This window comes from Triplophysa dalaica, chromosome 2 (genome assembly GCF_015846415.1).
Source record: "Triplophysa dalaica isolate WHDGS20190420 chromosome 2, ASM1584641v1, whole genome shotgun sequence".
Classification (NCBI taxonomy): Eukaryota; Metazoa; Chordata; class Actinopteri; order Cypriniformes; family Nemacheilidae; genus Triplophysa; species Triplophysa dalaica.
This window is the reverse complement of record NC_079543.1, coordinates 28,214,221-28,358,399: the sequence shown is the minus strand read 5'-3', so window position 1 is coordinate 28,358,399 and position 144,179 is coordinate 28,214,221. Positions and strand designations below refer to the sequence as shown.

Below are 144,179 nucleotides of genomic sequence, written 5' to 3'. Positions count from 1 at the left end.
TTTCAGGAATTTTAGTCCCCCTGGTTTTCATAGCCTACAAAGCATACAGTTTTGTGGCATTCTAGCAAACTGTGAGTGACGTCAGTGGACTGTTCCAAGATGGCGGACACGGTTCCAAGTTTTTATTTTATTCTTTTTTATTGTGCATTCCAATTAATATAAATCAAACTGCAGTTGGTTTGTTTTGATTTGATCCATGATGACTGAAAAAATACAGCTAACTAACACAATGAAAACATCATATTATAATAAAAAATATGATTTTAGATTTTTTTTTAAACAGAGCTATCTCTTTTTGGAACCAAACTCTTCATATGTGGTGACTAGGGTGTTCTGTGGTTTCCATTGTGTACAGAAGAATACATTACTGGTGTGCATCTTGAGAAAAAACAATGGCACTGTTATTCCATTCCATTTTCTACCGCTTATCCGAACTACCTCGGGTCACGGGGAGCCTGTGCCTATCTCAGGAGTCATCGGGCATCAAGGCAGGATACACCCTGGATGGAGATGGCACTGTTATATTTAAAGATATTTCTAAATCATTTATACATAAAAGCAACATAAATATCTAAATTCAACAATGGTATAGTCTGGCGTAAACTAAGCCTTTTCTGTGAAACCGGCCCTAAGTGCAAATATTTACTTTTAAGTGTGCTCTAAGTGTAACAGTAGACTTTATTACTTTTTAATAAACAATATTTTACTAAATGCACACTTGAATGAACTGCGTTTGTGTAAAGCTGACAGTTCTAATGTTTTGAATTTCAATTTTCTCTGTTGGTAAGGGATAAAATCTAAAGTGAGTTTTTTTTTATTGAGGGAGTTTTCAACTTTAAATTGAGTCTGGAGGTTTAATCTGGTCCAAGTCTCATAATGATAGCCGGTCCTTGTAGACTTAATCATTTGGTGTTGGCTGTCAAACACACGGTGAACTTTAGCCGTGCTCTTTGACAGTCGAGGAGAAAGTGTGTGGCCTGTAATTCCCAGAACAATTATTTAAAGTCTCTCTCTTTAGATCAGAACATCAGGGGCCCATTTATAAAGCCGGCGTGCACAGATTTGATCGTAAAGTGTGTGAACGCAAAAATCCACGGCAACGTTCATTTTTATATAAACGGTCTTTGACGTGGAAAACGTCACTCTGAGAGTGCTGCAGGTTTTGGGAAAAATAAGCCATTCCTGCCGATTCGGACATTGACAGGCCGCTCTTTTATATATCAATGACATTAATTAGACATCGTCATAATGTGGTAATTCTGAAAGTGTTCATCTGCGCGCAATTTCACGATCATTTGCGATTTATAGACTTCACATCTGATAGGCCCAAAGAGATGCGTACACATGTCTTCTGTGCGTACGTTTGTTCTATGAATCACAAGAGAAATGAAAAATGAGGGCGGTGTCTAATCTAATTGATCGCTATTGATATCTTTGAGTGTAACAAACCTTAACTTAGGAAAATACAAACCTTAACACATCTGTACCACAGTGAGAAGAAATTCTTCTTCAGGATTGACTGTCATTATTTAAAGTCTGATCAAACACCGTCAAAGTTTCTTCTGTTTCACCTTGATCATTACAACAATCAAAACTATTACAAGTCATTCGCCATGACATCACGATTAATACAACACAACAACATTGCAAAAAAATGACATTCTGTACCATTTGTGACACCTTGAAACATCTGTCAGCTTCTGATAATGAGTTCAGTTCTCAGGATTGAGGCTCATTATCGGGTGGATAAGCGTTTTGTGTCATTTCACATATTACAGCTATAAAGATATTAAGGGCGACCATAAGATTTTAATGACTACAAACATTAAGGGAAACGTGAATTGGAAATATCACAGGAGGGTTGATGTCGGCGTAACAGCATTAGGAGAATCTGTACAAGGGCTTTGATGTGATGGAAATAACGTCGCCTAATTGATTTGGATATTGTAATTACATTCCTCCCGTATCTCATTAGCAAATGTAGAAATAGAGAGCGAGGAAATGTTGACGTTAATTCAAGAAATCTACCCACGGGATTGTGGAAAATCTCAGCAGCTTTAAACGGCTGACTCAGCTTTATCATGTTTACATCAATTAGCCAGAGCTCGCGCGTCTATCTCGCCCCATGGGATTGTGTGTGGGGTGTCGCATCTGTGAAGATCAGTGACTGTTGACCGACCCTCGGGGATTGTGCACATGTCAAATCCACTGCTTTTTAAAGAGAACATTAGAGACTGTGCTGTCAAATCTGACCTTACGACGACACGAGGAGATGACCGCCACTCAACAGTACACTCTTAAAAATAAAGGTGCTGAAAAGGTTCTTCACGCCGATGGTAAGGAGAACCATTTTTGGTTTTACAAAGAACCGTTCAGTCAAAGGTTCTTTAAATAACCATCTCTTTCTTACCTTTTTTTAATTTGAATACATTTTTTAACATACCTTTTTAATAATTCGGATGTTAAAGTTGTGACCGTTTTATCTTTAATTTGAAAAGGCATTTCAAAGTAGAAAATTAATGGGCGTGGCTTGCATTCTTCACTGCGAATTGATTGGATGTGTAAACAGCTGTTGCATTTTGAACTGAAAGGCAGTAGACTGACAGATGAAGGGGTGGAGTTAACGGTTGCTCCGCCCAAGCCGTCTAATTTACTTTGTTTTAGATGGAGAGTCATTTCAGGGTGGAAGTGCATTTTCAGATTTTAATTTAGGATTATGAGGATACTTGAAATTAAAAACGAAAATGACCCACATTGATAAGATACTTACTATAAACGCTAAAATATTTCATGAAAAAATAAGAAATTTCACTGGGACTTTAAAGTTTCTTTATGGAACCATTTAGACAAAAAGGTCCTTCTATGACATGGTGAAGCACCTGTAATGATGAGACAATTAAAAGACAAATCACAGATGAGATCTCTTTATTATTTCAGTTATTTAATATAGAGATCAATGACGTTAAATTAAACGTTTGCATGAGTCTCATCTGTGTTGTCTGCAATTAAAAGTCAATATTATTAAAGATCTCAATATGAACCCAAACATTTCTCAGCAAATTAAATTTAGTCTGTTCATACAGTAGGCTACATGTTTACTTTACATCAGTTTTTACTCATCCGGTCAGATATAAGTTTTTCCTCTTTTGATATTCATCTTTAATGTATAAATCAGGACTGTAGTGCTTGCCTCTGAAATGAAACGTGTGTGTAGTTAAATATATCATGATGAAGCGTGTGAGTCTTTCCTAATAAACATAATGTGCTCGATTGATTCTCTCTAGTCCTGTCCTCTATTCGTTGCATTCTGGAAAAATCATCCACATTCAATTTGTGCGTCTGTACTCATATTTTGTTTATGATAATGACGTTATCGGCTCAATTCCACGAGACTCAAATCCTCATCCCATCCGCTGAGTCTGTCGGTTAGTTGTGTTTGTTTGTCTGGTCCTCAGAGGATGCCGGATTATAGTGTAATTAATAATTTGGTGAGATTTTGAGGGAACACAAACCCTCCATTGGGTTTACTTTTTAACACAGCTGTCCAGCTCCATCTAGAGGTTCACCTGGAAACACATTCCTGGTGTTAATATATGCGATGTTTGTGTGAGTGCTGTTTAGATATTCATAGAAATTCAAAACAAGGGCGGAGCGACAGCTCAAAGCATAAGGAAAACAAATTGCATTTACAGTGCGTGTGATGTGAGCCTTCCGCTGTATTCCAGACTCCAGCGTCTAATGCCAAATGATGTGTGTTATGTCGTTGGAAATGTCTGGCTGCTTTGATTCAGAGAGAAATTAAGTTCTCGTCTCTTAACACGGAACAGATCCGCTCGCTGGGATTTAGATGCAGTTGCTTTATCAAAGTGTTGTGTTGAGTATGTATGTGTTCCTTTAAATCATTCATCTTTCTATTAATGTGGCTACTGAGTTCCCCTAAACAAAAACAAAATATTTCAAGTTCATTTTAACAAGGATACTTAAAAGCAAGATTTAAGTATACGTTATGTAGTAAGTACTAGTACACTTGCAAGTATGCAGGAGAAATATATGGGACTTAGTTCAGACTAAAATGAAACACAACAGAAAACTTGGTCAGAGTTCTGAAAGAGAAACATCTGAACATCACAAACATCATGTGTGTTGTATAACAGAAGACACAGATGCTGATGTTGGTCATCAAACTGTGACACATTTCATCCATAAAAAAAACTAATAATGCTCTTAAAACTGTCAATTATTGTTGTAGAGTTCACTTTTCCTGTTCATCTGATGAACCGCCTGACAACCTGTCAACTGATCTCAGATCAGACTGTTTGCTCTTGTCTTGGTAGTACAATTTACACGAAGGTTCTGTTATTGAAGAATGTGAGTAAGAGCTCAGAAGAGTTGTGAACCGTGTTTAAAAATCATATCAGGATGATCAGTCCAGAATGACAGAACCATAACTCTAATTCCCTAAAGTGCATCAAATAAATAGGTCACAACATGTTGTAGTCTTTTATGTACAAATAATACTGTAAATATTCTTAACTGTGTGTTTTTATATCCACATGATGCTGTGTAATCAGATGACCAGCAGAGAAACTCAACTATCATAAGAATGACTGGAAAACTCAATGTTCTCTAAATGTGATATCATGATTTTATGAGAGGATTTATTAAAATAATCCAGCATGAATAAAACATGTTTAGGGATTAATTGAGGTGTTTTGTTTGTTTGAAGGGGAAATAAACTTGTGATTTCACAAATCTTACAAATAAAACAGATGTAGGATTTGTTTTCTGACACTCATTAAAATGAAACAGAAATACATTTCCATGAGATGAGAAGGGTTGTTTTTGTTCTAGAAAACACAATCCAGCATTGCTATATGGTTGTCAATGTAACAAAATCCATCCAAAAAAAAATCTGTAAACTCGAAAAACAGAAAAATACCATAAAATATATAATTTATTTCTGTATAGTTATAGGATATAAGGATATATATTCAATTTTTCCCCCATTTTTCTTGTAAATTAGTTGTTGACCGTATATGTCAAATAAATTGTAATTTTACGGATTTTTTCATTTGGAAAATCTGTTTAAAAATTAAGGTTTAGGTTTTCTTAGCAATTCAAATTTTGTTCTCGTTGGCATATGAGACTCTCTTTCGACTTGATCTAGAAGGCCCCAAAAAAATACCTAGCAACACCTTGGCAACCAACCACAGACCACTTTTGCATGGTTCTAAATAAATGAGAGAGATTATGGGATGGTCAGTGTAGCTGATGGTATGAGCGTGTCCTTGCCGGTTCGCCTCTAAAACATCTGTCTGTAATAATGACTTTAACATAACCCCCCAACATGACCCCTGAAAGACAATTTCACCACCTGCTACAGACCATATCATCTCTTTCTGTTTCATTCTTTGAACATTTGCTGTTTATTTCAGTACCAAGCTATGTGTTTATGTTTATGGGCACTTGCAATCTCAAGCGTGTGTCATCATAACACCTGAGTAATTGTTTTTATTCTGTTCTCATGTTATGGTGGAAATAAAACCCTTGACGTGTCATCACACTCCAAACATGACGGCTATTCAATGGTGCAATTTCATTTCCATTTCAAATGAACATTTCTTGCTAAACATGTCCTTTGGTCTTTGATGTCTATGTTGCTGTCTGATGGAATATTTCTGTAGAATATTCAGATGTTTATTTTGCTCTTGGGAAGTGCAGAGATCTTGATGATTTTGTCTGTCTGTTGTTAGTGAACTGTGAATCTTTACACTTGCTTTGTTGCTTTGTAGCCGGTGCAAATGATCCTCATGAACATGTAAAATAGTCACATATAAAGCTTTTATAAAATACTCTACAAATACAACCAAAAACGATAGATATTGCAATTTTAACATGGTATTATAGTAAACCATGATTATACAAATATAATAATAATACTGTATTAGTATATAGTTCCTTTAAAGTAGCTTCTCAAGGCACTTTACACAAAAAAGCAAATGATAATACAACACAGAAAAAACAGGTTATATTCATATAAACAAGTCAGAAAAAAGCCAACCTAAAAAAGCATGTTTTTAAATAAGATTAAAAAACATTAAAACAATATTTTATTAAATATTAAATCAAAATAATAGTAAATCTGCTAAAAAACGTTATTGGTTTTCATAAGGCCGTCATGAAAGCATAAAATAAAAGCAAATGAATGCAATCTTTTCTTATTTCTATAATTCTTGTTCCAATTTATTATCGCTAAATCTATATCTGCACTGTATCTTTTGTACAGCTCCTTTACGTCAATGCAAAATTGTGCAAAGCGCTACAGAAATAAACTTGAATGGAATAGAAAAACTCTCCGACTTCTCAGTTGTGTTTCTGCTATTGAATTGTTTGAAGTTTCCTCAAAAGAAAAATCTATATGCAGAGCTTTATTTCTGTGACCCCTGTCTGTCTCATTACTGTTATACATCAGCGTCGAGTGTTGTGTTTGTCTGTATTCACTGTCAGAACAGAAGATTGTTTATACAGTAGTTGATGCAATCTGAAATGAAATTGCATGTGTCAATGAAGACATCCTGCAGTTTTTCAGCGAGGTGTGAGACTTACATGTTTACTAAAGCACCTCGACCAAGCCGAGAAACTGTAAAAACACGAAATGTTATCGTGAGAAAAATATAGAGCCGTCAAATACTGACATATGTGTTACATACATATGCAAGACGGATGGATGGATAGTTTACACGTAAAATGTCTCATTGCACACATTGTACTGTGTGCTGGTTTGTATTATCATGCGTTCTCAATGCATTTTTAATTCACAGTAATGTTTGTAGCGCTGTGTGCTCTTCACAAACTGACAGGTCATGACACACATAAGAAAAACAACGTAAGAATGGACTTGTGGTAAAAATATAGGCTACTTTATGGTCACGAAAATAAACATGGGTTTCATTATGTGATTCAATGCTAATTTTCTGAGATTTACTTGGATACAAAAGAAATAGATTGTTTTGCTTGAATCAGTTCTGACATTTTGCAATATCGCCATTTTGTAAAGTGAAATTTGACTAATGCAACAAAGAATATATATTTTTGGCCATTTAAATCATCAAAAGTTTTGTTATATGCACCCTTGACACCAGTACAAAACTTTATGTTTGTTCAAGTTAAAGTATAATTATTCAAATCTCAGTGGTTGAAAGATGACTGGTAAAAAACTGCTCGTCCGGTCTTAGATGTGTTATCATAGTTTTTCTCGATTGCTAACACACAATTCATGAAACAATTCACCATTTTCTCACAACTATTAACACATTCTCAGAACAATACACCAACTTGTACTAACCACATACAAAAACGTCCTCAAAACGGTTTAACATACAATATAATGAACTGAAGTGTCAAGATGTAAACTCAAATAGCACACATTTATCCATCAGGAAGCCAAACAGATGACGCACCGAATCTCAGGATAATCTCAATCAGAGCTCATCGTAGGATCGTCTACAGAGCTTTATTCTACTTACTTACTATAAACATACAGCATAATTACAGTACACACTTTATATGAGAGAAATGTCACCTTCTGTATCCAGTAAACTGAAGATTACATATACACCCTCAAATCTGTGATTGTTAAGTTTATTTGTAGCATTTCTTTTCACAGAACTCAGAGACGACTACTCACAAAAAAATTTTGTCAGAAGACCAAGAAATTGCTGTAGTATCATGTATCGAAATGGGTCAAAGGTGCATAGGATGCCATGTTTATTTATATTTATGCTGCATTGTGTTGCATACCCAGTTTTTATTGTTTCTTTTTGAACTTTTCTTGTCTTTTATCTACGTTCATCTAACCGTAACAGTGTGTAACTTACAATTTTTTCCTAAAGCTCATTTGTTGCATTTTGCTCTTTCTGCACTCTTTTAGGTTGTTTATTGTAATAGACACTGAGCTGTCAAACTACTATTTTCTTGAAACCCAATAAGAGGTTTTAGTATCTCACACACTGGTGAGATCAATTCAAAACGCAATGTTGTAGTGTGAGTGTTTCTGAGGACTTGTGTGTCATGTTTGGTGATAAAAGTTTGCTTTTTCAGCAAGTTTGAATTGTTTTGAGTGGAGAGCTGAAATAAGGATGTTGAGGGAATCGGGTGAGAAGTTATGATTTCAAGAAATGTGTTTAAGGAACCAGGAAAAACTGTGAACAGAATTGTAAAAGTGTGCTGCTGTGCAGAGTTATTTCGCTAGATGGCGTCATTTCACGTCATCTGATGTGACTAAGAGTGTTTCATTTAAAATGGTTTCAAATTTTATTAGAAATACAACATGTAAACTTATGAGCTGCTTCAAACTTATAGAAATAAATACATTTTTAAATGCTGTTGTGTAATCAGTGTCCACGTTGTGTGAAAATAGTCGAAAAAACTTATTATTTCGTTTGCAACATTAACACAGTTTTATAAAGGTTATGGAAAAATATCTTTGAAAGGGAAAAAATAGCATTTCCAAAACTGCAGAATCTGACAATATACAGAGTAGAGTAACCTTCAGATAAACGCTAAACATAATTTACTGCCATTTATAAATATTTTTAATCGTTAAACGCCAAGTTTTCTTTTAACACGATCATTATTGTTTTCACACAATATTTGTTGCATTATTATTGACTTTATATGTCGTTGAAGAGGCGAACATTGTTACGTCAAAAGAAAACGTCATTTCCTTAGTTTGTCACCTAAATACGGAAGTGGCGCGTGAATGAACTGAAAATAAAAGTTCGTCTTCATTCTTCGAAACACAAACCTGTTCGACTGATTTAAAAACAATAAACTTCATTCTTTTTAAACGGGACGGTTCCTCGTATAATTGGTGAGAAACTTTGTTTTCTTTACGTCCTGATCATGTTTCTATTTAACGTTGAGGGTTTTCTGTAAGGTTACGTTGACGTACATGAACTTTGGCACATTATTTAAGCAATAAAATATACAAAGTAATCTCAAATTGAAAGGTAAAATTTATCTATATTATCTTACCTTACCTTGCTCTTCGATCCCTTTTTTATTTTTTTAAATGCAATTATTTTTGTATTTAAACGTCGCAAAATATCTGTAGCAGTAAAGTAAAAGGGGAATTATGTAAACCATTATCAGATTATAACTTTGCCACGTGGAAAAACAGCTAATGCAAAAATAGACGTAATCCAGATATATACTGTCTTCATAAAGAAACCTCACAAACTTGACCTATGTAAGTATTGTTTTGCAAGCTGTTAAATCCTGATAGATTTATTCTGAATGATTTGTCAATTAATTATTAATTATGCATATTAAAATGCATCGTCAGTCATTTATGCACAAATAAAAACCCACATATTTTGATGTTTTTTGCATTATAATGAATGTTTTTCCATTTCTTTAACCAACAGGACATTATTATTGTTGTAGGGTTGAAATGACTCGAGTGTTCGTGTACGGCACCCTGAAGAAGGGTCAGCCCAATGATTCCATAATGCTGGATCCCACCATAGGGACAGTAAAGTTCCTCGCGAGAGCTCGAACCGTGGACCCGTATCCCCTCGTGATCGCTACCGGAGACAACATCCCCTTCATGCTCAACAAACCCAACAACGGTCAGCGGGTCGGAGGAGAAATCTATGAAGTGGATGATGAGATGCTGCAGTTCTTGGACAGGTTTGAAGATTGCCCAGAAATGTACCAGCGTACTCTGGTCCAGCTGGAGATCGAAGAGTGGGTCGGTGAGGATGAAGACAAACCGAAGACTGGCGATGTCATTGAGAGCTTTGTCTACACCACGACTACATACCAACCTGAATGGCTTCAATACCCAACATATGAGAACTATGACACAGATGGAGACCACGGCCTGAAATATGTGTGTCGTGACAAAAGAGGACAAGATGTGCAGTGATATAATGTAGAAATAACAAATGAGCAAAATACATCTTTTTCTAATTGTCGTTTAAGACGGAGAACAAAGCAAACCACAGCTGTTCGACAGAACCCATCAGAAAAATTCTTCTGGATTTAATGAATCATATTGGTTTTAATGGGAATTATAACGGTTTCTATGGGAGTCTACTGGTAATGTGTTTGATTTTTTTGGTGGGATGTTATCTGTACCAATATAACACTATTAAATCTACTGGAATAAGACCCAAAATACATTACATAAAGGACTGTTTAGTGGTAAACAGCTGGTGGTTTATAGTCGTGGGATTTGTAATCATTAGAATTTATACTTAAGTGGCATGTAAATTAAAATATATGTGAAATACTGCTGTACTGTATTCTCTTAGGAAATAGTAATTGAAAATGTTGATTTTATTGTGGGAACATGTTAACCTGTGAATTATTTCATGAGAAAATAATTTGTATTGCAATACTGTATATGTGTTTAACACTCCAATATCTGTATGATCTGCATTTATACAGAAGTGATCAAACCTTTGCAGTTTTGAATAGATGATTTTAAACTGAGCTTCAGTTTCATGATTATTGTAAAATGACACAAAATGCAATGCATGACATATAAATGAATTTATTCTGAAGATATTCAATTACCATCAAATATTTTTTGCTGACAAATAATGCATGTTTATTTATATCCGTATTAATAAAGAAAAAGGATTAAAATGCTCCGAAGCGCATCGATAACGTACAAAAGATACAAAGATCCTCAAGGGAAACTAAATGTGAAAGTGTTTGGCACTGGAGCAGTTAGACAAAGGCAGCTGGGATCCATCAGAAAAACTTCTGCACCATGAGAGAACGATGACCACCTACTGTAGGAGAAGAAACCCCCACAGATCACACAACGACTGAGGAGTGATTCACAGTTCAGTATCAAAATCGTATCAAAATCACATCCTAGAAAAAGAAATGAATGTAGAAAGGCAGCGTCTGTCTGTCAGTCTCAGGCCTGCAGAGAAACATTTTCTTAGGACAGTACAAATCCAGACGTGCGTAGACATCCGTCTTTTGATGTGGGTTCATTTCATGTGTCATACATTTCACCCCAAAATCTAACGCAAAAAAGATATTATACTTTGCTTATAAAACAGAAACATGTTTCTGTGTTTTAAGCACTTTCAGACAATTAAGCACATTCACAATCCTGATTGTAGTGCTATAAAAAATGTTTAACAACTATTACCATAGTGTATACTTACAACTGTATATAACATTTTTGCATTCCTGTAGTGGGTCTTTTTCCATGAGAGGGTAAATGTGCTTAATTGTCGCAGAAATTTCATATTAATTAAAATAGTTTTGGAGTAAAATTTACTAATGTTCCATGAGATTCAACCAAAACAGATGGAAGGGCTTTATTCTTCTACATTAATCACCAGACCTGGAAAAAGGTTTCTCTGTCAAAACTTTTGGTGTAAAACTTTTATAAAAGTATTTAATTCACAAACTCCTACATACAGAAAACTGATGCATTGGTTTTCGACTGCGGCCTTAACAAAAATTGTAATTCACAAATGTGTCTTTGCTAGGACAATTTATCTTCTGTAGATTTAAAAAAACAAACAGGGAAGCGTTTCATTTTGACCTGATGATGCTTACACCTCCGTAGTCAAATTTTGGAGCTTGGCATTGACGCAAACCTTTATTCTGTCATTTTATGACGTCACTCCAACCCATTAGAAGTCTCCTCGATCTTTTGATAAAGTGAAGCAAGAACGTAGCACACAAAACCGTTTCTGCTGTAATAAGATACATCTTGTTAGAACCTGATTGAGAACCTGATGTTTCGGCCGGTTGTGTGTGTGTGTTTGTTGCGGGCGGTTTGTTTGTGTGTGTCGTGTCGTCTCTCTCTCTCTCTCTCTCTCTCTCTTTGGTCAGTAGATGTGTGGCTCTTTGCGAATGGTGCTCGTGTGGCTGGACGAGCAGGTGGCACTGCGAATCACCTCCATCCACCTGTGACATCAGACAGATGAGAGAAAACCGGTTTGAAATACATCTTCACATCGGAGTAAGCAAGCAAATAACATCGTGAAACTGGTGCGATGCGTCACGTGCCTCTCAAATGTGTACTCGCTCTCTGATCTGAAGTAGTACACATGCGATTTGAAATGAAGCTTGAAGACGTAATCTTTGTGAATGTTCTCAGATTCCGAAGGAATGGTGATGGAGTATCCTAGCAACGGAAGGCTGGCGAGAGGATATTCGTCCTGCAGACAGACACCAGACGTTCAGTGAACACCATCGAAAAACCATGTCGAAGGAACATGATTGGTGGATTCGTCTCACCTGATGTGTTTTGTAGAAGAACAGACTGAAGTTGGTGAAAACCACCCAGAGTTTCTGCCATCCGTTGCTGTTTTTAAACTTTCTGAGCAGATTTCCCGACAACTGATTCTGAAGAAGAGAATACAATGAGAAAGACCCGCAAGTCAAGTACAGATACAATAACCAGACTTCAAAACTCACATAAACTCCTAATGACATTATGACAGAGGAAAAACACTTTTGAGGATCTATTCTTTATCATTCGATTCCCATTTTTAATTCATTTAATTCGTTTATATCTTTATCGTCTTTGTTTTAAGATACTTCACCCAAAAATCAAACTCCTGTCATCATTTACTCCCCTTCGAGTTGATCCAAATCTGTATAAATGTCTTTGTTCTGTTGAACACAAAGATATTTGGACGAATGTGTTTGACTAAACAGATTTTGTCCCCAATTGACTCCCATAGTAGGAAAAATGCAATGGTGGTCAAAAGTGCCCCAGAACGGTTTGCTGTCCTTCATTCTACAAAATATCTTCGTTTGTGTTCAACAGAACAAAAAATGATAAAGTTATTTTTCCTACTATGGGAGTCAATCGGGGGTGGGATCTGTCTGGTTATAAACAGTTTTCCAAATATTTCTCTCTCAGCAAAGACATTTATACAGATTTGGAACAACTCTAAGGTGAGCAAATGATGACATACATTTTGTGTATAGTTGTCTATATATAATATAAAATATATAACATTTTTGGGTGAACAATCCCTTTAAGCCAGCAAGTTTCGCGGTGAGTTTTCGCTCATGTTTGGCTCACAAGTGTTAATGTTTGACCCCTGGTATACAGTCATTTAAAGATCCCTGTGAATATTTAACCCTCGACAAACTGTCGATCTGAGCAGAACGTCACACAATGAGTTCAACACTTAAAAAAAAGCTAAAAACACATCTTGTGTGAACGCCCGTAAACCCTTTTCAACCTGATTTCAGAGCTTAAAACTATTCCATGTTCTCTTGGTAATATACAGCAACAGCATGTCTACACCGGACGTGCTAAGCATTGTGTCGCATCGCTTTTGGTGCTGATGACAAGATGTGTATACAGAGCACAAGTAAACATCTTAGAAAGAATCATGACACTCAACAACACAGAGAGGAAGACACAGAACTGAAATGACACGACACAAACCCATATCACAGTCAGCATTCAGAGGTTTCTGACTTAACTGAATTCTTAAATCTGACTATAGCACATTTGTAGTTACTATGATTTTACTACGGTACAAATACAACCAAAAACTACGGTTACTATAGTAAAACCATGATTAATAGTCTTAATGATTGTAAAGGTTTTACCTCTCTACTCCTGCAGGTGTCAGTAAAGGAGAGGCTTTTGACCCGGTACCAACACACCACAGACAGAGAGACGGGCCCTTGAGCCCTGACAGCCTCTGACACACTGACTGGACTACACTCGTCTACTGAACCTCAACACACACACAGAGAGCAGGAAAAGACAAGAAGAAGAAACACAGAGAGTCAGAGGAAACATGACAGAGACGCACACACAGGGACAAGAACAGAAGTCACGAACAGCAGACAACCTGATCGCTGAGGTAAGAGAACATCAGTCCACCACACGGAATCTGTGTCAAAACTATTCCACACAAACGTCATCGTGAGATTATCAGACTCTGTCTTGTATTCAAAACGTTACACATTCCCCTACACCACTAGTGATAATTTCATCATACTTTTAGCGACCAATAACAGTCACAAACGCTCTGATTCATGTACTGTGTATATATCCAGATGGAGGTGGTCCTCACTGCAGAACACAAGATATAGATTCAACTCCTTCCACTTTATATACTTAGTAAGCGCAGAAATATAGTTCCTTTTTAAGGGTACTGGAGAGTAGGGCTGGCCGATATATATCGGGTTCGTGCTAATGATACATATCGAATCGATTTCAGAATTGATTTAGACGTTTTATGCACAGCTCATCCGTGAACTACGGCTGTTTGATCAGCAGGAAGTACCGCTGGATCTAAAATCACAACAAGATTGAGTCGTTTATAACTTTGTATTTTAAAAAGCAACACTTGTCTATCATCATTACTATAAATCAACTTTACTATCATGAAAATAACTGAAAAGGTTTGGAGAACAGCGATAGAATTTGATCACAGGCATTTCCTGGAACTAATTGTTCTTCTTCTGTTTTGCATATTCAGAGTTTCTGCGCAAGAGCACTCTCTGGCTTTCGGATGTGGCGGCATTTAACCGTAAATCATTGAGAAAAAGAGCTTAAGAATCGTACGATATATCGGCCAACCCTACGCGAGAGACAGGGTACAGTGCGTGCGACACAAATTTGGTCATCAGAATAGTACTCATGTACGGTATCGTTACATCGCATACAAAGTACGCACAGGTCGCGCATTCCATTTCTTGCAGTTATTAGTTTAACCACCGGGCGGAAAATGTGTCCTGGGAGCATCCATTCAAGGTAATAGAAGAAAATCTAAACCCCTTAGGCCCGGAGAGGTATTGCAATATTGCCCCGTTTTTGTCGCGTTCTGCAGTGAGGAGCTACTGAGAAGATGCGAGCACAAATTCCGTGCGATCATGGTCTGGAGAAACAGCTGGAGGAGAGAGGAAAGTTAAAGACAAGACACATCAGACATGGACCACACGCTGGTGTACCTCTAAAGCTACGCTAAAATCCACCATAGACACGCTGGTGTTACGATGCCAGCACACGTGAACCGTGGTGTTACCACGGTGAGGTGCCTGTCGCTCCAGAGAACTTCTTGAAGAGCTCAGATCGTCCTCAGATTCCTGATCTGCGCTAGACTCGTCGGGGCATTCTGGGAAATTTGGGAAGAACAGCCGTTTAACAATGAACAAAACAAATGGTGATTGTTGTCACGTTATAAAAAACAAGTATTGTGGGTAATGTGTGTACCTTTTTGTTTCTACCGTATAAATACCACGGTAAATACATTTCTGTACCCTGGTTTATATGATATAAATCTACAGTACATCTCAAAGCACAGTATCACCATAGAACTATGTAGAATAATACAATATATAATTAAATCAATCAAATCAAAACTTGAGATATCATAACATCATAATAGTCCATCATAATCACAATGTGTGTGAGATATGATGTGTGTGTGATATGGTGTGAGATATGGAATGTTTGTGTGTGTGTGATATGGTGTGAGATACTTAGTGTTTGTGTGTGTGTGTGAGTGTGTGCTATATGGGGTGTGTGTGAGAGATATGTGTTTGTGTGTGTACTGGTTAAGCTATATTTGTGAGGGTCAAATGTCATACGTGTGTGTGTGTGTGTGTGTGTGTGTGTGAGCGAGAGATATGGGGTGAGTGTGTGTGTGTCTGTGTGTACTGGTTAAGCTATATTTTTGAGGGTCAAATGTTTTATATGTGTATGTGTGAGAGAGAGAGAGAGCTATGGGGTGAGTGTGTGTGTATGTGTCTGAGATATGGTGTGTGTCTGTGTGTACTGGTTAAGCTATATTTGTGAGGGTCAAATGTCATATGTGTATGTGTGTGTGTGTCTGTGTGTGTGTGTCTGTGTGTGTGTGTGTGCGTGCGTGCATGGCCTTGTTTTTATATCCCTGAATACACACCAACTTTTTTGTTTCCCTGAATACACACCAACTCATGTGGAAAACTGAGTTCCCCACAGGCAAAAAAACGTATGAATTGTACAGAACAATATTTTAATGCCAAAAGTCTTCTATGATCTTCAGGGTTAGAGGATAAACTCTAGTGTTTGTACAGTATACTAATCATTACGCCTATGGAAAGTCCCCACAGAGATAATAAACCAGTCGTGTGTGTGTGTGTGTGTGTGTCAAATAAACAGAGGAAATTAAATCTGAAGAGATCAACTTTATATCAGCGCTGGAACCCTGTGAAAAAATCATCAGCAAACAAAATCTCAAGATAAATCTGCTCCATTAAAGGGACAGTTCATCCAGAACGGATGTCATCATTTACTCACTCTCAGGTGGTTTCAAACCTGTAAACATTTCTTTGTTCTAATGAACATGAAGAATGATATTTGGAAGAACGTTCGCAATTTCCAGTTCTGAGACATCAACCACTACCATAGTATACATTGTATTTTTTGTTCTATTGAACACAATGAGATATTAGGAAAAATGTCAGTAATGTTTAGTTCCGGGACATCATTGACTCGTCTAGTAGGAAAAATGAAATGGTGGTCAAAGGTGCCTGAGAACTCTGTGTTTCCTAAATTCTTCCAAATATCTCAGAGTTCTCAGGCACCTTTGACCACCATTTCACTTCTCCTACTATGCGAGTTAATGATGTCCCGGAACTAAACAATACAGACATTCTTCCAAATATTTTCTCTTTGTTCATCAGAACCATAATTTATACAGGTGTGTAACTACATGAGCGTGAGTAAACGATGACAGAATTTCCTTTTTTTTAATGAACTATCACTTGTCATAATAGTAATGTATTTTATTAGTATTGATTTACTCATGTCAGACGAACAATATCAGTTTTTGTTGTCGAAGCGGTTGAAAAGAGTATAATGAGTTTTTGTCTTACTGGTGTCAGTATAACTGCTGGAGAGAATCTCTGCTGAAGATCCGTCACAGTCTGACAGATCAACGGCCATCTTAATGTCCTCCAACCACTTCTCCATCTCTGATTTGGAACTGCGGAAGACAAAAGGGCTCTTTGATATTTCCAAACACACATCACATCACATCATTCTTCTGCACTCGTAATAAAAGTCGAGATTCAACTACCTGGCGGCCACGACAACAGACTGACGTTGTCCAAAAAGGGTGAACGAATGAGGAACGCCCCACTCCTCCTCGCTCTCACGGATCTACAGAAACACACATATGAACGTGAATACACACGTGTCGAAGAAAGTCTTGTGCCGTGAATTATTGTGTGATAACATGCGTGAGATGAATTGATAAAATCAGACACTGCTCACACAGATTTAAAACAAACATCACATTCATCTGTAAGGTTTTATGAACACGTGTAACAAATGCAAACGATGTCATTTCTATTCTCAGTATACAGACTTTACAGTTGAGATGGTTGTACTCACCGTCATTCCATAGAGAGGAAGCTGCCCGTGAATCTTGAACTGATTTGAGGATGTCATGCCTCGACTCGTGTACATCAGAACATCATTGAACTTCAGTCACATTGAGAAGACGAGAAAAGAAGACATGATTGGTCCGTAAAAAACGGCAAGTAATGGATTAGGACACGTGAGAGCAGACGTCTCTTACCAGAAAAAACATTCTCTGTTGAAGACCTTTACCAGAGAGTTTGCTCAGACATCCCAACCTGAAGAACTCCTGAGCGAAAACAAACAAACAAAACCACATCAACACCCGTCTCGTAACGTTTCAAATCCAAACTGCAGCACGCGTTAATAAATGATCCGTAACACAAACCCTTCCGGGAACGGCGAGATTCTCGATGCCAGTGAGATCTTTCTTCAGCTCGAGAAGTTTCTGGAAGTTTTCCATCTTGACGAGGGTCCCCTGAAGCTGCGCGACTGTCTCGGAGACGTCTGCGAGCGCGGCTGGAGAAAGAGAAACGTGAATCGGAATAACGTGAACCTCGGAAGACACGAATGTGGCTTGTTCTGTGGCGTACCTCTCGAGTCTCTGAAGTCGTCGTGTGTCGGTGGATAATGTTTACACAGCCGCTCCAGGATCTGTTTGTAATGCATGAGGCGATGCAGCGGTCGCAGGAAGATGATGTTGAGCGGCAGATAGCAAACCTTCTGGAGCTCAAAGTCTCGACACAGAACCTCCAGCTTGCGGGAGGAGCGACACGTCTTCTCAAGCTCCAGTAACGCCTCAGAATGCTTCTGAAGATGAGCCGTCAACAGCTGAGGAACACAACAACAACAACACAATGAGTTCATCGCAGACTACACATAGTAGTACTGCGCTACAGAGATGGGAAAACTCTGCTTCCTTCATAAGAGTTTGGCTCCAAAATAATAATAAAAAATAGGATTTGTAAACCATTTTAAAACAGCGTTTTTTGGTTTGTGCATTCCAGTTAATATCAATCAAACTGCAGTTGGTTTGTTTTGATTAAATACATAATAACTCGAAAAATACAGCCAACTAAAAAAACATGATTTTAGAAAAAGAAATTAAACCGAGTAATCTCATTATGGAACCAAATTTTTTACAGAAATAGAAGAATTAAAACCTTCAAAATATCCATTCATATAATTTTTTTAATTCAAATATTATCTTGTATATGCTATATTTATTAAAATATCGGTATATATATGGTGTGTTTATAATTTATATAAAATGACATGCTTCTTTCTTCCTACCTTTCTTTATTTATGCTATATATTTTTTGTACTTTTAAAATATGTTTGGTTATTTTAGATTATATGGGTTATAAACTATATTTATTTTAAATATATGAAGAGTTTGTGTCCAAAATTAGATAATTTTTTTCAAATTGTTCTTCACTTTTCTGTAAAAAAATCTGCTAAATTTTTAATGTAATATCTGCAATTAAAAAAAGAGACGTTTAAAACAAACATCTCACAGCTCTGAGTGAAATCAAAGAAGATCATGTGATGTGATGATGTTCTGACCTTCAGACCCTGAATATTCTTCAGCATTACGTCTCCGATACGCTGATAGTCTCCTTTAATGTGTGCATTTGATCTTCCTTCCCTGAAGACACACAAACACACAACACATTTACAGTGACATACATACATAATTTCTATTCATCACACAACACCTTTCACATGACTTCAGATAAACCACATCAGCCATTTTATTGTACTTACTGAGGTCTTTTTTTATTTTGACAAGCCTCAAATACAATATCATTCATACTTGTATTGTGTTCTTTTTGTACCACAGAAAGAAAGAAAATCAAAAGTTCAGAAGAAATATGTGAAGAACGTACATATTGATATAATGTAAATATCATCTAGAAGATGATGCAGATATGATGCAAAATGCATGAATAGTAAATGATGAAGGTGAAGCTCTCATGTTTTCCACCAGATGTCTCTGTTGAACATCTACACACAGAATGTCATTTATCATACACTTGAACTCTCACTCCAGACACAACACAAAATGAATTTATTTTTCTGTCCTTGAACTCAAGCTGTCTCCCTGCAGGACACTGAACATCACAACGGTGCAGAGAACGGTCCAGTGACTCTGAGAGAGGTCTAACAGAGGATGTGAGTATGAAAAATCTGGCATTCAGAATCAAAATCAAATCTTATTCTGCGTTTTCAGAGCAAATGGCGTCTGTTTCGCCGCTACGATTAACACACTATAAACCAACACTGCACTTCCGGTTTGACAAACAGTACGGCAGAGCACAACCAACAGAACATTTACAACTAAATCAAAATGTTTAAGATCTTTAAAGTCTCAGTGAAATAAAAAATAGCATTTCCTATTTTTTTATGAAATATTGCAGAGTTTAATGTCAATAGCTGATCATTCTCTTTTTAAAATAAAGTGGCTCTTAATCCGCAGTTAAAATCTAAAAATGCACTATTTTAAGTCAGACGTCTTGGGCGGAGCATCTGTTAACTCCTCCCCTTCAACCGTCAGTCTGCTCCTAGTTCCATCTCAAAATGCAACGGTTGTTTTTACATAGCCAATCAAATAGAAACATTCGTCATCACGCATAACATCGGATGTACACTCAAAATCAGAATGCATTGTGGGTAAAAAGTAGTGAACAAATGAAGGGAATGAGAAAAACACCACAAAATGGCGGACACCCGATATAGTGCACTATACAGGAGATAGGGGGAGAATTCAAACAGCTTCAGAAATGCATCAAAGACGGAAGTAAAAACTATCATAGCTTCGGTGCACAGGACTTTAAGGCTTTATTATACCATGTGATGTTTAAAATAGACCTAATAATAATGAAAAATAAAAATGAGGAACAGGAAGTGATCATGGATCAGTGTTTAGATTTAGAATAATGGTCTTGAGCATTCAAACTGAACATGATGAGCTTACTGTTCCTGTACAAAACATTCAACAGAATCTGTTTTCAAAGTTTGTATTACAGTAAATACATTCAGATCATGTCCTCAGTACACACACACAAACATGTCTGATGGACACACACCATCACAGGTTTGTCTGAAGGACAAACACACATTTGTCTGACACATAGACACTAAACGCAAAGACACAGAACACACGTGTTTGTCTAAAGGACACAAATCTGAAGGCACACACACACACACAAACACACAAAGGTTGAAATGTGTGAAGTACACACCACTGTGCCAGTCTCTGCTCCATGTCCTTCAGGAAGTTCTCATGGAATTTGTAGACGGGTTCAAAGTTGGCAAATATGAGATTCCTCAATGACTGTGGCATGGCTTCATCTGTCCCCACAAACTTCTGAAAGTGCTGTCAACACAACAACCAACAACATATCACAATACAACTCAAGCCTTCAATACAAACACACATTGGAATACGGCAGAACTCATCATAAACAGGTTTTTATCAGAATGCTAAACGTATGTTTTGAGGATTCACACAGAAGATGTTGAACAGATGTAAATATACGACGGGCGTGGTGCTCTCGGACGCAGGAGCCAAAGAAAATATTTACAGAGCTGTAAACGCGTCACCCTGCTGCTCTTTTTCCTCTCGCCTGTAAAAATCAAACAGACCACTCGCGCCGTCAGACAGACTGAAGGAAGCCACCAAAAGAGAAGAACAAACAGGGTCTGAACCTTATCTGAACCTGTTGACCTTCATCAACCCAGAAAAACATATTTTTAAATAATTCATTATTTTCCTTAACGCTACATTAAACACCCGACTCAACCCAGAAATCACACGGCACGGTCCTGTTAGCCATTAAAGTCCCAGTGAAATTAAAAATTAAAATCATTATTTTTTCATGAAATATTGGAGGGTTTATAGTAAATAGTTTATCAATGTGGGTCGTTTTCTTTTTTAAATTCATGTACCCTCAAAATGCACTTCTCCCTGAAATGACTTTCCATCTCAAAGGACGTAAATTAGATGACTAGGGCGGAGCATCCGTTAACTCCTCCCCTTTAACTATCAGTCTACTGCAAGTTACATTTCAAAATCGACCAGCTGTTTTTATACATCCTGGAAAATGCAAGCCACGCCCAAAAGTTTCTGTAGGCGTGTCAGAATACTGAAGTAAAAACGATTGCAACTTCCGGTTCACAGGGACTTTAAGAACACCTTAGCAACTGCCTAACAACCACCCAAAATCATTAGAAATGCTAAGAAACACAATCTGGCGATTTCTGCCAAACATTTTGTGAGGTGGCAGACTCATATCTCTTGACATGAAAGATTATAGGCGGGGCCTAATTAATGCCCATTTATAATAACAATACATCTTTCTAGGAGTCACATAGTACAAATTCATATGCAAAATAATGATGGATTTCAAGGCCAAAAATCTGTAGCACCCACACTCGATGAAATAAATAAATAATTTGATATTTATAAGTATTTAGTGTAAACTCCCTGCTGACGTGACAGATCTGCGATGATGAGAGATAGTTACCACAGTGATGACCTCTAGATCCTTCAAATAAGTCCTCTCTGTGGTCAGAAGCTCTTTTGCGATGAAGTAAGCTTTATCTGTGGGGAATCGCTGTCAGGAGAGACAAACAAAACAAATGTTTAAGAGACAAAAACAGAAGAAACATTTAGGTTCATTACAAAACCCATAAAGTCAAAATTTTGTTGGCTTTAGTTGCCTTGTTTATTTTCTTTGGTCTATATTTGTAAGCATTTGGCATGATATAAAACACAACTAATGCATGTCATGTATGTAGATGTGTATCCGTGTTTACATCACATACGTAATATAAACTGAGCCCAATGATGCATATGACAACTATGTGATGCAACACAACCAATGAGATTCAATGTCATTGACGTCCCGCCATATTTAATCTTGCCAGGGTTTATTCAAACTCTAAAATATAAAGTAGAGAATTACATGATCAAAATCTCTTTTTAGGAGAAAATGTATGTTTAAAGTTCAAGTGAAATAAAAAACGAAAATGCCTATTTTTTCACGAAATATTGCAGCGTTTATTGAAAATAGTTGATCAATGTGGGTCATTTTCTTTTTTTAATTCTTGTGCCCTCATAAACTTCAATTAAATCTAAAAAAGGCACTTCCTTCCGTTAGTGACTATCCAGCTTAAATGATGTATGTTAGACGGCTTGGGCGGAGCATCCGTTAACCCCTCCCCTTCAACTGTCAGTCTGCTGCCAGCTCCATTTCAAAATGAAGTTTTTATACATCCAATCAAATCGCAGACAGAAGCCACGCCCACCATTTTATTCATTCGAAACATTCCGGTTCATGCGGACTTTAAGCACAAAGTATAAAGTTAATCTCGACGGATGAGGTGAAAACAGATGTGACTGAATCCCATAATCTTCCCCAAATAGACTGGAATTGAGGTTGACTTTATCTAGGTCTCCTATTCGGAGACGTCCACAGAGACACTTGACCATAATACAGTGAAAACACATCTCTCTTCATTTCTCGGTATGAATTTATGAAATCAAGAGCGACGAAATTCAGAAACGCAAGAGGAGGTGATGGGAGAACAACACTTGCTTTTCACAAATAAAACATGTTCACTTAATAGAGGAGCATCACAGATACACACAATCTCAGTACAATTCTAACTGTTTCCGTCCCTCCCTCCCCAAAAGACAAACCTTCCTGCGAACCTCGTCCTCGTCGTCCGTGCGGACGAATCCTCCGTCGGTCAGTAACGGGCTGGTGAGAGGAGACGGCTGTCGTCCATCTGGACTGTGACCGAGGCTGAGACTCTGTTTCTGTCCGTTCACCATCACCCTGACAGCCGATGGAGACTCGCTGCTGCTCACAGGACCTGAATGAGAACAGGCAGGTTACACTAAAGCCCTGATGTTTCGTTTTTGAAGTGCAGTGAATTTGTTAGTGCTTTCGTGAACGTATCTAAAATCAAATATAATTTTATACTACGGCACATGAACCCTGCAGAAGAGGCGAGCGTAGATGGAAATCGATACGTTGATTGCATTTACGCTCGAGTTTTCGGCAGGAGGTTTTAAAATCGTTCTCGAGACTATTGTCAGGGATGTGACGATGAACACCACACGGACAGACGGATGGACCAAGGCAGACAGCATCACATATGGATCCAGGGGAGGGACACGTTTCAGCTCCCATCCAGAAGGTAACTACATCTACAACTGCACAATCACTACATTTACATACTTGCCCGACAAAGTCCCACGACATTTCAAGTGAACCGAAGATCCACAACGCAGGAGGATGGAAGAGTCGCAAAGCTGCTGATAAACAAACTCATACGGACATGCAGGAACGTCTTCGTCATCAAACATGCCACACAAACCACTACAACTAGCACTATTCTAACACGCAACAACACGGACCGGGGGATCTAACACATCTAGGGGGACATCATAAGTCATCGACGCAAACATCTGGAACAACCAGTTTTTATTTCTAATAATACACATTCATGTACAATGTTAAAAAAAGACGAGGAGTATTGAGGGTGATAACATCAGACATCCATCATACAGAAAAGACCCCAAAAAAGTGCTACAGGATAATAAAAACATGAGAACTAAGGCTGTGATAGTTCGTCAGATGTGATGTGATTGTTTAGTTTGTAAAAACTTACGGGTTAGTTTTGCATAGGTGTCACAGTTATGACACCTATGCACTAAGTCTTTCAAATATTACATTTATCATATATCAGAAACATTCACACAGCTCAAAAATGTACAGTTCATACTGAAACAAACAGAAGATCACAAGTGTCAATCATTCAATATTCCTTTCATTATCAAATGTTATTAACATTTACATTTACATTTAGGCATAATCTTATAAATGTACAAAATGCTACACGAAAGGACTCTACTTTGGTCATTGATGATAAATTACAAATTACTGGAAACGCTGGCTGGATAAAAATGACACATTCATATTAACATTGACGTAAACACTGGATCTTTCTTCTTGTGAAATAACTGCAGTGGTCTTGTGAATGGCTTTAATAACACTTTCCGAAACTTTTCATTAACGTAATTCTTGCCATCGTTAACATAAACGGTCTTACTATGGGTTCACACCAAACGCGAAATTAAGCATGTGCGAAAGTAACTTGCATACAGAAGTCAATGCAAAGACATACAGACGCAGCTCGCGACAATATTTGTGTCAGATCGCGTCACTCAGGCGAAAATTACCAACTTTTCCCGCAACTAATACATAGCTTGGAGGGCTATTGTTCGTGTTTGGTTTGAACCCTTAGCTAGGGGCAATTCAGATTTCGATTCTAAAAAAATGTACGCGAGCCGTACCGCTTTCTCTAAGAAATGTTTTTTTCTCACTCTGAAACGGTCTAGGCACGCCGACGCGCCTAGAAAAAATGCCTGACACATGTAAGAGAATCTTACAGAGCGTAATAAGCTGTCAGCTGTTGTTAACAGACATCATCAACTCATTAAATTTACAGAGCGTGTGATTCCAAATCACCTGTTTTTATATACACTCTTAAAAAATAAAAGCTGCTTCAAAAGGTTGATCTGACACTTTGATGCCATAGAAACCTTCTGAAGAAGCTTTCCGTATCGGTTCTTCCGATAATAAAAAAGTAAGAAAGAGATGGTTCTTTTAAGAACATGTGACTGAATGGTTCTTTGTGAATCCTAAAATGGTTCTTCTATGGCATCGCTTGTGAAGAACCTTTTAAGCACCTTTATTTTTTATGAAGTTTTTTTCCAGATTCATCACTTTTTGTATAAGTTTTACAACAAATACTTTGTATGCCGATACTATGGTTAAGGTCGCAGAACCATGGTTTAACCATAGTCATATTTTTTTGTAGTAAACAAACACAAAACAAGCTAAAACGTGGATAGAAAAACATAATCAGTTAACACGCATTTTTAAAAGCCATTTTAAAATGCACATGCCAGTTCTTAAAACAATATTTTCCTCAGTCTGTTCAAATCTCACCCATGTCTACTTCCACTTCAGAAGACCACTGCGTTATAAAAGACTCGTATACACATATGCGAGGGAAGAGACAGAAACCAGAAGAAAAGAAACAGATGAAGCATTCCAGAGAAACACATGCTGTCAATTGTGACTCGAGCACAGGTTCAGCGATCATCAAGCGTCACCGCAAACAGATGACAGTGATGAGGAGTGCCAGACGAACAAAAAAAAGAAGCAGAGCAGCAAAGCAAAACAAAATCTAAGGATGACACTAGTGTTTTTAAAGGAGTGATGCATGCTGGGAAAAAACAATGCCACCAAATCAAGTGAACCTATCAAAAATAAGCGGATAAGAAAGCTTGCGTGAAGCCATCATGATCACACCAATAATAACAACCGGTCTGAATTAACCAAACTAACCATAAAATCAGCAGGAACACTTTCCACTTTTGCCGACGATACGTTGTGACAGATGAGCTCACTTGATCTGTTATAGCACACAACGCAATCTTAGTTTAAGACAAATATCATCTAGCAACTGTCGCATTAACTAGACTTCAACACAAATGACCATTACAAGTTTGAAATACTACACTACTTTTACAAAAACGTACCAAACATCTGCGTTCACCACCGTTTCAACAAAACTACTACTCCAAAAATTATAATATAAACTAAAGCTATTGGCTACATGATGTTTTTTTTTTGTATTTACAGGTTATGTAAATGAATATCACCGTTCTTTATATTTTTGTAATTCCTCGTTGCTACAAAACTGACTAGAAAGTAATCGTTCACAGTAACAAATATTTGGCAACATCTACTGTCTAGTCACTGCTCAAAATGGGTAAATAAACTTACATCACATCTGCTTATCTTTTATTCTCTACCAGCGATTGCATTGACACACATGGCACTTTACAATACGACTTTCAATAGCTCTGAAGATGGTGCTAAAATCCCAAACTACACATCGTAGTATCTCTCCTGAACCTCCAAATCACAAAACTGGACCCTCAGTCACGCATCATCCTCTCTAACAGTTGAAGAATTGTCCCTCATCCTCATTACTGACAGGATAATGATATCCATCCTCTCTGCCCTGACCCTTATCCTCCAGCTGGATGCTGCCAATTGAGAACTTGTTTCGGGGGACAGGAGAGGAACCGGCCGCTCCGGGATTACCGTACACTAGAGGCTGACTGTAAGAGTTGCTGCCTGCATCTGATTCAGTATCACTAGACTCTGTTCCACTGCTAGCAGACCCGTCAATCATATGAACTGGACTGTTGTGATCATTAGCACTCAGTAGACTTCCATACACTTGTTGGGGAGTGTTGGATCGAGCTTGACTAGACGCTCCACGGCCATTAGCGGCTAGGCAGCGCTCTAGGGCGGCGATACGTTCTGGCCTCGACACCACCGGTCGCAGTTCATTGGCCGGGGTGGAATTGTGTTGGCTCAGAATCATGGGGTCGGTCTCTGAGCGGTTACGCATACCGTTTTGTAACTTCTGCAAGTGCAGGGAGCGGCTGACAATCGGGGAGTAGCTCCCGTAATTTTGGGCATCTCCCCCAGAGCGGCCGGTAGAAAGCTGACGTCCACCGTCATCCCACCGACGACGCCAACTATAACCCATCTGCTCTGTATTGTGAAAACTGCTCAACACTGGACTGCAGTTTGCACTTCTGGAAGCTAAAACGTGAGCGGTGGGCGACTTGGGGCCGTGAAACATTTCATCGATCAGAGTACTGCTGAGTGGGAAAGCTCGCGGTGATCCGTTACCACAAAACGAATTGTTAGACGACTGACTGCCATTGAAAGTGTCTGAACTCTGAGCCGACCGATGGCTAGTTAAAGGAGACTCCCTGAATCTCGACTTGCCCGCTCCGTGGCCATTCTGTTGACCGTTTCCATTAACCTTACTTGCGGACCCTCTACAGCCGCCTGGCTGGACCTCATCATTGTCATGTGTGCGGGAGCGAGATACAGTGATGCGACCTTTCACCAAATCATATTCACTATCAATATCACTGCAGTCGATGTAAGGTATGGAGGAGCTGCTACCCTTGGCAGCGAGCGATGCTAGACCTGTGCTCAGATGCTCTGCCTGATGCTTGGATGGGGATGGCTTGAATCGAGCATCCGCCTCGTCGTGGGTCCCGTTCCGGCATCCGTTGCTTTGAGAAGTTGGGCTCCCAACGTAGCGTTGGTGAGACGGGTTCTCCAAGGTCACTTGAGCGCGGTGAGCAGAGTCCACCTGCTGGCCTGAACTGCTGGCATTCCACTGAAACACAGAGATAAATACAAGAGAGGTTGAGACGGTCTTTATGTCTGAACAGAGTAGGCCATTTTAGGATTGACATGGTATACTTGTCCAGTTTATATTCACCTCTCCGTGATCATCAGCGCACAGTTTGGGTGGATATGAAGGAAGGTCGCTGTTGGACTGGATTCTACTGTGTTTCCTGAAGACAGGAGATGTGAACGGAATAGAAAAGATTAGCCACGCAGCAATGTCTTGACTGATCAGAGAAGTCTGAAAATGACGGACTGCAGCTTTAAAGATCAAGAGGGTTATATCTCACCTTTCAAATGGAATCTTCTTGAATTCTGAGTCTTTTACATAATCAATAACCTGCCGTTGTGTGCGACCACTACAAGACAAAACATGACGGATAATGAACAAATTGTATACTTCTATCAATCAAGACACAACACGCAGCAAACGACACATTTTGTTGGGAATGAAGTGCTTGTCAACCTGAATCTGAAGGAGGAACCCCTGGTGAAGATAACGGGTTTGGGTTTGGGTTTAGGCTCTTCAAAGAGTCGGAAGAAGGCGTGATATTCCACACAGATCTTCCAGAAGACTTTACAGCAGTCTCTGCTTCCCATCATAAACTCTAGAGTGTCCTGACAGTTACTCTGCATAACACAATATTCCAATATTAATTGAAAACTCGCTTGCGGTTCCAAGGTAGATAACTTATACTAACAACGTCGTTACAAGTTAAAAAGTTCTGGCCAAAGTTAATATGTTTGGGTAAAACACTGTCTTGTGTTTTAAAATGATCTCCAAAGCAAGCACTTACGTTTAAGTCGGGCCGTAGTTTTATGAGAAAGCGTTTGCGCTTGAAGCTCAGCTTGCGGACTTTAGACCAGTTGAAGGAATTGATTTTGGTGTGGCCCTTTAAATGAAGAAATAAAGGCACATTACAAGAGACAAATCTTACTAGACACGCATGACGGGCTTCACACTGAGATTTCAAATTACCTGAAAGACCAGGATGCCAGAATGAGCCACAGCGAGGTTGAGTTTAGTGCCTTCTCGGTCTTTAGCAGAATGAAGACGAACTCCGTACATCTCCAGTCTTCTGCCGATCTCCAGGAGATGATGATCCGAGTCAGCCGGGGTCTGTCCGCTATACAAACATTACATTACTCGACATTTCATTCACATGTCCAGACACGATAAGGCAGAGCAGAAGCGTCTCACTCACACGTGCTTCTGATGATATTCCATGATTCTGTCCATCAGAGTGTCCTGATCTGGAATGTACTTGTTGTTGAGTAGATGTTGTTTACACTGAACCTCATCAAAATCTCCAATCTCAGCTAGAAAACACAATTATACAAGTCAGACACGCAGACTCAAAAAAAAAAAAACTTCAATATCCTTGATTATTTACCTAAGTTCAATACCTAGATACAGATAATCTTAGTGTTTTTCGACCTTGCCATAGTAAATACTTGAGTTTATCATTTCACTCAAGTTCATACTATAGAATACTGATGTATACACTAACAAAGTGTAGTGCTCTCTAGTATACACTACAGTTTACTAGAGTAAATACTAAGTAATCTAAGTAAAGTATATTATTTTGGGGGAAATTTAGCATTTATTAAGATATCATTTGTTATATTATTCAATTAACAACCCCATGATACTTGATTTTGGTGAATATTTAATAAATTGTATGTTTGTATTTTTGTCATGGTATGTTGTATCACAGAGTATAAGGCTTTGGTTTGTACCAGCGGTCAGTACATCAAGTCTCTTACTGATGCTACACCAGTCGTGAGAGCGGTTTCCATGGCAACTGAATATCCAGTGATTTTATGACATGGAAGCAAAGCTTGTTGGACACGATCTGAACATTCTTTTTCATGAGCGACGACACGAGTATAATCACTCAGTCCGTTGACACCCCGGGTCCTTTAAATTCTCTATTAGTATCACGACGCCAACAAAAACTAGGACAGGATTTACATACTAAACACACAATGCTGTTGTGATGGAGATCACTGGGAGCAAATATGCAAGTTTATGTAATATTCTTACACTGCACTATGTTTGACACCAGCAGGGCGGCGCTGCTCTCATTGCAGGTCAAGTGGCCGCAAGCCAGATCGTGTTTGATCTGCAGGGCAAAAAGATACCTGTGAACAGAGAATATAGGGTTTTCAGTACAGACAATGACAATGAAAAGCCAACAGAAAAATGATGGACATTCACTGACTGCTTCCTGAGAAACAGAACTAAAACATTTACACGCACCATTACAGTCACCGTAACACGGGTCATAAAACGAAACTGAACAATGAATTGAGCCATTTACTACAGAAAAGTATACATTAACAAAACACAGCAATTCTTTGAATATCCTACAGTACACTACAATGTGCTTTAGGAAAAATATTAATGTGAGGATTACTGAATGCTGATTTACTAAGGCTTAACTTATTTATACTTCTGGAAATAACCTATTTAAATTGACAATGTTAAATACATGGGAAATTTCACTTCAAAATCGGTTTCATTTTGCATAAAAATACTAATTTTTAAGACTAGCACTACACGTTTTTATTTTAATGAGTTTGATGTCACCAGGTCACGTGGGGGCGTTTGATTTTAAAGCACTCATAAAAACACAATGAAAAGGTTATAGTACTGTGCAAGCATGGTTTAGACACACACACCCTTGTTTTCATCTCTATTAACTCTAATCTGAGAGCCACTGGTCTCCACTGAATAACGCCTGAATTCAACTGAAGAGCAACATAAAACTCAAATAAGAATTTGACAGGGTAGGCTACTGTGGGATGTCTTTTCAATCAATCAAACAATAAATATATTTATTTTTATACTCATGCATTGGGCAGACACTTTCATCCAAAGCGATTTACATTGCATTATCCTATTCATTTGTATTAGTAGACTATGTGCAATCCCCTGGGATCGAAACCACGACCTTGCGTTGTTAACACAATGCTCTTACCACTGAGCTACAGGAAAGAAAAACTCAAAATAAGAAGATCATTAACGTGCACATGATATCATCTAATTGCAGTGCATACTGGGATTGACTTCTTACTCAGAAGGACAAAAAGGTGTAGAAGACCAAGTTAGCTGTCACCAGCATGTCATCTTTACCCTGCGTGGGTCATGTGTACGATGATGACTCAAAATGTTATCTAGATAGACAGTTGAGTAGGGGACATGCAGACCGAACTTGAGTTATAATGAAGCACATTCTCCAGACAGCACATTTAGGAAGATTGTAATCGAGTTTGGCAACAGTTCTGTCCATCATACTACATTTAACCAAAACACTCTCTACTGAACGTCTTTACATTTACAAAAACGCGTCATTACATAAAAATAAAATCTGTAATCGGGGACTTTAGACATCATTCGAGCATTTAACGCTCACAAATAATGCAACACGGGCACAAATCTCTTAAAAAGTAATTGCGGATTCATTTACGGAGTAATTACTCACCAGGGAACACATTTTTATTCAAGTTTAAAAAAGTTGTCGGAGGCTTGTTGGTGGTGGTATCGAGCGACCTTAAGTGTAATGTGTTTATAGCATCGAGTTAGCTTACTTCTGCCGATTGTATTTCAGTTTAAAAGTAGCAATTTTGTGTTAATTTGTAAAGATTATCTTGATGGACAAAACGTGTAAACATCATAAACTTTTGTTAATCAAGGAGTTTATTTTTTGCGATCTAAGAAAAAGTATATGGGAAAAATATATATGGCTTTGGGTCGAGGGAACCAGCGGTAGGCTACAAAAACCTCTCCATTATAGAGTACATTTAGGTCGTTGGTTTACTTCCCAAAACTAATTTTAATGCACCAAAATTGCCAATCTGCCAAATGCAGAAATTACACTTTAAAAAGAGACTTAAAAACGCTGCTGTACTCAGAACAATTAAACAGCACATTTGAAACTCCTCAGAGCATTTTGAGAAACACAGTTTGAGTCCGTTTCTCTTTGTTTTTAACCACAAGTGTTGTTCACTATATTCAAGTAATCCATCAAACAGAGTTCACTTGTAAAAGGGAAAAATATCTGTGGCTGAAATGGTTTGGGATTGGCAGAAATAAAACGAGCAGCCATCTGAGGAAAAAACTTTAAAGCTAGTCTGTCTTCTGGCTTGACTTTCAATAGCTTAGTGACAAGAATCTACAGAACCTTCAGAAACCTTGAGAGTGTTTAACCATCTGACAAAGAGCACAAACTGTTCCTGACATTGACATGTCTTTCTGTCAGACACGACAACATCACATGTCAACAAACAGCCAGATAATATTCAAATATCATCTAACCATCACTAAGAAATCTTTTGTCATAAACGCTGAAAGCCGTGTTATGACCACCAAATTCACCTTTCTACAGGACGGACATTAAATCCACGTTAAAATGATTGAATACACACAGACCTTGACAACAACTTTAACCATGATGTCTATGTGGAGGCCTTGAAATCTCTTGGATGTCCCTAAATTATCTTAATTTGTGTTCTGAAGACACCGGGAGGCCTCAAAACATCTTTGAACCTAATGTGGACGAGTAAAAAAATAACACCACTTTGATTTTGTGGTGAACTTTAATATTAAACTCTTAATATTAAAACCATACAACTGGTTATACACTTCCTTCTGATCATAAGTTCAAAGACATTAAACCTTCACAAAACATTATTTACAAAAGCTTGAAATGCAGAACACAAATGTTACCTGGTGTGTTCTTCTAACAGCTGCGTGTGATCTGGAGGAAAAAACTTCACCACGAATCGCAGGATTGTGTTCTTGGGTCCTGCAAAGAGACACAAACAACATGTTGCATTTGTTCACAAACAGACAGACGGACCATCAACTCGTATGGATGATATTTATATTTATATACATACGTCTGATTTGCTTTAGAATCGGCTTCAGCAGATCCAACCAAACCTGAAGAAAGAAACAAACAGAAATTATTATTATAGTATTGTTATAGTTGTGGTGTGGAAGCTACTATGCTACTAAATTTACCTTAATTAAGGATGGGTCTTCAGTCAGAATTGTCGGTTCGGTATGTTGTACTGCTGTGTAGCATTTGTGTTGTTGATTTAGCAGACAAAAATGTTTTTCCAAACTATCTTAGCAGGCACTAAAGTGAAAATGTGGGTTGTGGAAATTAGACTTCTACTTTGAGTTAAGATTAGGGCCGTCAACGTAAACACATGCCATACATTTTTTCAGATTATCACAATATAATATTTCACCTGATTAACCCAGCATCCGTTTATTTGGTCATCCTTTGCCTAGCTTTACATTATATGTGACCCTTGACAACAAAACCAGTCTTATGGGTCAGTTTTTGGTTACATGGTACATGGATAAGCCAGTTGACCGGGGGGTTAGCAATCATACGTGTCTTTTGCATTCGCGAAGAGATATCAATTGCAGTACTAATATCAGATTATAAGATTTTATTCATAAAATGATGCTGTCAAAGAAATCTGTTGTTTCTACATGTATTTGGAGATTAAATGTGCAATAATTAGAATGTAAAAGGTATTTTTAAAAACATTAATGTTACGTGCGCTTAGTCGTGATCATGGGCGTAAATCCCGGGGGGGTCGGAGGGGACATGTCCCCCTCTATCCTAGGGTTGTCCCCCCCCTCGATAAATTAAATTAGCTATTGTCATAAATATATTTGTGTTTATCTAATCTTATTTAGTTATAAGTAGAAAGTACAAAAGCAAAAATGCGTTTTAAATTCAGAAACTGTTGAGTTCCCCCTCCCCTGCCTCTCACAATGGTTTGGCCCAATGCTGCTCTCCACATTCATGTCACCTGCGCATTGCGCAACACATTCAAGTCAGGTATGCGGGCTCAGTTCATTAGTGGTTGTTGAACTCCAGTAAGAAGTCTATTTTATTCACTCTAAATGAAGTGATTCTCTTTAATGTAGTTGATGCTGATTCATTAATAAATAAGTTATTTCAAAAAAAGCTGATTACCGAGCTGATTTTGCCATGAATCTTCTATGTTAGCGATTAAAACGTTACTTAGCTAGTTAACGTTAGCTTGTTACATAGGACTTCACACACTGCAACAAACACGCCGAAGCCGTTTCGCATTCATTGTTATATTTTAAGCGACCTGACATGATGTGAACATTAACCGCTACTAAGCCACACATCCCGCCATTCAAGTCCCGTGTCACACACAGCCGCGAACATACTGGTTACAGTTTTGTGACATTGGCACTATATCTAGCTTCCACAATAGGTGCACAGCTTTCATTCAGTTGGAGAGGATCGTTTTCTCAGCATCTATTGTGTACAGTATGTGCGCTGCGGATAAACTAAACACTCAGTTTACTGAAACTCGGGCGATTCATCATCGAGTATAACACAGAATTTAAGTTTGTTTGGGTACACGAACATGAACAAAGTTTGTTAGCGGAGTTTGGGCACTACACGGGAAAATAACAACCACTCAATAATGTCGATGTACGGTTACTTTGTCAAACAATGTTGCAGTATATATCAGGATAACATTTTAAAAGTGTTAAAAAAGTGACTCAATGTCAACATGTAGCATCATGGGTAGTTCCTGTCTTCAAAAGACAAAAAATATATATACATGGAAAAAAGCTTTATTATTTTCAGTTCAGTTATAATATGACTGCAAGTCTAATGCTTATTGTCGCTAAATTTCGTAGTAAGTGTAATTTTGAATGTATTATTTGTGTCCCCTTCAAAAATTGCTCTTGAGAAATTTTATATGTATTGTCCCCCCCTACTGTTAAATGAGATTTGCGCCCATGGTCGTGATTAATCACAGAGAAAATGTGCGATTAATCAGATTAATTTTTGTTATTTGATTGACAGCACTAGTTAAGATCCTCCAACTTTAGAATGTAAAACGCAGTGTTGCTCACCATCATTTTGCGGTGATCCTGAAACTCCAAACCAAAGTAATCTCCCTCGATGAGATTCAGATGAGTACACACCAGATCAAACAGAATCTTCCCTTGAGCACGTTGCTGTGAAAACAACAAAACACACATTATGACATCATTAGCATCACAATCACTCACTTTTCATGTTCTTAAACAAAGCAAAAGCATTATCTGAAGATGCAGAGTCGCACATAAACCTTCTCACTTTCTATATATACACGACAGTAGAGATGAAAGGCTTCATTGAAATGTAGAATAACAGTAAACTGTGCGAGGTGACGTCACTCGTCTGTAATGAACAGAATGATCATTTTCAAGAGTTTGAAGAAGACACCTGGCACAGGTGACCTATGACCTCACTCTTTAAACAACACAAACACAAGGAGGACAACATGTGCCACACAGCTGAAGATACACACCAGACATCAGACGCGATGTACATGATAACACAGACGTCAACACGATGACTGATTTCATAAAGACAAAATATTTCACACCTGCAGTCAAAATAAAACAAATCATACTGGAATTTCAATACAAACATCTGGAATGCTAGAATTCCCAGGATTAAAGGGATTGTTCGGCAATTTTTTTTAAATCAGCCATCAATTTTCAACATCATGTGACTGAATTAATGACTTTCAAAAGAAGATATTTTGAGAAATGTCTCCGTGGTTAGGGTTAGTGGGATTCAGTGTTGTCTGTTTATCAACATTCTTCAAAATATCTTCTGCTGCGTTCTCGCTTTAGCAATACGTCATTTATTGGACAGGACTTTTTTATTTCTAAATGATGATGAAGCAAAAACACACACACACTGCTTGACCTGCTCATATTCACAGAAATCGCAGACGCTTGATTTAATGGGATATGTAAATGATTTTAAGTTGCAGAAATTGTGGAGGTTTGATTCTTTCAGTTAAACACACAGTTAGTCTGTCCACAGCTCTTTAATACTCATGTGGACTTCATCACCTCACGTGGTTGCCAATGAAAACGCTCAACATATGCCAGCTGGCGTCTAGTAACACACGGTTAAATATGGCACATGATGGGCGGGCTGAGGTTACAAAAGAGTTCTTGCGTTAATTCTGGAAGAAGAAAATGGAGAACTTCCATTACGGCACATCACGGTCCACAGACGCAGATTTATCTGACTTCTTCAAGCGTACAGAAGACAGTTTACAGTAATGACTCTCACCCCTCCCAATGACTGATGGTCTCACAGGACCACATGAAAGCTTGTTTACACGCAATATTCACAGCATGTTACGCTGCAATTTCAATGCATGATAACAGTTGACCATAGATCTAAAAAAAGTCAAACTGCCTATTTCACTTTGAGTCATGTTTGTAAAATAATAACTGGCTGGAATTCAAATTTTCAGCTCTTAAAAAAAAATGATGATAACACCTCTAAACAAGCTGGAAATATGATGTTAATGGTCTCTTCGTCTTCGTCTCTAACTGGAAAATTCTTGGGCTGCATAAGCTTCATTGTGGACTTCATGCCAATACTCATAGTTCTGCTTACGTTGAACTACTGTAGCAAAATAAACTTGCCCTGTCTGTCAGCAAGAGAAAAACAGAGCACGATGAAAATATTTTCCCAACGCTTCCATTCCAGCCAAAGTCAGTCAAACATGCATCAGAAACCAAGAGATCTTTGAGGCGGTGTTAAAGTCCCAGTGAAATTCTTATTTTTTCATGAAATATAGAAACGTTTATAGTAATGATTTATAAATGTGGATCATCTTCTTTTAAAATTCATGTACCATCATAATCTTCAATTAAAATCTGAAAATGCACTTCCGCCCTGAAATTACTATACGTCTAAATGATGTAAATTAGACGGCTTGGCCGGAGCATCCGTTGACTCCTCCCCTTCAGCTGTCAGTCTGCTGCCAGCTCAGCTTCATTTCAAAATTGCAATGCAACAGCTGTTTATACACATCCACTCAATTCGCAGTGAAAAACGCAAGCCACGCCCACTTATTTTCTTCTTTTAATTTCCTTTTCACTTAATGATGTGTCAGAATACGGAAGTAGAAATGACCGTGATTTCCTATTCACGCCGGGCTAATATAGCATGTTGCCATGGTGACCATCTATGATCTGGACCTTTGCTTTGATCCATCCGGACCTCCAGACATATCCATTAAAAAACTTATTTGGTTGTTTAAATTGAGTGGCGCGTCACACGCGTTCTCAGGAACATTTATGTAGCCAAACTGAAAAAAGTTGTTGTAGTCAGATCCACAACAAGAAGTGAAAACAAATAAAAACGCTGTCTAATCAGAGCGACTAGAACAGCATCTGAACCCAACGACACTATTTTGCATAGTCATATAGAATGGGATTTGTTGCAGCGCTAACTACGTGAGGTCCATTGAGGACGCACTTGTAGAAGCACACAGGAGCATCTGTAGATGGAGTCTGGAGATCTACAGGGTTCCAGCTGTTTCCATGTGTCACACAAGGCCTGGCTGGAGCCGCTGGGAGAACTGCCAGATCGCACACCCTCCATCTGCTGCCAATGCCAACTGCTGGCACACACGACCACTCCATGTGCTTGACGTTTCAAGCATGTGATAAGAGTCTAAAGCTGGAGGACGCGTTCATGTGGGATGGAGAGTTGAGCGGGTCACACAGGGGTCGACGGGAATCTAACCTCTAGTGTAAACAGATGAGCTCAGATCAAGACATCCCTCACATGAGCTCAGAGAAAGACCCTCAGACTCTCATCACGAGCAGATGAAAATTAAACCGTTTACACGACTTTACTTTGTATTTATTATTATTCTTTTACTACCATCGGTTCTGCTTATTTTCTGGTCACTTTTCGTGATCTCAACCAAAATCCTGAAATTCCAACAAAAACAGTTCCATCGTGCATTTTTTCCTCATTGAACACTCGGTTTGATTTGGAAACGTGTCATATTCCAGATTCTCTTTCATGTCGACATGAAACACAGAAGCCTTTGTGTGAAATACAGAGGAAACATTCAGAGCCACCGATCTTCTACAATAAAATAATGATTGAAGGAAATGAACACTTGATGCAAATATGAGGAATCCTGACTGTCGCTGCGTGTCGCTAGTCTCTCGCTACGAGGTCGTACCTAGCTTTGGTTGCTCTAGTAACATTTATTTAAAAAAATGCAATAACTGAGGAGAGACTGATGATGTGAGCTCTGCTGCTTAACTCCTATTGGTAGTCGCTCCCGATAGTCGCTCATGATTTGCATAAAGTTAAGCAAATCTCATTTTAGTCACCTCGCTAGACACGCCCACTTCCTGTCACAAACGAAAGTCGCCGGCTCTCCATTGAAATGAATGACATCACCTCGCTTCGTCGCTGGCGGTCTGAATGGGCTGTGATTCTGACCCAGACATCTGCACTTCACATGCAACCCGTCAGAATGTTCCTCTGATTAATGTGACATGTAGCAAATAGAGGCAGACCGTAAATAAATCTGAAGTCATTTTGTCTTATAAAACTTCAACACTAAAGCTTCAATCTGTAACTCTTAATCATCTTCTACACATTGTTGTGACTGGTGCCATTTTTGGATCATTTGACATCATGTCAACCTAAAGATAAAGTACGGCATCATGTCTTGCTGTGACTGGGACCATAACTCCAGACCAGCTTTAAACCGGATGCTGCGGACCACCATGTGTCTGTAACAAGAGGTCTCAGTGTTATATGAAGCACAGTAGCTCATTGAGTCTCAGCACGCTGATCACATCCAGATGTTCTGATCATTCATATGGCTTGACTTCACCATCCCATGACACATTTTCATGCATTTAAACTGTCATTTAACTTTACAGTCTTATCAGACTGAGAGAGAAATGATTCTCAAACGGTCCACAAAAGAACATCGTAAACACAACTCATGATCACAAATGTAAAAAAACTCAATTCAGCAATGAATCTCTAGACTGCACAGAATTCCAGCCAGCAGGAGTCAGACGTGATCTCATTGAAATTCTGCTCAGCTCCAGCCAAACAAAAGATTCAGTGGCACAATAAAAACTTCCTCAAATCTTTCCACTTGGAAAGTGGAAAGGAAAACTCCAAATGTTCATCAAAGTTGCTAAAATGCTCTGGATGTTAACCCTCACAGTGGCCAAAACTAAAGAGCAACACATTTCCAACTAAATCCTTTTAGATTTTCGGCCAGATTGTGTTTTGAGGGTCCTTTTTGCAAACAAGGAACATCTTCACACAACCACGTGACATCTCTCTTCATGCTGTTAAAGAATGTGTTTTGCTGTGGATGGTCAGCGATGATCTTTTATTTCATTGGCTGGTGGTGAGTCACAATGAGCATCATTCATCAGCTGTGAGAGATGTGCCACCTCTTTATCAGACAAACACCGGCCTGTGGATCAGATTAACAGCGTTTGGGTGAAATACACACTGGGCTTCACAATGATTTCATTCATTGGCTTCTCTCCCGCTGAACTCCTTTTATTTCTCATATCAAAAAAAGGTTGCATAAGGCCTGACAAACACGCTCACATATCCCTCGTAATACAAGATGCTAAACATTAGGGCTGTCAAACGATTACTAGTGATTAATCGCATCCAGAATACAAGTTTGTGCTTACATAATACATGTCGGTGCACTGTGCATATTAATTTAGTATTTATGAACACATCCACGTAAATGCATATATCTAATAAAAATATAAAATATAACAATTATTAAACGTTTATTTAGAATTTCAATTATGAGTAAATATTAATGAATACATTTAAATATTTCCTAAATATGTAGGTATGTGTATGTTTTGTGTTCATAAATACAAAATGAATACATAAAGCACACAGATATATATTATGTAAACACAAACCTTTATTCTGGATGCGATTAATCGGTTGACAGCCCTACTTAAAATAAAAAAAATTGCTTTAAAAAAAATTTCATTTCATTTAAAAAAAAGATCATTATGTTTTATTATCATACATTTATTTGTAATTCAATTAGCATAATTCGGTCATAAACGTACAAAGATACCTTAAAAAAAAAAAAAAACTGTCTAACGACAGTATGAGGCGAAGAGGAAACCAAAACTAACCACCTCCTTTGATGCATCTGGCCTATGAATCGAGACACCGATATTGATTTGTACCTCTGTACTAAAAAAACATCAAGAGGTGCAATTTATTTCTGCCATGCGTTTTATTTTTCAAACTAGCATTTTTGATTTATGAACTAAAATGTTAAATAGCACAAAATGACACGTATATAAACAGCAGCCAGTCGCACTGGTTAAATACAGTTCCAGAGTTGAAAAAAAAAAACTCTTAATAAGATCTGACAAACCCCTCTCACTCCCATCCCATGAGAATGTGCGGGCGTACACACGGGTGAGCGGCGTTTGAGCCGGGCATTATTAAAAGTCACGCTCAGATCATTAAAACGCGTCTCTGAGGTGATGCTTATGGTGTGAATGCTAATGAAAAACACAGAGGAAAGACCTGATCTCAACTAATGTAGACTTAAAGGATTAAATGTGGAAGAGACTCGTGGGAAATAACACAAGATTGCTTCATTATTATTAAATCAAGTGCACGGGTGCTTTCAGAGGAGATCAAAGTGTACTGGTGTCTGTCAAAAAAAGTTTTAGGGTCTCTGGTTTGCCCCTTTGGCCGGTCACATGTTGGTGTACATTGATCTATATAAAGAGATCACAGTGTTGTTGATCCCATCACACACAAACACACACTCGATACTGTACAACACACACACACTCGATACTGTACAATATCGAAAGCCAAGAGTATCACTATTCGAGTGCTTTGGATCGCAGTATTAATATTAAAACACCGATTTCTTAACGCTGGCAGGCGTTAAATAAGCGTCGCCTGGTGCTAAATTAACGTCATACGTCGCCGGGCGTTACTTAAAAAAAAATCCCTGTGACACAGATAAACATAAGACCAACCATGTAAAATCCACAACTAGTCCAAGCGGGACCCGATCCAGTCAAAGATACAGCATACGGTTGCAAGCCAACCGAGCTGACCTCTAGACTAGCAATGACTTATATTAAAATATTGACTTATATTGATAGTCGCATAAGCATAGTGAGAATTCTCTAATCACCCTCTTTACGTTTCAAACCTGTATGACTGTGTAATGTGTAAACCGTATAAACACAAAAGAAGATATTTGAAAGAAAGTTATTAACAAAAAACCGTTCGTCCACATTGACTTTTCTTTATACAATAGAAGTCAATCGGGACAATTGGTAAATGATGACAGAAATTTTGTTTTGAGGGGGAACTATGGTACCTTTAATCATGACTTGACTTAATTTGATATATTACACATTTTACACATAGCTTCCTGGAACATACTGCATTAGTTATATGGTCTTCTTTTCCGCGGGTTTTTCTTTAATTTCTTTCCATTATTTGTTTTTCCACAAAGTTAAGCTGGATATTGCCGACTTGCCGTAGAGCGCTCAAACCCAGAAGAGGAGGGGCTATGTATATTAGCTAATGCGTTTGCATTTTGAGTGACGTGTGACGTTAACTTAACGTCGATCGGCACACGGCTTTACTTAAACGCATGGCGGCGTATGACGTTCATTTTGCACCAGACTACGCATATTTAACGCCTGGCGGCGTTAAGAAATCGTCGTTTTATTATTAATACGGCGATGCAAAGCACGCCATTTGTGATACTGTTGGCTTTTGATAGTACAACACACACACAGGTTTCTGCATGTTGACACAGCTGAAAGAAACTTGTGTGGTTTTGGTTGAATCCTTCAGATGAGCTGCAGGTCACTGCTGTCTTCAGGAATGAATTTAGAGTTCTGCAGTCTATTAAATTAAAAAAAAAAAAAATTCTAAGATAACTGCAGGGTTTAATAAAAAGAAGATCAGTAAAAGTACACACGCACACAATAGCGATGATAGTTCACCCTATTCCTATTACTTGTTTCTATCATCTTCTTCAGAACACAAAAGAAGATATTTCAAAGAATGTTGATAACCGAACAACACTGAATCTCACTGACTTCCATAGCATGAACACTAAACCACGGAGACATTTCTCAAAATATCTACTTTTGGGTTCCAATGAAGAAAGTTTTGCATACTGATAAATAAATGACAAACCATTTTTTAGGGTGAACTATCACTATAGGGAATCCCCATAGACCTTTGAGCTCTCATGATGCAGATGGGACTGTTATCTTCGTGTCGATGGAAATGTAGTGGACAGTAGAATAATACTGTGAAGTGTGAAATAAGAGCTGGAGAAGAGACGATGCAGGAGATATGTGAGAATGCTAAAACGCATTCAGCAGTAACAAGATATACTATACCAAAAGACATCCAGGGGAATGAAAAGTTCATTACAGGGTCAAGCATTCCAGTAACTAATCTCACCTAAATCTAGTGCCGAGGAGTATTCAGAAACCACCAGCCATATAACACAGAAATACATCGTATCCATATATGAGCATGTACAGTAGAATGATATTTTACGTCAATTAGAAGCCTGCACTGAAAAAAAATTACATTTTCTATAAACTGGAAACATTGAAAAATACTGGAAAATATTCGTTTCCTGTAAAATTTTGTAAATTTCTGTAATTTTATAGTTTTTGAGCGCATTTCAAAAGTAAACTGTAAAAAAAACGTGTTAAAATACGGAAATTATCTGAAATAATTATTAATGATAAATTATATAAAATAACAGAAAATGTATATAAAATGACATTTTATTTTTACTGTGTATCTTTCGTACTGTTAGACACACATTACTGTCGTTTTAAACTCAGATTCTCATTACTGTAAATCTGTAAAAATTTAAAGGAAAATTATAGTTAAGATTTCAATGGATTTACAATCAACATGTAAAATAACACTTCCAAATTCTTTAGTTTTTAGTAAACGGTAGTCTCCTTTAATGCAGATGTTTACGTTTAGGAAAAGTTTTTTATGTAACTTTAGCGAAGGTCATCACATCTCTGCAGGGATTAAAGCATCAACACAACTGATCTTATACTTCCTTCAATCCCCATTTAGAAAACAAACTCAGGTAACACAACCTCACATCCGACCTACAATTTAATCTTCTTATCCCAGGACGTTTGTCACGAGAGACTTACGGAGTCCTGTTTTCTTTAACTGATCTTTCTGCCGTCATTTTCTCACCTTCAAGTTGTTCCAAATCTGTATAAATGTCTTTGTTTTGATGAACACAGAAAGATATTTGGAAGAATGCTTATAACCCGACAGATTTTGCCCCCCATTGACTCCCATAGTAGTAAAAAATAATATCTTTTTGTATAGAATGTAGGACAGCAAACAGTTCTGAGGCACGTTTGACTACCATTGTGTTTTTTCCTATTATGGGAATCAATGGGGGAGAAACTGCTTTTAGATCGAGCAGAATTTCCTACAGATCCCAGAGCCGTGCTTCAGGGACAAGCTACGCATTAAAAAAAATATCTACACATTGCATGTCGCAGCCAGCTAGATTTCAATATGATTTAGTGGTATCGCAATAAATTATCGTGCACCCCTACTTCCAAATATCTTTCTCTGTGCACATCAGAACAAACACATTTATACAGATTTGGAACAAATGACAGAATTTTCATTTTTGTGTGAACTATCCCTTAAATTATTATATTATTTTTCAAAAAACAAGACTAAATAATTAATTTTGTCAAGTAATAGTTAGACATTAATCCCTTAAAACAAGACAAAAATGCTTCGTAAGATTGTCGTTTTTTTGCAGCGTAATGATAAACAAAGAATATAAGAAGTTATAGGCCCAGTTTCACAGACAACAGCTAGTTACGGCTAGTCCCAGACTAAAATGAATGTGTGATCTGTACTAACGGAATACAACTTGCCCAGAAATGTCTTAAATCATATCAGTGCCATTGTTTTGTTTCGAGATGCACATCAGCAATGTTTTCTTCCAAGGCAATTTTATAAAGCGACATAAATATCTCCTGGCTCAAGCTAAGCTGTGTCTGTGAAACTGGGCCTTAATGTCCTAAAGGGTAATGGGACCGACCAGCAGTTATTATTATTACTATTTAAACTTAACAGAGCAGTTTCTCATCAACTTCCAAAAGTACTAAATGAGGTTAAGAGTTGAGGTTAAATTCTTCTTTAGGTTTCATAGCAACGGTTAATGAAGCAATTGCGTAATGTCTCCTCAGTTCTCAGAAGAACCCTAAAGATCTGAACGGATGTTCTCTCTTTACCCCTAAAACAAACGTCCCATCAGCGGGTCATTCATTCATTCAGGATCCGGGCACAGACACGTCAACATCATGCCAAATGAGATTTTTCAGCTTCACTTCACAGCTTCACACAATTAACTCTTTATCTTATATAATGCTCTCATTTCCCATCGGCTGTACAGAAGCCAAATGTTTTTTAAAATCTAAATATTACAGTGCACCTCTGGTTTAATATATAAAAACGAGATCCTTCTACGAATAAACTCAAAAAACAACATTCGAATGCAATGTTTTCAGCTCATAAATCATTCATGAAGTCTTGAGAATAATAAGAAAGTAAATCAGTTGTTGGTTGAACTGGTCGCGAGTCTGTGAATACAGCGCTTGTGAAGCCATCAGCTCAGTTTTCACGCTCGCATGTTTAGTTTGAGAAGTTTTTGGCTGGTGTGACGGTGGAGACCCTTCACACGGCCGTCCTGATACTGAACAGATGCTTTGGCGGACACCTAAAACCACATTCCTCAGGTAAAAACACTTCTGTCATCAACTATACAGGCCAAAAACATTCACCACATGCCCGCTCGACCGTAAGTGGTACACGGACGTTTATCAAAAGAGGATTGTGCTTACGTGAGCATGTGTTTACATGTATTCATTTATACAGATTCTGTTACCCAAAGCCGCTAACAAATGAGACAGAATTCAACATTTTACCTTTCAGAAAAGTGTTGGAAGGATGAAGATAGAAGTAAAGCTTTTTTTTTTAAATCATTCTTGGACAAATTTCAAGAATACCGATTTGTAATTATATTAGCAAAACACAAATCTGTTGTTACACCTTTGATTCACCTCAGAACATTCTGAATATAAGAGACTTTGAGCCTCTTTACACTGTCACTTCATGCGTTTTCTCTGATCGAATAGCGATTTATTAAACACGATGTATTTACACTTAGCCTATACGCCACAGGCAACCCGGTCGTTCTTGTTTATCCTTGTTGTTGTCTGCGTCGACATGCAATGTCCACTAGGCGTCAGTGTCCATGCACGTGTTGCTTGTGTAACAAAGACAAGAGCCGAAGAAGCGCTTTACCGTGTACGCGGTCTAAAGCATAGATATAAATAACTAGATGCATTAGCATCTGTTTCTATGGGCAGCAATGTGTAGGTCTTCCGCCATATTGGAAAGTTGCGAGCCGGTCCGTTGTCCCACTTTTCGGGATTTGAATCCCTGTAGTTTTCACAGCCATGTCTGCGTAGTGCAGTGTTGGGGCATTTTGGTCAACCGTGAGTGACGTCAGTGGACCGTTTCAACATGTCTAGTTGTATATATATATATATATATATATATATATATATATATATATATATATATATATATATATATATATATATATATATATATATATCTATGGTGTCCACTGTCTAAAGTGCTTAGCAGTGATAGCGGCAAGGATAAACTCACTTTTGCATCTTGAGTAATACACATTTCTGAACTAATTGTATAAATAAATTATGTTTTCTTCTGTATGTATTGAGTAAACCTGACGCTATCACAGAGTTTTTTTTACCTGTAGGGCGGGAATTCAAGCAGACCAATCACAGCGCTTGTGGTCCGCGTCGCATTAGCGTGCCGTTACATTTTTGGGAGCTGCACGTCAGGCTACGGCGCAGGATACACGTATCTTAGTTGGTCCAACGCAATCGTAGAAATGGTAACACCCCTGATAGCGCACAAACATTTTGCTAACGTCTATTTAACATCTGCCCTGTGAGAATAAGCATCTTTGACGTTGTCTTGCGGACGTGCTGTAAATGTGAATATTAATATCCTCCCCGCCGGCTAGCGAGCACACAGCTAGTCTGGCACGCTGAATACATTCATGATTCCTCCAATACTGTCAGCTGGCCTCATCAGACGACAGGGAATATCTCTTGCGTTTCCATAGAAACAGCTAAATTGAGCGTCCGCACTGATACAGACACCAAAGTGAGACCTTACAAAAACTAACCACAGTTTTACTACAGCAACCATTGGCTTTGGGATTGATTTGAAGTGAAACCATAGTAACCACAAATTTACCATATAGTAACTACATTTACATTTGTGCATTTGGCAGAGGATTCTATCCAAAGTAACTACAGTTTAAAAATGACATTTAGAGTTAAACTGTGGTAATATAACTAGTAATTAATCTGCCAAATTAAGAAAGAAATATGCTGTGAAATGTCACTTCATATGGACTGAGTGTCACAATTTAGTGACTTCTCAAACAAGCATTAGGTTCGGGACTTGAAGGTGACCCTATAACCGACTATCTGACGTGTTTTACAGCCACCCTACATCTCACACACATATATCTCCTGTATGTCCTCGGGTCATGGCTTTACAGCCGTACGGCATCTTTACAGACTCGTAAATGAGAAACACTTCATCTAATGTTGTAAAATCTGCAAGACAGCATGAAGAACTTAAGAAATGCAACATAAAATGCTTTTGCACGATGATGTGTGACAAAAGCTCTGAAAAACGATGGCAATAAAAAGAACATTTGGCTCACAACAGGAACATCGGAAAGCATCGGCTCGAAGACTGAATGATAGAGAGGATGACTTGAGAACACATCCATCCATCCATTTTCTACCGCTTATCCGAACTACCTCGGGTCACGGGGAGCCTGCGCCTATCTCAGGTGTCATTGGGCATCAAGGCAGGATACACCCTGGATGGAGTACTTGAGAACACATGACAAAGTTAATTTACGTTCAGCCTTAGAAAACATTGAGCTCTGGGTGTTCTATATTCTGATCAATAACCATACGGATCAACATTATTTTATTCTTCAGATGATAACATGCACCAATTAAATATTCCAGTAAGACCAGGGGCCTGATATATGAACATTGCATTATGAATAAAAAAATAAGTAAAATAAATGATTTACGCATATTTCAGGGAGGAAATCAATAAAAAACACTTTTAAACCCTAGACCTCAGATATGTACATTTTTACCATTAGAAACGATAAGTTGGTACAAATGATAATTTAAATATGGAATGTCATTACTAACCGTTGGATGTTATTATTGTGGTTTATCATAAAACCGGTAATCGTTACATCCGGTAGCCTTGTTAACCGCCACGCAAATGCGCAGGGCCCTGCAAGCTTGGGGGCCCCCTATTGGCTACAAGCGGTGAAATCATTTGACACTTGATTTAGACACTCAGATATACGCAACGAAGCGCACGTGTCAAAGCGGTGCTCAACCAGGAAAAAGAAAGCAAAAGAAGAGAAATCTAATACTAATTTTATGAATATAGCAAAACAATGCTATGAAAAGCAGCATTAAAAGTAGAATCTTGCACTTTTTACTTTCTTATACTGTAGCTAAAAGCATTCTGTATTATTCTGAATAAAACAAAGGACGCTTTTTCTTCCCAAGACGAAGAAGGTTTATTCTTATTACAAACTTTAGAGAATGTTGTGCCATTATGTGGTTAAACGTAAAATAAATCCAGTTTTTATTTGTATGTATACATGTCTCATTAATTCCATGTACTCAATACTGCTGACATGAACGCTTTATTAAAACTATCTGATGATGTCATCAAGCACCACAGTTTCACAAAATCCTAGCGGAACACCGCCATGTTTTTCCCCCTTTACTGTACTGTAGCTCTCCTTCTGCGACAAGCATCCACAGAAAGACCCACCCACCCAAAGCCACTCATGCATTCTAATAGAAGAGATAACATCCGTCCAGCAGAGATGTGCTTTCCTCTACATAAACAAAACACCAGAATCGGGTCTCATTTCAACCAAACCACTAGCGCCATGAGATGAATTCCCCAACTCATACTGTAACCGTCCAACATGAAATACAGTTCATCTGAGATATTTTCAGCAACCACCAATCACAGCACAGTTTGATTGAAATCAGAGGCTTGAGGAGCTGGGCTGGACCGCTTGCTAGCGTTTAAAAGTCCACATGATGTTTCCTGTGGTGTTTAAATGAAAGATGAAAGATTTGAGGAGGAGAGGAGAGTCACTGCGGTCAGACTGCCGGAAAACAGGCATTACAAAGCCAACCGTTCAACAGCGTGATGTGAACACGTCCGATTCAACGCAGCAGTTTTACTGCACGTGTTCTGAAGATAAACAACAGAACTCTGAGGAAATGCTGCGTGAAGCCGCTGTCCTTAAATAGAAACAGAGGAAATTATTAATAAGGGTCAGAAAAACATTGGCACTAAACCAACACATTGTTCTCTTCTGGAACGGATGTGGTGTAGACAACAAAACGCATACATGTGAAGATTGTTCCCGTCAACCCACAGACTCGACCTCACAATCAGACAGAGAACCAATCTGAAGAGTATTTTAGTGAAAACACCCTTACAATGTTTCCCACATGACAAAATATAGTATCTTGGTATAGTATCTACCATCAACTGCAGTAAAATGTATGGATACCAAATGTTTTGTTTACTTTGTTGTAAATACTTTAATACGTATTTTAGTAGATTATCAAAATACTCTTTTCCTGTTTGTACAATATTATCGAAGCTATAATTTACTATAGTAGTCAACAGTACTTTTAATTTTATAAAAATAAAAAAACTTTGCTATATATTTTGCACATACCCATGTATAAATGTATAGGATTATGCAATGCAGGTCCTTTTGGATAAAAAAGTCTGCCAAATGCAATCGCAGTTTTACATACATTCCAAATCATAAACATCTTAAAGGCATCTTCTAGACACCTATATGACATCTGACAGTAGACATTTCAGAGAAGTATTAGAGATGTGCAAACAATCAAAAAATACATCTTGCAGATGTAAATGCAGACATCAAATAGATGTTTCCCAGATCCCAGCTAGCACACATACGTCTGAAAGACGTCTGCTAAAGATCGAAGAAAGAACAGTTTTACATCCAGTCAAAATCATAAACATCTTCTTACAGATGTCTTCTAGATGTCTATATGACATCTGAAAGCCGAAGTCTCCGAGACGTATTGCAGATGTACAACCTATATATTCTAGATGTCTTCCAGATGTTAATGCAGACGTCAGATAGATGTAGTGTGCTATCAGGGATGTATATGTGCTATTAGAGAAATATCACACTTAAACTATGGTTACAATAGTAGAACCTTGAAAATTAATTTTCCTATGCGTGTCGGTATCTTTTTCAAAACAAATCTCACAGACTACTGCGAACACTCCCACAGCAGTGACCCTTCATGAGGATGTGATTGGACGGAATGTGCTTTAACAGCACTCATGCATTTACAGAGTCAACACGGACCAGTCTCCAGTGATCCTGTCAGAGGGAATACAGCAGGAGCAGGAAGCAGACGGGATTGTGGGATTGTTGAGAGGATTAGCTGGTGTATGTTGAAGCCTCGGGCTGAATGATGAGTGAATTCATGAAACCACACTTGTGCATTATGCACCAAAGATTCACCCAAAGAAGAGGATTTTCCATCATTAGGCGCAGCTAAGCATCATGCATTATGTTAGCTTTAGCGTAATGGCGTAGCGGCTTTGGCAAAGGTACGATTTTTGAGAGAAAAGAGGCAACAATTAAAGTTAAGCTGGAAATGTGTGCCATGATAGCAGTACTTATTTCTTACCTCGCGTGGAACAATTTAATCGCTGTTCAAATGAAACCATTTCACAATTTTATATACAGTTAAGCTAACAGATCCTCTGTTCCTGCTGTACGACTTCTGTGCTCCACTACACATGAAAAAACGTCAATGTCACTCAAAATGTTCAGAATATTATACTGCCCTTACTGCGTATTGCATCAAATGCTAATTTTAGCAGACAGTATGCTAGAGAGTCTGAAGTGTTTGGTAAAAAGTCTGCAATTGCTGTTAAACACTTGCAAGTGTTTTACACAAATTTGTTCTGCATTTCTCACCTAAATCATTTGCGAAAGCTATAAAAAAAAGCAACATTGGGGTCGTTTAGTACCATTGCATTCTAAACCATTTTCAGACATGACTTCTTTAGTGACAAGCAAAAGTTCACAAAGGCGCAGTTTTAGTAAAAAATACAAATATCAGCAGAACGCATGACTTCGTAGACACAAAGGCAGCCCAGCGAAACCGATAGATAGCGTTACAGAAGTCTATTTGAATTAGAAACATTGTACGTCTTGCAATAACTGATCACATCACAAAACTACAATACTTATTTCTCACTATAAATGCAATCAAAAGTTGCCGATATTGAAAATTAAACTTACATGTATACAAAAATTGCTCAAAGGGCGTTTCGGCTGCCATTTTATTTTTTCGAGCTTGGGCCTTCTTGACCAATCACGTTCCGTGCATGTTGCTATGGAAACGGCAGGTCTCTATCATTGGTTTGCTGTGAAAAAGGAGCTTGGAGTTTTTTTTCCAAAAGGTTGAACCTCAAAAGACGCTTTGAGCTGCAGAAAAAGACACTGGTGTTTAAAAAAAAAAACATGGTTTATTACATAGGAGTATAATGTAAAACAGATGCTAGCAGCTTCGAAAAAGAAGTCAAGTCTGAACATGGCCTAATGTTTGAAATGTATATTACTTTCATTCTACGCAAGCATTATTTTACAATACAGCATAGTATGCAACAACCAAGCTAGTGTTCAACCTACAGCAAAAGACCTCGATTATACGACACACCAAATAAAATACTGTAGTAGACTTTTCAATTTACTATAGTAAACAGTAGTGTTATATTATGTTGTTTGTGAACCTTACAATAGTATTGTTAGTACTAGGGCTGTGTCAAACGATCAAATCGCATTCAAAATTAAATGTTGGTAAATTATAAATACATCTAAGGGTCAATGACGTGACATGTATTTTTTGTGTCCAAATTCATTATTTTCCTAAAAAGAATTTGAATAAATACATGTCATATATCAAATGGATCTACAATGTGTCCTTTATAAGAAACCCTTTTCATTTTATTGAAATTCAATAGATTTTTTGAGTTTTGGTGTTTGAAAGACCAAAAATTTCAGGTGGTGCGACCGTCCGAACATACAAACAGAGAACAAAACTGAGAAATAAATGTTAATTTTCTCAATAAAATTCTTAATAAAATATTTTGGCATGATTTTATGTTAAATTTCTTATATATGAGGGGGAAAATACTCAGTGCTAAATACATTAAATGTATATTATTTTAAATTAATATATGGTCGCACCACCTGACAGTTTCTGGGTGGTAAAATCAGAAATCTTGTTTAATAATGAATTAATGCTCCCTAATATGCTGTAAAACCAATATAAATCAACACAATACATTTTTTGGACATAAAAATACATTTTCAAACTGTTTTGCTTAAAATAAAAAAATTTCTTGAAAATCTTATTTGTCATTGACCCCTAAATAAATATGTACACATACATCTATGTGTATGTGTTTATAAATACAGAATTAAGATGCACAGTACACAGATATATAATATGTTAACACAAACTTCTATTCTGGATGCGAATAATTCATCGTTTGACAGCCCTAGTTAATAGTACAGATTACTATTGTATACATTAACAAAGTGTAGTAATCACTAAATATTATATTACATATACTGCAATTTACTAAAATATGTCCCATAGTACATATTAAAGTATACTACAGTATTTATGCAGTTTATTCATTTACTATAGTTAATACTATAGTACATGTTTATGTGTATTAATCACCATAATATATTACAGCATTCTACAATTTACTAAAATGTACTGTACTACAGTTAAAGTATACTACGGTATTTTAGTGGGATGAGCAAAATTTTATGGATTTGTCACTTTGTTGTCACAAGGACTCATCAACCCGAAAAGTTTGGTGACGAGGTTTTAACTAGTTCTCGTTCAGCTAGCTACATTCTTAAAGATGTTAGATACTAATTAAAGGAAAGGATGAAGAGAAACGACCCATCTGTAGAGAGTGAGAGCATGTATACACAAACATTTACACGATTTCCTTTGCATTTTTGAAAAGTTTCACGTACACACGACAGCGTTATCAAAACGATCTACACGTACATGAATCTGGGAAAACGAGTAAACACTGTATTATGCATGCCAGGCCAGTGGATGGCGCTAATAAGAAACCCTATGTGCCTGCGCACATACGCATAGCCTTTTTTGATCTTAAAGTGGCGCTATTAATACACTTTGTCAGCGTGAAAGGGTGTCTACAGAAGTGTGCGTATAACAACTATGTCTCCCCTGGTCGTAGTGGTACAGTAAATCTACTTTTTGGCTGGAAATTATGAAAGTATGTCATGTGGCACAAACATTATCTTTATTGTTATTGTTTGGAGAATACTCGTGCATGCAGACAGACTGAACGAGTGACACGAATGCGTATGACGTCATAGTTACTGGAAAACGCCGCCTTCAGAGGTGACACTGAAACGATAATGCAGTCGTTTTCACTTAGAGACTCGTTTGTAAAAGTTTGCGTTTTCAGTCGCCCAAAACACTGTTGTTATGTAAATGAGCAGCCAAATGGCATAAAAAGTGTAAACGGCCCCTAAAGCTTTACACCTCAACAGTATTGGAGCGGTTTCAGGAGATCTTCATGAGAGGAGTCATGCTGATAACACACACAACATTTGGTCACGTCTCTCCTTTATGTCCTCAGGGTTGATGCAGGTGACGTCACACATGGGGGTCTAGCTCCACGGGGAGTCTGCATCGACTGATTCATGTATAAAAGCCCCCCTCCAGCTGAAGAGCATTTAGACGAGGGCATGTTGAAGCGTGACGCCTTTCTTATCTGTCTAAAAGGATCCTTTGGAAAAATCCAGTTGGGGTAAAAATCTTGCTGCTTGACAAAAGACTAAATGTGTTGATGTGTTTTATCACTCCGTTCTGTGCACAAACCAACAAAAACATGTCTTGTGTGTGTACCGACAGCCTCAGTTAATGTTGTTGTGTGTTGGGATGTGACCCGTGACACAGGACGCTGAACATCAGATGTACCTTTGCCTGTTTGAATTATTTAAACTGCCAGTACAGGAGATTTCCCTCAGCGTCTGCGGTCTACAAAACCACAGCCACACACCTATCAATTTACACTACTGAGAGAGAGATAGAGACTAACATTAGGACTAAATGGAACGAAGATATTCTCTGAATTCTTTGAATAAGAAAGAACCAGAAGTAACGTGAAGCTTCAGAGCTTTTGAAAGGACGCTTGTTGAAAAATCTCAAATTAAAAATCAGTGAAGTGAAAAATACGCTGCGCTCACTGGAGGTAAATAATGTCGACACTACAACACGTTCACATAGCATGACAATCTGAATATGCAAATGACTCAAAACTCATTTGGGGACAGACAATGCGAGTCTGTGAGGAAACTGAGAATCTGAATACAGCTCGACATGTTGAATCCAAAACTTCATTCAAATGTGTTTAATACATTAAAACAATTAAATCATAAACAATGATTTGTATTCTTTTTTTATTGTATTTGTAAACTCTTTCAACACTTGACCATATTCAAAGCACATGTTTCTTAAAGCTACTTTCTTCCTTTATTTGATGAACAACTCTTATAAGAGAACACAATTCCCTATAATATCAGCGAGTGTTTTTGGGCCCGTCCTTTGTTGTTTGATGAAAATTATAAACAGAGATTTTTATTATATAACCAGACAGATTTTGCCTCCCATCGACACCCATAGTATTTTGTTTGTTTGTTCGGTTGAACGCAGAAGATCTTTTGAATAATGTAGGACAGCAATGGCACTTTTGACTACCATTGTATTTTTTTGGAAGTCAATGGGAGGCAAAATCTGTCTGGTTATAAACATTCTTCCAAATATCTTTCTCTGTGTTCATCAGAACAAAGACATTTCATTTTTGGGTGAAGTATCCCTAGAAACATCACACAAGCACTTCTTTCTTCAGATTCATATCTTATGTCTTGTATGTTGTTTAAAGTACAGGCCAACGCGTGTCTTTTTTTGACTCTAAATGACAGTCTTGCAGTGAGAGGGAAACCACAGACTCCAGGCATCCAAACACATCCCAAAAACATTATAACACACCCTTCTTTATATAAATACTTCAGATAATCTGTCTTTCTCAAGGAACCAAAGCTCTCACTAAATGCTAACGAATGCACAACCGTTGAAAATTAACCATGCTTTTATTATAGCAAAAATGTAGTACTTGTTATTATTTACCATCAAACAATCTATGGTTACTGAAGTGAGACCACGGTACATTTGTGCTCACTATGATTTTATTGTAAAAAATATATCTATATATGTTTACTTCAGACCATGGTAGATTTGTGGTTACTATAATTTTACCAATAAATATAACCCAAAAATATAGTTGCTATACTGACAAATGTAATGTTTATATGTTTAATTATAAGGTCTGTTAAAGTCAAGTTTAATATAATGATTAAAGCTGCAACGCAAGCAGACTTCATGTTTATTTATATAAATAAATGTTCAGTTCTGTCATAAACTCTCCTTACACCCATTTAGACAATAAGCAGTTGCTCTGCTGTGGGCTTTTAACTGCCAGCATGAACAAAAATAGAGATTTAAACAGAGAAACTACAAAACGGGATGTATAAAAATATTATAAAAGGTTCAGCGAGATTCCATAAAAAATAATTTGTCTACATAGCCTTTGCTTGCCAATTTTGTCTTTAAGAAAAGCCATTAAAGTAAGTGAAGCCGTACACACTTCACTGAGATCTCCATTACACACACACACACACACGACTGTCCAGAAAAACTTCACTTTCCATCTGGGAGCAATTCTGAGAATTAAATAAACATCTCCCAGAAATGAGGAGCACATGAAATTTAAACGACAATTCTAATTTCTATTCACTTTTCCATTGTCAAGTTTCCTTTACTTGTCGTTTTACACTTTTCATGGTCTTTCAAAGGCCTAACCAAGGACTGGGATTCATAATCAGCCATTGGTTAGATGTCTGAATGTAGAGCATCTGTTACGTTATTCTGCATCATCCCTGTTAAATAAACAATTAAATAAATTGATATTTTTTTATTTCTTTCTTTATTTCTCAGAGACCGTTCCTTCCACCAGCATCAATGCACAAAAACAGCAGTGCCAGTGTCATGAGACATTCTGATGTAAACCCACAGTAGATCCTCTCAGGCTCTCATCCTCAGGGTCCACACAGGAAATGAACTGTTTATCAATCCCAGCATGCCCTTGTGATGTGACACTTCAGAAGTTCAGCAAAACGTCAGAAGATCTGAATGATTCTGGGAACTTCCTTGCTCTCGTAACATCACTGCTCTCAAGACATTGACATGAGGAGATGAGATGCCATTCTCAGATCAGCTGAACACAAACGTTGTGTCAAATTATACAGTTCAGAGAAATCAAACCCAGCCCCGTTTTCTGAGCAAATGAAGAGTCATTTTGGAACCAAACTCTTCAAATATTACAATGTCCTTAAAATGACATTTCATGTCGTGTGTAATGTAAGAAATCGTACTAGTTGTAATGCCGAAAGTGAACATTAACAAAGTTCTTGGCTTGGGAAAAAATGAGTCGACTGAATCACGCGAACAAATTCGTCCCAGTCAGATTTGCCTCACCCTGTGTAATGGCCGCCTACGTTCCATTTCCAACACTACACGCGTTAGACCAATAACCGCAGACTAGACCATCAGACCAATCAGATCAGAGTAGGCGGACCGAAAGTACGTGATTGACAGATGAATCGCAAAAGGAATCATTTGAGAGTCGTCAAGATGTGAGGTAATGGCCTTTTATTCAAAAATGAAAGTGTTTTTACACCGTGCATGTAAGCAAAATTGTTGTCGGACACTCAATACACCAAAAAACTCTAAACATTTGAAAATCATTTTTTTCATGTAATGATTTTATTGGGTTAGTTAGTTTTTTATCAAAACAAACCAACTGCAGTTTGATTGATATTAACATTTTTAAAACTCTTCAAACATTGAGAGATTTTAAGAAATTTGTAAATGTTCTAGATCAAAAACATCCTTTAAAGTGTCCACGCTGATTTCCAGCCCACATTCATCCATTATTATTCCATTTCAGGACTTATTCTTGTCAGAAGAGGACGAGCGCTATAGTAGAGGTCACCTGACTGTCAGATCGAGTTTGAGGAGATCTGGGTGTCAGGGCACATGATCTACAGTCTTTCACTGAGAAAAGAGGCTCATTCTTCACTTATCAACCTGACAATTGATCAGCGACTGTTAAACGCTTAAGTTAATCACATCTTTAACTTCAATGAATCGAAGCACATCAAGACAAAAGTCAAACAATACAACCACTGAAACCAACACAACAGCAGATGGATGGCGAGCAACCGTTTATGGCCTCAGGAAACCTAACATCAAGTTAAGCGAGACTGACAGTATTTGCAGAGTACCTGCAGGCCTTTTACAACACGGACGCTCACAGAACACACCCACTGTACTATAACAATCCTCATCTTTCTATTGAAACACTTCAATCTGTGTCAGGTGGTGTGGGACAGTCAACATTTAGTCCTCAGGGGCATCACATAGTGACGGGTGGGACTCCAAAAACCCCTTAACAATCAGCCCAGTAACAGAAGCCGTCCCCTGCGTTCCTCAGTTTGTCTCTCAGAAGGGCTCTTACTAAAGAGCAGGAATCTGAGACGCTTTTTCTTCCCAACATGCCGGAGGAGATTAGGGCTCCCCTTGTGCCGTTCTATGAGGGCATTTTCTCATTAGTGAACAAGACTGAAGCTTTTCAACATCATTATCATTCCCCAGTGAACTGAACACAATCCAGTCGAAACGCTCGCCGGTCTATACATTACATGCAGAGTCACTTACCGACACATCGAAGACCTCCTGAGTATCGTCCAGCATCTGAACGCGGATGGACATGTGTCTGCCGGGGGTCACGGCGGGGGGGCGGCGACCGGGCTCGAGAGTACTGATGCCCATACTGTCAGGAGCTCCGAGTCTCTGACCTGCCGCTGACGGGCGCTCCTCTGGCTCCACCATACTGACACAAACACACCTGAACACAACACAAAGCTTTCATTACACTTCAAGCACAACACTTTAAAGACAGGATTAAAGACAAACAAAACATCTCTCACAGTGTGGCACTAAGGTAGAGTTTATGGGTATGAATTGTGATTGGGACGGAGAGTGAGCGAGCGACAGAGTGAGCTAGTGAGAGAGCGTGCGAGTGAGGGACGGAGAGTGAGCGAGCGAGCGAGGGACGGAGAGTGAGCGAGGGACGGAGAGTGAGCGAGGGACGGAGAGTGAGCGAGCGAGCGAGGGATGGAGAGTGAGCGAGCGACAGAGTGAGTGACAAGAGGATTAGTGACAGAGAGTGAGTAAGTGATGTTTCAGATCTTCAAACCAATTAGCAACTAAAGAGCTACTGCTAAAACAACATAAAGTGGTTGCCATGGAGATGACACTTTCAATTCCTCAAAAGAGACCTCAGAAGCACACTACAAAGATTACATGAAGGTGTACATTAGAGTTTCTCTCACTTTACTCAAAACACACACACACACCTAAAGAGATTTAGAGTTTGATCTCATGTGAATTTAAATGAAAGTCTGACATCACACACCAATAGACATTTCATCAGCCTGATAGAAAAACAGCACACCTTCCTATCATCATTCACATCACGTGTAGAACACAAACATCACTGATCATCCTCCAGCACGTCTGTAATCTCAGACCCATCACACACTGACTGAGCATTCCTCGAGAACTCACTTCATCACCTGAGACGAGTCTCAACAGGTCATGCCAGAGTCAGCGGGGGATTTCTGCATTATTCTGTCACATATTTCCACTGTGCCGTGAGATTATTGTACATACAATTAGTGAAGTGTGCTGTTGAAACAGTATAGATAATCCTTTTAAAGCTCTCGTCTCTCATCCTGGTGCATTATGGGAGATAATAGAGATTGATAGAGCTTATCGTCTATCAGTCAAGCTTTAATGATCAGAAGAAGTGACACACGACACCGATCTGATCGGACTTCTGATGACACAGGAATTAAAAACAATAACATTATTCTGAAATCTGCTCTTTGATGTTCAGGTGAAAGAGGCCATAATTCCATCATGAAAGCAGAAGCCAATAGTTTCTGTTCCTGAAACAGCTCACATATAAAAAGCGTCTGTCATTATTCGTTCATCCTCATGAGATTGAAATAATAATATAAATCTAGTGGTTTGTGTGTAAAGTTGAAGTAATGAAGTCATGCATCTGGACATGAGCAGGAGTAAATAATGAGAGAGAAGATTTATTTTTAACAAAAGAAACAACTTTGAGAGAACAAACGGAAATGAAGATCGAATGGTTGAATGGTCAGTGAGAGAGCAGAGAATGAGCAGCAGAGTCTGTAAGTGAGGTTCACATGCACAAACACATGAAGAAAGAGACCCATTCTGTCCAGAGCTGAAGCTACTGCTAAAACACATTTAAACTCACTCAGGAAGTCAGAAACGGCCCCTCAAGGGTCTTTAATCCCCCGGCTGCTGGCACTTTAATTACACACCCAAACCCAGAGCCATTGGGAGAGAGAGTTGCATCAACTCCGTTGACCTCAATGGAACAGTTTTTCCAAAACACTGTCGGCTCATGGAGGCTCTCAATAGTTCTCAGATGTTACTAGTTACGCATGGAGCTGCGGCTAAACCGAGCAACTGAGCTCAACTTTGAACACATTTAATGAATAAAAAAAATGAAAGAAATATAATCTAAGGCCTCCAGGAATCACTTGACAAAATGTTGAACTTCCGTTGACACAACTCTCTCACAATGGCTCTGCCCAAACCTTACCTCTCTCTCTCTCTCTCTCTCTCTCACACACACACACACACACACAAACAGAGTGCTTAAGTTTGTCTGTTAACTGCTTCATGTCTGTGAGCTTTAACATTCTCTAGCTGTGTGAATAGTTCTAACACCCTCAAGTTTAGAAACATCTCACGATTACTCTTAATATTTTATCATTACATTTAAGTAAAATCAAAGCAGAACAAGAAGAAATGTAACATGATACCGGGAAACTCTTTTTACCCAAACTATCACTGTTAATGTATATCTAACATGACATGGTACACACATACTTAGAGCAATGAATATAACAAATGTACACACACAGTATATTATAATAGTCACAAACACTGAAACAAATGTATAGTATAATGTAATGCAAGTCACTTTGGATAAAAGCGTCTGCCAAATCAAATCATTATATTCATAATGCAACCGTTCTTTATGGTGTCGTTTTCTCTTATTCCTGTATTATTGTTTCTTTCCAACGTTTATTCAGTTTGGTTCACAACATGTTTGCTGTACAGTAGCTATTTGCAACCGCGCAAAATTGTGAAAAGGTCTACAGAAATCAACTTGAAATGAATAGAATAGAGGTTTGTGTTCACGTCCTAACACTGGATTATGGATGTCAAACTCACACAATCAGTTCTGAAGGTTACAGGTTGAGCAGGTTCAACGGCCCGAAGATCCAACACAACTGATCTCACACACACACACACACACACACACACACACACATAAATCAAGAGATGCCATTCCTATGGGACATCCTCTTTTGATCTCATCTGAGACAGACATACTGGAGGGTGTAAAAGCATCCTATAGACAGAAACTGACTGGATGGTCATCAGGGTGTTACTTAACAGGTCACTAAAGTTTTATGAGGGATTTTTAGCACGTTGCCATGTGGTTGCTAGGCTGTTCTACTTACGGTCTATTATAAGATATGTCCAGACACCCACTATAGCAGGGCTAGTCATAACATATAGGTCACAATCTCACCCTTACGAAACGTTATCTTTGTTTTACTACAGTTAAAACAAACAGAATTTTTTTTTTACAATGGCTTTGAAAACCATGAATTTTGTCAAAACCATGGTATACAATGTTTATTGTAGTAAAACCATGCTTTTAAGAAATCAATGCACCAAAAATACCAAACAAGGTTACTACACTTCTACCACAAAAAAAATCAAATGGTTCATTCTTTGTAACGCCTCTTGTGCCCTCGAAAGTAACCACATCTTGGATGCAGGTTACTGCCAGTAACATCTATTTCATCTTTGGGAAAACGAACGCATTCAGGAATATAATATAAAATTAAAAAGTGAATATCCCTTTGAATTAAATATACTGAAAGACACACATATTGTTTGCATGTTTTAACTTATGACTTATAAGTAACAGCAACAAAAACAGTATAAAAGGAACAAAATGCAGTAAATAACAGAAATACTAAATAACAGAAGAAATGAAGATGACAAAAACTGGCCTGCATCTTTTTCAGACTTTTGGAATCTGGCCCTCAAAGAAAAAAGTAGCTGAAGACTATGGTGCCAAATGATCTTTATATAAACTGCAAAAAATAACATTCTAACTAAGCATTTTTGTCTTGCTTTTAGTAAAAATATCCCAAACATAATAATATAAATTAATCAAGAAAAGTGACCCAAGTTATTTAGTCTCGTTTTATAAAAAATAATATAAGAAAGAAGTAAATTTATGGTAAAAACAAGCAAAAACAAAAAACTGCCGATGAGGTGAGAAAAATAAAAAGTGTCTGTTTAGATTCCCAAGTACCTTATTTAAGTTGATTTTTCTCACCCCATTGAGTTTTTACCATAAACTTACTCAGTTCTTATATCATTTTTCATAATACAAGACTAAATCTCTGTGGTCACTTTTCTAGTCAAGAAAGTGCATCTTGATTTAAGAATGTTTATATATTTGAACTACAAAATGTGATATTTTGTCTTGTTTTGTAGTGTGTTTGGTCATCAGAGGATGTTCCTTGTGTCAGTGAGCACTACTGAAATAAGTCTAAACTGAAAACAGCAGCGTAAACGCCAGGTAACATGCAAATACAGAAGACAACATTCTGTATACTGTAACACAACAGGAAGTCAACTCTCAAAAAACTCCACATTTCAGGAACAAAAATCATGTTCACATTCTCCTGTTGTTGCAGTGTGTATGGCATTCTTTAAAGCACAATGAGCTAATGTTTCTTTCTAAACAGTTATGATGTTGAACAACAAACATCACGCAAACATCTTTTTCCATGTTATACAAACACACACGCACACGCCCATGGCAGAGAATAAAGGCGAGTGAGGAAAAGCACAATAGATGTCATGTTGTGCTCCCACTGAACCAGCTCACCTGCCTTTAACCTGCCAGACTGAAATTTCTCATGGATGTGTTTGCTTCAAGCACACACACACACACACACACACTTTACTCAGTAGAAGGCATGCGTCAACACTGCTTTCCCAAAGCATCATGGGAAGGGTGATTTTAAATAGTCAACACTACTAAACACTGGAAGCTTTATTTCATAAACCCATGTAAACCAAATCTGACTGAAACTATTGTCAAGCATCATTATTATTCATGTGTATCCTTGAGGTCAGTGATTTCATCTCATGGGGGTGTCTTCACCAAACCATCAGACTCATGAAGGACTCACAGCACACACAGCATCATCAAGGTCACGGGTTCAATCTCCGAAAAACATTCACATACTGATCAACTGTTGTCCCGGATGAATTGCAAGTGGCTTTGAATAAACTTGTGTGTGAAATGTGTATCCGTGTAAATGTGAAGGTCTGAGTGGAAGATATGGTGGTGTGCTTACAGAAGAACAGCAGAAGTGGGTTAGTCGAGTAATCCCTGAGCTTCACATGTTAATAGGTTAAGCCGGAGTGAACTCGAGTGAATGCACGCGACACATAAATCCATCCAAACATCTGCCACCACCACCACCGCTTTAAATACAACAACTGCAGAGAATTCACACAATTACCATCTGACCTCCTTCCTAACCAACTATATAGATCAACGCACAGACATCATTTCACATTTACACTGGATTCCATCCAAACCCACAAGAATTTGTGATGGATATGATAGAGTTTTATTATAGTAAAAGTGCAGTGACCTTCCTATTGTGGTGGGTTGAGCATCATTTGAATAACCACGGTTTTACCACAAACACCATGGTAAAACTATGGTCACTCTCGGAAACCACGGTTCATTTGTGTTTAGCACGATTTAGCAACAGTAACCACAGTTTTATATTGTAGCTAAACCACCGTTGATTTCCATAAGGGACAGGCTGGTGGAGAACCCACGTGACCCTCCCAGACCTTTACCGTGGTGCAGTGATGTTATCAGACAGAAATACCACGATTCTTCAAAGCACTTAAAAAGTTCACGATGTTATCGCGCAAACACGATACGGCTGCACTGGGTACCGCGATACATCGGTGTTATAAGTAAAAGGTTCGCAGGGAACTACGGCAGCAACAGTGTGAAACGCTCCAGTTAAGGTGAACAGTGAAACATTGTAACACTCCGCGTTCCATATGACGCGTGGCAACAGCGGTCGAAATACGTAACCATGGAGACCGCTACAATGTAACATCGTTACCGCGGTCGGGGAATTTGTGTGTTACTCACTAACTTGTTTAAACCGGCACTGCGATCCGAGCAAACGAGCCAATGCACTCACCGTTTCTCCTGAAAGAATGCGATTAAAGTCCGTGATCTGCGCGTAAAAACGATATTCCGCGAGTAGAAGCTGCTGTGCACGAACCGAATCCGAGAATTGTCGATTTATCGCTGGTTATACGCGGGAAGCGCTGCGGTATTCCGCCCTCCCGGTCGCCATGACTGAGCGATTGATCCCGGACTGAAAGCAAAGACTCGCTTCAGAGTTTAAAACACCGCCTACAACCTCAGGATACTGCACTACAGCACACACTTCATTCACGACAGCGCCACCCAGCGGTACATGTACACCTGCGACACTTTTAGGCGACACCTAAAACTGCAACAATGTCCCGCCCAGAGTTGGGTGCTACTAGTTACTAACTAATTAGTTACTGTAATTGAATTACTTTTCTATTAAAATGTAAAGTCAGGGATTACTCGTTTTTTTCTGTAATTGAATTAGAGTTAATTCGGATGTAATTGATTTTTATTGTCTATTATGTTATCGTTTACATTACACAACAATGAGTTCAAAGTGTTTAAAATGCATGCATTTTTGTACCTTTCCCACATTTGTAATAGTTAATAAGAGAACTTTTTATGTAATAATGTTTAATAATGTATAATATATACATTATTTATAATGTAAATACATTATTTATTTGAATGAATTATAAGTCGTTTCATGTCTATCATTGAATCACTTAACCTATCAAGGTTAATTCAATTTTGCATGGTTTCAAAGCAACTTTGCAGGAGCAAATAAGAAAAACACAGAAAGGTAAAAAAACAACTCAGTGCATTGCGTTTTTAGACCACGCAAGATCATTCTAATAGATATGTTATAAATAAAATACTTTTTGGAGTAATTTGTACAGTAATCTAATTACACTATTGAATATTTCATTAGAAACTAGAAAGAGAAAACTTTTTCCAGAGTAACTTGCACAACACTGATCCCACCCTTCAGTAATTATTCTAGACCTGGAAACATGTCTGTTCATTAAGAATCAACCAAACGCTTTGTAATGCCTTGTTTTATTTTGAACTGTGTCTGGTCTATTTTAAATAATGTAAGTGGAGGCCCCTTCATGACAAAAGCTATAATCTACCATTTTCCATAGTAAACCATATAGTAAAATGTAGCATCTAAGTACGTCATAATACTCTTTATGTAAAATGTGGTGTTAACTATAGTTAATTTAATAAATACTGTAGTATATGTTAATATATAGCCTAGTTTAATAGTAAGGCTGAAAACACTACATGATAACAATGGAATTTGATCATTTCTAATTTAAGTTTCCAAAAGATTCTAATTTGACAAATTAAAACTACATCACATGGCAAGTTTAATTGCCAGTAGCATAAAATGTCCATTTCATTATTTTAAACAATGTTAAGACCTCATCACCATAAACGATGTTCCTATACAACAATGTACCACTGATCCTTTTTAATTGCCAACCCATGGTTAAAAAAAGTTACTGCTTATGTGTTTTTATAATGAAATTCTGTGAGGACAATTGCCCCTCGAAACAGAAATTAAACCATATTGAGATTGTTAAAAAAAAAAAAAAAAATATTATCGAACAGAATTATATGTACATCTCCAGGGATATTTTATCACGTCAAGCTTACAAAGAGAGCAATCATCAATTACTAACAAAACTTATTTCTAGCACAAGTGTAACAAATCCTATTTAAAAAAAAATCCAAATCCAACAACTTTAGGATCAAAACTTTTTTGTTAAAAATCACCCGCAGAAAACAAAAACCTCATACAAGGGTCTTAAGGGAATCTGTTTATTCAGCAGGATCTTAGATCTGATCACATTAGAAGAATCTACTCCTGTAAGATTTCTGCATCTTTAAACTTTTAGCTTGAAAATCTCCGTTAACAGCGAAATACTTTAATAAGAAAGTACAAGTTAAGTTCATGTGCACCTAGATACAAATTTGGGCATGTTTCACAAAGCGTTTGATAACGGAATATAAAGAAAAGCTGTTGAACGACGAGGCTTATTCTCAGATGTGAAAAAAGCAAACTGGACAGCAGAGCTAGTTTCTCAGCATATGCAGTTTAATGCAACATTGTTAAACTGTCGACCATGTTTTGCAGTTTTAATACTGAAAGTTTTGTCAAATGATTTACCTGGGACAGATTTCATATCATACAAACACGTGATGACATAAACCAAATGGCTTAAGACGCCCAAAAATCCTTGATATCCGAGTCACAGTTTTCCTACATTTATTTCACTTCATTGAGCCAGTGACCGATCACAGATATCAGCAGCAAACGTACGGCCTTCATTCCTAAACATCATACCCGGCTACTGAGAGCAGTGCTAAACAAAAACAAACCTAACCTGGAAAGAGAAAAACATTGATGTGACCGCCTGCTTGACGCTCTATTCCAGTCCATCAGTCTGATCCATCTCCTGAACTGGACGAAAGGCCCGACGACTGATTGGACAGATTCCTAAATCACTCACTAGGACTGAGACATTAAACTGACAAAACCGATTGAGATCAACAAACCTCGTAAGCACAATTTCTACACCAGAATGTCTTAGATCTAAAATGGAGGACTGTTCATTTCATTTCCTACACTCCCACATTCATTCAACGTGAGGATTTTTTTATGAAAGTCATCGAGCGGCTCTTTTTGAGGTGAGACACACAGATACACACGCCGGATCCTCGCCCCCGACGTCGGGTGGGTGGAGCAGATTTGATGATGTTGTAAAGAGGCCAGACACAAACTGAGTCACATGACAGTTCTTCGCTCAGAAACGGGGAAAGGGCCAAAATCTAGATGTGGAATTCCAGATGTCAAGTTTTTAAATCCGCAGTAGATGGGCTGTTCTACAGAGTTAAGGCGTCACACGTGGACTCAAGCCGTGTTCAGAAGGTCCTGGATGGCCTTCTGTTGGCCTTCATTGAGAGCTGATACACACTGCGTCCACAATCCTCCAGATACCTGAAAACAACACCAGGAAAACCATTGTGAACACAAAACCTTAAAGGCATAAAGAACTGTCAAAATCAAGTAGTTGTGGAATTTTAATACAATTTCATTTCAAAGTTGACGAGCTTAAAGACCAATGAGAAACGCAAAACGTACTTGTACTTGAAGGATAACATTGGCCAATCGTTTGCTGCAGTCGTCTTCACTTTTAATCGACTCGTTGGCGACGCCATCAGCAATGATGGTGAAAATCTTGGGAAGGTTGGCATTGTCTGGTCCGAGAACTATGGGATTGTTGCTGTCGGAGAAAAGTTCATGTTAAATTCTCCACAAATTCAAAGTCTCTGGGTTTATCCCAGCGGAAGATTCTCACCTTTCGATGAGGTCACAGAGATAGTTAAACGTATGGACCGCCTCCTCTTTATCCTCGTTGAGTGGCAGCCAGGACAGCCAATGGGGAAGCACCTCACTGACGTTCACACACTCCGGCCGGTACTTCATGACTTTACCCACAGCTGAGATGCAGTTCTCTGTAGCATTGACGTTTTCTTTAGCCCTGGAGTCTGCTGCTTGGATCACACCCACCAGAAGAGGGACGGCCTCTGAAAGTGCAACCGTGTTCAGAAACTTGACCATAAACACTTCTAACACCTTACGGCTTGAGTCACAACAGTTGAAGCATCATGCCGTGCACCTCACCTGTAAAAGCAGGCCGGTAGTTCTCTCCACCAAACTGAGCCATGACACCGACACCATACGCAGCTGCTTGTCTGACCTCTGGGCTGGTGTCACACAGGGACTGCATCATGGGCCGCAGGAAGTACTCGGCGAATTTAAAGGAAGAGGGGCTGCAGTGCTCCACGACATCATCAAAAATGCACAAACCCCACTGTCGGTCTGCCCAAGGTCTGTGCGGACACTGTCAGAAACACAGGATGAATATAGACACTGCATTTACTGACAGAAAAAAACACAAAGCTGTTCCGCAATGTTGGCAGAGTCACACTCACGATCAGATTAACGATGAGCTGCATCAGCTGCTCAAACCACGGAAGAATGTTCTCTCTATAGCTGCTGAAGATCGAGTGCAAGATGTCGGACACTTTGGTCAAGATGTAGACATCATTTTCATCCTGAGACACACAAACAAACCTCATTAAAACAAAGATTCCAAACACCCAAACAAACAGCACTGATGCGTGACTCACTTCATCCTGTAACGTTTCCTCCACCTCCTCGTCGTAATCTTCATCTTGACGTTTGGCTGCAAAGAACAAACACGACGATTGTCAAAACCTCTCACGTTGTGTCCGTGAACAAATATCACCTTAGACATGCCAAATGCGCTCACCCTGTCTGAGCTCCTGGTTTTTAAAGTGCTCCTCCAGTTTAGCTTTTAAAATGCCACCAAGTTCTTCAAAATGTTCGTTGTTCAGACAGCCGTCTCCCATCAGCTCGATACACTAAAAGAGACATTTTATTAGTACAATACAACTTGTACTGGTTAACGTCATACAAACATTAAACATTTAATAAACATTTCTCAAACTGGAAAAAGTGTATTTCGCAGAGGTCCTAAAAAGCTAATCGTCAAGCTAACGTGTCATCTTTTGTATGATCCTGAAGTATTACATTCTTGTCCTCATGCACAGAATAACAAATCCATCTCTCTCTTCATCCGCACGTTCAGTAGTTCAAGTTACCTTGGCAAACGAATGCATGATTTCTGACAGCACATCAGAGTCTGGTTCAGTCCCGATGGCTTTGATGAGCGCGTCACACATGAAGTGCCACATCTGCGTGAGATACTCCGGACCTCTGACACGCGCACACTCCAACAGAAGAGGCATGGACTCCGCAGCCGCCACACGCACACGTGAAGATCACGTTAAAGAACACATCCATTAACATTTGACAGATTTACTGCAGGCCGAGATGCTGATCGCGACAGAGATTGTATGTAGAATGACTTTCACTGGGCATTATTTGTTGTTCGTGGAAGGATATCATCGTGGAAATAGAACTTCAGCAGAGGAACCATCAGCTTGACAACTTGCTCAGTGTACTCGACAAAACCTTCCTTCAGCTCTTTAGCGTAACACACCTGAAGATGAAAATATAAACACAATCATGAACCAAAATCATTCAAAATGACGGTGGGGTTTGAACTTCATTATTTATTTATAAATTCATTCATGAACAGACCCTCATGAAAACTGTCCTCCGAATTCAAATACTTTGTAAACGTCACATTTGATAGTAAAACGTGTTAATGAATTACAATCACTTGTTAATAGCGCGCTCATCCACAATTAGCATGATCCCCGCCTATGAAGCTATGCAAAGTACACATCTGGGAATGCTGGAATCCTCTGGGCTTCATTCTCAGGTTTGGCCTAATTATATTGCATAAATGCAAAGGAGACTAGTACGCTATATGCAAACTGATAAATTAATCAATAAAACTGTTCACCAAAGCGTTTCTAGCCAGTTAAAATAATACCTGGTGCTCTTCTGAAAACGACCAGCTGGTGGTGCCTGAGAACATTTCGGAGACGCGTCGTTGGGAGTGATTTGGAATGTGCGCAACATATGCCTACTTGTTACTTACCATCTTATTTTGAAGAATACTTCGGAATATGAAAACGCAGTACACATTAATATTAACTTCCTTAATATTTACACGCCTCTTCTCCACTGTGACGAGCTCTGCGTTTTACTCAATGTTATAAAAAGACAGGGCAAAACAAGTTGTGAAATATAATTGCGATGCACAGTGCATAAGTTTGTCGAAAATACAGAACGTCACGTGTGGTTTTATACGTGGCATGGAGCAGGTGTACATTTCTTTCCGAATATGTATGTTAGAATGACTTTACAGACGATTTACACAAAATTAGTTCTGCTCGTGTTTCATGAATGAGACCCATTGAGTGTTAATACTGATGAGCAGAACGATTGGATGTTCTCACCAGCATCTGGCATGCGGTGGCTTTCTCCTCCAGTCCAGCAGTTTTGATGCCAAAACTCTGCTGATCTCCGAGATTCACAAACTCCCAACCATCATCTTCAGACATGTTCTCCATGTCCTGAGCTAAAGACGATAAGACATGTTAAACCAGGACTGAACACAAGCCTGAGTCATACGAAATAAAACGATCTCTTAAAGTTCAGTTAAAAAGTTTTGACTAGCGAATGGAATCAAGATCGAAAAAGAAAGTGACTTACTGTCCAGAAGAGCCACTTCAGGTTTGATGGAGGCGGTCTTCATCAGGGGTCCCATCACCACAGGAAGGTACTGCTGAAACTCCTTCCCAAGAATCTTACACATGCGAGCCCAGGCTGAGATCATGTATGAGATCTGATGACAAAATGGATGAATGAGTCTCCACGGCTCACACACAAACATGACGTCACAAGATGGATGTGATTGGTTACCTGTGGATCATCGTCCTCCAGATCATTGAAATCTGTCTGTGTCTTCAGAAGCAACTGCATTACAACTGAAGCGTCGGGCATGAACTACAGACAGACAAACAAATGTCACAAAGTACAAAGGCATACGCCAGTGAGTTCAGAGATTGAAATAGTAGGGATGGGTTTTGAGGCCATTTTGGAGATTCGATTCTTATTTATTTGATTCAAGATAGATGAGTTATCAGTATTTCATTTTAAATATTCGTTTTGCAGACATGGAATCCATATTAAAATATAAAGGCTGGTGAATGCAAAAATGAATGAAATACACATTCATGTAACATAAGACCCCACAAAACGGTTCTAAATGACTTCAAACTTTTAGAGTATCCAAAAAAAATACTGTTAAAAATTAAAAAGATTGTAAATGTGCAACAGTGAAATCATGAACAACTTGAAAAATGTTTAAGAAATAAACCAGATTTCAAACTTCAACTTGAATAATGGCGCCATCCTCTGTTTAAGAGGTGAAGTACACATAAAATTATCTATATTTCCCGAAACGATTTTGTTTCTTTAAACTGAAGATCGATTAAATCGAAGAATCGTTTTTTTACCCAGCCCTATTAAATAGTTTATATCATGACAACATTAAAACACTATGTTGGTATAGCAAGCTGATCCATTTTGGCAACTAGAACTTAATGTGAAACGTAAATATGGACCATGTCCAAAACTCTATTGCATCACAAAAGTTAGGATGAGTCATGTTTGCAGTTAATCTTATTTGAATCAATATTCAATATTTGAATCAATATTCAAACTTTTCTGAAAAAAAATGCCCTACCCATTTCACAGCTAAACAATAACAGAGACGTATCGTTTCCATAACAAAATGCAAGGAACGTGATCGGTTGAGAAGGCTCAAAATTAAAAGGCAGCCGACAAATGCAAGTTTAATTTTCACTTCCAACAACCTCTGATTGCATTTCTAGCGAGAGTTGAGTATTGTTGTTTTTCAAATATGTGATTCGATATTTATAATTTAAACTTCTGTTGCGCTGCCTATGAAGCCTGTCTCTCTTAAGCTGCCTTATTGTCAACTTTTTTATGTCACAAAAAAAAAAAGAAGTCAAGTGTGAGCACGGCCCAAGACTCACTTTCTCTTTTCCCACAGCCAGACCAATCAGACTGATGCATTCGATGGTTTTTCCTCTGAGTAGGCGGAGCTCTTTTTGAACTGCGTTCTCGACGATGTGTTTGAGGGAGGGCATGAAGAGGTCATAGTACGGGACAAACTTCTCCTCTGCAGTGTCGGCCACTGAGGCGATGGACGTCACCACCTGCTCCAGCACCAGTTTAGTACCTTTCTGTATCAGCTAGAAGAGAAGATCGAAAAATCAACTCATCGTCAAACCTCACGAATACAAACCAACATCACAAAGACTCTTCACATGCATTATATGATGAGCACATCAACTGCACATCTGACGCCAGGGTCAGGTCGATTTCAACAGTTAGAGAACGAAAACTCCACATTGAAATCAAAGAGACCCCGACTCAGATCAAACTAAACCTCACCACATTTACTTTGCGCACCTGACAGAAGAAAAAACAGAAAATAATTTGACACTGTAAACGAAAGCTACTCCTAGCAGAGCATTATGGGATGCAAACACTCAATAGAGAAAGTCAAGACGGCACCTCCTGGAGTTTGGCCACCATGATGACGTGCAGATGTTGGACCAGGTTGTCCAGATATGGGATGAGCAGCGTTTTGGGACAGTCCTCTGTGAAGTTAATGAGAGCGGCAGCAGCGTGGGCCTGAACCCGAGGGTTCGTCTGATCCTCCATAGTCTGCAAGAGCGCTGAGATCACCTTATCGTGAAATTTCTTCTGGAAGGTGGCTGCGAAGTCTGTGGCCATCTGTCCAATAGCGTTACAGGCGGCGTAACGAACTCGCGGGTGCTTTGAAACGAGAGCAGATTTAGCATGCGTGTACGTATGGGTGTGAGAGATGTATGAGTTATATTCAAACAGATGCTCACAGGATCCTGACAGAAGAGCAGCACGAAGCTCACGATCTCGCTGAGAATAGCCTCCATCTGCTGATGACAGCCTTCGCCGATAGCAGATAGAGCCATCAGACCCGCGTGCCTGTACTTCCAATCCGCTACACAAGAAATATCACATCAGGTTTAGGACTCTAATCATGTGCCAGTATCAAATACTCCTATCACAACAATTCATTGAAATGATATCCAACTCTTAAACACAAATATTCTGTCCCTCCAGGATTTTGCCATCACCGTATTTAACGTATAATCAAACAAACTACGCAAAATTTCCACCAACTTGTAAAATTAAAGAGATTGTCGCAGATATTTACGCGTGATTTTGGCCGAAGACGCACCATGCAACGTCATATCGCGCATTCCGTCAAAACCTGCTCCAAAAGTCAAGCAGATCATTTTTTAATGAACTACTGGCCCTTTTATTATTTCTCTAATGCTGCACAATTCTTAATTTATATATATTTTATTTCCAATAGCAAACTAAATTGCAGCTTTAAATTCCAAATCAAATAAAAACTGAATATACAAAAGTCTATTTAATAATAACAAACAAAGACTGTCTGTGCTTTTCTGAACTTTTTCTTTAAGCAAGTTTGCAGAAAAACAGCGGCCCCTGCTGCTCAAAACATGTACTGTCTCAACCAACTTGAATCCTCACATATGTGACCATGGATCACAAAGCCAGTGTTAAGTAGAATGGGATCATTTTTTGTAAAAGACAAAAATACATTGTATGGGTTGAATTTATCGATTTTTATTTTATGCCAAAAATCATTAGGATTAAGTAAAGATCTTGTTCTATGAAGATATTATGTACATTTCCTACCTTAAATATATAAAAACTAAATTTTTATGAATGGATGGCCTGCCACAGTGCCTGTGATTAACAACTTCGAAGGCCATTTTCTCAATATTTAGATTTTTTTGCACTCTCCGAATACAGAGTTTTAAACGGTTGTATATCAGCCAGATATCGTCCTATTCTAACAACTCATACATCAACAGAAAGCTTATTTATTCAGCTCTCAGATTATGTAAAAATCTCAATTTACCCATAAGACTGGTTTTGTTGTCCAGGGTCACATATTATAATCCGCTACATCCCTACATTCAATTAAACGTCGATTTCTTAAAGCATACGTTTCCACAACCATAAACATGAAGCGGCATAAAACGAAACGTAATTGATAGCTTGACCTCTCAGTCAAAAGGGCCTCTCGGGCGGGCTTCAATCTTAAAGCAGCCATGTTTCCAAACGTGCAGTATGAACCTGCTGCATGCCTTTGATCATAGGAAATGCATTAATGTTTTAACAGGTGGTAGTTTTAAAGAAGAACCCAATTTTCCAATTCAATTAGTATTTGTAACTTTTGTGGCCGCAAATTTTATCACAAAATTTGATTAAAGCTGCTGCAAAATTAAGCATTTAAAACCTTACCCTAAATCACAAAAAATCTCCACAAAATCCTGTTGGGACTGAATACTGTGTGATCTCTAGAAATACAGAGTTTGTTCCTTACGATTCTGTAACATCTGCATGATGTGTTGTTTGATCATTGGCAGCACAATTTTTCCACCGAGACCACAAGCGATTCTGTCCAGTGCGCTCTCACCCGCCACCGAGTTACTGAACATGGGAAAAAAAAATTAATCTTCATCACAAACGAGCCACAATTATACATCATTAGTGCTCACACGTGTATAAAATCACAGAAAGCTTCCAAAGCAGTCTGTCCCAAACACAGCTGGCAGGGACATCAGAATTCTTTCAAAGAGCCAAACTGAATCATGACACCAACAGACCTGTCAAAGTCATCGTCCTCCAGTTCATCAGCCAGAGCCCAGTCTTCATCCTCCTCCAGATCCACCATCATACTCAACATCTGCGGCACTGCAAACCAACATCCACCAGAGCGTTACAAACACATCAGCTCAAGTGCAAAAACAAATCTCCATTTTATAATAAGCTAATCATTTCAAGCACATGAACCGTATCTCACCGCTCTGAGCGATGATGTTGGTGTGTTTTCTCAGCATGGCCGCAGCCGTCTCTGACAGCGTCACGATGACCTCCAGAGCCAGCTGCCTCTGCATGTTTGACAGGGTCGTATCTGCACACAACTGAATCAAGACGACACACAAAATAATTCAGTTAAAACCAAACGTACGGACTCACTTCAGTCTTTAAGGATGAAAATACTAAACTTTTGTCTACATTCATCAGGGCTCCAGACAAAAAAAATCATAATAAAAAAAAAAAAAAAACGTTTTTTCAAGATATTTTGAAGGATGAAGGACCGCAAACAGTTCTTGGGCACTTTTAACTACCATTGTATTTTTCCTACGATGGGAGTCAACGGGCATTATCTGTTTGGTTATAATCATTCTTCCAAATATCCTCTCTGTGTTCATCAGAACAGACATTTATACAGATTTGGAAAAACTCGAAGGCGAGTAAATGACAGAATTGTCATTGAAGGGAAATGTCTAAGTTAATGGGCAAATAAATGACGTTCCTTGAACTTCTCCGCGGTTAGTTTCATTTAAACATCTCAAATAATCGCCTTGTTCTTCCTCAGGCGCATTCAAATCAGTCACAGCAAACATCGTATCCTAGCAGCATATGGCTCATGTTGTCTGCGCGTATAGGCTACTCGTCAATGACCAGCGATAAAATCAGCGGAAATATGCAAAAATATAGCTCGCGAATGAATATTTTGGACGCGGATGCGAGCGTTTTGGGTGTAGTCTGGAGCCCTGAGGAGACCATGTCTCTGCAACCGGGCTGTGGAAGGAGCACGGAAACATCAACTTCCAAGCATGAAATCGCAGAGATCAATGTGCGCCTGTCAAACACAACCTCGAGGTCCAGCATGAACAGGCCGTCTCAAGGAACCACCAGGCAAAGCGCGAGGAAATCACATCATCAGATGTTCGGACGTACCTTTAGGCTGAGCTGAAGCGTGGCCTCCAGATTGGGTCTCAGGTATTTTGGGGCGGTGTCTGCTATCTCCACCAATGATTTCAGCACAGAGTCATCACCGGTGTAACAGCTTTCATTGACCGCCTTATGAAAAAAGAAAAATGGTTCACATATAAAATGATAAAAACAATCAGGTGCGAGATATTAGTGTCACTGCAGTATAGAAGGTCCGAAGATGGTCACCTGCAGGATGCCGGGCAGAAGATCTGAGAAGTGTTTTAACAGGGCTGTGTTACCCTCATTGGACAGAATGAAGGACGCCGCTGCGCGTGCAGACAGAGATCGAATCTGAATCAGAACAAATTCATGTGCATTAATAAACCTCTCTTCTCGTGACAGTCAAACATGTTGAAAAGAGAACGGCGTGTGCTGACCTGTGGGTTTTCCTGATCTTGCATGCACTGCACTAACATGCGTTTGATGACCTCCAGGTAATGCTGCTGCTGGTTGCCAAAGATGCCTGGAAAATTCCTGAACACAACAAACATCAATCAATACATTATCATGAATGACCATCAGACAAAATGAGCAAAACTTCCCTTTCTTGAACTGTATCTACAAGAGTCACAAAAACAGAAGACATTTAGCTAAACCAGAATCATAAAACTGTTCTTAAGATAAGAAGGGACATCGTAAAATGAGCATCCTTTAATTTAAGAAGTTCTGAAATATATTCTTTTTTTACATAAGAATTAAAGGACATATGCTTTGTAAATCAATCTTGAGGGGAAGATTTTTTTTAGGAACTATCTTTTTAATCTTTTAATTTCCTTACTTTTTTCTTAAATTTGAATTAAAAAATGTTTTAGTTAAGAATGTTTTGTGAATCCACCAGTTATTATAGTTTTAGTTTTACTCACACTTTAAATTAGCCTTTATTTTTTTAGATTTTTGTGTCAAGTTTAGTTAAATTTTAAGCATTTTTTATATAAAAATTTAAAAGCTTTCATCATTTCATAATTTATTTGTTTAGAATATTATTTTTTATATTTATTTTAGTTTGTTTATTATAAAAACTATTATTTTATTTTAAAACTTAATTGTTCATTTTTGAAGCAACATTTCAATATATTATTTTAGTTAACTTCATCCAATAATAATAAAAAGATCAAAATCGTATTGGATTCAATGAACAGAAACATTTTCAGAGTATTCATTCGAGTAACTAAAATAACCCTGGAATCCCCCCTAGGACTGTCATACGATCACAAACTGAATCTTAAACCCAGATGCTCAAAGTTACCAGAAAATATGCAGCGCTGCTTCTCGGAGGCAGACGTCCTGCGAGTTCACCGAATCGAAGAGAAACTTCAGGATCTCCGGCCACTGATTGTTCCCGTCATCATCTTGAGAAGAATCATAAAACATTAGTTCATCATAAAGCCCGTCTAATCATAATGGCACCGGTTATTGACCGATCAAGTGCAAACCAACCGATGAGATTGCGAGAGAGCTCGGCAGCGATGTCAGAGATCTTCTTGCGGATGTTTGAGGAAGTTTCAGACTGGATTCCAGCGAGCAGTTCTGTCTTGACAGCGGTCTGTATCTCGAGGGTCATGCTGGGATAGACCTCCTCGAAAGATGACGACAGAAGCCGCCGCAACAACACGGCTGCCATCTGCTTAACCTGAGAGGAAGACACAGAACGTGTGATGATGTCATAACAACAACACGAACACAGCTCTGATTCGGAGCATTCGCGATTCACATCTTATTGTCAAATGTATTTATTTTACAAATCTTGACGTGCTCGCAACTGTCCGCACACATTTAAATGAACAGTTTGTGCGTATACATTTATTTAATCAACTTGAAATATATGTGTACACGGTACAGACACTCGTAAAGTCCCAGTAAAATTAGAAATGACAATTATTTTCTCATGAAACATTGCAGCGTTTATAGTAAATATATTAAAGAAATATATAAACGTTTGAAATATCTCGAGGGTGAGTAAACGATGCCAGAATTTTATTTTTTGTGTGAAGTGTCCCTTTAATAAGCAAACGATATCATCAAACTGTGTGTTTTAATGAACGAATGATCATAATTAAAATCAAACACACCTCCTCAGAAGCAGATGCATCACGGATGGCCTGCAGTAAAAATGTGATCTTCGTCTGTCCAGGGATGCTCTCGTATGTTTCCTAAACAAAGACAAACAATGACGTGACTTCTATTCAACACTTCTATACTCGTAAAAACACATTTCAGTCAGAACCGCTAGTGATTAGAAGAGCATAAAACCAGTTCCATCTGTTTTAAACAGAGAAAATAACTTTGGTGAACTTCTCACCAGATTCTTGGAGTGACAAATGGTTTCGCATAACACGTCTGGAATGCAAAGCCGATGACGAGATCCCATTTCCCTGAAATTTTTCTCATGTATGCGTTCAAATTTAGCTCTAGCGACACGTTTAGAAATCTTCATAACACAAAACCATGAGGAGATATTTGGAGAAATGTGTTCATCCAATGGAAGTGATTGGAGTCAATGTTGTCTGATTATCGACATTCTTCAAAATATCCTCTTTTCGTGTTCTGAAGAAGAAACTCGTACAGGTTTGAAAGGCCACAAGGATAAAAGTTGTTTATGACTTGAACTTGTTATACTTCAGAACGTTTAACTTGTCAAGAAAGATTTAGGGGAGTAAAGCGGGCCCTCTTCATCACAGTAAATTCGGGTTGGGGGGACGGGTGTAAAGCGGGCCCTCTTCATCACAGTAAATTCGGGTTGGGGGGACGGGTGTAAAGCGGCCCTCTTCATCACAGTAAATTCGGGTTGGGGGACGGGTGTAAAGCGGGCCCTCTTCATCACAGTAAATTCGGGTTGGGGGGACGGGTGTAAAGCGGGCCCTCTTCATCACAGTAAATTCGGGTGGGGGGGACGGGTGTAAAGCGGGCCCTCTTCTTCAGAGTGAATGAGTCAGATTCCACTGAGCATTAGTGATGTGTTGCTCATGTATTGTCTATCATAAAGAAAGTGCTGACCCCACGAATGTGCTAAAAAACCCAATGACCCCTCCTGAGCCCGGCTCTGCCACAGATAATGAAGCTGGCAACAAAAGATTCAGTCAACACGTGCCACTGGGATGCCAGATTTGGGGGGAAAGTCGCCAGAAACCTTGGAAACAGGTGACCTTTCCTGCGAAAATGGGACCATAATTCAATAACACTCATACTGGAGAACCTCAGAGGGTCACAAGAGTTCATCCGGGTGGAACCACACATCCTTGACCCAAATCCAAAGTATTTCCATGACATGACAGTGAGAACGAGCACGTTTTGTCATAAGCTGTCCTCGTCGTGTAGACGTTACAGTTTAATGACTGTAATACAAGACACGTTAAAGAGATTTTAAATATTCATCATCATTCTTAGAAATGCTGTTTTATCGTGGAAAGCGATGCCATAGTGTACAATCTCTGACTGAGATGTATACAAACTACGACAGCATGAATATCCACCAGCAGCGACTTAACTGATGTAAATTAACAACTGCTGCTTATATGTTGAACGCGGTGTGAGGCATTCGGCGTTTAAAATGACACAAAAGTTAAAAATGTCACGGAAACAACGATAATCGACCCGTCCGGGAAGCTTAAACCGAGTTTAGCAACACCTGCACACGGCTAGCTGCGTCGCGCGCACACAAGGAAATGGAGATAAAAGCCGCCAAACGATGCTGTTCAATAATTAGCTTTACAAACAAACGAATCAACTGTTTATTTTACGAAAACAACGACAAAAGCTTAACGTTTATGATTTACGTTAGGAAGGTTTCCAAAGATAGTTAGGCCACGTTGATACGCAGCTAGCGCAAATGACTCGTTCGACTCGGATCTTTTTAAAGATTCGATCGAACCGACTCGCAAGGCGTTTTAAACTTTCTTCGCCCGCTCGTGGTGGAATAACGCATTATTCTCTACAAAAAAGATACGTTTAATCAAATAAATACTATAATGTTGGGGAACAATGCAATTATAGAATACAATTTTGGAAATCTTAACTCAATAACGCATTCGGTATGATAAAACCGAAAAAAAACATTTAGCGAAGTGAACAAACACCGCGTAAAGCACAACACGATTCATTCCTGGAACGGAGTTTGTACAATAAATAAAGTTTTCAAAACCGTTTCGTTCACGTGGACCATTCGAAAGAATCGATTCGCCTAAATGATTCGGAGCCGAATAGCAGCAGCAACGCGCGCTTTACACATGTGCTGGGCCAGAGCTAAGGCTGAGCGGCCCGCGCTAAACTCCACGCGAACACGTCACGTTTGCCCTCACTAATCCACTCAAAAACCACAGCGAACCGAACTTCATACCTCCGACTGCTTCCTGACGGTGTTGTCAGGGCTCATCAGGTTGCTCAGCAAGAGGTAGAACTGCTGCTGCTCCGCCATGGCTGTTCGGTTCAGAAAGAGAGACCTGCGGCGGAGAAACGAGCGAATGAAAGCCGGCAGGGGAAGCGACCTCTGACACCAGACTGCACGAATGGAGCGACGTGATTGGCTGGGAGCGTCTTGTCACGGCGTGGCTGATTCGGTGACTCCTGTGAATGAGATTATACGATGGCGTTGGTTGGTGATTTGCGATGTCAATCATTATGACGTGAAAATAATTCCGTTCTTCGTCGTTTCATTGGCGGACGTTTCCTGAGGGACGCGAGTGAAGACACGGTGGGCGTGCGATGATGTCATGCAAAATAACGAGAAACGCGGGAAATAATTGGGTTTCCATAGTAATTGAAATATTTTCTGGATATAAGAAAATAAAGTTTAGCATTGAATACAACAAGAATGTTTAAAGCCAGAATATTGACAATCTAAATAAAGCGCAATTGTTCAAATGTGATCATTTCAAAGAAAGGCATGCAAACGGAAATCCAACCGATGTAGTTATTTTTTAAACACAATTAAATGTCATGAATAAAAACAATAATACAAATAATTTTTCGTTTTTTTATTATAAAGACGAACCATCGGTTTCCCGTGAAAACTAGCCTACTACAAAATGTCTTCATGTAACACATTACCACTAGAGAACACAAGAGACCATTACACAGATCATTGCCTTAAAAAGAATATATTTCCCACTTTAACCATTAAACCCATTAAGATCTCTTGCGGTTTTTATTGTATGAGTGGATATATCTATTATCCTCAGTTTACCACTAGAGGGCACCAAAGAAACTGTTCAAATGTGAAGACCAGACAAACAATCCACAGTTAAAGAAAGAAGAGATTGGACACATTTAAATAATAATTAGTTATTAAATTTAAGGCTAATGTATTTGAAAGAAAAATCATCACAGTTCAAGCATGAAGGCCACAATATTCTGTTTGTTAATCCTACAGAGTGAGTTAATACAGTTTGTGTTTCACTCTTGTTTAATGACGACATCAAAGTAAAAATGAATGATTGACTTCTGTCGTCGTTCTTAAGTAACAAACAACAATTTTAAACGAAATTCACAGATAGTTTGCGATGTATATGTGTATGAGATGAAATTCTCTCTGGAGATAGACGTCTAAAGAGGAATGACAGGATTTAGAGCTGGAAGAAAGTGAGGGTCTCCCACGACCCTTTACAGTGAGAAATGAGATGTGGAAATAGCACTCAGGATTTTGGCAGACGTCGAGTCCCTCTGGGGTGCTTTGGAGAGCGTCCAGAACTGAGTGAAAATAGCAGCACTGGAAAAGAAAGACAACAGAGAGAAATACCCATCCGGCTTCTGCAGATACAGAATAATAAAGACAAAGATCACCAACATATTCTGAAATCGCAGATCACATCTCTTCATCATCTCAGTTGTTTCTCCAAAACATCAGTGAGATTAAATGAAGAACAAATGGAAACATCTCAGATATTTCAAAGGAGATAAAGAGTCACAAATGTAATGTTGTATATGTGCTGCTGTCTGAAATCTTCACACACAGCTGCACACAAGACATGTCTTATATAAAGTGTGTGTGTGTCTTAATGTGTGCGTTTATGTGTCTTATTATGTGTGTGTCTTACTGTGTGTGTGTGTGTGAGTGTAGTTTGAAGGACAGGATGTGATGTATTTATATACGTATATAAAATAATTTATTCAAATATTCAGCAAGTCTGAGGTCTGCTACATACAGTCTCTCACAAACAGATCAGTTTTGGTTCCAGAAAGAACCGTTCAGTCAAATGTTCTCTAAAGAACCATCTCTTTCTTACTTTTTTATCATCTGAATAACCTTTTTTTTGTCACAAGGAGCATTTTATGAAACAAAAAGCATTTTATGGGCACATCTAAACCTTGATATTCTCATATATATAAAACACAAGACTTTTGTCACTGATGTTCCTTCTGGAAGATGCATATTCTCATAGAACGCTTTGATGTATGTGAAGAACTGCTTTTCTCTCCATCAGCAGTCCCGTTCTGTTCCTCTGATCTACATTTGCTCCGATGACTTTCTCACAAGCATGGTCCTATTATGAATAATTAATGCAAATTATTAACAAATGTCTTCATTCAGAGAAACCTTGTGCGTTTACAATATTGCCAAAGCAAACAAAGCCATGTACAGACTTATAAAATAAAGGTATGAGGGAAAGGATCACACTGAAAATGCAAATAAATAGGAATACTGTGATGTAAATAATATCCCTCACACGGTTCTATAACTACACCCACCACACATATGCCCAAAGTTTTTTATGTCTGATTTTCTGATGCCTTCATCTCTGATGTTTTGGTATTCTGCACGTGTGTAAAGCAGAACGCATCTGTTCTGCATCTTTGGTTTCCAGGATTGTTTGTGAATGTCAGTGATATCAAGAAGTCTAGATTTTGCTCGAAAAGCACCAAGATCATCTTTCATTCTACTGTAACCTCAAATTACACCTATTACATCAAATACCATCAGATAGTCAAGTCAAGATACACTTGGTCTCATTTGAAAATACACATCACAAATATAAAACCGGTTGTAAAATGCCAACTCATAACTTAAGAGGAATGCAATTATGCAAGTATTGACCATGTTTTTGCTTTCATTTCTTCTTTTCCACAAACAGATACACACAGAAAGGCTGTAATGTTATCGCACTGTTGCCATGACATCAAGCGATGTCGCCTCCAGTGAATCTCATCCTCTGTAGATCTGCTTTTCACATGCGCTTCTATCAATCCAGAGTCTCAGAGAAGCCTGTAGTGGGTGGTGTGAAATCTCCTGTGAAACATCTCACTCACACACACACACGAAAAACACACAACTCAATCCACCATACAACAGTCATGTGGAAGAGAACATTCAGTTCTGGAGATCAAACACATCTTATGAGTAGAACTTCTTAAAGGAGTAGTTCACTTTCAAATAAATGTTCATGATCATTTACTCACCCCCATGTCATCAAAGATGTTTATGTATTTGTTTCTTTAGTAGAAAAGAAATGAAGGTTTATGAAGAAAACTTTCCAGGATTTTTCTCCATATAGTGACTTCAATGAACTCCAAACGCCTGAAGGTCAAAATGACAGTTTCAGTACAGCTTCAAAGGGTTTAAACCATACCAGACCATGAATAAAGGTCTTATTTAGTGAAACTATTATGTGAAGTCATGAATGCGCATCGCAGAACAGAGCATGTGTGTCGATAAAGCATATACATAAAAAAAATATATAATGACCTATCGTTTCACTAGATAAGAACATTATTCATCTTCTGGTGTGGTTTAAAGCCCTTTGAAGCTGTACTGAAACTGTCATTATGACTTTCTACCGTTTGGAGTCCTTTGAAGTCACTATAAGGAGAAAAATCCTGGAATGTTTTTCATCATGTTTTTCATTTCTTTTCCACTAAAGAAAAAAAACGTAAACATCTTGGATGACGTGAGTAAACTATAATGAACATTTATTTTGAAAGTGAACTACTCCTTTAAATCATCAATATACTCAAATGTTAATTTCTTATTGTAAACTTACATTACACATGCCTCTTAATGCATAAAACTGTTTTTAGTAACATTAAACCTTCAAGATTTATTTGATCAAATCAAAACGATTTTCTGCGTTTCCAAAATTAAGAAGAAGTAACATTTATAACACACAACCATTCATTCCAGAAATATACATAAGACACGATGAGGGTCATGTCCATGATATTGTCCAATAAAATGCTTTTTAAATTGAGAGGATTGCTCTATAAGCATCTACATCTGACTGTACACTGAAAAAATGTCTTATTTAGTATTTTAAATTTTTTATTTATAAATGTCTATAAATTCTTGATTTAAGATGCATGTTCTTGATGAGTTAATGATCTAATAAAATAAGTCTTGTTTATAGACAAAAAATATGACATTTCGGTGAATATTTGCTTAAAACAAGCAAAAAAATCTGCCAATGGGGTAAGAAAATTAATTTTGAATTAAAGTTTACATTTTTCTTACCCCATTGGTAGATTGTTTTGCTTGTTTTAAGCACAAATTCATTGAAATCTCATATGTTTTGTCTAAAAGCAAGACAGATTTTCTTGCTCATCAAGAAAATGCATCTTGGTTCAAGAATTTTTAGACATTAGTACAGAAAAAAAAGACAAAAATACTAAGTAAGAAAGTCATTTTTTGCAGTGTAGAAATGAACAAATTATACTGCGAATACTTGAAAAATACCAAAACACCAAGGTCATGGATTCGATCCAAGGGATTGCACATATTTAGAAATGAATTAACATCTTCCAAATGCGTAAATGTAATGTTCACGGTATAAACAGACTCCGGATGGTTAAATTGTTGAAATTTATTCACTGGTGGTAATAATTCAACGGTCCATTATAAATGTTATCAATACATATAGAAATAAATTCAACAGAGACAGATAACAGCCATACTCAAGCGACATCTGTGAATAAGATTGTTTTTATTGTTGTGTCAAATGAAACCATATTCACAATCCATTTACCGTGTGGAAGAGGGTAAATGTTCACTTAAAAAAATATACGATTAAAGATGAAAGTTCAAAAGGCAAACGGCAGGTCTGCATGGCAAAGGTTCACCCATAAATGATCATCCAGAGAGACGTGTTCATGTGTGTCAAATTCACAAACAATAATGTTGAGCCATGCACGTTAAATCAACATGTTGTACGGTTGGCCTCTGTTTTTATAAACTACTCAGCGACTGCTTTCCTATAAACATTTTTACATTTCTGGATTATTGAAGACACATGAAAGTTTGAAAATGAATTGTTCTGTAATACCAAATAACTTTAATACCAAAATACCTAAGACAATACAGCTTAAGAATATCATTATTGTATATTCTAATGATCAAAGAATTACAACAAACAAAAGAAATATAAAAACAGATTATCTTTAACAACGGATTTGGTAGCCTGTAACTCTCCTGAGAAAGGTGTGAGAAATTGAATCTGTTTTGTTATTCTTGTCACAGATGCATTGAGACCGACGCTGTATTTGTTTCTCTTGTGTTTGTCTGTATGACCCCATCAAAGCTCAAAGTGTTAAGAATATATTCCCATTCAGAAACACCATTCGATACAAATACAGTCGACAGTCCACAAACATGGTCAAAACCAGAGCATTCATGGAGTAAAAACTTTTAGTTTGAAAGTGTGAAATCAACATACAATGAAATTACTTTTTACGAAAAAACCTCTACAATAATAAAAATGATCAAATAGAACATTTGCGCATTTATTGCTTTAAAAAGTGATGTGAAACCAGTTTGCGTCCCGTCTGTGGAAGGACGAGAAATTCTGCCACCGGATTAAAAACCTCGATACTACAGCAAATCTGGTGATTGTTTTACTACGTTATCAAAATACACCGTTCAGTTTATGTAACTTATTTAAAAAAAATCACAACACAATCAAAAGAGAAGATTTCCAGGAGTTTCAGAAAAAATCAACCTGGACACAACGATTAATAGCAAAGTGCTTTCTGGCATCCTATTTGGTTTTCTCAAAAGAAAAAGTCCCCTGAACGCACCAGTCACGGATAGGGTCGATGCAATGGGACGCCTCCGCACTCATGAAGATCTGAAACCCGCAGGAAACTGTGGGTCACATGACGGTGGGCCATTTGGAAGAACAAAACAAATTCATTCTGCCCATTCCAGAGTCTAGTGGCAGTTTAAGACATCAGGTTCTATATGTGCAAACTAAACAGCAAAATCAAAGCGATCCTATCTAAGAAGTGTCAAAAGTACATTTAACGTGTGTTTACGTGCAGGTAAAAGAAACAGTGCATTCCTATAACCTCTCTGTTAGATTTCATATTTTGACAATATTTTTGACCTTTTCAAGATCAGTGGTTCTCAACTGGAGGAAAGTGACTGTTTGGATAACGTCGCGGACAACAGCGAGACAAAGTGACACAAACTCCATGACATTTAATTTATCACGTAGGCGTGTTTGCAAACACATCATCTTTTGTTGTTGATGTCAAACATTTGCGTCTGATGAAACTTTATGATATCAATTGCTAATTTGTAAAATTGCCTACATGATATAGAAGAAGCTCAAGTGACATCATAAAGGTAGATACAAAATACCCATCGTCTGGAGTGAATTAAGAGAGCATTTACAGCTTCACTTTAAAGTGAACATCAAAATAAAGTTATAAAATATAGTGTCGTAGTCATGAAATGACATTTGACGGTTCGGTCGATAAAAATGTGAGTTTGTTTTACAGCATTGTGTGTACTTTTTAGACGGACCCTTAGCAAACATTTTTTTCAAATTTACACTTAAAATCGCAATTAAAAACAACACGGCTGTGGTGGTCTGATTAAATGACTTCTCAATCAGACCGGTTTGAGTAATAAGACCAGATGCAGAATTGCATTCTTCAACCCATGGCATGATAATACTTCATTATACATTATTCCTGATTATCAAGCAGATGAAACCCAACACTGCGTTGATCTAAATTTGTCTGAATTTAGGGTTTAACACTCTGGGTTGTTTTTGAGAAGTGAATCTATATGGTTGTATGAGTTAAAGGACGTTGAATGTGCGATGAAAGCATAGCAGTTGAGAACCATTGAGCTGTCGTGTGTCTATGCTCTGTGTCTAATGCTGAAATCTACTCCTGTGTTCCACCCCTCGTGTTTGAAAAGCCTCATCGCTGGCGGTCGGGGGGTTATTGTATACTGCAGGAGGAACAGCACGGGTCTTCTTTATCAGGCTGAGAAGCGTAATCCATCTGTCTAACAATCTCTGAGAACAGTTCGTCCACCATAGTCTTACTCTTAGCCGAGGTCTCCATGAAAGGACATCCCCATTCTTCAGCCAGAGCCTGACCCTCGCTCGACGAAACCTCACGCTCGTTGTCCAGATCCACTTTATTTCCCACTAATATCACCGGCACGCGCTCGTACCTGTGAGGAAACATCAGCAGAAACTCAAAACCGTCAGCATCCCGTCTGTCCCTGCACTGCCAAAACACAGGTGATTTTGGACATAAACAATACATCACAATACAACTAAACTGGTCTGTCAGTCCGTCTGTCATTTATTCATAGGAATATAACAGAAGGAGGTATCACGCTGACATTTAAATTAAGATCTACAAATAAATATGTATTCAATTTTTTTATATACAGTGTATATAATTGTTGCTATATTTAAATTAAGATTATAAAATATACAGTTGGTTAGTTACCTAACCCTAGTTACTAATTAAACAAGTGAAGAGTTAATTTACAAAAACAGATAAATTCATGTTTTTATTGTTCATTCCAATGAATATCAATCAAACAGTTCGTTTTTATTGTTTTTTATGAATATTTTAAAAAGGAGTTATCTTTTGCAAAAAAAACTATATTATGTTCAAAAAGTATATGTTCAGCTAATGGGAAGCAGTTAGCACATAGTCTTCATGGTTAAGCTCATTGTCATGAAATCTTTATAAAATGTTTAAGATTCAAAGCAGACTGTCGGTGTTCCAGACCTTTTAGGGTTGTTTTGAGTTATTCTAAGTGTAATAGGAGAGTCCTCTTCACGACTCCTAACGTCTCACAGGTATAGGAGCTAGTTTAAGCGCTAAACCGCTTTGTGAAAAACTCTAAGTCCTAAAATGAGGACTGACACGAGATTCTCCTAATTCGGAAAGTTAGGAGCTACTTTTAGCTTTAAGATGTTTTGTGAAAACGGGCCCTGAAATGTCTCACTGTGATGTTTTTATTCTATAATGTTTCACTGAAAATGTTTACATAGTAAATATTGTTTAATAAAAGTGCAGATGGATATAAGAGAAGGTCATGTGACATGTAAACATTTAAAGAAGGTCAATTTTAACAAACGCTCTCTCTCTCTCTCTCTCTCTCTCTTTCACGTCTGTTCTCTGTTACACTCAGTTACATTCAGATGTGTTTTTAATGCGACCCTTCAGACATTTATGGAGCGTGTTATTATTCTAAATAACAGACAATAACAACCTGCTGTTCTTTCTCAAGCCTCAATTCAGCTGATGTTCATCATCACATAAAACCCAGAGATGCTTTATCCAAGATAACTTACAGTGCATTCAAGAAAAACTTTGATCTTTTTTAATCCGCATCTGTGATTGTGTGTGTATATCATCGAAATATGAATTCTTGAATTAACGGCAGGGATGATATATCGTGCAATTTCCTCAAAGAATTAGGCTTAAATGCCGCAACATACGATGCATACTTGATATCGAGAAACATCTGTGTACTTTCATGCGTTCTCTGATCTTGAGTATTGGAACCGGACTTTGGAACACTGATGGTTATTGATGATGTAGAGCGAGAACACGAGGACACATGACCGCTGAAGAACACATAAATTGAGAAACAGTCAAACACGCATGCACATATGCTGCCAATCAGCATATTATGCATCATAAATAGTGTTCGAAAGTAGAATTAGAATGTCCCAAATCATATTTTTTATTTATTTATTAAGAAATCTTATTTTTATTATTTATTAAGAAAATTGTTTCACACTAAAATGTATACACTTTTCCATACAAAGACAGTACATGCTTTTAGATCATAGTATACGTATGTGAAGTGGGACGCAGCACAAGTTTTCATGATTGTCACATCCATAACGCTACATATTCCTTATAAATGGACACATGAAAATTCATATAAAGTAACTATTTTATGTTGAATAAATCATTGGGTATTATTGCTTTACGATTGTGCATTTTATTTTACAGAAATCCTACAAAGTTTGTCGTCTCCAAAAAAAGTCGTACTTTTTTGTCACATCCATAACGCGTGTTCAAAAACTGGATTTTTTTCAGGTTTAGACTTTATCGACAAGGGATTGGCTAAATATAAACAGATGGTTCGATATATTCGTAACAAATTCATTCTCTCTGCATTTTTATGTCACGTACGTAACACAAAATGTCACGTCCATAATGTTGAGATTCCCCCAATGGTTATATATTCTATTGCTGTTCTTCAAACCTTTTCAGGTATTTGCATGATAATAAAGTATATTTATAATGATGAGGTTTGACGAAGGTTGCTTTTTCAAATGCACGTTAGAAACGACTCAATCTCGTAATGATTTTAGATCGGACAGTACTTCCTATTGATCAAAGAGCCGTAGTTCACGAAAGAGCTGTGCATAAAACAGATCGATTTCAGAATCCTGTATAATTATTGTTACAGTTTTATGCCAGTTATTCACATATACAATTACAACATGGCATTTCTTAGTTGTTATCAAAAGTCTGATTCTGGGTTCTTGACAGGTTGACAGGTATAATTCATGAAGGCAGAAAAAACTGATGTTATGCACAGATCAGTGAGTTTCCAGGGTTTAATTCAGCGATCCTGTTGGGTGTCATCTCACGTATTATCGTATTAATGTCTGGACAATTAAAATAATCGAGTGCAGTGATGTGAGGATAAATGCTAAAGTGAATGTAATTCTCCTGCAGGTCTAATGACCCAAAACATCTCTTAGAAATCATTAAAGCGTGAACGCTCTCTCTTCATGTAGCGACAGACGGGCGCTGCATTTATTCATTTAACTTGTGTGAGGTTATCTGACAACAGCTTGATGGTGAATTATTCTTCTGTGTTTAATACCTGAATCACAACACGAGCACAATCCCACAGCAAAACATAAAAATCACACACACACACACAATCAATCAATATCACACTAAAAATTTAAATACAATTCAACTTAAATGCATTCCTGTCATGAACCTGCCTTCCTAGCAGCTGTTTCTCTTATTGTTGCCTACAGGATCATGACAGCACTATTTCTTGTGTTTGTTTTGGAAGCACACGGACTTTGGTCGGGCTATGTGCTGTCCCGTCCTCTGCCTTAGCCCCGCCCCTTATCTCCTAGGGATGCACAGATGTATCGACCGCCAATATAAATCGCCGATATTGGATTAATTTAACTCCATTATCAAGTCCGTTGTCAAAATAAAAGTCCAGTTAACCTCATAACAAACCTGCTACTAATAATGTAAAAAACTGGTAATTAAATGTAAGTAGACTTAAAACAGCAAAAGAAAAAAACATAATATGAGAGAAACAATTCATATTAACACAGTTGTACACCACAAAAAAAATCAAACGATCCAGAAAAAAAAAATCAAATGGAATTTCGGGAAAAGATCAAACGGATTTCATAGGTCTCTGGTTTATTAATTAACTGCATGGAGGCAATAAGTTGGATGTCTGAATATCCTATTTTTTTCTCTGAGCAAAATAAATACTGTAAATAGCAACAGCACAAACTTTATTTAAATATATTCAAGAAATTATCCATTTTAAGTCAAATTTGAGTAAATGTTTTTAATAAAAGAAATATTGGATAGCAAAAATAACCTTTGAAGATCGTCATGTTGTCTTATTGTGTTTAATCTTAACTTACATTTAGGCATATTTACACTTGTGTCTCTCTTAAAATGTTAAATGGATCAAATTCATGTTCAGTAAAATAAATTGAATGCAGAAAAACTAGCTAGTTTTGTGTAGTACTGTATGCAATTGACCCATATCTGTACGGGAATCGGCCAATAGTTGTTTGTTAAAATCGGTATCGGCCCCTAGTTTAACTTCACCTGTTGCCCTTGTTACTTCCCCTTTTTTCTTCCCTATTTAAAGCCTGTGTGTTTTCAGTCCTGTTGTCATGTCTTTAGTCAAAAGTTGAATCTTCTGTTTATTGTTTTGGTCCGGTTTTTCCCCCTGGAGGGATTTTTCTTATTAGGTTTTGTTAAAAAAAGGTTTTTGTTTAAAGATCGGTCTGCAATTGGGTTCTGTCCTTGTGCTAAAAGCTAAAGAACGGTTTCATGTGAATGTTAGACAGCAGGTGATTCATGAATAAAAAGCATTAGTGAATGACTTCACCCCACAAGAAATGCGGAAATGAGTCTCACGTGTGATGGATGAATGATGGATGAAACTTTTTGTTGTTTGTCTGTCAGAAATCGCTCCGTCCAGCGCTTTAAGAGCTTCATGGACGAGTTGCTCGGTAACGGTTCAACCCTCAGAGTCTAGAAACATAAAAACAGATGTGTGTCTACAGGGAGCCTGCTGGAAGAGAGGCATGCTGGGATGCTTTTGGCTGTAAATGCTGCTGTGGACCACACGCTGATACAGCCTGGAACATAACAAAATAGAGAAACGTCTTCCAAACTTTTCTGAAACAAAAGATCTCTTGGAAATGAAAAGCAGAAGTGCCTGAATGAGATCCAACAGAAAGTTGCAAGACTTTTTATTACACACACGAAACCAAGTGTTGTCAAACATTGACATTAAAATTATCATGACATTTATTCATTTGGCAGACGCTTTTATCCAAAGCGACTTAGTAGGGGAGCATAAACATTTTGTCAAAACATTATTTGTGTTTGGTTGCACAATTGAACCTAAAGAGCAAATGACTCTAATAAGTGACTAATGTAGTTCATTTTCAGTTTGTCTCCCATAGTAGGAAAAATTACTTTATCATTTTTGTTTCGTCTGCTGAATGCAAAAGATATTTTGAAGAATGTAGGACAGCAAACAGTTCTGAGGCACTTTTGACCACCATTGTATTTTTTCCTAGTATGGGAGTCAATGGGGGGCAAAATCTGTTTAGTTGTACGCATTCTTCCAAATATCTTTCTCTGTGTTAATCTTAACAAAGACATTTATACAGATTTGACAGAATGTACATTTTAGGGAGAAGCATCCCTTCAACATGCCGCAGAGTCTCTGCCGTCGAATGAATGGGTAACCCCTCCCCCCCCCCCGACACGACAACACACAAAGATGCTGCAGAGATCCAGACTTTCCTGCATCCTGGGAAAGTCCCCTGAAAATCCCACAAGACATCCTGCAAAACTAGTAACACATCTGTTTTCAAGGATTTCCTCTCGTCGGGTTCTCGCGTTGGCACTCCCGGTGGCACTCGCTTTAAGACGTGTCGGTCCCTGAGGTCACATCTCATTTACAGGTGCTCTCATTAAACACGGGTCATACGTGTAATGTGTCTGAATTCATCCGCCTGTACGAACTCAACAACAGAAAACTTTCTGCATCATTTCCTGTAGTCTGTTTAATGAATCCACTTCCATCATAAAGATGATTTAATCCACATAATGACACACACACACACACACACACACACACACACACAGAGGATGTCTCTGGTTTAAGTGTGTGTGTTTGGGTGAGTTAATGCACTTCCGATGTTTAATTGGCTTTACAACATCGCAATCTCATTTATATTTTGGTGAGTGTGCAAATCTCAACATTGTTGTCATTGTGAGTGTTTGCTGTCTCAGCGTGTGTTAGAAACTGTGCCAGAGTCCTTAACAACTTCTGCCATTAAAGGGACACTTCACCCAAATATTCTGTCATCATTTACTCGCCCTCAGATTGTTCCAGACCCTTCAACATTTCTTTGTTTTGCTGAACACATAGGAAGATATTTAGAAGAACGTCAGACCTTGACTCCCCGGTGAAGTATCCCTTTAAAGCAGTCATAGGCTGGTGAAGCGTTTTAATCTGACAACGGGAATTTCCAGAGGAAACACTACATTATTAAACAGCTCTGTGGAATACTTGACTGTGTTTGGTTAAACAGAGAGTTTTTGGTCAAATGTTTTTTTTGATAGTGAACACTGAAGTGTTAAATTCACTCTTGTCCCAGAACTTCCACTCATAGTCATTTCCGACACTCGCGTTTACTCCTCGTGTAATGCAAACCTTTTAACAGATATTAATGTTTCATCTCCATTTATTTATTTATGGACTTGCCTCATAACAAGCTGCTTAACACAAAGTCAAGTCAGCTGATCGTTAAAACAGAGTTCCGGTTACAGTCCTGCATGCCATGACATCATCGACGAGCGTCATGCTCTTCTTTATGAAGATAAAGACATAAAGGGATCTGTGCCGTGATGGCACAGAAGAACAGTTTCAGTTCCCCAAACAACCATTCAGTCAAAGATTCTTAAAACAATCAATGCTTTCTGTTAACTGTATATAAGCTGTTGAACACTTTTCCACTATACAAAAAACTGAAATATTCTGTGGATGTTAAAGTGATACTTCAGCCAAAAATGGGTTAAATTCTGCCATCTTTCACTCACCTTATACAGATTGTTCCAAATCTGTATAAATGTCTTTGTTCTGATGAACACAGAGAAAGATATTTGGAAAAATGCTTAGAACTAAACAGATCTCCCCCCCATTGACTCCCATAGTAGGAAAAATACTTTATAACTTATTTGTTCAGTTGAACATAAAATAAGATATTTTGAAGAATGTGGGACAGCAAACAGTTCTGGGGCACTTTTGACCACCATTGTATCTTGTCCTATGGGAGTCAATGGGGGGGAAATCTGTCTGGTTATAAGCATTCTTCCAAATATCTTTCTCTGTGTTCATCAGAACAAAGACATTTAAACAACTCTAAGATGAATAATTATGACAGACATTTTTGGGTGAGGTATACCTGGACTTTTCCTTTAAACGTGACTTTACTCCAGAGTGCATACAGCAAAAGACTTTAAGACGAACTATTGATGTAACTGCGCAAAAACCAAATTGGCCACGATTAAAGTTGACATTTTCATGAAAATGTGCGGTGATGATGTCACACTGTCATAATATGGCCAGTGACTATTGTGACGTCACTTCAACAGGTGACAACGTACATCTTTATTGTTAACAAAATGAAATAACAGTACAAATATACACGCCGAATAAAAGTCATAAGATCCTTTAGTGAACAGCTCGTACGCGTTTTCCATTCGACGTCATGACTGTGTATGTCTGTGTTTCTGTTTAAAGTGGTTGTGTATCTTATATCCGTGAAAGCCGATATGGAAAAAACAAACAACACACTTGCTATTTTGTAAGCCTGACGTGTAAAGATGTGTAGATGACAATAGAAGCTATTGCACAGTACACTATAGCAGAAGCAATAGCAAATGTTTCCTGACATATGAGAGGATCTGTCTGTCTTTATTATGGCTACTCCAGAAGTGGTTTATGGTATGGCAGTGATTGGCCATTATTGTGACGCTTGTATTTAATAATACAAAAAATGATGTACAAACCTCTTGACTCTGATGATCTGATCTCGCATGGGTTTGATATCTTGGAAGCTCTGCTGGTTGACCAGACTGTACACCAGAATGAAGCCCTGGCCGTTCTTGATGTACAGATCCCGCATCGACGCGAACTGCTCGGTGCCGGCGGTGTCCAGGATCTCCAGCACCGACGGGGACGAATCCACCTCGATCTCCTTGCGGTAGAAGTCTTCAATGGTCGGGTCGTACTTCTCGATGAAGGTCCCGGTGACGAACTGAACCGTGAGAGCGGACTTCCCGACGCCACCGCTGCCGAGCACCACCACCTTGTACTCGCGCATTGCGCACCGACGTTACGCGCGTCCGATTGAGCCAGATAACAGAGTCAGATCCGATCAGATGCAACGAGGAACTTGCGTTGAATATTGCAGAAGTCGAGGATACGCTGAGCGAGCCATGGCCACACCGGCCGTGTTGCGATGCTCACCGAGACGCACAAAGAACCGATGCGCGGACTTCATGACATCTCCAACTGAACGCGAGCGCATGTACAGCCCAGCATCCGCTTAAAGGAACGACACCGCGCGCATGTTATAGGTCAAAATTAAGTCTCGCATCTCGTAAAGAACAACACATGAGGCATTAAGGGTTCTTCCCAAGGGGTGTCATCATGTGGAGGTCCTTTAAGAGGCTGCTGCGTTTCACGACACAAGGCGCAAAAGCGCGACCTGACGCAGTATTTCAGCCATCCTGTCTTAAATAACCCCGCATCCACATCTCACGGCGTCTCCGACCACCATAATCTCGGGTGGAGACCTACTGAAGCCGAACCACGCAGTCTGGCCCCCAACATAGGTGTGCTTCTGCATCGTTGATGGCCGGGACGTCCAATGGGCACCGAGGATTGCCGTGAGCCACGCCTGTGAGTTTCTATACGGCGACGTTGACTCCGGTGGGAGGGATTTCCCCCTCAGCTCTGTTGGAATTGGTTGAGTGTCTTGGCAACCGACTAATCAGAGGCGGCTGTAATAAACGTGTCAATAAGTGACGGCTGGGGATGCTGTTCCTATGGCAACAGCGCCTGCATCAGTCCCTGAAATAGAAATCACCAGGGATGCGGCCATTGTGCGCACTGATGGAGGTACAGTTTCTGATCGGTTGTTCACACAGTAATGACAGCAGGATGTATTCTGTCATCCAAGTCACAGACTTCCAACCATGTTTACTTTTTTGTTTGGATGATATAAAATTGAAGCGAGCACCTATTACTAATGAGTTCCCGTTAAATTCAAACAGGTGTCCTAGAAGAGTGTAGATCATCACATTTACATTGACACGTTTTACTAACATTCAAAAATCACGTACCATAGTTTAACTATACAATTGTTTTATTGGTAATTTTACAGTTTTAAACCAAACTTATTTTTATGTGCTACGTCGTTTACTTTCATGCTATTTAATTTAATGACGTTCATAAATATTTGGTCTAAATATCTGTCTGATCCTCCGTGAGTGACCTAGAAGCAAAAGCATATCTAATAATATAGATAGATAGAAACTGGGCTTTCATTTTATTTTCCAAGAACATTGTCAGTAAAAACAACATACAATTACAATATAAAGTTATATAACAAAATGCCAATTTTTTATATAGATTTATACATATTTGTGACCCTGGACAACAAAACCAGTCTGATGGGGACATAATCTGAAAGCTGAATAAATAAGGTTTCTATAAATGTATGAGTTATTAGAATAGGACAATATCTGGTTTAGAAAAAACGGTTAAAACTCAGGAATCTGAGAGTGCAAATAATCAAAATATTGAGAAAATTGTCTTTGAAGTTGTTAATCACTCACAAATATAAAGTTTTTATATATTTAAGGTAGGAAATTTACAAAATATCTTCATGGAACATGACCTTTACTTAATATCTAAATATTTTGAGCCATATTTCTTATTAAAAAAAAACAATGACGTTTCAGGTTGTAAAGATGCGATATAAACACAAACACACAAACAACAGACACTCGCGTTTTTTAATTTTTAATTTATTGGTTTTGTCTCAATAGATTTTACACTATTTTTCTGGAACCAAAAACATTTTTGACTATATGACATAAAATAGCACATAATATATATGCACAAATAAAACATTTTAAATGGTTACATGAAAACTAATATTATCCAAAGAGGGCTTGCTTAATAATTTTTTCTTCTCATATTAATCAGTGAACATGTGTGTGTGTCTGTGTGTGTGTGTGTGGATGGGCTTCTGCATTACTGATGGAAGTCAAGCAGCACAGCGTAAATACCCACAATCCTTTGAGTCTGACGTGACATCTCAAGAGCATCAAACCTCTCGGTGAAAATGTTTAGGACCAATAAACTCTTACATTTGTTAGTTATAGGTCCAGTATACTGGTATCTGAATGAAGATGTGAAGAAAATTCTGTTGACGCAGGAGAACACAAGAGAACAATGGACTAAAGGTAAGGCAAAGTGTTTGAATACGCTGTGTCTGCTCAGTTTACAAAAAGTGCTTCTTCACACCATCAGTCAACAGTGTTTCTCCTGCATGAGAAGTCCCACGTTAAAAACAACAAATGTGAAGATGTTTTTTACTTCTGTAGTGTAGATAGAAACATTCAATATTTTGTTTTCTTAGATTAAATTGAAAATAACTTCTTATTTGACATAAAATACCATGCAAGATGCTTACAGAATATTTAGTTGTCTGGTGTAACAAAACCGATAAAATAATCAATATGTTTGATTTGTGTTTCACTGTGCATCTGTTTGAATGAACATCTTACAGTTACATGAAATCAAAGTGCAATCATTAGATGTTGAACAAACCAGGACAATTTTCATAAATAATATAAAAGCAATCTTCAGCACTACTTGAGATCCTTTACGTCATCATCATCAAAAAGAAAAGAAAAGGCTAGTCGATTGGACTGATATAATATTGTGGGACTGTTTCTTAAGTTACGTCACACTATTTGTAACCGGTGAGTATTTATGACTACATCTTAAACGTTACACCATTAAAGAGGCCGAGAAATGCTACTGAAAATCTCCTGGTTATATCATCATGACAAAAAAAATAAGAAATGTTCCAATATCTGCTTTACAATCTAACATTGTACAAGTGCTCTAGAAAAACAAAAAGAAACAAAAATCAACTTAACAATTACATCATTTACAAAAATACCAAAAATTTAGTATTTGCAACTGTAGGTTGCCACGGCAACAACTTAATATTATTATTATGAAAGAACTATTATACTACAGAGATTTTTCTATTATATTTTTTTACTTTTTTTGTTCAATTTTAAATCGTTTTTTGGTAAAACATTACCTATACAATAAACATCTTTACATAACACAAGCAGATCTATAGCCCGGCTTGCGCTACGGCGCCATGTCCGGTCGCCTCAGAATATGAGAAGCCGGCTCCTGATTGGCTGAGCTTACGGCAGAAGCCGTGGTAACCGAGGACCAGCGCACGTGGCTAAGCCGGGCTTAATAAATTACATTCGTTTTTAAAATAGGTTACACCGTTGTTCTGTGACTAGTACTTAACAAAACAATACAATAAAATGAATGACAATTAAAATAATTTGAAATCACTTTCCACCTCAAAAATTACATTAAAACTGTAACTTTTGCAAAAAGAAAACTCTCGTGACTTAATAACAACAGTAAGACCAGTGCCATATTCCCGCTAAAGCAAACGTTTGTGTGGATTGTCGTTGTTAATCGAGCACCATGAAACACATGATGATTCTGATTGGATAGCGCATGCACACGCACACACACTTTCATGCATGCACATACATACACACGCACGCTCGCACACGCGTCGCCGTCCATCACAAATGAGGGAGAGATAAAGAAGGCCTTGTGTATTCATTCATCCAGATTCCAGGTCTAAATAAAACGGATTAATGAACGCTGTTAGAAGAAAACGACAGTCCAGACTTAAAAAAGAAAAAACGAAAACCTCAAATCTTCTCTTTGTGTAAAACACACTGCAAAGACAATCATCATGTTACAGACATTGAGCTCGTCCTGACCAAACGCAATTACATTTCCAATGTAAACTACTAGAATAAACAAAACAAACATTCTGACTATACGACGCCAACTTATTCCATCTTCAGGAGAAAATGATGTTGAACATTTTCAAAAGCATGTGATGATGGTCTTTTTTTTCTTTCTCAAATTGGCCAGGATTTTTTGGGAGCTTTGCTTTCGTCACCATACAGTTTTTTTTACACCCGACCGCACATAGTCGATCTTTTCAAGACGCTTGCTGTGTAAAATATATTTTTGAGGCACTTCTACTGTTTATCAAATAAAACAGGTTTAGCGGCGAGGGTGCTCCGCCCTCCGTTCACCACGGTGACGTCACGTGTCCTGCGCCTCGTCCTCATTCATTCCGTCCAGACGCCGGTTTGGTCCGTCTGGTTCAGGACTCGTGTGAGATTACAGCAGCTCTCCAGTTTATAATGAAGCCCTTGGCACGGTACAGAAGCCACAGTCGACTCCCGGATGGCCAGTGTTTCCACACAGACGCATCGAAATCATTCACCGTCCATTAAAAACGAAACCAAAAATAGCATCAAGTAGGCATTAAACGCAGTCCTTCGTCGAGACGTTTTCATGGCACGAGGTTCGCCACATTCACACTTCCGAAACTGATGAAGTTTGTTGTTTGACGTTGAATGCGCTTTATTGAGTTGTAAACCGTTCTTTGGCCGTTGGGGTCGCGGGTGGACGAGCAGGTGAACTTCCGGAAGGAGGCATGCGAGCGCGTTTCCACCAGTAGACATTCAATCGATCTGCAGACATCTCTTCGTCTGCCCTGTCACATTCAGCTTTCTTTGTTTGTTTGTTTGTTTGTTTGTTTGTTTTTCAAATGAAATCAATCCCGTCTCCTCAGCGCTGAGGATTGTTAAGACAAACTCTTCAGAAAGCGTCCCATGATTCAAGACGATCCGGCACTTGTGCACTACTCCCAACCGTGCAAACGTCTTTTGTTTTTGCCCGTTTTTGGGTTTGCGTTGTGCATTTGATTTGATTGAAAGTAACATGGGAGAAAAGTACACGTTATCTGACATCAAGTCATTCAAATGAATTCTCACGTACTGTGTGTCTCTATGAAACGTGCTGTACATCGACATACATCTATACATCCATATATATTTATATTTATATATATATTTTATATTGTGTGATTTTTTTAGTTTGATAATCTATTCAGCAGCCGGATGTTTGTGGAGAATAACAGGTATACTGTGTATGTGTGTGTGTGCTTGGTTTGGTGTACTCTTTAGCATGCAGGTTGCTGTAGTTCTATAGGGGAGGGCAGGTTGTATTTACACTGGGATGTTTTGGGGTATCTCAGAGCGCTTTCTTGACAGCCCAGTCCTCTTCTGCGGTTTATTTCAGAATGATCTGCACAAACACAAGCAGAGAACAACAAACAGCCGTTAGCCGTGAAACACACACGTCTGGAGTTTTTCTACGTGACGTCTGGAGGGTGTAAACACAGGATAACGGTTGAGCGCATTGGATTGTGGGATAGAGAGTTTAGTAGGAGTGTAGCATGACAGTACGATATGACAAACATCATTCACGTCTGTAATTGTTCTTAGAGATTTTATTAAATATGGGACTCGGCCAAGTCTTGTGATCCCAGGACAACATCTCACGTCATTCCTGTTGTGTTGTGCTACGTTATTATCGACTGTGAACACAACACCGATTCAACATTTTCTTAAAAACACATTGTTAGTGCAATATCAAACCATCATATATGTCTTCCCTTCATCTCTAATAACTGATTTATACTAAGAAAAAAGAAGAATTTGCTTCTATGACACGTCTATGTCATATAAATCACGTTGTTTTTATTCCTTAATTTGTTTGTAAATAAAACATGATAAAGGAGCGGGCAGAGTGACACCCAGCAAACGTAATCAATGAAAAAGTAAAATCAGAATAAACAGCGGGAACGCTGACGTCATGCCGGATGATGATGTGGCGAGTGATAGCTTGACACACCGCGGCATGATGGGAAAGCAATGCGAAAGAGAGAAAACATGCAGGATAACAGAAACTGTGTGTAACTAATGTGTAACTCTGTGTGTGTGTTGAATCTGAAAGATTTATGTGATGTCAGTTAACAGAAAGAACAAAAACTATTCAATAGAGTCACGTCGTAGAGTGATGATGTGTCCAGCAGGGGGCGCTGCTCACCTACATTTCTCATAAACAACTCGACTCACTTCACCCTTGAACACCACAGACTCACAAGGTCAAAGGTCAAACACTGATAGCTGCCTATCACCTTAAAGTGATAGTTCACCGGAACGTTTAACTCACCCTCCAGTTGTTTCAAACCTATATACATTTATTTGTTCTGTTAGACACAAAGAAAGATATTTGTAAGAATGTGAGCAATTCTCAGTTCTGTGACATCATCCTCTACCATAGTGAGATTGAAGAATTTACGCACAAAGTTCTGGGCACTTTTGATTACCATTAATTTTTCCTACTATGGAAGTCAATGATGTCACAGAATTGACGGAAATTCTTCCAAATATCTTTCTCTGTGTTAATCAGAACAAAGTAATTCACAGAGGCATGAAATGAGATGAGTGTGAGGAAATGATGATAGAAATTCAATTTTCGGGTGAACTATTACTTTAATTCTGCTTTATTATCTCTCCTGTGTAATACACAGCTCGCTTTATCATTTCTTTCTCTTGCCTTCAGTCTTTATTCTAGTCCCGTTACTCTTTTTTGTCTCTCTCTCTATTAGTCAAGTCATGTTTCTGCAGTGAGGCCTCATGTCTGTCTGTCTGGATCTGACGCAGGCAAACACAAGATGAAGAAAGCGTCTGTAGATTTGTATCTCTCAAGAGTGTTGATGTCTTCTTTTCACCGATTAACCTCAAGAACAAGACACATGATTAACTAAAGTTGTCTTTCATTTTGTTTACAGGGGTCATATGACACGGCTAAAAGGAATATTATCGTTTCTCTGAAACGCGCGGATATTTAACAAAGCTCATGGCTCTGAAAAGCGTGGTGTGCTATGATTGGTCAGTTAACCAGTGTCTAGTGATTGGGGGAATACTGCAAGCGTATGACGGAAATGTAAAGCCTCTGACCATATTTGGAACATTAGGTTACTCTTTAATTGTACAGACAGGTACACCACCTTACTTGCATATACATTTGTGCGGTCTTAGTCAACTCATACCACAAACTGACGTAGATTTGTGAGATTGTGGTTACACGAGGCGTTTCAGGCAGGTCTGTGTGAGCATTCGCTTTTAGATAGAATGCATCTGGCACACTTTCATTCATGCAATTTTACGTGTCTTATACATGCATGAGCAACTTATTACACACCAAAGATACAGAAAAACATGTATTCGCGCCATATGACCCCTGTAAGGTTCAGGGTTGAGTTGTTGTGCTCTGTATTGTCGGTAGGGGGCGCTGATGACCCCCCCACGTGTTTGGCTGGAGAGAGAACCCTCAGGAAACAGGTTTCGATTTCACGTGATAAGTCTACAAATAACCCTGAATGTCCCAGATCCTGACTCCAGAGAATATTCTCTGCAACAACAGGAAACGTCCGCTTGCTCGCTGACAGGAAGAGTCTCGTTAAAAGCCCTTCAAGTCTCCTTCCTCGACCCCTGAAGAACAATACTGAAGAAAGGGAGCGGTCCGGGCGGTACCCCAAACCAACCCAGAAACAGCGCGGTGACGTATGAAAGAACCCGATGTGAATGATGTGTGTGAAGTGTCTCATAAACATGTGCGGATGAGGAGAATCTCTCCGCATCAAAATAAAGCAAGGACATGCGGATCAAAACAAGAAATAATGCAACACAACACAACTACTGTTTGCCAATGTGTGAGCTCTGAATAAGCACCCAAATGATTCTTTCCTGGCGACCGAATTTAGAGACACAATGATGGGTCGCCATGGCGACGGCGGCAGAGTGCTTGTTCAGAGCTCGGGGATTCATGAAAGAAAGCTTTTAAAAGGAGCAAACCTGATTGGCTGGTGCTGTTGTTGCGTAGGGGACACTTGTGGCAGGAGTTGTTGCGCCAGAGACAGTAGCAGGCGTAGCACTGTACATCATGGGGACTTTTTCAGGAAGGGAACCATGGAAGCAATGAACAGGTAGGTGGAGCATTATGGAAACCGTGGCAACAGGTGTTTGGCAGGGTCGTTTGTTTGTTTGTTTGTTTTTGGTTTAGTTTGTTTGCATGGCGTGTATAAACGGAGCAGCGAGCCACCGTTCGGTTACACCAGCAGATGGCATGCAACCACAATGCAAAGCGAGAGAAGCGTGAGGGGAAAAATACAAACAAAAAGAAGCCGGATTATAATCACATAAGCATTACCATAATCACCTGTGTCTACACGTGAAACTATTACACGCTGCACGCTTCTGGTGTCAAACTATAAAGAATAAAAATGATGATTTGTGATACAAGACAATGGCCGTGTGCTTTTAATACAAATAATTAACCGTTATTATGCATCATCAAATAAACACAGACTTTCATGTATTTTCCTTTATATGTAAATGGCAAAAAGCCCAAAAAGAGAGAGATAGACAGATAGATAGAGAGAGAGGCAAGAGAGAGAGAGAAAGAGAAAAAAAATACTCTATTGTTTGTACTTATAGTATGGCTTTTGTTATATGGTCAATGCTTTAGCAACATTGTAAGAAAACGCAATCATAAAGTACCTTGAACTTTAAAATTGAGAGAGAGAGAGGAGAGAGCGACAGAGCGAGAGATAGAGAGAGAGAGAGAGAGAGAGAGAGAGAGGGAGAGAGAGAGGAAGGGAGGGAGATAGAGAGAGCGACAGAGTGAGAGAGCAACAGAGCGAGAGATATAGAGAGAGAGATGTATAAGAGAGAGAGAGGGAGGGAGGGACATAGAGAGAGAGAGTGAGAAAGAGAGAGCGACAGAGTGAGAGATATAGAGAGAGAGATATATAGAGAGAGAGGGAGGGAGGTAGAGAGAGAGTTGTGACTCTTGCAGGTGAACAGAAGCTCTGATAACTCTATCAACAGTTGCTATGACATCATCGTCCAATGAGCTTCAGGTTCACCTATGAGAGCGACTGAGGTGAGGCAGAACACACACACACAGATCGAGGAGGAACCTACCAATGCTGCTAGCAGGAGCCATGCACAGAACTGACCCTGTGAGCATGCAGTCAAGAGTGAAGAGAAGTTAATAAAGAAAAACAAAAACACATTAGACACACAGCCAGAGAAATCCAGATCACCATCATTCCCATAAAAAGAATGAAACATCTGCAGGGAAGTATTCCGTGACGGATCAATACCGGCCGCGGTGAGAGGACAGAAGCTTAGGGTTGTGAAATTCGAGCAGAAGAAGAGGTCATGCCTTGAGAAAAAACAACGACGACCGCTTGTGGGTGTGAGATCAGAAAATACACGACAAGAGATTATACAGCAGGACCGAGAAACACTGCGGTGTATATACACGACCGGGCGTTAAACAACGACCGCATGATAGAACATGCGAATGTTGCCGCCTTTCCAACAGATCGATGTGCACTCTCAAATGATCTTAACTAACTAAAGAGGTGTCATGTTGTTAAGAAAATCATCTTTAGAAACAATGTAATAATAACTAGAGTCTGAGTTTCAGTGCGTCTTAAAGGGAAAGCTCACCTAAAAATGTTGACGTATATCCCCTGTGTGAGTTTCTTTCTTCTGCAGAACACAAAAGAAGATATTTTGAAGAATTTTGATCATCATTGTATCATACCGCAGAAACAAAGTAAATTTAGTCAGTCTGTACGAGAATGGAATACTTTAGTGGATTTAAATACATATTTTATTTAAGGTTCAATTGAAGAATTAGTTAATTAGTACTCAGATCTAATATCTGCTAGCTTTCCTTTCAATGTTTGTATTTTCTTGCATTGTTTTTAATTGAATTCAACAGACAACTGTATAATATGTATTGTGTAATTATTATGTTTTCTAGTGTGTGCTTTTAATTATATTTTCTTTAGGGTGACTTCTTGTCCAGGGTCTACGGATGAAAAAAAAAGCCTTCGGCTAATTCTGCTACATAGACAGGAATGTTTCATTAATGTACAATGTCCCTGTCGACTAAATAAATAAATCAAGTAGACAGAAGTGAACCCCATTGAACCCCCATATTTCTCGAAATATCTTCTTTAAAAAAACTTGTATACTGACAAACTGGCATGCAGAAAAAGGTCTATCGACTTCTCGACTCCAGCGAAACGTTTAAAGAGGTGTTTGATTGTGCATTAATGCGACACATGCAGGAGGGCCGTACAGCTTCGGTTAAGACGCCAAACCGGGAGGGAGAGGGTGCGTGACGTTCAGGGATCCATGGAAAGCGGTGAGTGGCGTGTGGTGTGTTTACCTGTAGGAAAGAAGGTGGGCTGTTGGAGCTGAGCATTGGCCAGGGCCTGTTGATAGTGAAGGATGCTGGGATTGTAGAACGTGCTCGCCCCGTTACTCTTCTCCAGCGCCTGTCTCTTTGGTAGAGGCTGCAGGACTCCGTGAGGAAACGCCTGGACGTGAAAACACACGTGAGGAGCGCGTTAAAGCACGCACGCGTCACGTATTCAGTCGTGTTTTTTACGTCACTAAATACGTCACAAAAGTTTAGACTTTACACAGTAAAGCTACTTTAGCACACACACATATGTGTATATATATATATATATATTGAGTGATCCTCATTTCTACATACATGTAGTTTGTGACGTTTACTGTTTTCGTACAACAACACACAAAGAAGCCAAATTAAATTCTGTGAGTGGCTACAGTACATTAAAAAGCTACATGCAAAGCAAAAGGTGAAAGGTCATAGTACCAGATCTACAGATGCCTCGAAGGGTCGCTTCATTGCTTTGGCAGTCGACTGAGTCTTTAAATAGCAGGCAGCGAGCACATGATGGCAGTGGGCCAATGGGATTCAAGCGTATTAACATACAGGTAACAGCAAGCAGAGGTGCATCATGGGACAGCATTGCATTGTGGATAGGTGAGAAGGAAAAAACAAAACAAAAATAATCTGAATGCAGTATACCACATACGAAACAATAGGCATGCACATAAACTCAAAAAACTCCCGTCGAAGATACCCTATCATACATAACTACCTTCTACATTAGTACGGAAGCAAAAAGCATCTACGGTAACTTTGTTAAAAGCGTCAGAAATAAACATTTACCGATAAAAACAAAACACACTAATGGGGTCGTAGAGATTAGTATGAAGTTTGCGCTCGAAATCCTCTTTATTACACACCGACAACCTCCAGACAACCTTTGGCACTCAATAGAGTGTGTGAGTTTGTTCTGTGGTCAATTTCAATCTCATGGTGGTCGGCGCTTTTAAACAGAGCAGAATGTACGGCAGGCATGTCTTTGCATTTGACCCTCGCGGCCACACAAAGCTTGAATGGCTCGTGCGGGTCAATACCGACGCAGCGGTAACATCTCTGTCTCGGCGTCATGAGTTTGACTTCCACGCACAGTGAAAACACTGTGACATTTAACATCACTTACTGACAAACACCGGCGCGATGCGAAATGCCTTCCGTCACATTCGTTTCTGATTGCATCAACACGACATCAAAATGTAAAGGTCAGCACAAAAAAACACCAACAACAACCGTTTTGAGTGACGACAGAATGTGGAGCGCTGTTTATTATTATATTACGATTGACGTACACTTTCAGATGTGATGTTAACGGTTTGTGGCCCATCATCTGCTCGGTTGTTTCTTAACTTTTGTTTTTAGATGTAAATGTCATGTATTGGGGTGTTTCAGACTACACCTGATTTAAAGGGATTCTACACCCAAAAATGAACATTCTGTCATCATTTACTCACTTTCCAGTTGTTCCAAATCTATATAAATGTCTTTGGTCTGATGAACACAGAGAAAGATATTTGGAAGAATGTGTATAACTGAGCAGATTTTGCCCTCCATTGACTCCCATAGTAGGATTTTTTTTCCTTCAAACAAAAATGTACATTGTTTTTTTCCTACTATGGCAGTCAATGGGTAAGATGTGTCTGGTTACAAGCATTCTTCCAAATATCTTTCTCTGTGTTCATCAGAACAAATACATTTATACAGATTTGGAACAACTCAAAGGTGAGGAAATGATGACAGAATTTTCCTTTTTGGCTGAATTATCGCTTTAAAAGAGAATCTGGCTTCAGGTTTTATTAATCACAAATAAAACGCCATGCAAAAAACATGACTGATGGGATGGAAAATAACCCAAATGGGCAGCAAAATATTAAGGGCCATGCAAAACACTTCAAGTCAGAATACTCAAAATAAAATCTTGAATGAAAAAGGAGAAAAGACCGTTTCGATCTCGCAGTCACAGATGACATATGGACTGATGAAAGATAGCGCAAGTCTTGAGGACAGATGGAATATATATTATAGTGACGATTAAAACATCTACACTTAAACTGAGACCTGACTGTCGACTGCCTACTAAAAACAACAACAACCCTACATGACGTTCCTAAAGCTAATGACACAATAGAAATATACAATAAACGAATAATGAATATAAAATCATTACACAGAATACTATAATAATGTTCACAACTTCACACCATTGCTGCTGTTTCACATCTGAACAGCGTGAGGCCTTTACATTGATTGGATTTTGATTGGCCGTCACTGTTTTATCTCTCATCAGCAACTATTGTTATAGTTGTGATATAGACTCAACTGGAGCTAGCCGTGTGTTAATGGGTTTTAATGCACACTTTCCAGCCAATCAGAATCAAGTTTTCAAACAGACCATGGTACGAAAATACTTATTTTTTACTTTTCATTAAAGCGATCTTTTACATCAACATCCGTATTTTTTTCCGAAGCATTGTGGGGTTGACATCTATACACCAGAAGCAATGAAGGATCTGAACTACCTTCTGAAATAATGTCAGAGTAAGGAGAAGGAAGGTTGATTCTAGGTTGTTTAATCTTCATGATGATGACGGGGGGAACAGGAGGATTTGATACTGAAAGTGTTCCTCCCACCGCCAACATAAAGAAGCATTAAAATAAAAACACCATCCACCCACCCAGTGTCTTTATCATTCTGGATTACATAACCTTCCGCCGAGAGAAAACAAACACAACATCTCTATCTTCTGACTTTTTAAACCCGCTTCTCTGGATTGATGCTTCTGCATTCTCAAACTCCTGCTCTGTTCTAACAGAGACGTTCTAACTACAGACTAACAGAGAGCTTTACACACCGACAACAGTCCAGCGGCTCACTTTCATCTGTGTGTTTCTGGTTATGACCGGTGAGCCGTCCTCGAGTCTTGCTCTCATCAGAATAAAAAATAAAGCAGCGGTTACAGGTAGAAACAAAAGGCAAAATAAAGCACAAAGCAAAACCAAGCGGGTGAGTAAAAGCACACTAGCGTAACCTACACTGAGGGAGCTCAACACACTCTAATTATATATGATAAAAAAACACACAACGGCTCACAACGTTGCGTTTTAACACATGAGATCGACATCTGTAAATGATAACATCATCTCATCTGCCGTCTCTCATTTAATAAGCTTGAGTTACTTGCGTCGATTATATTAAGAGTGATCCAAGAGAACTAGATCGCGCTGGTCCTGTTCACACGGATGATCTAGTTTTAGTGTGAACGCATGTCAAGGATGAACGTGAACACCCGTGTCAGTTGGACATGAACATCTCATCCATCTCCTTAATTTAATCTTCAGTGATTTTCTGGAATCCGAGCTTCTATTGGTCAGACGGATGAGCAGTCCGTGACCTTGTGCGGTCAAGGGTGTGAGCTAAAAGCTTTTAAACCATAACGCTTATTAGATTAATATTCTACTGCTAATAATTATAGCATCCATAATACCAGACGCAGATTATTATCACGATCCCAAGAGTTCTCTCTCTTCGCCCTGTTTAATAGGCCTAAAATCCACCCGGGACGAGATCGGGGATTCCACATAGATTTGGGCCGCTACCCCGCCCAGACTCTGAAGACGGGTCGTGGCGATATAATAATAAAGCAGTGCTCCACATTTACTGTGTTAACATCATCTGAAGGTTTGACGGTTCTAAGCACTGCTCTGTTTATCGTTCTATTAATCTCGATCGCTTCACGTCAGGATGAGTTTTTGTGCAATTTGGGAATCTTACCATAGCTGCAGCGGCGGCCTGTGCTGCGACGGCCGTCTGGTTGGCCTGATGCTGCGCTGCTTTGATCTTGGCCTGCAGGTGCGCAGGTGGATGGAAATACTTGCACTTCTCACGTGAACATCGGCTCTTGATGAAGTCCATGCAGACGGTGACCGTGTTGTCGCTCGTGTCGATCATGGGGCTGTCGCTGGGATGGGCGAAGCGACAGTCGGTCTCTCCTCGAGCGCAGTTTCCCCGCTGAAACTCACGGCACACCTGCACGCGTGTGTAAGAGAACAAACACACACGTGAGTCAGACCTGTACCAAAACTCCTCTTGCTTTTCTTCAATCCCACATAAAAAATCCTGTAGTATATTTCTAACAACGTGATTTTACTGCTGTTTACTATGGTAGATACTAACTTTCAATCTATTTATTCTGTTTATGTTGAAAAATGCTGCTGCTGATCTAGTTCTGACTTTCATATATGACAGAGAAAGTTCTTGCATGAACCTCTAGATGGCGCAGTCATATAGTCTAAAAAAAATATGACATAAAAACTTAACTGCCTATCTACCTAACTGCCAATGAGATTGCTGCGCGACGTTTAAATCTTTGCTAGTGATTGTCGTTGCAAGCAGCGTGCATCAGAAACCCTCCTCCTTCCCCAACTCCACCCTTATAGATCTGCTTCAGGGTCATTATGTACGCTATACTGGGTTTATTCATATATGTTATATGAGCAGCAGCAGTATTTCTTCCATGCATGTTGTGGATGCTTTGGCAGAAGAAAGTCGTTGTACTTGCTCCGCACGTAGCAGATCTATTGCGCCAAAAACATTTATGTGTCATGTATGGTACCATGCTAAACCCTCCGAGAATTTTCATGACAGAAATCTGTATTGCACGAAACAATATCTCATCTCAACTATTTTGATGTCAAACCAGTTTGGGATTTTTAGACAGCCATTAAAAGTGTGAAAGGGATTTGACTCCAGATAAATCATTATTATTTATCTTCCTTCACCGTATCTGATATTTCACCTCTAAATCTTCATCAAATGTGGACACGTTTTAATAAGTAAAATGAGATTCAAACTACGCTCTGTAGATCTCCGGTTCAGACTGGATTTGGTTAATCTCAAGAGAAACCTGATTGGCTACCTCGAGTTTGTCAGTACGCAGGAGTTTCTGTGAAGAGGAGGAGCTCTGCATGTTGATGGGCGGGCTGCCAGGGACGATGACGGGGGCGCTGGGGAGCATCTCAGTGGGGACGAGACCCATGCTGTGACTCATGGGAGTCAGATACTGTGCGTAACTGAGACCAGGATTCGAGCCCATAGCTTGACTGACGGAAAACGTAGGCTGTGAAAGAAGAATAAAACATTTTAATAAACAATTTGTCATGTTAAACTCAGATTAAACTCGAGAGAGCATGCGGTCTGTCTTGTTCTTACCATTTGTTGCATGGTTGTTCCGGGGATCATGAACTGCATCTGTTGGGCGAGCATGGCCGCTGCCGTCTTCTGCTGGATCAGATTATTGCGTCCATTGATCTCAAGCTGAGTCTTCAGATGAGCCGGCGGGTGAAGATACTTACAGTTCTCCCGCGTGCACCGACCCTAAAACGGGAAAAACACAGAAAACAGAGTTAATCATGGTCCTCGTTCTAAGGGTGTGTTCACATACGGCATGTTTGGTTTGCTGGGATCCAAACCCTTGTACGCTCCAAACAAGCGGACCGAGAACGTTGAAAAGATGGGAACTCTTGCAAGGATCGTCTGAATTATGAAGGCAACACGGACCAAAATCATGAAGTGACAACAAAATACGACCCAAAAATCAAGTGATTTGGTCATAAAAAATGTGTTTTTAATAGATCTGTGCCTGTGCATGTAAAGGAAGAATTCCTGGTACCGTTTTGACTGTTTTAAACACTTCATGAGGTCTTCGCGAGTCACCGGCTTGCTAAAAATACCCTCATATGTGCAGTCATACACTGAGCACGTATAACCCAGCACATGGCATTGTTTTGGATATCCAGTCATAAATCATAAAAGCTGTCCAATCACGTTGCGACTTTACACGTAAACAGTTAGGTTCGATATATTTAGGTTCGATTTTAAAATGCCAGTCTGAACGATAAGCAAACCAGGAATACATTAATTTTGTATTTTTGGTTCGGACCAAAAGAAACGAATTACAAATATGAACGCACCTATGATGCTGTCTACACTAGTGCATTTTCTTTTGAAAACAGAATTTTCGTTTTCAAAACGCTCTCCGTCCACACTAACGTTTCCAAGGGTTTCCCACCAGCGCCCATACACACTGAAACGTCTGAAAACGCTTACATCCATGTACTGCGTATGAATAAAAATCAAAGACACGTCAGCATGTGTCATTTCTGTAAGACGTTTATTTATTTCGGCCTTATTATGCCGTGGCAATATGGAGCAAAGACAACGTTTTTTTTTAAATAGACAGACAATGAGGTAACTTAGATGTTGCTGCGGGTAACACAAGACTATAAAGCTGCAAAAGCGAAATTGAAACTAACTCACGCTCCTCTGCCAAGCAGAGTGATTAAATGTTTTGTCTACTAAAATGCAATCTAAAGTATGTATTAACTGACATTAATGCTTTCAAACAGGAGAGCAGCCGAAACAACTGCATCACATGGCGAAGGACACGTCATCCTTTTTTAAATCCCTCCGTTTTCCTCATCCACACTACAAAGCGAAAACTGCGTTTTCACATGTATCTACTTTTGATTGTGTTTTCAAAATGCTCTATTTTCGTTGACAAAAACGCATCTCAGTGTGGACGAAAAGCCAAAATGAAGAGAAAAAGATGTGGACAAGTGTTCTGAGCTACAAAAGAGCAAACCGTGAGCAAAAAGAGATGTCATGTGACAGATGGCTTCATCAAACTGAAATATTCATTATGGAGGCCAAAGTTAGAAGTGTGTTCTGCAAGGTCAAATGTGTGTGTTCACTGCAGGAAGAGACATGAGAATCACAGGAGGAGGAGGAGAACGAGTGAGATCACACATACTGCACACATACAGAGAGAAAGAGAGAGAGAGTGATGTACATGTGAATGATCCACCTCGAACACAAATACAAAATAAATGTACAAAACATGCGACGCATAATAACATCCCAAGTATTCAAATAATATGCTATTATAATGACGAACATCACTGACATTATTTCGATATCAACACAAAAAAACATATATTTATTGTGATTTTTTACATTTGGTTTATTAAACACACATGAACTAGATAATATTTTTTTATATAATTCGATTATATCCGTTTGGCAGATGCTTTTATCCAAAGTGACTAAAGATCCCATCTACACATTTTAAACTGAAGCAATGCTCTATCAATCCAACTACATGAACATATGTTCTGAATGAGCATCTTTCATATAAACTGATAAATTCTTTGGATTGAACTTGAACAAAGTCAGACGCTGTTAAAGGCACGTGTGTGATCAACATTAATTCTTATGGTTTCACTGCATTGTTGCAGACGAGTCTTCAGAAGCGTTTGCAGGAATCTGTGCAGTCAGCACATCTGAGGTTTTACTTGCCGTCTTCACGCTGGTTTATGACAGCGAGGATAAGAACACGAGGCTTTGTCCAGGTAGTGTTCCCTACTCAGAAAACAACATCTGATGATAATGTGAAACTGAATCTAAACCTCACATCACCGTCTTCTTCAATGAGCTCAGACAACACATCATTTACAACACTTTACTGTGTTTCAATGCTTTCCTTAATATAGCATAATATCAGAGTTTGCTTATGATTTAAATAAGCTGATTCCTTCTCTTTGAGAATCCAACACATCGTTCATTGTTAATAATAATTAAAGTTTTGTGTTATAAAAAGAAACAAAAATCTCTGCTTTATCATGAGCTTCAAACAGGATTTTTATTACTAACTACAAGTAATACTATTGAAACATTTCTGTTGAACTCAATATAACATAGACCTTAATGTTATTTTACAAATGTAACTAAATTAGAAATGTTGCTCTATGTTAATGTAAACAGAGACGACATTTGATTTTAATAATGTATTAGTAAATGCTGAAATTAACATGAATTAATAATATTAAAGCTGTAGAAGTATTGTTCATTGTTAGTTCATGTTAGCAAATGCATTAACTAATTGTTAACAATAGCACCTCAGGGTAAGGGGTTACACTGTAAAAAAATACTGTAATTCTCCAGATTTTATTTATATTTTTTTAAATACAAAAAATATATTTGAAATACAGTCAAAAATCACAAAATGGCAGAAAAAGACTGCAGATTTACAAGGAAACCAGGGGAATGTCATTTTACAGGGAATTTTACAGTTTATTTTTGAAATACGGTCAAAAGCAATAAAATTTGTGGAAAACAGTTTAATATGTATCCTTATATACTATAGTTTTACAGAAAAATATATATATTTAACGTTATATTTCTTTTTTTCCATTTTACAGAACTTTTTCGTTTTTTATGAATTTTTTACAGGTAGAATAATTAACCCTAAAATAATGAACAGAAAATAAATACAAACTAAATAGCAACATTTAAATTAAATAAATACATATTAAAATAACAAAATTGCTAAAATTGAAACCAAAATGAACAGGATAATTTTAAATAAATAAATAAATAAATTATATTATTATTACAATCAATTAATCAAAAATTAACGTAATTAAGTAAATGAAGCATTAGTCCAACATGTTGACAAGCGGTCTAGACGCTCAAGACGTGTAAATTCTCAAACATTCAGTGCTGTAATCTACAGGATCAGAGATCTACTGTATCAATAACAGTGATGCCAAAACATGACAAGTGTTAAAAGCAATCAGTCCATCTCTCTCTCTCTCTCTATAGTATAATATATAATTGATTGACATTCAGAGCTCCAGTGGTACAGAGATACTGGGATTTTTAGGGATGTGTACGTACTCTTATTAAGAGGAGAGTGCTGATTGAATAACAAACGAGAGATGAGAGGATCTATTTTTATCAGTGAACACGACAGGATTGGCTCTGATCGAGGACCACAGGAAGCTTTGCCTATAGGCTGTATCAGATGACCTATCCATGTCATGATACACAACACTGCAACACGGCAGAAGACTTAGAAAAATGAGACGTGATAACAAGCTCAACCATTACTGAAGGAAAACGAGTGTTTGTGTGATGCTAAAAGAGAGGTGTGTGGATCTATGATGACAATGATCCCTCCGTTTAATAAACGCTGTGTTTCACGCTATCACTTATGATGATCATCAGTCAGGGGTTTTATTCTGTGCATTAAAAAATAATCATTCTGTGTAAATCTCATTCTTAAATTGCATCTGGTTATTTTTACAAGAAAAACTGCATGCACGTGTATTCATGTGTTTACACATCAGACTCTTGGTTTGTTTCTGCACGCATGGCTCACGTGATCATTAATCTCTTGAGACCTCTATAGATTGCTATCTAATAACGTTAATTAGATTAACAAACGATACATCATTTGAAAGGTCTAAGGGTCTAGTTTCAGTATATGGTCTCTGTCAGTTGGTCATTGTTTACATTACATTTCGCCTGAATGGCATGGCCTCCATCATTGATCTTACGTTCCCCGCCAGCCGATGACTAAATGGAAAATATTGACGGGCAAATGTGTAGCCAGTAAGAAGACGACTTCCGTGTGTGGCCTTATAGTTTTTTTATTGCTCACTGGACCATTCTCAAGCGAGCTACCCCTGATGCACCTGTTACTCACGACTGACGTAGCTTCCGCGTTGCTGATGCTGCTTCCACGTAGTTTCTATCTCGTGGCAATTCTAATGTGTATTGCCCATCACGGTTGTGTTTGGAGGCCAACTGCATGGTCATCAATTTGATATCAGGATATGCAAAGAAAAAAAGCATCATCCTGATTACCCGGTTAATTTGGAGCTCCAAGTGGCCTTTTTTGGAAAAGGCACTAGTCTGACAAAGAACCTAGTAGGAACGTCACTATTGTCCTCAAACTTGAAACAACATCATTAGACATGTGGCTTTGGTATCAGGCATGTTTATCGTCCAAAAGATTTATGAAATAAAGGTGTTATGCAACAAATATTTTTAATTCAATTTATTTCCACTTTTCTAACTTTTCGCGTCGGACGTTAATACATCCTGTGTAAGCACACATTTTAAACAATAATCTGGCTCAAAAATATGTATCGCAAACCATCATGCAACAACTGAAATGTCTTCCTTCTCACCACAATGGCTCAGTACATCCTCTTATGTCAAACGCGTGACCTTTCCAACGTGATTACTTATTACGGGAAGTTGTGAGCACGCAACGTGGTTTGGTCCAAGTCGTGTATTTGTGGTTAGAAAGTATAAAAAGTAGTTTTTTTTACAAAATAATTAACACATTTTTCGTCGGCTGATGCCGTGCTTAGCCATTTAAAGCTGCAGAGAAAATGATATTTGGACCTTATGAGGTCGCGCCCCCCCATTAAATCCATTATAAGGAGGAAGATCCGAAAAAATGTCATGGATGACATGAGTGTGGGTAAAAAAGCATAAAAATGTCATTCTTAAGTGATCTATTCCTTTAAATACTGAACATTTCAAACGTGACTGATGAATCTGTGACACTGCACATTTTTATGTTTCCAATCAGCTGCGAGCATCATTCTGCTATCGGGTAACCAAAAGCTTTTAGACGACAACTTAACAGCACTTACTGTGAACCCTGAGAAACATTCAGCCCTTCACCACCTGGTTCATTTCAAATTAAACACGAGAGCTCAAATCAATCCCAAAGAGAGTTGGGAAAAATGTCAGTAATATCAGAGAGACTTAACCCAATTCATATTTCTGCTTCAGAATTCCCATTCCTCGTCCATGTTAACCCGTTAATGAGAGTGTAAGTGAGGTCAAACTCAAGTTTACTTTAATATCAATGGAGAATTTATTTCTCATCAACTCTAAGAATAGATTTACGATGTGATTTTCCCAGCAGAATAAAATCTCCCAACATTATCATTATCCATCTAAAACGCGGTTTCATTGTCATTTATAGAACAACAGTTGATTTAAAGGCGTTCATAATTGTTTAGTTTCCTTTAACTGAACTCGTGTACACAAATGTCAATGCCCTAGATGTCTGCCATGGGACTGAAAAATGAATTTAAGACATGAGCTAAAACAAGACATGAAACATTACATAAATTGTTTAGACCAGTGGTATATTTATGATCTAATCTCTTGAGTTCAATCAGTCATATACGGGCATTTTTTGCTTCTTTATATACTGTATAGCTTATATATATTTATAAACTATACCTCACATATTTTACACATTATTTTACCTGTCCTCAATGTAAAGTATGGGGGGGCGCCTGTTCTTTATTGACCCGTCAAATCCTTTTGTACCATAAAACTTTTGATTACTAGATTAAGGTCTCACAGAAAAGTCATACTGACCATTTGGAAGAAAGAAAGAAAGAAAGAAAGAAAGAAAGAAAGAAAGAAAGAAAAGAAAGAAAGAAAGAAAGAAAAAGAAAGATAGATAGATAGAAAGAAAGAAAGAAAAAGAAAGTATTTGTTTCATTTCATGTTGACATTAAGATGTGATGTAATTTCTTAATGACCTTTGTTTTGAGACTGAAGAAAATACACAAGAAATTGAGATCATGAAGGGAAATAATCCAAAACAAGAGTCCCAGAATGAGTGTCACATGTGGACTCATCATGAGCCGACACTCACAGACAGAACCACTTGGAATCTGCATTCCCATAATTCCACACAATCCAAACCACCTTCAATCAAACACTACAAAAGCATGTTTGTTTCATTGTTTAGGATATGACAATGCCTTCAGCAACCAATACTCTCAGCTCCATTTAACACGCTTTCCTATATTCTCTCTAAAAAAAAAAAAAAACATGATCATCATTTACTACCCCACGTATCATTCAGAACCCAAATAATAATGCTTCAAATCTGATAAGGATGAATGAGGACGGGACTGTAACACCAGACAAAAGACATTAAAAACACATTAGAATCAAAATCATTTAAAATTTTGTCCACACTGGATGTGGTACGATCCCATTAGAACGAGCCATGACATGTGTACGGTCACGTCCGGTGTAGACACGGTGTAAACCTCAAACAATGACAAAATAAGAAAGTCTAGCAGCAGAATGTTTATTTTCGAGTGGGCCGTTTCTTTTAAGTGCCCGTGAATTGGAATTTGCGATCGTTTTTACTTCCGTATTCTGATGCATATCCAAATGAAATATAGTGGGCGTGGCTTTAATCTTTCTCTGCGATTTGATTGGATGTATAAAACCGCCGTAGCATTTTGAAATTGAAATAGCAGCAGACAGACAGTTGATGGGGAGGAGTTAATGCATGCTCTGCCCGAGACGTCTTAACATACGTCATTTGTAATGGCTAGTCATTACAGGAAGGAAGTGCATTTTCAGAATATAACTAAAGATTATGAGGCCACAAGAATTTTTAATAGAAAATGACCCACATTGATAAACTATTTACATTAAACCTCGCAAATATTATATGAAAAAGTAGGAAATGTTATTTTTTATTTCACTGGGACTTTAAATCTGTTTCAGAGATGTTGGCGTATGATGATGATGTAGGTTGAGTTCAGATCTGCTCATGGCCCGTGTAGGAGTTGAAGAGCAAACGAAACAAAAGAGAGAGAGAAACATCCTCACTCACGTGACAATACATGATGCTTTACAGACATTCAGACACCCAACATTCAAGGTGCGTGTGTGTTTCTGATGATGCTCGAGCTTCTCAAGAGAGAAGCAGATCACCTCTAAACAGACCCATTCATCTATTCAAACCACTGTCATTCCTCACACGTCTAGACATCTCACGTATAAATGCAAATGATCGTAATAATTTTAATTCAGTGAGGGCTGAAGTACACAGAAAAGAATTACCTACAAGGCTTTATAATGTTATAGCATCATTTGTCATATCGCTGGTGTGATTGCTGCAGCATTTAACCATAAATACACTTTATTTAACCTCTCTTAAAGGGACAGTTCACACACATTATCTCATCCTCCTGCATCTTTTCCTCAAGTTTTTGTTTATAAAAGATCTATATCTTCACGTCCTCGTATGAATCCCAGCTTCTTGCCGATCCATAAGGCACGGACACGTGAGTAATTCACTTTAAAAATGAAAATTCTGTCATCATTTACTCCTGTGTGAGTGTGACTTTCTTCCAGAGAACATAAAAGAAGATATTTTGAATAATGTTGTTAACTGCCCTCATTCACTTGCATTGGCTGTGCTGTTCTGTTACCAACATCTTTATTTGTATCCTGCGGAAGAAAGAAAGTCAAACAGGTTTGAAATGACAAGAGGGCGTGTAATTGTTGACAGAATTTTCTTTGCGAAGGTGAGCTACTCCTTTAAAGAAGACAATAAAAAAAACAATAAGATGACTAAACACAGAACATGTCACCACACACAACACACTTTCCTCACAGCCGGGTGTCAATACGGATGACATCACAGAGCACACATATGACAATGTTTAAATAATGAAAGAGACGTGTGCTGATCTGAGTTCAGTGTTCATGTGTTAAGCGTTTCACTTCACTGTACTGTCAATAAAACCAAATAATGTCTTCGATACATGTTGGGGGTCACTTGGTTCGTGACTATTCTAAAAATAAAATCTCTTTTACTATACATATAATTTCAAGCGGTTTCAAACAGTAAAAAAATGAAATTTTCGGTAAACCCGAATAATAGAAATATACCATAAAATATATATTATCCCGTGAAATTATAGGACATATGGATGTATATTAAATAGTTTTCACCATTTTCTTGTAAATTTGTTGTCTTTTTCTGTAATTGTAGTAGTTGACCATATGTCAAAAATCTTGTAAAAGAGAATTTTGTCAGCTGGGGCACCAGAAATAGCCTGTAAAATAACGTGTTTTCCCTGTAAAATTACATTTTCCACAGTTTTCCTTTTCAATATCCGGTCTTTTTCTGAAATTGTACATTTTTGACTGTATTAAAAAAATGGCATTATCTGTAAAAAAAGTTTTTTTATTTAAATATTTTAATGAAATTTTATAAATGCAGTCAAAAACAAACAATTGCAGACAAAGACCGCAAATATGTTTGAAAATATTCTGTAAAATTATAGGTTTTAATTACAGAAAACACCATATATACTTCATCATAATCACAGAACATTGTGGAGGTGAGACTTCATTACATTTTCAATGTTAACACAATTTCACATCTCTACAGCAGTTAATGCATTCACGTAACGTCCGTCCCACGCACTTCTGCTCCACGCTTCATCTGTAAAACACACGCAGTGCTTCTGAACGACTCATCGCAATAAAAGCATCGGCAGCGCTAACAAAACACACTTGTGCTCCACCCCTGACCTTCATCAGAATATTCTCCTGCATGCGTTCAGAAGATGACGTCACATCAGACACGGTCGGTGGTCTCTTAACAGCACTGAAGTGCTTACAGATGATAGCAAGCGCATGACTCATTTCGCTTGATTACAGAATCACACACATGATGACGTCAATAATTCCCCCTCGCTGATGATCAGTGATCAGCCCTGGTGTCAATGGGCCTTTATTCCTTTCAAACAACATTATTTTATTGAATTTCCAGTGATCATAAAGCGTACTGTTAGTGTCATATAAAAGTCTATCTCTTATCAATAATCCCAAAATAAACACATAGTTGAATAGTCACAGATGTCCGATGATTTCACTCTCGATCACACAGACGTTCAGTCCGTCTGTCTGTCAGTGTGAGTGTCTGGTGCACCTGTGGTGTCAGTTCAGACGAGAAGACATCTGCTGGGTGTGAAATTCACTTTCAATCCCATGAACCATGCCAGACCCATGCTGCGTCCCACCATCCACCGGCCGTGACCTCTGCCAGACGAGAGAGAGATGAGCGATCAAACCACATCTACTCTCAACGGACAAAAACACTTCCTGTCTCTGTCGGATGATGTGTGATATGAAGTTTGTTGAACGCTGCTGAAATGCGTGTGACGTCAAGAATCCAAACGCATTCTCAATCCAGATCAAACCAACAGACAAGCATGTAACACACACACAGATCATTTTATATATTTATATAAAACATTAAACCTTAATATCTATCTGACCAATAAACTGCTACTATAAAAAAACAAGATTTATACTGTAGGACAGGCCGCTGTGTTATTTTTAAACTGCATCTGTCTGTGTTTCTAATAATTCTTCAATGGCCGTGACTTCTGATGAATGAACGAAATGAGTGAATGTTTCACCGTTTTTAGAAAGGGCAGCCATGCTAGAGATCTCTCATCTCATGCAGGTCCTAATTTTAGCGTTTGCTTTGTTTTCTAAACGTCGCCTCAAGAAGTGAGCCTGAGGTTTTATTTGACTGTATCTTTCCAGAGACAGAATGAGGATATAAGTCTGCTCGTGCTGACAGCGATCATTGCTGTGTGAAATCAGCCTATAGAAGCGCTCTGTCCGGCGATGAACTACTCAAAGACTTCCAGCCATCTCTGACATGAGCGTTCATGTGACAAGCTTGTTTTCTCATTTGAGCATTGCTTTCACAAGAGGAACAAGACATTTTTATATGTGTCAAGAACACCACATTACATCTGACAGATATCAGAGGATGATCAACTGACCAATCATGGCAATTCACAAAGAACAGTTATCATATTTAGATGGTCAAATAACTGTCCAAATGATTTGCTGCATCCGGGTTGCCGTGTGTTATTAGTTTTGAGAGGTTGTTATCTGGGAATAACGAACCTGCAATTGTCCTGACTGCCCAATCAGAATCAAGCGTTCCAACGAGCCATGTCATAATAAGTTATGTAAAACATTACTTTGATTCAAACAAACAGAAATGTTTTTAAATCAAACGAAGCATTTTTTCTGGTTTTCAATTAACTTTTCAGACCGCGATAGCTGACTAAATTAACCAAATAAAAAGATTTTGCTTCGAATGATTCACTGATTTTGTTTATATTCGCTAGTGACCGAAATTTTCAACAGCTTAAAGGAATCGGAGTTATTTGTTTGGGAGTCGTTCTGATCACAATGTGCGTTCATACTGGCGAACTTGCTGTGTACAGTATAACATTGATTATTAAATTATACAAAATTGCCGCAACTGCAGTAAAACATCACAGTCTGTTGATGGAACAAACGCAGTGTTTTGTGTGAAGACTCTACATTATTTTGGCGAGAGACTGACACCGTGTCTACACAGGATGTGGCGCGATGGTACAAGAGACAATAGAACGAATTAGAATCCATTATAATTTTAAACTTTGTCCACACTGGACGTGACGCGTTGAGGTGTAGACACAGTGTGAGGCGGCACGAAATTTGACTGAGGTGGGCGCCTCCCATTCTTCTATGCAGGAAAAACCCAGTAGTGACATCACAGTACTGTACGCTCATCTGCATCAGCCAATGAAAGAGACTCTTGAACACCGTCACTCATATCACAGCACTCCAGTTGAGAGTCCAAGAGTAATAAAAAGGTTACAGTCTAATTAGAGAAATCTCTCAGCTCATTAAAACATCTCTGCCTTCCAAGCCCAGCTGTGTCCTCCCTGTCTATCCCTGCTCATCTCTCATCTATGGAGGTGGATCTCATCGTCACGGGAACCATCGCTGGAATATTCTAATCTACAGCACAGCCTCTGCTCTGTGTCATCTTTATTCCTAAATGAATGGGGCCAAACAGTGAGAAATCAATAGTGACGCAGATTGCACTGAAGAGGAAATGTTTGACTCTGTGGAGAGTTGGGAACATTCTGGAAAACCTGGTGATTCGGTTCCATTCTAGCATCGCTGCAGTGAAATTCAGCATTGGTATTAGTTTCAAGTCTCTATTACAATGCCAACTTTATCATGAAATATTTAGAAATCGCATCTTATTGGCTGTCAAATCGAGTATGTATATTTCTGTACCCGTCTGTAGGAACGCTGAAGAAGTAGCCATTGCTTTCGTTCGTCACAGGTCTGCATGTTTGAGTATCTCATGCAAGGTGCACTGCAGCAGCTGACAGTGAGCATAACGCTAACCATCTGCAGCTGACACACCGCCAGAGAAAAACTCACACAACTTCCTATTAACCCCATGATCCAGATTAAGAGTGAAGTCACATGAACAAAATCAAGAGTGACGTGTAGTGTTGTGAGGCCCTTGTGAGGAATAAGAGAGAGAGAGAGAGAGAGAGAGATTGGGCGAGACATGAAAGTGACTGGTGGTCAGCCGTGATGTGATGTTAAACTCAAGTCAGTGTCTTATTGGTTTGTGAATGAGCAGCGGGGGGCGGGGCACACATTTCCCCTCATGTTTGCTCTGGTGAGTGTGTGGTTAGCTGTGGGACATTACACACGACCAAATGTCCAACATCTGATATCTGTGTTGCCAGCAGAGAACAAAAGAGATATTGTAGATCTATTTTTGTTAAATAAAAACATACATACAGCTGCGGAAAATATAAGAGACCACACCAACTTTCATTTCAAATCATCATTTCTAGATGTATCGTGGTCATTCCAGTCCAGTGTGTGTTGAATTTCAACAAAATCAAACCTCAGGAGTGAGTAAGTCATCCAACAGTAATGTGAAAGACTGACAACATGACAAGACACTTGAAAACTGTCATAAAAAAACATGTAATCACATAAAAAATAATTAACTTTTCCAAAATACATGAAAAAATGTGACTGTTGTGTTGATTTAAAGCGAATACGAAGTTTCTTTGCAGAAATTGAGGTCTGAAAAAATACAGAGCATCTTTTCTGTCATTTTCATCTTTTACTCCATTTTACATTTTCAGCAAAAAATTGAAAATAGAAACTAATTTTACATAAGTATATAATATACTATCAGTATGATATATTATTATTACTAAAACAAATTTTTTTTTGAACACGTACCTATAAATAGTCAAGTCTAAAATCTTAAAAACAGGCTCTGAAACGGTCTCTTAATTTAAAAATATGAGTCATAAGTCTGGAAAACGACTTTAGTAACAGCAGGGGTGTTTTGTTAATTGTGTAAAGGTTACAGTTTCATTGGCCCCGAGATGAAAAATTAAACATTTTGCTACTTTCTTACAACACAAGTGCTAAACACAGTAAACAAACTAAAGAACAAAAGTGTGTATTTAACAACTTCAATAAGGAAAACAAAATAACAATCCAATAAACATTTACATTTATGCATTTCCCAGAAGCTTTTGTCCAAAAGGACTTACAGTGAAATCAAGTTATATATATTTCAGTATGTATGTGTTACCTGGAAATCTAATTAAATCCAACACAACAAATATTTATTTGTTTACTATCAATATCAGTTAGGTCAGAAGGTTTAACAGATAAACACACCAGTAATAACCACAACAATCTCGCATTAAAGCTTTCATTAAAAATCTCATTAAAAACATTAAATAAAAAAAATGTAATTTCCTAAACACAATATCTGAGCTGTTAAGTGTTTTTTAAAAATCAAACTACAGATTAAACCTGAACAAAGACAAAACCATTACTGTTCATCAAACTGACCAAACCAGCCCAACAGCTGAATAGACAAAACCTGTGTGTGAGAGAGAGCTGACATACGTGTTGTGTGGTTTTCTGCATGTGTGTGACGTCTGAAAGTCACAGTGTGTTGTCAAGCGCAGACATCACTTTAGAGTAAAGACAGAGTGACAGAAACACAGAGAGCTATTCAGAGTCTCACACACCATCACATGACACTTCTATATTATCTCAGAACACAAGAACGTTTCTTCTTTCCCTCCTCCTCTCTCTCTCTCTCTCTCTCTCTCTCTCTCTCGCAAGTAAAACCACCACCAGCGTACAAGAGTGAAGCTTTGACACTATTTAAAAAACAGCAACCTACACAAGATTCATTTAAAATCACTGATCTGCTTTGAGAAAATAATTAACTAATCGATCTTGGTCTACTAGAGAAAACTAACCGGCTACATTCAAGTGATTTGTGTTAAAATAATTAAACTATTTAATCATTTATTTAAAAAGCACAGCAGTATTTATCAGACACGACAAACAAAAATCTCAATTGAGTACCTCAGAGACGACGTATTTTTGTATGCAAACCCTGGAAACGAGTTTTTGGTAAATCTTCTGAAATAAGGTCTGGAGTTAACACAACTTTTTATTCTAAAACACACCAGTTATAACACGCTCGTGAATTTTGAAAACTTTTCTGTGTCTTAAAAACGGCGATTGTAAACAAGTTGCTAAAACCGACAACTTCCTTTGGTGGTGACGTTAGACGTCATCGCGCAGATAAAGCTCACAAATAATGCAACATGGGCACAAATCTCTTAAAACATAAATGCGGATTCATTTACTGAGTAATTACTTACTCAGTTTGAAAGAGTTGTCGGAGGCTTGATGTCGGAGGCTTGATGTTGGTGACGTTGATGTCAAGCGACCTTGGTGTTAGTCTTTAACGTGTTAGCTTACTTCTGCCGATTGTATTTCGGCTTCAAAAATAAAAAATGTTGTGTACATTTTTTAAAATACATCTTGATAGACAAAACGTGTAAACATCATAAACCATTGTTAATCACAGAGCTTATTTTTTTCGATCTTCCAAAAGTCTCTGGGAAAAATGCATCGGTCGAGGAAACCAGCACTGCGCTAACTTCCGGGCTAGCCTACAAAAATACTGATCTCTGAGGTACTGGATTACAGAATTATATGGATATATATATATATATATATATATATATATAGATGAAGAGTTTGATTCAAAAATGAGATAACTCCGTTTTTAAAATTGATCAAAAATCACGTTTTTTATTATGTTAACATGTTTTAATTGTGTTTTATTGTGTTAGTAAGCTGTATTTTTTTGTTATTATGTATTGTTATAATTTTTTTAAAACACCAAACCTATTTTGTGACACCTTTAGCCTGAATGAAGTAGTTTGGTCAAATAAATTGTGCTAGTTTAAATGTCATGGTCTTGAGAATTTCTCACTGCAGTAAAACTGTGTGTGCTGCACTCACTGCATATCTCATCTGAACAGGAAGTGCAGCACAATGCAGCACACACACACACACCTGCGTGTGTAACAGGACAAACACAGGCAGATTCTCATGGACGATGTGGTGTGTGTATAAATGCTGAGAGCAGCATTACGACACAATGAAACAGTGAAGGTTATAAATGAGGCCGCTGACCATATTCATTATGTTTTAATTCAGAGCGCATGGACGATTGAAAAACAATGTGTCCTCACAAGGTCATAGCGAATCACGAGTCTCGGTAGAACCTCGGGCCGCTCGAGTCCCCTCAGTAGTGAAGAGAAAATCTGATGACTGTAGTCTCCCAGAGGGCCAAAGACAACAACTCAATGAGCTTCTGTGTTCTACAACAGGACCTGAATGAAAACACCACATCCTCAACATTTTCCGTATTCAATGTTGGATTCTACAGGACCAGATTATGCAGATCACCAGTCTTTCAGAATTTTTTGCAGAATTCACTTTAACTTCACATACACTTGTGACAAAAGGAGGAGAGTCTGAAAACTGAGTGTTTGAAAACTGAGAGTTAAGAGCAGTGTGACTGCAGTTGGTACAGACTAGCCTACACAAAAATGCATATCCTATGCCGTAGCATAACGCGCATCTCTTCAAAAATGTATTAGCACGTCAATGTGACATGGAACGCAACCGCTGTGATTGGTTAAAAAAAAAAGTTACAAATACTCAGTGATAGTGTCGGGTTTACACATACCCATTTCTGAATTAATTGTCTAAATAAATTACGTGTTTTTCTGTATTTAACAACTCTAGCTGCATAAGTGACTGTTTACTTGCCACAGACAGCGTATACAACAAACCGCTTCTTCTTCAGCTCTTGTCTTGGCTAAACAAGCAACACGCACGCCTGTGGACACTGACACCACGATGCACAAGTATAAACGAAAACGGGCACGTTACCTACGGCGTAGAGCAATAAAAATATGGCGCATAAGTAAAAAAAGACTAAGCTGCAGTGATGTTACGTGTGTTAGCCGATGAAGACCAGAAACAGACAGACTGTGAATGTTCTCTTAACCAACCATTAAGCACCATGACTAACACCTGCATTACACCAATGACTGCAATTCTGTTTACCTTTGACAACACAAGACAAACATTACAACACATCGTGACAAAAATAGTTTTGTGGCACGGTTGGGTTGTGGCTTGACATTGCCAAAATAAATGAAAGATCTCCAAAAGCCTCAGCAAACCAGGTCAAATATAAATATGATTTTATTGAAATGCTAAAAGAACAACAAGACCGTAAATCCTGTTAAACGGTGACATATCACCTTTCTGCCTGCGATGATCAAACAAACTGACACTGACACAACATTTCACTTCATGACAGACCAGAGATGCAGCACGATGAACTCACAGGTTCAGTGTATTGATATTGTGGCGTGCTTCTCTTAACACAATCTTCTGACAATGACCTCTTCTAATCCGTTAGATAAACACTAGAGAAAGCGTTGCATGAAGGCGAGAATCACCTCAAGTCTTTTATTCCCATGCGAGATGTGAGCTGCTCCACTTTAACTGCACATTTGTCAATGTCACTGGTGCTGCGTTTCAGGACACAACTCCGCATTAAAACACGCGGCAAATTCTATGACCATCTGTTTTTTTAAAACGTCACGTGACCCAGATGGTTCGAGAAACAATAACCAACAGCACTTAAATATACGATGATCTGATTGAAGTAATACTGTTATTTTACTCCAGCTCATACTGTAACTTATACACAATAACAGTCATGAACTCCTCAAGATTACTGTTTTTATAAGTAAGGGATATTCTACGGCTTGTCGCGCATTAAAGGATTCTAATGCACGACGTGGAGGCGAAGAACCACCCGACACGAAGAGCAAATCCTTCAAGGCGCGGCGAGCCGTTGTTTATCCCGCTTATACCATGCTAATTTGCCAAGTTCAAAGCAAGTTAAAGCTGTAATTGATGTTTACAGTACAATTTTTGATCAGACGGGTGAAAATTATGTTTTTTTCCCTCAGTCATGGCTCTTTAGATCTAACACTCCGCACACTTTTGAAGCGAGAAAAGCGATTGCATTTATTTGAATGAATTTTAGCATTTATTTGAGATAGATGCGTCAATCACCTATACTGTGCGTGTCTCTGCCTGAGCAGTGAGAGTCCGAAAGGTAACTCCAAAAAACTTGAAGAATAAAGCGATTCGAGCTTTGATCAAACTGACTGGAACTACCTGTGCATTAAACGGTTTTAATCCACACCTTCCAGCCAATCAGAATCCAGTATTCAGACAGACCATGGTATAATACGGATAAAAGAGCGATGTTTAATAAATCATGACATACATCATCAAATTATCACTATATAAAATACGATTTAGTATTTATGTATTATGTAACCGATGTGCAGTCACAAATGCTTATTTGCGGTATTAAAAGCTGCAATGCGTAACTTGTCATCATCTCTGCTTGAAACATAAATTTGCAGCTTACTTTTGCGTAGTTTTTTTTAAATCAAACAAAGTTTGCAGATTGCAGCATTATTGACTTGCGTGTGGGCTAATATAGTGGACAGCCAAGTTTTAATTGTTGTTTACTGCATGATTCTTATCTGTGTGATTAGCTTTGAACACGGTCAAGGTTCCGTCCAAAAACAGGCAGACATATAAATGATGGACGTGGTAAGGTAACATAAGAGGGAGAGATATAAAGACGTGTGATCCTCTCTGGCCTTTCACTCAATAGGTCAGCTGTATTTGAAGTGTGCAGTATGCAGTGTGGTCAAGCTGACGCATGCACTCTTAATTTAAGAGTGCTGCACAAACACAACTCATTTGCCAGCAATACAAAAAGTATCCTGTAAAAAAAATCTGTCGTCGCATTATTTCACCCACTCCATTACTCCACAGTCCAGTGATCTGCCACGCTTTATATACACAATTATTATTGACTTTAGACTGGTCAACAGTCCAGATCAATGTGAACACAACACATAATACAAAAGAATATCCTGACACATTCACATCTGATTGGATGAGTCATGTTTAGAGTAAGTGACTGCACATGAGCTGAATTAATATCAGGGCATTTGTAATACAGCCATTCATTTAACAATGAGAATTTCACAGATCTGAGATCTTTAATTCACTCTTAATTACAAACGGACCTCTTGAAACACAAAGTACACTTTCTGATTCATTCTGGCAACACCTTAACGTTAGACGACTGAAGTCTATTTTTGGAGGAAGTTTATTTTTGTGATCACTGTTAGTATTAATTATTTTAATATATTGCAAACAGTGTTGAAAAGTGTTTCATAATCATAGTAATGATTTAATGAACTAAAGTACACTGCAGTTTTCAATTCAAACAGAGATGGCGACAGAGAGGCAAACGTTAAGAATTGCCGCTCAAACATCTGGGGCCGGATTCACAAAACATTTTTAAGATGATTCTTAGTAAGTAGCATATTTTTTCTTAAATTCTAATTTAAAAAAAAGTTAGGAACGTTATGTATTCCTGAAAAAAACGTGAGATAGGTCTTACATTTTCTAAACAAAAGCTGTTGTAAATATCATCTTAAAATTACGACAGCATCACGGCTGTCTTCAATCTCAAAAGGAAAGATGTTTTATACATGTTTGGTTGTTTTACATGTGACATGTGATATTATAATGATAAGGTCTAGTTCCCTTTCTTTAGTTTTCATGATTAAAATCTGAGTGCTTTCCACATTTTTATGGGTGACTCACTTTTATACAAAGTGACTCGAAACGGAGAGGATCATTATGACATTAAGACACAAAATGAATTATTTAAAGTATAATCTTTTAACTCTTGCTCGTAATTTCAGTTTACGAAAATTAAAACTTTGAAAATGTTCCTGTTCATTGAAATCAAATACTGATTAAATGAAAATTTTTGAGAAGAGTTTAAAGCTGTAAAAATATAATGATAAAATAAAAATACTAAAAATATATATAAATCTTATTTAGGAACAATAGAAAATGCTAAAACTTTAACAAAAATTAACACAAAAACAAAACATCAAAAAATAAAAGCTAGTTTTAAATATTAATAAAACTAAAATCAAAACTTTAATAACTCTGTTGCTAACATTTTATTGCAAATGCCGTTTGACACAACACATGCTAATAGAATGCGAGGTGCTTGTTACACACAAAGTTTATTGTATAGATAAACATATACAGTTACCACACAAGCAAGCTAGTGTAATCTCTGACAAAGCATATCATTTTATTCTTACCACAAAAATGAATAAAAATATATATTTGAAATATTTGAAAATATTTGAGAACGTTTGAAGAAATGTTTGAGAATCAAACTTGCGAATATTCTTATGAACTTCCTATAATTTATTTCAAGAAAAATTGTATATTCTGCCTAAAGATTGTTTCGTGAATCAGGCCCCTGTTTCTTAAATGCACATCGTGCCAGATTTGAGGCAGTTCATAAACAAATGTCACCCAAGTTTTCCAGAGCAGGAAAAATTTCAGGACATAAATCAAAAGTTTGAAAGAATTGCTTTATGAAACAATCGTCACGCTAGGTGTGGCTTACCTTTAGAGAGTCGAAGCATGCGATCACCCTTCCGTTCTCCACCTGGCAGCTTTTGGGCGGGTGTGCAAATTTGCATTCCTCGTCGCTCCTCGAGCACGTCCCCCTCTGAAACTGCCGGCACACCTCTAGCGTCAGCCATTTTGTGTCTCTCATGGAAGCAATGTTTAACGCCATATCAAAGCTGCGTTGAACCGGAACCTTGGGATGCTTCGGTAAAAGAAATCACTTTGATTTGTCTCTAATAATCTACGAACGTGCACTGTTTTTATTTGTGGCTTACTGCCGTTTGTTGATGGGGCTCTTTAAACAGAGACGTGACATTCAGAGCCCCGCTGGCAGGAGCATGGGAGATGGGCGCTATCAGTAAAGCTGTCAATCTCTGACAAGTCACTCATCAGTCATTAAGTCTCAGGTGCACGACATGGATGTAACAATAAGAACATGCTCCAGGACATCCGTCTCCAAACGTCCGTCTCCTCAGATGATGCTGGATAACTCTATTTGAAGGCAATGTCTCTCTTCGGAGTAATATGTAATATCGCTCTGTGAATGATAGAGGCGTGCCGTTTCCTTGTGCTTTGGCAAGACAGAGGAAATGAGATGTGTTCCCCGTGATGTTCCGCTCTTGGGAGTCGTGTGGACACTACTTAGGGCCAGAAGCGATTGAGCGTTAAGGGATGTGAGCAGCTTCAAGTAGGAACATCGTCAGAGAAGGCACTTCTGTCCGGGATCTAGAAAAGAGCACAGGTCAAAAGTTTAATGAGGAATAGAACGAATTCTGATATAAACATGAATAGAGGACAACATTGAATGATAAAAGTGATAAAAAAGTAGAACGCTTTAATACAAGACTGTGTATCGTCAGTCATACTTAGACAATCAAAGAGACTGAACTTTTCCAGAAAAAAAGCTGTCCATATATGTATTGTTGTTATGTTCAGACATAAAAGATGTTCTGCTGAAAAACTAGAAAAACCCAAACTGAAATCCTCGATTTAAAAATTCATGATGGAGAATATATATGCCGTGAACATTATTTTTTATTTGTTTATTTTATTGCAGATTTCCGGATGTCAGATGTGATTAGTTTTAGTATCTTTCATTGTTATTGGATATGTGTTCACATCAGTTTTCAGTGTAATATCAGAATATATTTTATTCATCACATCATGTTCATTTGAAGTTCCTGAAGTCACCTACCAGTCTCCCATAAAAAACATTTTATTTACTAAAGCATTTCTATTATTTAACCAGAAAGCATTCTTTCTCCACATGATCTGTCAGATCACACAAAGAAGAACAGAACATGAGGGAGAAAAGCAGACACACAGTGGCACAGATGGAGTACACACCCCACACATTAATTTAAAGACCTGTTGAGTAATGCCATCCATTAACCAACAAAAAACCAGCAGTGTGGCAATATTCCTTCCTGCCACCAAACACCCAGTAACAGACTGAAACAGATGCGTTTTCCAGACGTGATGACCTCAGTCAACGTGTGCCGCAAGACCTCCACCCAACATCACTCTTCAACTGAAACCACAGATACACAGAGAGGCATACAAACAAACACACACACACAGACAAAGAAAGAAACACAGACAGTGAGAAACACAGACACACAGATACAGAACCTCACAGACACACACACACACACACACACACACTCACACACACACACACACACGGACAGAACCACAACGACCGACTGACACGGACAGACACAGACAGAGAGATCCACATCGACCGACATACACACACACACACACACAGACAGTCAGACAGACAGAACCACACAGACTGACAGACACAAAGACACACAGTCAGACAGACAAAACCATACAGACGGACAGACAGACAGAAAGAAACACACAGACTGACAGACACAGACAGAGAGATCCACATCGACCGACAGACACACACACACACACACACAGACAGTCAGACAGACAGAACCACACAGACTGACAGACACAAAGACACACAGTCAGACAGACAAAACCATACAGGCAGACAGACAGAAACACACAGACTGACAGATACAGACAGAGAGATCCACATCGACCGACAGACACACACACACACACACACACACAGACAGTCAGACAGACAGACAGAACCACACAGACTGACAGACAAAACCATGCAGACAGACAGACAGACAGACAGACAGACAGAAACACACAGATTGACAGACACAGACACAAAGACACACAGTCAGAAAGACAAAACCATACAGACAGACAGACAGACAGACAGACAAAACCACACAGGCAGACAGACGGCTGAAATGATGAAGATGATGTGCAGTACTTCTAGACTCAACAGTGAAACGGCACAAGTCACATGTTATGACTTATGAACCCTGCTGCTGAATAAAGCTCTTTTCTCTCAACATCTGGAAATATTTTCTTGTGCAAACTAAAGGAGGGAAGAGTAAGCGGACGGACGGGTGGACAGGTGGGGGTGGTGCAGTAAGATGAAACGGGGCTGTGAAACCTGCAGCTGGCCCCTCCAGATTCTCATGGCTGTGTAATGACAGACTCGTCTCATGTCATCTGGACACAGGCACTATGATTGATTCACTTCATTATGAGACGAGTGGTCATCCGCATCCATCTTTTGTCTTTCACCAATAAAACAACGCGAGCATAAGAGAAATCTAATGAACTTGAGTGTGTCTTTCATTTTCCACTCCTGTTGCTGAGGATCTTTTTCCTCCATCTATTTCCCATAATGCCTAGCAACCACAAGAGTGCAGACACAAAAAGATCTAATTGAGTCGTGAGAAATGAGAGAAATCGACCCTTTAAGAAGAAAGCCACAGGTGTAGCTCAACAGACACACAGGCGTATGTATATAACACAGGAAGAATGATTGTACATGTTAATCTGTGTTTGGGAGTCTTCCTTCAGTGGAACAAAAAAAATGATATTTTGAGAAATGTCTCAGTGGTTTTGTGTCCATACAATGAAAGTTAATGGGGTTCAGTGTTCTTTTAAAGAAGAAACTCGTGTAAAGGTTTGTCATGACATGAAATAATTTAATTTTTTAAGTGAATTACACCAACAGATAAGCCAAGATAACCACAATCATTGTCAATTGATGGAGGTCTAAACTGTCACATAGCAGTTTCTTCTTTACTGTGTGAATTTAATGTGAGAATCATTATTTCAGCTCTAGAAGAACACATTCGTAAAGCTTTCACTTGGTCAGAACTTTAAAGGAGAGAGTGGTTTCACTCGCGCTCCGACTGAAAGCGAGCAGCAACACTTTAAAAGGAAAAAGCCCAGTGTTTTCAATCACCCCTCGTCTGTCACATGTGCCCGCTGGTCTATTATAGTTTCACTATTATAAAATTAAACGGCCTGCCGTACTCGTCGCTCACCGAGTCTCTACGGAAAGATTTAATTTCATAGCTGTCCCCCGGAGAGTCACCCATAAAAAAATGGGATAGAAATCATGTCAGACGTGACCTCATGCAATTAATCCTCTTGTATTTTTAGAAGTCAGAAAGACGATGGTCTCATTTATGTGGTGAATGACAGTTAAAGGATCCTTCAGTAAGACAATCCGTCAAACAGAAGTGCTTTAAAGCTTGTAAACTGACATAATAGAACACCAAAGTCTTGAGTTTAACAGGCCGCTTTCTATCAGCTCTTTGTTCAACTGAAACCATGTGAACAGAAGTCTGTGCGAACGGTATTCATAAAAAAATGAACGAATCATGAAAACCAAACTGTGTTTTATTGGTTGGAGCTGCTGTATTAGTTCAAGGCAAATGAATGCAAATGTATTCATGTCAGCTGACGGGTTAACTCAGTTCAACGCAGAAGAAAAACATGACATCAGGGCTCGGGGATTAATCGAAAAGTAACTGAAACTGACATTCAGGACATCTAATCGACAGAATTTTCACGTTATTATTTCGATTACTTTCCCTTTAACATTCATGTCGATGGGTGCTGCTACCTCACTTTTTCCTTATCAGAGCAAGAGACTTAAAATACTGCATTATTTTGGGGCGTACACACATGTAAGACAGTATTTGAAACTGTAAGTGTTCTACTTTTACGTGGGTACACTCACAATAACAACAAAACGTTGTGATTTTGTAAAATGAATGAAATGAATAGGCCGCATTATCAGCCGTCTCTGTCTCCATTCCCATATTTCTGAAACGAGACACGAAACTGTTCAAAAACACTGCAAATACATATCAGACAAACATGAAAGATATGTCTGAAGAATGATCAAATTCAGATTTAAATCAAATATTCTATATTTATGCAATATGCATGGCTGACAGGTAGAGTGGTGAAATATTCTTCGTCAAGTTTTGCTCCCGTCTAGTGATCAAAGGTCTTTAAGTCGAAAAATGTGCATATTGGGGGAAATATAGATATACTGAAACACTTTTACTTCATATTTCTTTAGACAGACCCGTTCATCTATAAAAACTCTAGTTCAACTCCATCTGTTTATTTCAATCGCCAGCTCTTATTTCTGCAGCACGTGTCTCCAGGGTCCTAAAGTACACCCGATTTCTCACTGCATGTGCAGACAGATGATTTGCTGATTGTGTTGCATTTGTTCTTCTGTCTTCAGCTGCAGCAAAGGCAATGTTTCCAAAAAATAACATAATGATGTGTGTTGTTAGAAATGTTCAATATATAATCATAAATAGTCTGTATTTCCCTTGATTATTTGAAAATGATATGAGATAAGAAATGTTTAAAATATATATATTTACAGTACAAACTACGTCAGTGAACTACAGTAAAAAACAAAGGAAAACAAATAAATAAACAAAAATGAATCATCTTTTAATAATCATAATCGATAGAAAATGATTAATTAATCTAGAATTTGATTTTAGGCCAAATCGTTCAGCCCTACAAGATGACATGATCATTATCTCCCCTTCAACTTGTGTTTTATTTCATAGCTGTCACAAGACTCTTTTTAGTATTTAACAACACCAAAAACTGAAATTCGTAAATGTTGTCTCTCTGTTCTGAACGTACAATTGTAAGTTCCTTTGCGTACTCTTGTGATGTCAAACTGACATTTACCACATAATCGTATCCAACAGCTCAACATATAAATTATAATTATTAGCTTATCAAGGCGAATCGTTTTAAAGAAATACTTATTTTTAACATACTTGCAAAAACAGTAATGAAATAAAAAATGTGGATCTTCACTTAATTTAGAGGCGGAAATGTGTTTGAGTTTGTGATTGGCACCTTTGAACGGTGTTGAAATTCTAGACTTCAGGTCATGCCTAAATGTATGTAGCAGTGAGTGATTATAGAGTTTTGACAGACAGTTGTAATGATGCAGGTATGAGGCAGACAGATGGTGTTCAGGTAGTAAGGTGTCTGTGTTATCCTTGTTATGACCTGCTGAGATTAGCGGTGTCTATGAGCTCCGCCTCTCTCACAATGAATAGTGCTTCCAGGCATTTTTTATAGGACAACAAATTCCCAGTGGTTAAAATCACACCCTTTCAACGTTTTGTTTCCCTCAGGAATATGCTGTTAAATAGACAAATAAGCGTTAAATGTTGAATTGAAGAAAAAGCACTGGGTGCTGTAAAGTAGCTTAGCTGCTAATACAAAGAGTGCAGAAGGACTGATCCATGTACAGATTGAATGAGTTAGATCCTCTTGAGCAGATCATCGAGCCCTTCATTAAAACTGCAAGCCCCTAACACCACGCTAAACCTTACCACTTCTGCAAAACACAACACGCAAATTAAAGTACAGTCAACAGGAATTTATTGCACAAACTGACCAAAAGCAGTGAAAAAGTATTACAAACAACTCGTTCGCAGACCTTTTTACAACGAAGCCATAAGATAACTTTATATGAAGATAAGATTGTCTGTGAATGCACACAGTTCATTCAAAAAATACTCCGGAACATTAGCTAGATGCAGTCGAACATGGGAGCCAATACCGTTTCACGTTCAAAGCCAATGAAATGACGCGATCGATGACGAGACATGGGAGAGACAATGGTATCGAAGCTGACGTAACTCATGTAAACGCAATTATCCTGTCCGTTATACTTAAATCAAACCCTTATCATTGCAAATTATATACAATTTCACGTTGAAAAATGACTCCGAAGTGGTAGCCTGCGTGTTAAAAAGTGACACAGAGGGGCGCGGATCGAGTCTGGAGTGAGAATGTGGTAATACCAAAGAGAACATAAGATGCGCCACAGTCATTACAATGAATGGAGAGGAATGCAACGATCGATATGGCCGTCCTAGCGAAGAATGTCCCGCTTTACAGTAAAAAGATTAAAGATCCAATCGTCAATTGATTCTCAGGGGCGGGGCGCTGACTTCGAAAAAACAGGATTTTTAGCTCAATTTACTCTTTTAGAGAACCAAAGTAGAATCATTGATTTGGAAAATGCTATTTAATTGTGATTCTTGCCATCAAGTTGGGTTATGGCTGCCTTCCACCATTAAAGGAGATCGGACTGTTGACTTGCTATGATGTAAATAACTGACCAGAGGCGTGGCAAACATGGCCGCCGCGTGACACGACTTCCATGAGCTGACTTTGGAAACATATAGAATGGTTAGGAGAAGTGGTCACGTACATTGCGAATAAAGCACAGCTGTCGACAAATCAGAATCAAGGACTGGAACTAACCATTTTATAATTTGCTTTTGAGGTCGAGAGCTGTTTAAATGAAAATTATTGCTTTCTTTTTTGAACTGGCGGCTTCATTTTGCATTTGACAAGAAGAAATCATCAGGAAATTGACAGGAAACATCAGTAAGCAGACAGCTGTCGGTGCTTAAGGATTTAAAGTACACATTAAAGTTGTTTCACACAAGTGTACACAATTCATTATTTACTGTATGCAAACCTCACTGTCTTCACACTTCACTAAATGCCTAAAAAAATGAAATGCATCCTCAACATGTCCACAACAATTACAGAATTAAAGTCAAAACGACAATCCTGCCCTCTTTCTCAAAGATTAATTCTTTCAATCAAAGGCAATGCATCAAACATAGCTTATATTACTGTTAGATACCAAAACTAACTCAAGATCAATGTCATATAGAGTATATGAAGAAGAAGACAAATCTGATGCTATAGCAGCACATGCGGCACTCAGCAGACTTTATTTGACGTGGTCAGCAGAAGTGTGTCATGCGATAATAGTCTTAAAACTGAATCTCAGTGACCTAAGTTATTATCTTCATAACACCGAAGCCGCTTTTATCGCGCAGATCATCGTCTCTGGTTTATTTATAGCCCGGTGGACGACAGGCGTGCCGGGCTGGTACTGCGCTCATATCCTCAGGCTGTGTGAAACTGATGTAGAATTTCATTAACAGCATCATTTAGGCACTGATCTGATCTACTTAGAGACACAAAGACATACAGTATGTGCTGTTTTTGTAGAAGCTTTTTCACGACTGATACAGGTTTCACTCAAGAAGCGCTCACATGTGACGATACCCTAATTTAGTTTTAAATATATAAAAGTGGCGGTTTCCCGGACAGGGATTAGTTTAAACCAGGACTATGCCTAAATTTAAATAGACTATTTTTTTAAACAAACATGCCTTACAAAAAAACATTACTTTAAAACAGCGCAAAGGCACGGATGAATTTTACGATATGTCAGTGCAAATAGTTTTTAGTTACATTTATTTTAGTCTAGGACTAGTCTAATTCCTGTCAAGGAAACCACCCCGAAAGGCTATAATGCAGATCTAATGTTTAGAAATTCTCTCGGCCTACGGAAAACATTCATTTGACATAACAGAAGTGTTTGACAGCACGTTAGAAAAATGTTGGCACAAAGTCACGTTTCTCTTTTCAAGTGCGCAATATGCCGGCCTCTCTAAACTGGTCTGATAATAAAGGGTAATTTGTTCTTGAAAAACGTCTGGCAGCTGTTAAGCGTTAAAAGGTGAAGGCTAATTACCTTTCCACGTTTGTCTCGACGTGTTTCTGATCGATTTAGAAGGCTGCTGCTCCTCTCATGGCAAATATAGAGTCAGTGGCTGTTTTCATAGCTTTTTTTCTAACGGGAAGGGCAGAGTCAGTCAGCCTCTAAAAAAAACACCTTCTTCCTCTTAACACATTTGCCAACTGTTCCACACAAACGCTGCCTTTTCCTGCCACGGCACAGCTCCTGAACTCTGAAATCTGCACTGCACGTGTCTAAGACCTCAACAAACATGTATAGGACAGCTATCGCACTTCGTTACGTTGAAATAAAATCCTCTTGCCAAGACTGGACCATTTCTATTCACAGCACACAAAAACTTCAACAGCGATGAGAAACGTCTGCCAAAGAAAACAAAACTTTATCTCACAAAAAATGCTGCGAAAAAACTCTGTTTGGTTTGTGGCCGACCGACAAGATGGAAAGCATCGTTATAATACAAACTACATTAACAAACTTGGAAAAGAAGAAACTGGAAAGGCATGTGATACAGAATGCACATGGGACAAAGACAGGAATAAGACAACTTACTGACAACTTCCTCTCAGACCCCCCCACACACACCCCTGCATGCATGCAGCATATTGCAGCAAAACCGACAGTTAAACAAAAATTAAAGAGAGCCTCTCCGCTCCTCCCACCTTCAAATAACGCAGCCTCCTTCACGTTTCAATCTCTTCTCAAGTTAATCGTGGCAGTAGCGGGCGTGAGGACGGTTTCAGTCTCTCCTGGTGAATCTGTCATTCCCCGCGTGCGCTCGTGAGCTGAAGGCCCATGTCGAGACGGGAAAGCACCAGCACGTCTCGCTGCCGAACTATCCGACTGAAACATTTCCAGCCATTCCCACTCCCCCCTCCATCCCGTAACCAGCCCCTTCCTGCCAGACTGCCTCCGGCTATGGGCCGCCCATCCGTCCTCTAGCCAATAGCGTTCCGCATTCCCTCTCTGAGGCTCTGTTGTTGGCCGAGCTTCCTGAACTGACAGGCTGACCTCAGAGCTTCAGACGACAGCCTCCTCACGCTCACAAATGCTCGTCTTAAAAAGGTATTTCCCCGATTTTACACCATAGCAACAGAGAATCTGAGAAAGCATACACAGCATTTGAGATTAATCGATGCAAAACCAGCCACTGAAAATGATTTATTAGGACTGTCATTCGATAAAAAAACGTAATATACTGAATTAATTACGCCATACACTAATATAAGCTGATCTTCATAATTAATACATTATCATTATTGATGTATAGAATTTATGAACATATATAATAACCATATATTGAAGATATAGATATTACATTATGGCAGATTAGTGAAGCACTGACATCTGACTAATCGATTTAAAAAACAACTCCAGATGAAATACAGTTTCTTGCTGTTTTTTATTGTTGACACTAAATTATCATATTAAACGAATAACTCTGTAAACAACTACTCTAGAAATATCACATTATAATAGCATTTAAATTACAATAAATTTGCAGTGTTTGTATATTAATCACATTGCATTCTGAATTCTCACGCACGTCTAAATCAAACCACAGCATCCCTGCCTCCCTCCAAGGTCTCTGCATCCCATGGCAACCCATCGCTATGACAATGAGCATGGTTACCGCAGGGCGATGAGGACACGTCTCCTCCCCTATCTTCGTGACAGGAAGTCTCTGGGCGTCACATGAGGGATGATGCAGCGGGGCAGAAGTGATGAGTCAGAGCCGCTTCTATCCAAATCAATAGAACAGCTGTAGCCTCCAGCTTTTAGGGGCTCTCGTTCCTGCAGCCACACTGCAATTATGTGACAGTCCGAGTGCTTTCTACAAAAGCCAACACGTTAAAACAACGCAGGGCTTAGACATCAATGGAGCGAGACGCGCACTCGCTAATGCGGCTGCAGACTAACCCCGATAACCAGACTGTCAACTCTTTCTGATTAATCTCAACACTTTCACTCCCTTGGGGAAACGTCTGATTTAACCCACATACACGTCACCCAACGCTTTGCATGCTAGCGTAATTAAAAAACACATTAAGCGTTACTCCAAGTGCAGTTGACGCATGTCTCACAGGAATTTGTACCTATTTTATGAATACATTTGCACAAAGTGGATCATATAAATGGAGTCGAGTTGAAACAGAATGTACCAAAATTTCCAATCGTAACGAATTCATGCAAATTATACACCTTATGAAACACTTACTGAGATTGTGTGTGTCAAGAATCAAAACGTGCATTTGTTGTAAATGCTTTCGCTATGAAAACCGTTAACAGATTAAGGTTTGGCATCACTTACGGTCACTGGTTAATCGTTTCACCTATGACATCATTTCTGATATAAAACAACCGGCCAACTGCGTGGAGAACATGACATCTAGTCATTTACAGATGAGACGTCAATTCTAATGCAGGTTTTTGCTACAAATATCGATCGTAAGCTCTTGTGGATCACTGGTTAATGATTATTACTTTATCAAATGTGTCATTTGTTCTCGTTGTAAAGAAATGCAAACCAACGGGTTTCCGGTTTCGAACCAATATCGATTCTTAGCAGCATGCGGATCTATCGAGATGATGCAATTCAGCCTGAAAACTGCTTTGTCAAAAAGTAACTCAATTAATGAAGACATCCGTGTGCATCTGTAGTCAAACTATTATTTGTAATATTTACAATCAACACCAGTATTACAGTGTTTCACTTCTGGATAAAACGGATTCAAGTGTCTGCCAAGCAAATGAATGTAAACAAATGGAAATGACAACTGCACAACGTCCCTCATCAGACATTCTGACTGACACTTAAATCACAAGATGAAGTTGCAAGACCTGCAAATAAAAACGAGATGATAGAATTAAGATTCCTATTCAGGTCATACCTGCATTATGCTTACTGGGATTTAGAAAAGCATCTTAGCATATATCCTTTTCCATCTTATATCTCAGCAGTTTCTGGGGTAGCTCATCCTATATCTGACTCAGACACCACAAGCCAAACAGCTCAAAAGAAACGTGAAACATGACTGCATATTATTGGGCAGATATGCTACGTGTGAATGTATTATGTCTGTGCAGTAGTATGTTTTGGGTATACTGGGGTATATGTAGGCCTACATACACGATTATCCCCATCAATGTGCCGTCACAACAAGACACTTTTGATACGGGTCACATCCCGTCTCACATAGAGACCCAACACGCGGGTATATGGAAGCGTTTCAGCTGTATGGCGTCCTGTGCTGCTCGCGTTATGTGATGACAACAGTGCCTTGTTATTGCTCTCACGCGCTCAGCGCGAGCACAGGGTGTGGCGCGGGATTTGGGTTTCGTGACCGGACGGGAATCCAGCGGCACCGACTTGAATGCACATGTATCCGTATTAAGAAGACATCCGTTTACTCGGCGACGCATGAACTGGCGTGATTTATGCCTTAAAACACCCCTCGTGGTGACGCGAGGTAAAGGCGCTTTTTAAAAACAAAACTACCTCGATATCTGTCGCGTTACAGTTGATAATAAAAGTTCCCTCTCACGTATTTCAATTTGGACGCCACCTCAACACACGACTTTACAGACATGAATACGTCATTACTTCACTCATAAACTGACGTGATTTATTCCGTTAAATTCTCTTCAAATAGCGACGACGCGCGGAAAAGGACGTCACTATTAACTTAAGCATTTAGAGGCTGAGGCGCGAGCTTGCTAAAAAAAGACTCTTACTCGTCGGTTTGCTTAATTTGAATACATTACGTGACGACGTAAACTTGCTGAAGTCGTTATCCGAGAGGAAATCGTCGAGACCGAAGCACGCGGGGATCGACGCGTGATTTGTTTACTGACGCAATAAATTCAGTTAAATTCTCCTCACGAAGCCATGACGCGCGAAACGGTATCGACTTAAACCTTACAAACAAGCCTATTTTAGCTATTTAAACGAATGCAGCGTCATATTTCACGCTGACGGTGATTTATGCGTCTGTCTGGCTCGCTGACATCGCGCGCAGACCTGCACCTGGACTTCTCGCGCTCGTGCCTTTCTCGATGGTTTACTACAGCCGTGTCGGCATCACTGGGCGACGGAGCCATAGATAACGCGCTCTCTGCGTGCAATGACACAGGCATTTAAAGCTCGCGTCGACGCAACGCTCTGTCCGATAACGCGAGTTTTCTAGTTAACGAGGTTTAATCGCTGGTATACCTGCCGCTTACCTGGTTTCCGTGAGCCGCCGCTGCCGTTTCTTCCCCACAAATCACGCAGCCAGCGCGAATTCTCGACGAAAAGCCGACTCGTTAGGTCATTGGAGTTCAGGCTCGTGTCTCCACCGAAGTGCACATTCTCGTCGGTCCACGCGAAACGCGTTTCGTCGGGTGACTGGTTTAGATTTTACACCCAACTCAAGTTTAGTTTACCAAGAAGCTGCTCGTGCAACAAGCTGCTCTCTGACAGCTCGTGGGAGGAGGGACCAAGTCATGTGACAGGGCCGGGGGGGAGCTTGTTTTTTTACTGGAATAAACGTTTAATTCATTCTTCGTGTCTTTTAAAACACGTTTGTGTGTTTGGCACTTTAAAACGCTGTCGTTAGTACATGTAGCTTGTGATCTAGTCGAGTGTGTCGCCGAGACGGTGTTTCTTCGCCCTCCTATTTACAGTGTGAGGTGGTACGGTCCGAATGAATGTCAGGAGCCCTGGGAAGGGCAAGGGTCTGCTAGTTGCCGTGGAAACAACAGTGAATCTCCTGAGGGTAAAATGGATGTGGGCTACAGTTCTGTTAAATCAACATGCTAAAGGCCTGCTGCTTATCGGAGTTACTCGTGCCTCGATCAGCAACACGTTACATGTAGAGACAGAGAACTATTACCAACCGCAAGAATAGTCGATTATAAAATAGTTGACTAAATGCAGGTTTAATATGACAAGGCCTATGATAACATAATCATTCAATAGTGAACTATAGTAAATGCTCAACTTTATTATTTCATATTTACTTCACATAGACCTTTTCATCGGACGCGCGCGCCCCTGACCCCAAGCTAACTTCCGGTTTGTGTTTGGCTTTGAAAAAATGGTGCCAACGGAGTTGACCCAGCTCTCTCGCAATGGCTCTGTGCGAAACAAAGTTTCTCTCTTTATTTGTTTCACAATACGTTCTTGTTACACTTTAAGATAAAATCATTTGAAAACATTTTCCATTGCGTCATCTTTTTTAAAACACGTCGTCATGATTTGAAGAAGTAATGACTCAATGCATAGAAGAGCAAGAATTGTATCCCTATCCAGGTTTAGATGACGGAGAATCGTCTTCATTCCCAGACGACTGTAATGAACAATATGTCACGAACTAAGACATTTGAATTAAGAACTGTGATCTATTAGTCCACGGACGAACACTTAATCGAGATTTTCTGCAGAAAAATAATCGACGTGCTGGTGTTCCTGCTCCTGAGGGAACTCATTAGTTTGGCAGGACATCAATTAACATCGACTTCAATGTGATTAAATGACAATTCTGAAGAAATAAATGATTGGAAATATGTACTGATAGGGATTTTAAGGAAGGTTGTTCGTTATATTGAAGATTATATCAATTTTCGAATGTGAAAACACATTAAATAACCTTGAAGGAAAGTGATGAATGTCCTTTAATGATCGCTCAATGACTGTATACATTGTAAATGTCTCTTCTCTGAAGATAGTTGGTATGAAGATGTTTCACAGGGATGGGGTGTGTGTCAAAACATTCCTAAAATGATTCAGAGCTCACTGGTGTTATTGTTATTTGCAGAGGCTGTGCGGAGTGCCCTCAGTGGCCTCTTCAATTATTAAAAATCACAAATCTGTGATCACACACACTGTTCAAAGCTGTAGTCTTCTAGTTTTTACGGGGAAAAATAAAGAAATATTAGTTATTTGGCAAAAATCAGTGTAAAAGTATATTTTTCTCTTGCTCTGATTCAAAGAGATTGTTCATGATTTGAGTAGTCAGGTCAGATATTTCTTTGGCACACGTAAAGATACATAAAGTGCATACAATTATAAAGTAACCTGTAATTTATATTTCAAACAGAGATGGTGATAGAGATATTAAGGTACAGATTGTAGCTTTGAATTTAAAATAAGTATTTTATTCTTTCTACATTAAAAGTTACACTAGATGCATTCCACAGCAAACTTGTACAAAATAAGATTATTTTAGGGTTTAGTTAATCATTTCTTTAATAATTTGTTACACTGTAAAAAATACTGTAATTTAAACGAAGTTTCTTTAAGCTTTTTTTTACAGATTTTCCACATAAATAAAAAACATGGTCTAAAACAGTCATTTTGCAGTGAAAAAAACGTTGTTTTACATCTTATTATATACAAAAAAAATTTTTTTTACAGTTTATTCTTTAAATACGTTGTAAAACAGTAATTACACGGTGAAAAAAGCGTTTTGATTTATATCTTATTACATAGAAATTTCAGTTTTTTTACAGTTTATTTTTGAAATACAGTCTAAAACTACATAAAAATAAAACAAATGTATAAGAAAAATGGGGAAATATATTTAATTTATCTACTTATATCCTATAATCTATGGTATATTTCTGTTTTCCAGTTCACAGATTTCTTTCCCAGTGATTTGGATCACTGAAATTCATAATGTTATATCCAAATTTGTTGGATGGAAAAGAGAAAGAATGATGCTCTTGCCAGGGGAGGATCTATGTTTATTCATACCTCCAGTAGTTCATAACATGAATTAGCAGATTACTCTAAAATGTTGCTTTAAATATGTCATTACTTTTTTTAAATGTAAACAACAACAGCGCCACAACGCTGGAAAAGATTTCAATCAGCATTCCTCAAAGCCCTAACTGCTGAGTGAGAATTCCTCCCAAACCCTTCCCAGAATTCACCAGTCCACCACAAACACAAACATCACCGCTCCTCTGGGATAGAAAACACTACACATAAACAACGCAGGTTACACAGCTGTGTCTCTGAGATGAAGAGAGAGATTTCTGTGTGAAACATTCCTGTCGTTTACCCCGGCGGTGAAGACGATGCTGATGGTGTTGAATGTGGCTGTAATGACATAAGTGAGTTCTCTCTCATACTCATGTGAAATAGTGTTGTTTCAGGTCTAATGTGTTGAGTAACCACTGGAGATGAGCGCTAAATCCAGACTTCAACATCAGGCGCTCCACCTTCAAAAACATTCTAACTCTAAATTTAAACACCAGTCATTTTATTACAGCACACACAATAACAAAAACATCTCAGAATAAATATCCACTAGAGACCAAACTCAAACACTCCTATAAAGGATTGTTTTGATGTGAGTTAAAGGTGAGATATGAAAAGGGCCCACCGGTTGAGCTCAACTGTGGAAAGGTCAGCCTTCATGAACCCACACACCACACACACACACACACACAGTCACATGATTCATGACAATTCAACAACAGTCTGGAAGCAGGTGGAAATGTACAAAAAACTTTTAACCGTGACTTCTAGAGTAAGAGAAGTTGTTTTATTTACTGTGCCAAACAGTAATGATAATGTTTAAATAGTAAACTTTGTAATGAAAACTCTATGTTATCTGTACTGGCAAACGATTGCTTAATAAAACGGTAATGTTGACATGGACCTCTCAGAGGAGTAGATGTGGAAACTCTGAAAGACTGATATTCATATAAATAATAACTTCATCATCGTGTCAGTGGTCTTCAGTGGCTCTGTTTCTATTCTTCGTGTTAGACACTGAAATGCACATCTCACTAAAGGTTTAATGAGCATCATGTGCAGACTGACTCTGAGAGATTCTCATGAGACCGGCGGATCGATGACACTGCACAGGAAGTCAATAGAGAAACATTCCAGTCAAACATCAAAGTAAGTCCGTCCTAAAGTGAAAACCTGGAAAAAAAGAAATACTCTGGTATAGACAGTTTCATCTTAACAACATAAACAAATGTTTGTGACGTTTGTGTCACGTTTGTGACCCCTAACTGAACTTCCTGTACACATTCACAAACAATAAATTGCCCATAGATTATTTCTGACAACAATCAAAAGAAACCGAGATGGCCCTTTACTTGGCTTAACTTGTCTCTCCAATATATTTTGAATTTAGACTGCGATACCAAACTCAACCACTAAATGTCAATGTACAATATGGTTTGTTTAAATGCCACCGAACTACAGGACCCATTCAACAAATTGTTTATTAAATAAAATCAACATAACAGAAATTCAACAAATTGTTTATTTACTACAATTATTATACTTTAAAATAACCATTTAAAGTAATATTAACATAAATTAAATACAATTTATATAGTTCTATTATTAGACAATAGCCAAACACAAAGCGGAAGTTAACTGGGGGTCAGGCACCCGCATGTCCGATGAAACATACTGCTACGGATACAGCTACGGCCGGAAGTTATGTTATACTACATTAATCACATAAGCAATAATAAAAAATAAGTAATTAAAAGGAAACTTCACCCAGAAAGGAAAATTCTGTCATCATTCACTCACCTTCGAGTTGTTCAAAATCTGTATAAATGTTTTTGTTCTTATGAACACAGAAGATATTTGGAAAAATGCTTATAACCAGACAGATTTTGACCCCCATTGACTCCCATTGTTTCCAAAAATTTACGTTAATTTAGACAAAAGAAGATATTTTGAAGAATGAAGGACAGGAAACAGTTCTGGTGCACTTTTGACTATCATTGTATTTTTTTCTACTATGGGAGTCAATGGGGGGCAAAACCTGTCTGGTTATAAGCATTCTTCCAAATATCTTTCTCTGTTT

At 38.5% G+C, this 144,179-nt stretch overlaps 5 protein-coding genes and 1 non-coding gene across 22 annotated transcripts in view; 1 reads left to right on the top strand and 5 right to left on the bottom strand.

Moving 5' to 3' along the window:
• farp1 (FERM, RhoGEF (ARHGEF) and pleckstrin domain protein 1 (chondrocyte-derived)) overlaps nt 1-62,653 on the bottom strand; it is a 163,958-nt gene extending 101,305 nt beyond the window's left edge. The window contains exons 1-27 of one of the 3 annotated variants that reach the window (XM_056770660.1): nt 62,437-62,652; nt 56,717-56,906; nt 34,601-34,705; nt 32,575-32,617; nt 32,402-32,480; nt 29,717-29,814; nt 28,875-28,989; nt 28,649-28,796; nt 28,467-28,562; nt 28,136-28,299; nt 27,960-28,028; nt 27,764-27,839; nt 27,439-27,658; nt 23,082-23,245; nt 21,892-21,981; nt 20,608-20,741; nt 18,929-19,010; nt 17,956-18,193; nt 17,751-17,881; nt 17,583-17,651; nt 17,396-17,485; nt 17,079-17,161; nt 16,876-16,985; nt 14,968-15,131; nt 12,280-12,387; nt 12,049-12,200; nt 10,542-11,946 (exon numbers count right to left, since the gene is read on the bottom strand). In XM_056770660.1, coding sequence (XP_056626638.1) covers nt 11,868-11,946; nt 12,049-12,200; nt 12,280-12,387; nt 14,968-15,131; nt 16,876-16,985; nt 17,079-17,161; nt 17,396-17,485; nt 17,583-17,651; nt 17,751-17,881; nt 17,956-18,193; nt 18,929-19,010; nt 20,608-20,741; nt 21,892-21,981; nt 23,082-23,245; nt 27,439-27,658; nt 27,764-27,839; nt 27,960-28,028; nt 28,136-28,299; nt 28,467-28,562; nt 28,649-28,796; nt 28,875-28,989; nt 29,717-29,814; nt 32,402-32,480; nt 32,575-32,617; nt 34,601-34,705; nt 56,717-56,890 — 3,081 coding nt within the window. In that variant the 5' untranslated portion in view covers nt 56,891-56,906; nt 62,437-62,652 and the 3' untranslated portion in view covers nt 10,542-11,867. Of the gene's footprint in view, nt 1-10,541; nt 11,947-12,048; nt 12,201-12,279; nt 12,388-14,932; nt 15,132-16,875; nt 16,986-17,078; nt 17,162-17,395; nt 17,486-17,582; nt 17,652-17,750; nt 17,882-17,955; nt 18,194-18,928; nt 19,011-20,607; nt 20,742-21,891; nt 21,982-23,069; nt 23,246-27,438; nt 27,659-27,763; nt 27,840-27,959; nt 28,029-28,135; nt 28,300-28,466; nt 28,563-28,648; nt 28,797-28,874; nt 28,990-29,716; nt 29,815-32,401; nt 32,481-32,574; nt 32,618-34,600; nt 34,706-56,716; nt 56,907-62,436 lie in introns of those variants that run through there. The other 2 variants (XM_056770651.1, XM_056770669.1) reach the window with 2 other exon arrangements.
• On the top strand, nt 8,746-10,580 carry LOC130438657 (gamma-glutamylaminecyclotransferase C-like). Of its 2 annotated transcripts, none has more exons than XM_056770693.1 (2): nt 8,746-8,872; nt 9,448-10,580. In XM_056770693.1, exon 2 carries the CDS (start codon nt 9,455-9,457, stop codon nt 9,929-9,931), a length of 477 nt encoding a protein of 158 aa, XP_056626671.1. In that variant the 5' UTR covers nt 8,746-8,872; nt 9,448-9,454; the 3' UTR covers nt 9,932-10,580. The 2 variants fall into 2 exon arrangements, with proteins under 2 accessions (XP_056626671.1, XP_056626660.1); XM_056770682.1 differs by having other exon boundaries at nt 9,429-10,580.
• A 1,826-nt stretch (nt 62,654-64,479) lies between the features above and the next one.
• On the bottom strand, nt 64,480-78,350 carry kpnb3 (karyopherin (importin) beta 3). Its single transcript, XM_056735696.1, has 25 exons — nt 78,197-78,350; nt 75,933-76,013; nt 75,301-75,493; nt 75,110-75,212; nt 74,241-74,337; nt 74,050-74,154; nt 73,828-73,950; nt 72,884-73,004; nt 72,687-72,774; nt 72,404-72,510; nt 70,857-70,981; nt 70,513-70,776; nt 69,969-70,187; nt 68,830-68,913; nt 68,620-68,752; nt 68,364-68,485; nt 67,399-67,495; nt 67,095-67,267; nt 66,743-66,854; nt 66,600-66,655; nt 66,402-66,524; nt 66,091-66,310; nt 65,765-65,993; nt 65,548-65,689; nt 64,480-65,403 (listed from the first exon to the last, which is right to left on the bottom strand). The coding sequence occupies exons 1-25, from the start codon at nt 78,272-78,274 to the stop codon at nt 65,317-65,319; spliced, it is 3,282 nt and encodes a 1,093-aa protein (XP_056591674.1). The 5' UTR covers nt 78,275-78,350; the 3' UTR covers nt 64,480-65,316.
• Nucleotides 73,650-73,787, bottom strand: LOC130414683 (small nucleolar RNA SNORA84). Its single transcript, XR_008905646.1, has one exon. It is a non-coding gene; the product is annotated as a small nucleolar RNA SNORA84 (small nucleolar RNA).
• Nucleotides 78,351-82,738: 4,388 nt separating the features above from the next.
• On the bottom strand, nt 82,739-93,241 carry rap2ab (RAP2A, member of RAS oncogene family b). Its single transcript, XM_056737123.1, has 2 exons — nt 92,431-93,241; nt 82,739-85,252 (listed from the first exon to the last, which is right to left on the bottom strand). Exons 1-2 carry the CDS (start codon nt 92,742-92,744, stop codon nt 85,015-85,017), a joined length of 552 nt encoding a protein of 183 aa, XP_056593101.1. The 5' UTR covers nt 92,745-93,241; the 3' UTR covers nt 82,739-85,014.
• Nucleotides 93,242-94,434: 1,193 nt separating this feature from the next.
• On the bottom strand, nt 94,435-140,716 carry mbnl2 (muscleblind-like splicing regulator 2). 14 transcript variants are annotated; one of them, XM_056762732.1, is made up of 11 exons: nt 139,579-140,715; nt 127,381-128,111; nt 108,120-108,284; nt 107,827-108,027; nt 106,683-106,937; nt 103,340-103,393; nt 102,884-103,034; nt 102,154-102,195; nt 101,620-101,655; nt 100,489-100,583; nt 94,435-97,870 (listed from the first exon to the last, which is right to left on the bottom strand). In XM_056762732.1, the coding sequence occupies exons 2-11, from the start codon at nt 127,552-127,554 to the stop codon at nt 97,856-97,858; spliced, it is 1,188 nt and encodes a 395-aa protein (XP_056618710.1). In that variant the 5' UTR covers nt 127,555-128,111; nt 139,579-140,715; the 3' UTR covers nt 94,435-97,855. The 14 variants fall into 14 exon arrangements, 12 of the variants coding, with proteins under 12 accessions (XP_056618710.1, XP_056618717.1, XP_056618725.1 ...); XM_056762739.1 differs by lacking the exon at nt 139,579-140,715 and adding an exon at nt 136,017-136,180; XM_056762747.1 differs by lacking the exon at nt 139,579-140,715 and adding an exon at nt 135,352-135,464.
• Nucleotides 140,717-144,179: the final 3,463 nt, after the last annotated feature.

Excerpts from the sequence above, each read along its gene's own strand:
- LOC130438657 (XM_056770693.1), top strand. The coding sequence starts at position 9,455 with ATGACTCGAGTGTTCGTGTACGGCACCCTGAAGAAGGGTCAGCCCAAT.
- kpnb3 (XM_056735696.1), bottom strand. The coding sequence starts at position 78,274 with ATGGCGGAGCAGCAGCAGTTCTACCTCTTGCTGAGCAACCTGATGAGC. Across the intron at positions 68,914-69,968 it reads TGGCTGTGGGAAAAGAGAAA|TTCATGCCCGACGCTTCAGT; the intron begins GTGAGTCTTGGG and ends GTCTGTCTGTAG. Across the intron at positions 66,855-67,094 it reads TCATGCATTCGTTTGCCAAG|TGTATCGAGCTGATGGGAGA; the intron begins GTAACTTGAACT and ends TGTCTCTTTTAG.
- rap2ab (XM_056737123.1), bottom strand. The coding sequence starts at position 92,744 with ATGCGCGAGTACAAGGTGGTGGTGCTCGGCAGCGGTGGCGTCGGGAAG. Across the intron at positions 85,253-92,430 it reads CAGATCATCAGAGTCAAGAG|GTACGAGCGCGTGCCGGTGA; the intron begins GTTTGTACATCA and ends GTTTCCTCACAG.
- mbnl2 (XM_056762732.1), bottom strand. The coding sequence starts at position 127,554 with ATGGCGTTAAACATTGCTTCCATGAGAGACACAAAATGGCTGACGCTA. Across the intron at positions 106,938-107,826 it reads TGCGTACTGACAAACTCGAG|GTGTGCCGTGAGTTTCAGCG; the intron begins GTAGCCAATCAG and ends ACACGCGTGCAG. Across the intron at positions 100,584-101,619 it reads GGCTCCTGCTAGCAGCATTG|TCCCCATGATGTACAGTGCT; the intron begins GTAGGTTCCTCC and ends TTCCTGAAAAAG.